General features: G+C 40.4%; 2 protein-coding genes, 1 non-coding gene and 1 pseudogene across 4 annotated transcripts; 3 read left to right on the top strand and 1 right to left on the bottom strand.

The window, feature by feature from the left end:
- Positions 1-44069: 44069 nt before the first annotated feature.
- GTF3C6 (general transcription factor IIIC subunit 6) lies at positions 44070-58605 on the top strand. Its single transcript, XM_002690113.7, has 6 exons — positions 44070-44208; positions 44553-44633; positions 48204-48267; positions 48361-48405; positions 49944-50057; positions 53980-58605. The coding sequence occupies exons 1-6, from the start codon at positions 44083-44085 to the stop codon at positions 54279-54281; spliced, it is 732 nt and encodes a 243-aa protein (XP_002690159.1). The 5' UTR covers positions 44070-44082; the 3' UTR covers positions 54282-58605.
- A 1198-nt stretch (positions 58606-59803) lies between these two features.
- Positions 59804-98608, top strand: RPF2 (ribosome production factor 2 homolog). Of its 2 annotated transcripts, NM_001046083.2 has the most exon segments (10): positions 59804-59919; positions 63142-63274; positions 64409-64446; positions 67500-67539; positions 73936-74017; positions 74604-74680; positions 78360-78459; positions 89182-89284; positions 95270-95414; positions 96172-96356. In NM_001046083.2, coding segments are annotated over 10 exon segments (921 nt in total). In that variant the 5' UTR covers positions 59804-59896; the 3' UTR covers positions 96352-96356.
- LOC512978 (heterogeneous nuclear ribonucleoprotein A1-like) lies at positions 79181-80869 on the bottom strand (annotated as a pseudogene).
- A 4657-nt stretch (positions 98609-103265) lies between the features above and the next one.
- Positions 103266-103372, top strand: LOC112448182 (U6 spliceosomal RNA). Its single transcript, XR_003036570.1, has one exon. It is a non-coding gene; the product is annotated as a U6 spliceosomal RNA (small nuclear RNA).
- The last annotated feature ends 21351 nt before the right edge of the window (positions 103373-124723 follow it).

Below are 124723 nucleotides of genomic sequence, written 5' to 3'. Positions count from 1 at the left end.
CTTATTGCCGAGTAGTATTCCACTGTATGAATGTACTACAATTTGTTTAGCTATTCTGTTAAATGAACATTTTGTTGGTTCTCCATTGTGAGAAAATATTAATAAAGCTGCTATGAACATTTCCTCATACAAGCATTGTGGCTTCTGAGTGTGTAGTAGTATCTTGTGTTAATCTACATTTCTCTAATGAGTATGCGCTCTCATGTGTTCAGTTAGCCATTACTGTATTCTTAGAATGAAAGTTTTGTATATTTAAAAATTGGCTCTTTTCATTAATGAGATATGGAACTATATATTTTGGATACAGTTTTTTGGTGTATTTTGTAAATATTTTCTCCTAGTCTGTCTTCATTTTTCTAATAGTGTCTGGAGTAGTTCTTTTTAAAGTCCTGATGGGCACTATGATGGATTAGGATTGAGTTGAATCCATCTGTCATCTTTTTCTCAGCAATGTTGGGTATAATGTTTTATGTGATTTTGATTGTCATAACTTTAAGATTTTTTGGTAAAAATCTATCAATGGAATTGGTTTTTTTTCCAATTGATAACTCACAGATAACAATTAAAATTTTTTTCTCTTGTATCATGAGAACTTGCTAATAAATAAGCTCACTTAAAATTATTTTTTATTGAAGGATAATTGCTTTACAGAATTTTGCTGTTTTCTGTCAAACCTCAACATGAATCAGCCATAGGTATACATATATCCCCTCCCTTTTGAAGCTTCCTCCCATTTCCCTCCCCATTCCACCCCTCTAGGTGGATACAGAGCCCCTGTTTGAGTTTCCTGAGCCATACAGCAAATTCCTGTTGGCTATCTATTTTACATATGGTAATGTAAGTTTCCATGTTACTCTTCCCATACATCTCACCCTCTCCTCCCCTCTCCCCATGTCCATAAGTCTGTTCTCTGTGTTGCTTACTGGTTTGAAAAATTATTTTCTTACCTGTTTACCTGTTAGGACCTCTAATATATGTTGAGTATAAATGGTAAGAGCAGCTTGTGACTATTTTAAGGTTGGGAAGACACCTAGGGAGTGAAATTCAAGGAGTACGGTCAGATCAGGGTGGTGTAAGTGGGCATCTGGGAGTAAGTGCATCCTTGCATTTTGCTCCCTAGGGGTTTTCCTCGCCTCAGCCTTTGCGTGTGCATGCTAAGTTGCTCAGTTGTGTCCACCTCTTTGTGACCCCATGGATTGCAGCCCACCAGCCTCCTCTGCCATGGGATTCTCCAGGCAAGAATACTGGAGTGGGTTGCCAAGCCCTTTTCCAGGGGATCTTCCCAACCCAGGAATCGAACTCACATCTCTTACGTCTCCTGCATTGGTAGATGGGTTTTGTACTATTAAGGCTTGTGCATCCCAATTTTAAGAAGAGTAGTCCATCAAGAATGCTGTTTGTTTTATGTAGGTGCCTAGATGGATACCTTTTATATATAATACTTCTGTTTATACTTTGTTTTTCTCACGAATGGGTATTGTATTTTGGCAGACACCCCTCCCCAACGTTTTGCATCCACTGAAATGACCATGTGGTTTGTCTCCTTTATTCTGTTAACATACTATTCCTGTCCTTGGGGAGGATTTAGTTAATGGAACCTTATGACAAAAACAGGTTCCCAAAAACTGTCAAAGTATCTTGCCCAAGGTTCCACAAGCAGAAATGGTGAGTCCAGATTCAAAACTCTGGCTCATTTTCTTAACCACTAAGCAATCTCTCAGCTAAACCTTTTCCAAATAAGTCTCCCTTTGAATACCTACTCAAAACTTGGGGATTCAGTTATTTCACCTCCTTTATTTACAAAAACAATTAGTTTCAGCACAGGGAATTAATAGGTACAAACTATTAGGTGTAAAATAAGCTATAAGGATATATTGTACAGAGAATATAGCCAGTATTTTATAACCATAATGGAGTATAACCTTTAAAAATTGTGAATCACTACATTGTACACCTATAATTACATAATATTGTACGTTAACTATACTAATAAAGATTTTGTTCCAGAAAAAAGTAGTAAGGGAGGTTGAAGTGAACTCTGGGAGTTAGCTGCCTTCATTAACCCTGTGATGTCCTTCACCCTGGTGCTCCACACATGCGCATGGGCTCTCCTACTCATTTCCCCCAAATTAGCCCTCATTATTTGACAGGGATTAAAAGCATGGAAAATAAGGAGAAATAGGAACCTAATGCAGCCATGAAATTAAAAGACGCTTGCTCCTTGGAAGAAAAGCTATGACCAAACTAGACAGCATATTAAAAAGCAGAGACGTTACTTTGCCAACAAAGGTCCATCTAGTCAAAGCTATGGTTTTTCCAGCAGTCATCTATGGATGTGAGAGTTGGGCTATAAACAACGCTGAGCGCCGAAGAATTGATGTTTATGAAGTGGAGTGTTGGAGAAGACTCTTGAGAGTCCCTTGGGCTGCAAGGATATCCAACCAATCAATCCTAAAGGAAATCGGTCCTGAGTATTCATTGGAAGGACTTATGCTGAAGCTGAAACTCCAATACTTTGGCCACCTGATTGGAAGAACTGACTCATTTGAAAAGACCCTGATGCTGGGAAAGATTGAAGGCGGGAGGAGAAGGGGACGACAGAGGGATGAGATGTTGGAAGGCATCACCGACTCAATGGACGTGAGTTTGAGCAAGCTCTGGGAGATGGTGAAAGACAGAGAAGCCTGGTGCTGCAGTCCATGGGGTTGCAAAGAGTCGGACACAACTGAGCGACTGAACATAAATGCTGGTGAAGTTTTTATGGAAAAAGACCAATTCAATGATGGTAGCCTGGAAAATAGTTCTTGGGGAGGATAATCTGGCAGTGCATTTTTGAAGAAAATTCGTAGATAGCCATATACAAAGTCATTTGTAGAAACAACCTAGATGTCAAAAATTAGGGTCCTGGTTAATCTGCTCATACTGTCAATGCAATTACATTAAAATTCTAAAGGAAATGTGTTCATTATACTAACTAGGTAAAACTGCATGAATGTTTAGTCAGCTACAAATCCTGGATATGAGTTAAGATTCATCAGCAGATGAGTGGATAAGAAAGCTGTGGTACATATACACAATGGAGTATTACTCAGCCATTAAAAAGAATACATTTGAATCAGTTCTAATGAGGTGGATGAAACTGGAGCCTATTATACAGAGTGAAGTAAGCCAGAAGGAAAAACATAAATACAGTATACTAACGCATATATATGGAATTTAGAAAGATGGTAACAATAACCCAGTGTACGAGACAGCAAAAGAGACACTGATGTATAGAACAGTCTTATGGACTCTGTGGGAGAGGGAGAGGGTGGGAAGATTTGGGAGAATGGCATTGAAACATGTAAAATATCATGTAAGAAACGAGTTGCCAGTCCAGGTTCGATGCATGATACTGGATGCTTGGGGCTAGTGCACTGGGACGACCCAGAGGGATGGTATGGGGAGGGAGGAGGGTTCAGGATGGGGAACACATGTATACCTGTGGCGGATTCATTTTGGTATTTGGCAAAACTAATACAATTATGTAAAGTTTAAAAATAGAAAAAAAAAGATTCAGTACACAGTGCTAGATGATGAGTATATAAAAATAAGGAAGACATAATCAGGCTTCCCAGGTGGCACTAGTGGTAAAGAACCCATCTGCCAATGCAGGTAGACTGAAGAGATGAGGGTTTGATCCCTGGTGGGGAAGATCCCCTGGAGGAAGGACAGCAACCCACTCCTGTTCTTGCCTGGAGAATCCTATGGACAAAGGAGCCTGGCAGTCTTCAGTCTATAGGGTCGCACAGAGTCAGACACGACTGAAGCAACTTAGCAGGCACACACACAAGACATAATTGCTCACCCTCCTGGGATCTCATTCTAGTAGAGGAAGTAGACATATAAATAATGATCTGAGAGTGACATGTGCTGCAAAAGCCTCTTACCTGGGGGTGGAGGACGGGTAGGAAAGATTCAATGAAAGAGGTTATCTTTGAGCTAATAGCTGTGCTATGCTAAGTCACTTCAATCGTGTCCTACTCTGCGACCCCATAGACGGTAGCCCACCAGGCTCCCCTGTCCCTGGGATTCTCCAGGCAGGAACACGAGTGGGTTGCCATTTCCTTCTCCAATGCATGAAAGTGAAAAGTGAAAGTGAAGTCGCTCAGTCATGTCCAACTCTTAGCGACCCCATGGACTGCAGCCTACCAGGCTCCTCGGTCCATGGGGTTTTCCAGGATATACTAAATAACAAAAGAAAGTGAAGAGGAACTAAAAAGCCTCTTGATGAAAGTGAAAGTGGAGAGTGAAAGAGTTGGCTTAAAGCTCAACATTCAGAAAAGGAAAATCATGGCATCCGGTCCCATCACTTCATGGGAAATAGATGGGGAAACAGTGGCAGACTTTTTTTTTCTGGGCTCCAAAATCAATGCAGATGGTAACTGCAGCCATGAAATTAAAAGACGCTTACTCCCGGGAAGGAAAGTTATAACCAACCTAGATAGCATATTGAAAAGCAGAGACATTACTTTGCCAACAAAGGTTCGTCTAGTCAAGGCTATGGTTTTTCCTGTGGTCATGTATGGATGTGAGAGTTGGACTGTGAAGAAGGCTGAGCGCCGAAGAATTGATGCTTTTGAACTGTGGTGTTGGAGAAGACTCTTGAGAGTCCCTTGGACTGCAAGGAGATCAGCCCTGGGATTTCTTTGGAAGGAATGATGCTGAAGCTGAAACTCCAGTACTTTGGCCACTTCATGCAAAGAGTTGACTCATTGGATAAGAGTCTGATGCTGGGAGGGATTGGGGGCAGGAGGAGAAGGGGACGACAGAGGATGAGATGGCTGGATGGCATCACTGACTCAATGGACGTGAGTCTGAGTGAACACTGGGAGTTGGTGATGGACAGGGAGGCCTGGTGTGCTGCGATTCATGGGGTCGCAAAGAGTCGGACACGACTGAGTAACTGAACTGAAGCAGATCTTTTTTCAAACAGATCAAGGTGAATTGCTTGCTCCAGAAATAGTAAGAATCTCCATTTAGGTGAAGGACTGCATAGGGAAAGAAGTGGGGAAAATGATTAAGATGCTGGAAAGATTGCCAGTGGATACTTTGGTGCTAAATTTGGATTTCATTTCCCCCTTAGCTCCCCCCTCCACCAAGTGCTAGCTACTGGCAGATCATAGCTGACTCCAGAAATTGTTCTCAGCTAAAGATTTCTGTATAATGAGGGAAATTCCTGTATAATTTCCTGAAGAAACTTGACTAGGGAACAAAAAAGAAACCTGGAGGGAGTTTCAAAACGGACTGCAGAAATCCAATTTGGCTGGGGGTAAAGACTGGATGTCAAGAGATGGGTTAGACTCCTGTAAGAGGAAAGGTAAGAAATGTTACAACCAATGCAGTAAAATTACTAAAACCGAAAATATATAAACATGAGGCTAAAGAGGTAAAAAGAAGGCAATCTAGTCTTCTGGCTTGCTTCTGCTGACAACTCGGGAGATGGAGGAGGACTGGGGTAGGAGATAACAGGGTTGCTTTTGGATATGTTGAATTTAATTGAGCCAAGAGGTAGATAAAAGAACCCAAATTTGCTATGCTGGGACTGTGAGATTACAGGCACTTTCATAAAGAATAACCTTTTATGCAAACTTGTTCAATGTATTCACTTCTAATTTGAAAGAATTGCTTAACACAGTAGAACAAACCTGTGAGCCTGTAAGAGACTGGTTAAATGATCATTCATTGAGAGACTTCCCTAGTGGTCCAGTGGTTAAGAATCCACCTGCCAATGCAGGGAACACGGGTTCGATCCTTGGTCTGGGAAGATCCCACGTGCCATGGGGCAAGTAAGCCCGTGTGACACAACTACTAAAGCCTGTCACCTACAGCTAGGGAGTAGCCCCCAGCTGCTGCAGCTGGAGAAGGCCTGCACACGGCAATAAAGACCCAGCACAACACAATGATAATAAATAAAAATTTTAAAAATAATCGTACATTGAAATATGTTGACGCTGTCAAAACCCATAGGTCTCTATTGGTATGATAAGACTTTTGTAACATGTTAAGCTAGTAAAGTGATGCTTAAAATTCTCCAAGCCAGGCTTCAGCAATACATGAACCATGAACTTCCAGATGTTCAAGCTGGTTTTAGAAAAGGCAGAGGAACCAGAGATCAAATTGCCAACATCCGCTGGATCATGGAAAAAGCAAGAGAGTTCCAGAAAAACATCTATTTCTGCTTTATTTACTATGCCAAAGACTTTGACTGTGGATCACAACAAACTGGAAAATTCTGACAGAGATGGGAATACCAGACCACCTGACCTGCCTCTTGAGAAATCTGTATGCAGGTCAAGAAGCAACTGGACATGGAATAACAGACTGGTTCCAAATAGGAAAAGGAGTATGTCAAGGCTGTATATTGTCACCCTGCTTATTTAACTTATATGCAGAGTACATCATGAGAAACACTGGGCTGGATGAAGCACAAGCTGGAATCAAGATTGCCGGGAGAAATATCAAAAACCTCAGATATGCAGATGACACCACCTTTATGGCAGAAAGTGAAGAAGAACTAAAGAGCCTCTTGACGAAAGTGAAAAAGGAGAGTAAAAAAGTTGGCTTAAAACTCAACATTCAGAAAACTAAGATTATGGCATCCAGTCCCATCACTTCATGGCAAATAGATGGGGAAACAGTGGCTGACTTTATTTTGGGGGGCTCCAAGGCTCCAAAATCACTCTAGATGGTGATTGCAGCCATGAAATTAAAAGAAGCTTACTCCTTGTAAGGAAAGTTATGACCAACCTGGACAGCATATTCAAAAGCAGAGACATTACTTTGTCAACAAAGGTCCATCTAGTCAAGGCTATGGTTTTCCAGTGGTCATGTATGGATGTGAGATTTGGACTGTGAAGAAAGCTGAGCACCAAAGAATTGATGCTTTTGAACTGTGGTGTTGGAGAAGACTCTTGAGAGTCCCTTGGACTGCAAGGAGATCCAACCAGTCCATTCTAAAGGAGATCAGCCCTGGGTGTTCTTTGGAAGGAATGATACTTTTGGAAGGAATGAAACTCCAGTACTTTGGCCACCTCATGTGAAGAGTTGACTCATTGGAAAAGACTCTGATGCTGGGAGGGATTGGGGGCAGGAGGAGAAGGGGATGACAGAGGATGAGATGGCTGGATGGCATCACCAACTCGATGGACGTGAGTTTGAGTGAACTCTGGGAGTTAGTGATGGACAGGGAGGCCTGGCATGCTGCGGTTCATGGGGTCGCAAAGACCGACTGAACTGAACTGAACTGAAGTGAGAAAAGCAAGTTATAAAACTAGAGTACATACAGTATCTACTAGAAAAGTCCGTGCTGTTGCTCACTGCTTCCCTGGAGCCACCTATCATAGTTTATAGCACAGGACAGCGGTGTGAAGTTAGAAGATTGCTGCCTTTGGGCAGATACAGGCCTGTGGAGACACGCTGGCTGAGCCTACTACATTTCAGACCAGATGCAGAAATAGAATGGAGGCCAAGTTTCCAATAAGACCAGGCAGGTTCAGAGGCCAGTGGAATTCACACATTCAAAGAGACAAGGCTGGACTAATGTGGGAACCACCACATCTTTTTCTGTTGGTATCTGGGCTAAAGGGTCATCTAGAATAGTGTTTGTTAAATTTTTGAAGGACAGTTTTTATTTCCAATCTGTTATGGATGGATGGCTGTTTAAACTGCTGTAAGTCAATTACTATGAAAATGAATTTTTAAAAAGATACAGCTTGATTCAAAAAAATTAATTCAGCTGACAAATATTATATAAAAACTCTTACAACGCTGCCCTCAGTTTCTGTCCTTATCTGGTTGCAAAGCAGTAACAGTTCGGAACTGATATGAGTCAGCAGACACTTTGTAGGGCTGATAGCGCTCTGTACTTTTTTTTTTTTTGGCTATGCTGGGTTTTCACTGCAGTGTGTGGGCTTCTCATTGCAGTGGCTTCTCTTGTTGCGGAGCACAGGCTCTAAAGTATGCAAGCTTCAGTAGCTGCCACGTATGGGCTCAGCAGTTACAGTTCCTGGGCTCTAGAGCACCAGCTTAATAGCTGTTCTGCAGCACGTGGCATCTTCCTGGACCAGAGATCGAACCCGTGTCTTCTGCATTGGCAAGCAGATTCTTTGCCACTGAGCCACCAGGGAAGCCTCTCTATGTACTTTAGAACATAGAAGCTGGGGGTCAAGGGAGGTGAGACGCAACATGAGGATCATTTCCCTTTGTGGAAGTCATGCCACTCTGATAAAGAAAACAGGGATCCAAATGCATTTTAGGCAGATGCTACCCTGCAACACAGCTCACTTGTTCATGAGGTTGTTCTTTCAAAGAACATTCGAGTGCTATTACCACCTGTCCTGAGGAGATGAACTCTAATGCTAAGGCAGAATAATTCGCAGTAACTTTTTGAATATTTTATTTATTAGGCATTTATAAAACATTAATATATATATAAATGGGTATAACAACACTCACTTCCTAGAACAAAAAGCTCTTAACGGCTGAAAAGTAGATCATCCCATTTTAAATAATTATCGTTGTAGAACCTAATTAAAGTGGTTGCTTCACAATGTAACCTCTCTTGCACCTGAAAATAATGACCAATAAGTCACTAATCTAGTAGCTAACTGTTCCATGTTCTGGAAGGAAATTTGATCAGATTCTTTCTTATTAAATCATCAGGTCTTAACATTGGGGATTCGCCTTTTAAAAACACTACATTGTCACTCAGTGACACTGTATTTGTGACGCACTGCTTCTGGTCATAGGACAAAACGCTATCAAGTGTCAGAGTAGATAAAAGGAAACCTCCTTCATCTGTGTCCAAAAAAATGAGACAGTGGGACTGAAGACCTTCTTTTAAGTGTGTGAATTATCTTAATGGTATTTCTAAAATATCTTTAGCTATGTGGTATAGCCTGAAGTTTCCACTATGTTTTGTCTGCCTCAAAACATCTCCCCTTTTGGCTGCCTTGGAACCGTCATCCAGCAGTTGTCACTATTAGTATCTAACTCTTAAGTCAGTATTTTCACTTAGGCTCCCAGTGAAATCAATCCACAAACATTTACTGAACAGAAGCGTAAGACATAGTAAGAGGGAATGAAAAAAATATAAAGCCCTCTGCTCAAAATCTTCCAGTAGTTCCCCATTTCACTCAGTTTGACTCCCTCATCTCTAATCTCATCTACTTTCCCCTTGCACACTCCGCTCCACTCCACTCCTGGCTCCCTGTTGCTCCAAGAACACACCAGGCATGATTCTGTCTCAGGACCTATGCACTGTGCCCTAGAATGCTCTTCCTTTAGTAACCTACATAGCTCACTCTCTTACCACCCAAAGTCAATAAGACCTACTGTGCACATCCTATTTGAAAATTGCAAACAGACCCCAAAGCAATCCTAATATCACTTAGTCTTTATAGTTTTTTTTCCATTAGATGCTAAGTAATTTATCATGTTATTATTTATTGTCCAGCTGCTCCTACTAGGATGTGAACTTTGAGGGCAAAGATTTTTTATCTGTTTTGTTACTTCTCACGTGTGGAGGCCACCTTCCAAGATGGCCCTCAGTTATATTCTCACATTGACAGGGGCTGGTTTTAAGCAGCAAATATGACATTGCAAAAATTAGAGAGTATCACTTCCAAAGGAAGATCATAAAAAGCATCTTGGAAATAAACTCTCTAGACTCAGTCAAGCTTTAGATGACTGCAGTCCTGGTCAACAACATCTTTTCTGCAACATCATGACTCCCTGACCCAGAAGAAATTAAGCTGCTCCCAGATTTTGGACTTACAAAAGTTGTTTTAAGCTTCTAAATTTTGGGCTATTTAACAGAGTAACAGCTAATGTACCAAGTACCTAGAACTATATATGTGGCACATAGTAAGCATTTAATAAATATTAGAGGAGGGAAGCAACAAAACTGCCAGGCATAATCCAACTTTCATCAATAATAGCTAGGATTATTGTCACTTAGCAGAAAGTGACATAGGCTTTGAGACAAGCAGATATGCAGTATGTAAATTTTAAGAAGAGAATCTGAGTTTGAGATGGGGCATGAAGTACCATTTGGTGAGAGGAATGTTATTCTTCCCCCAAATTCCCGCCCGTCTTTTATTGCCAATCATGTCTTACACCTAAGAGTTCATTCATTTTGAGCATTAATAAAATTAATTTTAAAAGTTAATTAAAGTTAATTAATAAAGTCAGAGTCACCATCTCTGCCACTTTGCCTGTGTAAATTATAAATAAAATATGGTGAGACTTCCTTGGTGGTCCAGTTGCTAAGACTCTGTGCTCCCAATGCTGGGGCCCCAGGTTTGATCCCTGTCAGAGAACTAGATCCCACATGCCACAACTGAGACCAGCCAATAAAATAAATAAATATTTTTTTAAAATAAATAAAGTATGGTATTATAAGCACATAACATTATTTCTTAAGAAGTTAGAGATAAATGTATGCTTCTAGCCAAGATAGAATCTAGTAGCTAAGTGTTTCATGCCCTGGAAGGAAATTTGATCAGATTGTTTCTTATTAAATTATCAGGTCTTAACACTGTGGATTCTCCTTTTAAAAACACTACAAGGGGTCTAATTGCTTCTAAGTAACTGCATCTCAGAACAAAACTCAAAAAATGCTGTCATCCAGTACAACATTACCAGGCATGCAAAGAAGAAGGAAAGTACAACCGTGCTGAGGAGAAAAATCTATCAAAATGAACCCAGAAGTAATTCACATGATGGAATTTTGAAGACATAGCAATAGAAACTATCCAAAATGAAACACAACCAAAAAAGACTAGGAAAAAAGAGATAGCCTCAGTGATCCACAGGACAACTTTCAAGAGGTCAAATGTACATGTATTTGGAGTTCCTGAAGGGCAAAGATATTTGAAGGGAGATGGGCTGTAACTAAAATCTCATAGTTCCAAGAATTTTAATAATCCCAAACACAGGAAACATGAAGAAACAACAAATTGCATAGAATCTGATTTTTAGAAAAGGAACTTAAAAACAGCCAAGGGGAGAAAAAAGAGAGACATGGCCTACAGAGGAACAAAGATAAAGATAGGAGCAGATATGTTGTCAGTGCAAGCTGGAAGATGGTGGAGCAACGTTTCCGAAAGATTGAAAGGAAAAATTCTAAACTGAAAATACTCCACACAGAGAAAATATCTTTCAAAAACCAAATAAAATAAAGACTTTTTCCAGACATACAGCATTATTAATCATTAGGAAAATGCAAACTAAAAATCACAATGAGTTATCAGTTGCTGCTGTGGTTCAGTTGGTAAGTCGTGTCTGACTCTTTGCAACACCATGGACTGCAGCATGCCCGGCTCCCCTGTCCTTCACTATCTCTCAGAGTTTGCTCAAACTCATGTCCACTGAGTTGGTGATGCTGTCAGTACACACCCATAAGAATGGCCTCAATTTAAAAGGCTAAAATTCACCCCAACATCCATAAACTGAAGAGTGGGTTTGTAGTATAACCATACCATGGAATAAACAGGAATGAAGTATAGACACATGCTGCAAAATGGATGTACCTTGAAAACACTATAATATGTGTAAGATGCCCATCACAAAAGTCCACATATTGTACGATTCCATATGTAAAATGTCCAGAATAGGCAAATCCACAGAGACAGAAAGTAGATTACCTGTTGCATAGGACTGGTGTAGAGGGTTGGGGAGAGTATTCATTGGAAGGACTGATGCTGAAGCTGAAACTCCAATACTTTGGTCACCTGACACGAAGAACTGACTCATTTGAAAAAACCCTGATGCTGGGAAAGATTGAAGGCGGGAGGAGAGGGGATGACAGAGGATGAGATGGTTGGATGGCATCAGTGACTCAATGGACATGAGTTTGAGTAAACTCCAGAGGTTGGTGATGGACAGGGAGGCCTAGCATGCTGCAGTCCAAGGGGTCACAAAGAGTCAGACACGACTGAGCGACTGAACTGAACTGAAGGAGTGACCTCATTGTGATACAGAGGTTTCTTTTGGGGGTGATGAAAATGTTCTAAAATTGACTATGTTGTTAGATGCACATCTCTGTAAATACACTAAAGACAATGTAATTGTATACTTTAAATAAATGAGTGAATTATATGGTATGTAAATTAGTATCTCCAAACTGATTTTTATAAAAGGCTGGAGTGTTGGAAAGAATGTGTAGCCACTAGAACTCCCATACATTGCTAGTGGATACAACTACTTTGGAAAAGTTTGTCAGTTACTTAAAAAGTTGAGAATATATCGACCATATGAATCAGCCATTCCATTCTTACATATTTACACAAGAGAAGTGAAAGGATATGTTCATACAAAGACTTGTACATGAATGTTTATAGTAGCTTTATTCATAATAGTCAAAATTTGGAAACAACCCAAACGTCCAGCAATAGGTAAATGAACAAATTCAAAAAATGGAATACTACTCAGCAATGAAAAAAACCAAGATAAAGATAAAGTTGGTTAGGTTATAGGAAGGCAAAATGAGAACCTTGTAATGATGAAACCACTCTGTATTTTAAGGTGGGTGGTGGCTACATGAACCCACTTGTGATAAAACTGTATAGAACTGGGGGGATTGGAGTGTGGGATTAACATATACACACTACTACATATAAAATAGATAATCAGCAGGGACAAACTGTATAACACAGGGACTCTACTCAGTATTCTGTAATAACCTATAAGGGAAAATAATTTGAAAAAAAGAATGTACATATGTATAACTAAATCACTTTGCTGTGCATCTGAAACTAACACAACATTGTGAATTCTCCAGGCAAGAATACTGGAGTGGGTAGCCATTCCTTTCTCTATAGGAGATTCCCAACCCCGGGATCGAACCCAGATCTCCTGCATTGCAGGCGGATTCTTTACTGTCTGAGCCACCAGAGAAGCCCAAGAATACTAGAGTGGGTAGCCTATCCCTTCTCCAGGGGATCTTCCAGGAATTGAACTGGGGTCTCCTGCATTGCAGGTGGATTCTTTACCACCTACTGAACAACTAGGGAAGCCCAATCTAATCATGACTTCACCAAATTAGGCCATCCTACTTCTGTGAAAGACAAAAGGGTTTCATGATCCAAACTGTTTGGGACTGAGTAGATCAATCCAGATTTAAAGCCTAGTCCTGTCATGTCAGGGTTAGTTCTACAAGAAAGCACAAACCCCCTGAAGCCTATGGGTGGAGGCTAGCCACCAGTTGAACCTGTTTCAACAGTGTGTTTGTTGTATCAAGTGAAACTGCCACAGGCGTTTTTTTAAAACTTATCAAGAGAATTTTGATAGCTGAGAAGTTTTTTGCACATTAGCCAAAGGCCCAAATATTTCAGTTCCCTTATTTTCACAAATGCCAATGTTTTTGCTGGTTCACCTGCACCCAATGTGCACACACACACTTTTTCTTTGAATGCTAAGTTTGGTAAAGTTACAACTTGGAGAAAGCACAATAGTATAGAAAACATGTTTAAAATTTGTGTGACCTTTGTGTATAAAACCTCTCTTCCTAGGTTTCTGCTTACCATTTTTTAAAACTCAATTTTTAAACTAATACTTGTATATGCATAATATATTCAATATCTGAATCATAAAAATGCAAATGATACCAAAGTGTAGAGTGAAAAGCCACCCTAACTACTGTTCCCCACCTGCCCAATTCCCCTCCCCAGGAGCATCCAGTTTAGCTAGTTCTTCCTATGAAATGCCAGAAAGTATATGCACACACGGGCAAATACACAAACACAGACACACACATACACATATATGTCTTATTCCAGTTTTTAAAAAATAATCACAACTTTTGAGTCAGTAACACGTGATGTGTTGTAAAAATCCAGTAAGTATAACACTGGTGTCTCTTCTACTCAGGCCCCTGCATCCATTTTGTTCCTCTCCTGAAAACCAGTGTCATCAGTTCATTGTGATCCTTCTAGTCTATACATATATAGCTGTTTTATATATATATTATTTACTAATAACACAGTCTTGCTTCATAAATGCAGGGACTTCAAGTATTTGAGTCATTCTTCCCGCGCCAGCATGTAACAGTTTCTGGCACATAGTAAGTGCTCAAGAAATACTTTTGGATTGAAATCATACAGATAGACAACAAACATCTTTACCATCCTAATAGCTCTCTTCTGCATATTCAAGTATATCTACCAAGTCTGACTGGATCTCTCTTTTAAAAAAATTTTTAACTTTATTTTTTTGGTCACACCACACAACATATGGATTCTTAGTTTCCTAACCAGGGATGGAACCCACATACCTTACATTGGAAGTGCTGAGTCTTAACCACTAGATCGGCAGGAAAGTTTCCCTGATTGATTCTCCAATGGGAATTTTTCTCAGTTTCATCCCTTTCTCACTTTTTCTGTGATCATAGCCCATGCTCAGTCTAGTCACTATATGCCTCGGACCATTACAACCTCCTTAGGAGTCTCCAACTCTCTGTCAAGTATGTAAAGAGCTCTATGGAAAGAGAGGCCACATCACATAGTGGATGGCAACACCACTTTTACAGTTAGACAGCCCAAGTTCATATTCTAAATCTGCTACTCAGAAGCACTTTCACAGATCTTTGCCTCAGTTTCCTTGTCTGTACAATAGAAATGTCAGTGTCTCCTTCATAGGGATGCTGTAAGATAAAATGGGCAAGTATATAAAGTGCTTACACATATGCATCTGGCATATAAGCGTTCAATAAATGTTAGCTATTATTATAACACAATTCACCTTCCTCAAGAACTTCTTTGAATACATCATAAATCTGCAAATCATAGACACATAGACATCATAAATCATAGGCACTGTCCACTATTTACACTGAGCCTCCGCCCCTTTTCAGTTGACCTCTTCTCTTGCTACCAGTCTTTTAACCTGCTTTGGAGTGGGAAAGCCACTCCAGTGACCTGGTCAGCTAAATAGACTACACAGACGTCATCCCACTTACCCGAAAGCCTCACATAGCACCATCCCTCATTCCTGGGACCTGTTCTCATGTCGCCTTTTCTTCCTTCCTTCCTTCCGTCCTCCCTTCCTGCCTCCCTCCCTTCCTTCCTCTGCCTTCTTTCTGCCTCTCTCCTTCCATCAGACCTTCTTCTTATTTTGGCTGCGTTGGGTCATCGTTGTGGTGCACAGGCTCTCTAGATGTGGCATGGGGGCTTAGTTGCCCAGCAATATATGGGATCTTAGTTCCCTGACCAGGTATCAAACTTGCGTCCCCCACATTGGGAGGTGGATTCAGGGAAGTCCCCATCAGGCCTTCTTTGACTACTTTTGGCTCTGAGTATAAAGATACAATTGTTCATACATGATGCATTATATTTGCATTTATATATTATACATTCTTACATATTTTCAACTGTGTGTATCCAGAGCACCCTATTAGATAATAACAACCTGCAGTATCTATAATGTCTATTCTTTTGTTACCCTTTGTACAGTATGTTCAAAATTAACTCATGGAAATATATTTTGACTTTCATTTTTTTTCAAACATTTGATCTTCCTTCAAATCCCTTGGCTTCCAGAAAAACTAAGACAATAAGATCTAGAGGAGGCTACTGTTGGGTGCAAGCTGAGCCAGGCTGCAGAGGTCTGGAAAGAAGGCCTGTATGGAGCAACACAGAAGCAAAGTTTTCACTCTCAAAGCACTGGCCTCCTAGAAAACATGTAAGTGAAGTATTTGGAGTTTGCTATAAGACACTGATCTGAACCCTTAAGAGTAAACTACTTATTATTGATCATTATGTTCACCAAGATCATCATCAAATGTTTATTTAGTATCTACTGTGAAGGCACCAAGCTTATAGGATACAAGGAAACACTGAACTCTTGTTCCCTGTGATAAACTCAAAATTTAATGTGATAGAGACCTAATATGTTTGGCCACCTGAGAGGGACAAAAAAATAAAGCTCACATGCAACTTACGAAGCCCATGTGCCTAAAGCCTGTGCTGTGCAACAAGAGAAGCCAGCGCAATGAGAAACCCGTGCACCACAGCGAAGAGTAGTTCCCACTCGCCGCAACTAGACAAAGCCTGTGAACAGCAATGAAGGCCCAGCATAGACAAAGATAAATAAAATTCTATATATATAAAAGAAGCCATTGTCAAAGGCTGTAACAACCAGTTAGTGCTTCATGGAGAAAGCTGAACCTGATCTGACTCCGAAGAAAGGGTCACATGTTTCATGAACACAAGAAAAAGCAAACATTTTAGGTGGTAGATACCATATGAATATTCTTTAATGTGAACTGTCATTTAAGAGTTCAGTTTCATTATTATTCCCTAGACAAAGAGATCATTCCAATGGCATTTACTGAGTAGCTACTATCTGCAAAGCACTGGGCAAGGTAGAATGGGATACAGACTTGCATGGGCTGTGGCCCCTGCCCTGCGAGAGGTTACAGTATAATGGATGGCACCAACACAGAAACGCTGGACAAACAGCTTGCAGAACAGAGGAAGCTCAGAAGGCTGGAACTCCACACTGAAGCAAAAAGCTCCCAACTGCCACATTGCTGGACAGTCCATTTCCAGAACATAGTAAACCCCTGTAAGGGCAAACTCTCGCAGAAATGCTCTATTGTGGCTGACAGCAGGTGAGTCACAGTGTCTGGTACAGAGCTTTAGGAGCCCACGCATTTGCATCACTGAATGGTGACACTATGTATTTTTCTATCTCACCATTATTTTCATAGGAACTGATTTTTGTCCATTCCTTGTCTCAGTCAAGAGGCCTTTCTATTGCTGAAAAAGCATTAAGCAAGCTGTGTGGAAAGGATCTTAGTATTATCTGATGCATTTTTCTCATTTTATAAATAAGACAGCTGATGTCTGCTACAGAACTTACTTAAAAGTCATGGCTTTTCCTTTCATTCATTTCTTTAATGATAATGGCACTTATAGTTAAGTGTTGTTATAATTTGCCATTTTTAGACATTTCTTAAACTCTCTGTCTCATGACTAACCCAGGATGTGACACTGGTGACAGAAAGTTAGACTAATATAATTAAGTGCTCTGGGAAGTTTTGGTTGCCCATCCCCATATCCCCATTAGTGGTGTGCCATTTTTTTCACTGACAGTTAAAAAAGAACTTTTGTTACTTCTCCAAAGTAACACAATAGTAATACATAAGAAATTTAAAATTATTTTTTATTAGTACATATTTTTCCAAACTTCAACTTTAAACAACACCCCCAAAATAAAAAAGAGTGGAGATATACATGTATATGTATAACGGATTCACTTTGCTGTACACAGGAATCTAACACAACTTTGCAAATCGACTATACTCCAATAAAAATTTTTTTAATAAATAAATGAATTTGGTCATATACTTTTGAATAGAAATATATGTGTTCATATATATATATTAATTTTCTGCAGTGTGTACTGTTTTTTGCTTGACACCGAAGGACACAGTAATAAGTAACACATAGTCCTCTACTATCCAATTGCTTATCAGATACTGGGCAATGTTTCATGGAACACAAGTTCATGAGAGATAAATAGATGCTGTTAACTTTAAGAATGTGAGTAAAATATTATCTGAAGTTACCAGAGGTTTATGAAAAGCCCTCAGTGATGCCCATTTGTGTTCTCAACCTACTAGACTTCCATACAGAAAACTATGCAATGAATCGTGAGAGAAGTTCTGTGAGGCTGAAGCAAGCACCTCTCTCCTTAAAATAAAATTAAAACCTCTCCCTGAAAAAAAGCAGGTGTTTGAATTAATACCTGAGAAAATAAATATAAACTAAAAAACAAAACATGGGAGCATCCAGTCTAGATGATACTTAGTAGTGTTCATTGCTTACAGTCAACATGTCATTTTAAACAAAGAATGAGGCAAAATAAAATAAGAGGAAGATCCCAATGACAACTACTTAGTCATGTTCTTTTTTTAAAACACTGGAAAATTTTTGTTTAATGTTGGAAGCTCTTATCCTTAACTAGTTGCTATCCTGTATCATTCAAAGTATGAAAAGAAACATTATCTTTGTAGAAAAATCACAGCCTCATAAGTCACAGTGCAGACTAATCAAATTGCATCAACTTTTAAACTTATTTCCACATTCATGAATATGTTAAAGAGTATCACATAGCAAAGGAGCTTGATAAATATTCACTGACACTACATTTCTACAAAAGGCAGTAAGTTTACCTGGGATTTTTCTTTTTTAGTAATAGTCTTTGGACTATCAACACAATAAAAATAAAGTACATTTTACTTGTGTTTGTATTATATTTTTCTTCAGTTCAGTCGCTCAGTCGTGTCCGACTCTTTGCGACCCATGAATCGCAGCACACCAGGCCTCCCTGTCCATCACCAGCTCCCGGAGTTCACCCAGACTCGCGCCCATCGAGTCAGTAATGCCATCCAGCCATCTCATCCTCTGTCATCCCCTTCTCCTCCTGCCCCCAATCCCTCCCAGCATCAGAGTCTTTTCCAATGAGTCAACTCTTCACATGAGGTGGCCAAAGTACTGGAGTTTCAGCTTCAGCATCATTCCTTCCAAAGAACACCCAGGACTGATCTCCTTCAGAATGGACTGGTTGGATCTCCTTGCAGTCCAGGGACTCTCAAGAGTCTTCTCCAACACCACAGTTCAAAAGCATCAATTCTTCGGCGCTCAGCCTTCTTCACAGTCCACCTCTCACATCCATACATGACCACAGGAAAAACCATAGCCTTGACTAGATGAACCTTTGTTGGCAAAGTAATGTCTCTGCTTTTGAATGTGCTCTCTAGGTTGGTCATAACTTTCCTTCCAAGGAGTAAGCGTCTTTTAATTTCATTGCTGCAGTCACCATCTGCAGATATTTTGGAGCCCAGAAAAATAAAGTCTGACACTGTTTCCACTGTTTCCCCATCTATTTCCCATGAAGTGATGGGACCGGATGCCATGATCTTTGTTTTCTGAATGTTGAGCTTTAAGCCAACTTTTTCACTCTCCACCTTCACTTTCATCAAGAGGCTTTTTAGTTCCTCTTCACTTTCTGCCATAAGGGTGGTGTCATCTGCATAGCTGAGGTTATTGATATTTCTCCCGGAAATCTTGATTCCAGCTTGTGTTTCTTCCAGTCCAGCTTTTCTCATGATGTACTCTACATAGAAGTTAAATAAGCAGGGTGACAATATACAGCCTTGATGTACTCCTTTTCCTATTTGGAACCAGTCTGTTGTTCCATGTCCAGTTCTAACTGTTGCTTCCTGACCTGCATACAGATTTCTCAAGAGGCAGGTCAGGTGGTCTGGTATTCCCATCTCTTTCAGAATTTTCCACAGTTTATTGTGATCCACACAGTCAAAGGCTTTGGCATAGTCAATAAAACAGAAATAGATGTTTTTCTGGAAACATCTCTTGCTTTTTCCATGATCCAGCGGATGTTGGCAATTTGATCTCTGGTTCCTCTGCCTTTTCTAAAACCAGCTTGAACATCAGGAAGTTCACGGTTCACATATTGCTGGAGCCTGGCTTGGAGAATTTTGAGCATTACTTTACTAGCGTGTGAGATGAGTGCAATCGTGTGGTAGTTTGAGCATTCTTTTGCATTGTCTTTCTTTGGGATTGGAATGAAAATGGACCTTTTTCAGTCCTGTGGCCACTGCTGAGTTTTCCAAATTTGCTGGCATATTGAGTGCAGCACTTTCACAGCATCATCTTTCAGGATTTGAAAGAGCTCAACTGGAATGCCATCACCTCCACTAGTTTTGTTCGTAGTGATGCTTTCTAAGGCCCACTTGACTTCACATTCCAGGATGTCTGGCTCTAGGTCAGTGATCACACCATCGTGATTATCTGGGTCGTGAAGATCTTTTTTGTACAGTTCTTCTGTGTATTCTTGCCATCTCTTCTTAACATCTTCTGCTTCTGTTAGGTCCATACCATTTCTGTCCTTTATCGAGCCCATCTTTGCATGAAATGTTCCCTTGGTATCTCTAATTTTCTTGAAGAGATCTCTAGTCTTTCCCATTCTGTTGTTTTCTTCTATTTCTTTGCATTGATCGCTGAGGAAGGCTTTCTTATCTCTTCTTGCTATTCTTTGGAACTCTGCATTCAGATGCTTATATCTTTCCTTTGCTTTTTGCTTCTCTTCTTTTCACAGCTATTTGTAAGGCCTCCCCAATTGTTAGGGTGTTACAGATGCTTTCATCTGTTATAACAGTTTGGCTTGTATCAGAACGTACCATACCTTATCAAACCTCACACTCTACTTTTTCACCCACTAACGTTTTTGTTCCAACCAAGCCAAACTGTTGAAACTCTATATCCTGCTTTATTTTTTTCGCTGTTTGCCACTGGGTCTTTGCTTATGTCATTTGTTCTGGTAGGCTAACCTTTGCTCCTTAGTCTCTGCCTATTATTTCTCTTACTCCAGGAAATTTGTCCTGACTAGCCTACTCTATATTCATGCATTCAACTCACATTTACTGAACATTTAATATGTACGAGGCCCTCCTTCCACTTTTCTTATCAATTTCTCTATGCAGCTCTTAAGTTAACTAAACAAAAAGGACATTAACCTGAGGTGCTTCTAATTCTGTGGCAGCCTAAGTAAACAATCAGAGATCTAAGCCTGGTGCCGTGCCTCAAGGTTATGAAATTGAAACCTAAGGACAACCAATCACAAACGACCAGCAAGGCTTTAAGCTATAGCCAGCCAGTGAATGCCGTCCTTTGCTCCGTCTTCTGTGGAGAGAGCACTCCTGACCAATTCCAGTTTAGCACTGCCTAATTGGAATCGATTTTTCAAATAAACTCTTAACATTTTTAATATGCCTCACTCTATCTTTTAAGACAATTTAAAATCCTATTGCTCACATCTGCTTTGTATTTGTTAGTTCATGTATGTGTGTGTGTGTGTTTTCTCAACTTGATTTTAAGTGCCTTGAGTTAATTTTTTGACTTCTTTGCACAGTGTTGTGGCATTAAGGTTGTTGAATGGATGGATGGATGGATGAATTAAATAATGTGAAAACTTGTTGAATTCAGAGGAATTTGAAGGAAACAACTAGAATTTAAAAGTCTTAACTAGATAAAAGTCATTCTAAACGCAAACAGCTTTGAGGGTTATGTTGTAGGTGATTCGACCGAGTGACCTGTCTTTATACTGGGACTCCTCCACAAACATATGCAGTACTCCATAAACATTTTTAACTGAAATCAGTCAGTTCTGACCCTTACTCATTCACTGTTGACTATTTCTTCTCTAAGGAAGTGACTTGACTCGGTGACTGACACATGTTCTGTTCAGAAAATATTTCTGTATTATTAAAAGGAATTAATATGCGTTGCGTTTAGTGTTTGCTCATATAAGGGTACAAGTTCTTTCATTGCAGGGACCCAGTATTTGAAGTAATTTCACACATACATAGAGTTTATAATTAATACAATTCTAATTTTATAGTGGATACTTAATACTTGTTTCTGGAGTGGATGAATACATCGCCAACAAAAAAAAAAAAAAAGTTTTATCCTTTGAAAAAAAGAGTCTTCTTTTCCTAAGTCTGTGTTTCTCAATATGATACTGGACCACCTATTTTAGAATAACTTGAGATTCTTGTTAAAACCAGAAATTCTTGTGATTTCCCTGGTATTCCAGTGGCTAAGACTCTGTACTCCCAATGCATGGGGCCCGTGTTTGATCCCTGATCAGGGACCTAGATCCCGCCTGCTGCAAAGAAGATCAAAGATCCCAGTGCAGCCAAATAAATAAATAAATGAATAACTTTAAAAGTAGAAATTCTTCAGCCACAGACCTAACAGAATCTTGTAGGGGTGAGGTTGGGTGGGTAGATGGAACAACCAGAAATACACACTTTGAACAGGTGCCTCACATAATTCTGATGCTCCCATAAGTCTGAGCACCATTGCCCTAAGTATTGGGGTGGCCAAAAAGTTCGTTTGGATTTTTCTGTTAAGATGTTACTGAAAAACCTAAATAAACTTTATGGTCAACCCAATAAAAGGTAGACCCATGAAGACCCATGAAGGTACCTGCTCAGTAGTCAAGAGCATAAACCTTGACGCCAGATTGCCTGAGCTTATCACTAAATGTATGTTCTATGCATACTATTTAACCTCCCCGTATCTCAGTTTCCTCATCTACAAAATGGGAAGAACGGTATAATTATTGCTGAAAGTTATCGTGAGGGTTAAATGAGTCAATATAGGTAAGGTGCTTGGAACAGAGCCTGGCTGTATAAACACTGTTTATCACTTTCCAACAAAGTGGTACATTTCTGTATATAGCTTGTCTTATTGTAAGAAGACCTTACCGTCAGAGTCTGTCCTTTCTATCCCCTCTCCTTTTCTGTTTCCGAGAAGTAGACACTTCAGGCTAGGGGATATTGCCTTGTGCTATGCTGTGCTTAGTTGCTCAGTCATGTCTGACTCTTTGTGACCCCAAGGACTGTAGCCTGCCAGCCTCCTCTGTCCATGGGGATTCTTCAGGCAAGAAAACTTGAGTGGGTTGCCATGGCCCTCCTCCAGGGGATCTTCCCAATTCAGGGATCGAACCCAGGTCTCCCGCACTGCAGGCAGATTCTTTACCCTCTGAGCCACCAGGGATGTTCAAGAATACTGGAGTGGGTAGCCTATCCCTTCTCCAGAGGGTCTTCTCGACCCAGGAATCAAACCAGGGTCTCCTGCACTTCAGGCGGATTCTTTACCAGCTGAGCTAGCAGGGAAGCCTGGATATCACCTTGTTGCAGGGCAGACTTGCACAAAGAAAGCTTAGATCTTTTACCACATGCTGCTGAGCCAGAGATCAGTATTTAGTCTTTTGTACAGCTTACCTATAATTAAAATCAAATAAAAAGGGCAGAGATTCAAATGACTCTAACATGTTTTCTCACCAGAAAATGTTTGGGTAGCTGCAAAGGTTAACAAAACAGCCTATTGTAGCCACAGTCCTACAGCCAAGTCATCTCCTATCCCAAGTCTCCGTGGAGAGCACCGTAATGGTGGGGTCTCTTCTGCCTTCCTATACTTGTCTCAAAGACATTTATTTGCCAGTCTCTGGTGGGTGGGAAAGCATTCCCAAGACCAAACCAGAGTTTATAACTCTCGCTCAGAGAGTAAGATGAGCTTTGGCAACTGATCCCTTGAGGATGAGTCCTTGACAGTAGGTGTGCCTGGGAAGTTTAGGACGGTTTTTCAACAATGGGCTTTTTGTTAGCCTGTGACTCCAGACTGGATATGATTAATGAACTCTTTTATTTATTTAATTTTTAATTTTTGGCTGCAAGGCACGTGGGAGTCTCGTTCCCCCAGCCAGGGATGGAACCCACATACCCTGCACTGGAATTGCAGAATCCCAACCTCTGTACTGCCAGGGAAATCCCTGGACTCAAAATTTTCTTCTATCACGTGACTTCTAGAAAGTTACTTACAATTTCTATTTCCCTAATTTGTAAACAGGAACTTAGAATGTTAATGCTTAGAAGAAACATCTAAGAATTGAATACAACTCATTAAATTTTTATAGAGAGGCTAACTCCACAGAGGTCAAGGGACTTACTTAAGCATATAAGTGATTGGGTCAGGAATAAACGTGAAGTTTAGTTAATTTTGCTCTTAAGAAAGGGATAAAATTGAGGAAATAATGAAATTTTTGCTTGAAGTCCAAACATTTTAATGTATTGATATTTTACCTTTTTGATGTTATTTCTGACAATCTAGCTCATGAATAAAAGATTATTTTCTAGTATCTCATCTAATGAGACTATAATAGAAGCTTTGCTGTTAAACATAATATATAGAATTTTATGGTTTCTTTGAATATATGTTTTTATCAATAATTTGGGATCATAATTTAATTGGGGTTTTTTTTGGAGTATTTTTTTCCTTTTAATTTGTTTATTTATTTTGGGCTACACTGGGTCTTTGTCGTTGTACTTGAGCTTTCTCTAATTGTGGAGAGCAGGGGTTACTCTTTGTTGCAGTGAAGAGTCTTCTCTTTGCAGAGGCTTCTCTTGTGGAACATGGCTCTAGGGCATGCGGGCTTCAGTAACTGTGGCACAAGGGCTCAGTAGTTGTGGCTCATGGGTTCTAGAGTACAGGCTCAGTAGTTGTGGCACACGGGCTTAGTTGCCCTGCAACATGTGGCATCTTCCAGGACAAGGGATTGAATCAGTGTCCCCTGCTTTGCAAGGTGGATTCAACCACTGCACCACCAGGGAAGCACTTAACTGATGATTTAATGAATCAATTCTTTTAGAAAATTATTTCATTACAGTGTGTGATTATATCTCAATTAAAAATTATTCTAAATTTCCATCACTCATCAAAAGTATATTTCACTTCCATGAACTTCAATTATACTTTTAAATATAATTTCAGATATGTAGAAAAGTTGCAAGAAAAGTTGCAGGAATCATATGAAGAATCTCCAGGATAGTCTTCACTATAAAATATTGCATATATATGGTATATTTCTTTATTTCTATTTATATATACACTTTTTTTTCCTAAGACATTTGAGAGTGAGTTGCAGGCATGATGCCCTTCTAACCTTAATTCTTAACTGGAAATAGTGTACCGCACCCAGCAACTCTAGAGTAATCCAGTATCGGTCTTTTCAGCAACACCCACTCAGGCAGATAATAATCATTGTTGATAGCATCATTTTCAAATTGTAGCATCTTCTGACTTGAACAATGGTAGATAAAAATCTAGCAATAAGAATAATTAATATAGCTTTTTCCCTCAACAGATATTTACTAAAGAGTATGTTGGTGCCCTAATGAGTGAAAGAATAAAACGTGTCTATATTTTGCTCATTTGAAAATTGCTGAGCTCAACTAAGATTTCTCTTCCTCCTTCTCCATTTCCCCCTAACACAGTGAAGCATTTTCTTTCAGAGTGAGAAGAGAATTGAAAATAAAATTGCATTTGCTTATGGATGAAGGAGAATCAAAGGATCAAATCAGACATCTAAAAAGACTAATTCTGAACTCTCTAAGGATGTAGTTTTGCTTTCTGCAGTTTGATTATTGTGTCAGCTGTTTCTTTTTTGCTGAAGTTGGAGTGAAATTGCAGAGTGTCAAAGAGATCTTTAAGAAGTTTCTCTTTCTTGCTTCTATTTCACTGCCTTCCCACTTATGTAAACTACAGTGGATGCTTGCAGTACTTAAGGAAAACCCTTTCCCTTGTCACCTTGAAGGGCTCATTCAGCCCAGATCTCCAGTTGAATACTGATTGCCTTGGCATCAATAGCAACAGAATTTGTGAGATCCTATAAGGATATAGTGGACCTTAGGTTAAAACAACCACAGGAGCTCTGAGTGGCCAAAGAGGACAGAGGGTCAGCAATAATATATGGCATTTATTTAAGCATTTAAATTTCCAGTGTTGCCTTTTCCAAACAAAGCACCTTTTGGTAGAAAATTAGTCATCATGACTATATAGTTCAGTATACATAATCAGAGAGCAAAGTGGCCTGTTGTAAGCCCAACTCATCCCTATAAAAAGAGGGTTTTGTAGTAACAAATTGTTGGCAACAATTAGACCCTTATTCCTGGTTTTAAGCAAAACCTTTAGACATAATTGTTTCTTATGTTTAAGAGGACAAATTGTGAAATGTGTCTAAACCTTAATTATAACCTTATCCTTCGCTGTTCCCTGATGTGAAACTGGCCTCTTACCAGATGAATAGAACATGATCTGCTGTTTTAGTAGCATCAGATATAGTGAGGGTACTACCATCTTTTCAGTGCCAATGTGTCTTTGTTTAATAAAGGTCTGAAGAAAAATGGAGAAGCTCTATACAGTCAGCAAAAACAAGTCGAGGAGCTGACTGTGGCTCAATCATGAACTCCTTATTGCCAAATTCAGACTGAAATTGAAGAAAGTAGGGAAAACCACTAGACCATTCAGGTATGACCTAAATCAAATCCCTTATGATTATTCAGTGGAAGTGAGAAATAGATTTAAGGGCCTAGATCTGATAGATAGAGTGCCTGATGAACTATGGAATGAAGTTTGTGACATTGTACAGGAGACAGGGATCAAGACCATCCCCATGGAAAAGAAATGCAAAAAAGCAAAATGGCTGCCTGGGGAGGGCTTACAAATAGCTGTGAAAAGAAGAGAAACGAAAAGCAAAGGAGAAAAGGAAAGATATAAACATCTGAATGCAGAGTTCCAAAGAATAGCAAGAAGAGATAAGAAAGCCTTCCTCAGCGATCAATGCAAAGAAATAGAAGAAAACAACAGAATGGGAAAGACTAGAGATATCTTCAAGAAAATTAGAGATACCAAGGGAACATTTCATGCAAAGATGGGCTCGATAAAGGACAGAAATGGTATGGACCTAACACAAGCAGAGGATATTAAGAAGAGATGGCAAGAATACACAGAAGAACTGTACAAAAAAGATCTTCAGAACCCAGATAATCACGATGGTGTGATCACTGACCTAGAGCCAGACATCCTGGAATGTGAAGTCAAGTGGGCCTTAGAAAGCATCACTACGAACAAAGCTAGTGGAGGTGATGGCATTCCAGTTGAGCTCTTTCAAATCCTGAAAGATGATGCTGTGAAAGTGCTGCACTCAATATGCCAGCAAATTTGGAAAACTCAGCAGTGGCCACAGGACTGGAAAAGGTCCATTTTCATTCCAATCCCAAAGAAAGGCAATGCAAAAGAATGCTCAAACTACCACACGATTGCACTCATCTCACACGCTAGTAAAGTAATGCTCAAAATTCTCCAAGCCAGGCTCCAGCAATATGTGAACCGTGAACTTCCTGATGTTCAAGCTGGTTTTAGAAAAGGCAGAGGAACCAGAGATCAAATTGCCAACATCCGCTGGATCATGGAAAAAGCAAGAGATGTTTCCAGAAAAACATCTATTTCTGTTTTATTGACTATGCCAAAGCCTTTGACTGTGTGGATCACAATAAACTGTGGAAAATTCTGAAAGAGATGGGAATACCAGACCACCTGACCTGCCTCTTGAGAAATCTGTATGCAGGTCAGGAAGCAACAGTTAGAACTGGACATGGAACAACAGACTGGTTCCAAATAGGAAAAGGAGTACATCAAGGCTGTATATTGTCACCCTGCTTATTTAACTTCTATGTAGAGTACATCATGAGAAAAGCTGGACTGGAAGAAATGCAAGCTGGAATCAAGATTGCCGGGAGAAATATCAATAACCTCAGCTATGCAGATGACACCACCCTTATGGCAGAAAGTGAAGAGGAACTAAAAAGCCTCTTGATGAAAGTGAAGGTGGAGAGTGAAAAAGTTGGCTTAAAGCTCAACATTCAGAAAACGAAGATCATGGCATCCGGTCCCAATCACTTCATGGCAAATAGATGGGGAAACAGTGGAAACAGTGTCAGATTTTGTTTTGGGGGCTCTAAAATCACTGCAGATGGTGACTGCAGCCATGAAATTAAAAGATGCTTACTCCTTGGAAGGAAAGTTATGACCAACCTAGAGAGCACATTCAAAAGCAGAGACATTACTTTGCCAACAAAGGTTCGTCTAGTCAAAGCTATGGTTTTTCCTGTGGTCATGTATGGATGTGAGAGTTGGACTGTGAAGAAGGCTGAGCGCCGAAGAATTGATGCTTTTGAACTGTGGTGTTGGAGAAGACTCTTGAGAGTCCCTTGGACTTCAAGGAGATCCAACCAGTCCATTCTGAAGGAGATCAGCCCTGGGATTTCTTTGGAAGGAATGCTGCTAAAGCTGAAACTCCAGTACTTTGGCCACCTCATGTGAAGAGTTGACTCATTGGAAAAGACTCTGATGCTGGGAGGGATTGGGGGCAGGAGGAGAAGGGGATGACAGAGGATGAGATGGCTGGATGGCATTACTGACTCGATGGGCACGAGTCTGGGTGAACTCCGGGAGTTGGTGATGGACAGGGAGGCCTGGTATGCTACAATTCATGGGTCGCAAAGAGTCGGACACGACTGAGCGACTGAACTGAACTGAACAATTTTGTTCTTAGCACTTTGACTTCCTTTTTGAAATATATTGATAATAAAATGCTAATTCTGTAAGACCAAGCTCTTTAAATAAGTAATATTCTGTAAATAGACTAAATGCCATCAAGATGGTAAAGAAAAATATAAATGGTCTAGGCAATGTCATGGATGGAGAAAATTTAGAGATTGTCTCTTCTAATTCAACCTATCTTTTACAATCTGAGGGGGCAAGGATCCAGGCAAATTAGGGTCCTGAGGTATTGACAGTGCCAGTTTGGCTGCTGCCCTATTTACCAACAGTTGATAGAACCTTTAACGTTTAGAACTCTATTTGAATTTCATTACTCTTATTATTTGAAGATCAATATGGAAAATGTGAAGCACATAAACAATTAGAAACAGAAAAGATAAATACATCGTAATGAATGTGGGAAATTTAGATCTGGATTAAGTAGCTGAGGGAAATGAGGAGAGATCAAGAGATATTCCTACTAAAGGTACTAAAAGTAATAGCATTTTTTCCTGAGTGACTGCCTGAATAAAGATGCCAATAAGAGAAGTAAAAACAAACAAACCAAAAATTGCAAATATGACCCTGAGCATCAGACTTGATGGTTAAGTTGGGAAGTGCTTCAGGTGGAAAGGGGAGAGCATTAAAATAGATTTCATAAAAAAAAAATTAGTTCTTTATTTAAAAAAATAATTATTTACTTGGCTGTGCTGGGTCTTAATTTTAGCATTCGAACTCTTAGCTGTGGCATGTGGGATCTAGTTCCCTGACCAGGGGTCAAACCTGGGCCCTCTGCACTGGGAGCATGAAGTCTTAGCCACTGAACCATCAGGAAGTCCCCCAAATTAGTTCTTTAAAAAGCAATTCTTCGCAAAACGAAAAAGTTCTGGGAGTTCCCTGGTGGTCCAGTGGTTAGGATTTGGTACTTTCACTGCTGTGGTCCGGGTTCGATCTGTAGTCAGGGAACTAAGATCCCACAAGCCACGTAGCAAGTCCAAAAATAAAAGAATTAAAAAATAAGGAAAGAAAAAGTTCTAGAGATTGGTTGCACAACAGTGTGAATATACTTAACCACTGGACATATGCATAACAATAGTTAAGCATATAGAAAGAAAAGAAAATAAATGCATAAGTTTTATTAATGGAACTATTTCTATTAAACTTATTCTCCATCTGTTTTGGAGCTGCATCAGCTTTTTGTGTTTTAGGAGCACAGACTCACTCAGGAAATCTCAAGTAATGGGAAGCCCATCTATTTTAAGGATGCACATGACAATAAAAAGAGATAAGAATATCATGGGTACCTAAGAATAGCATTATGATTGGGCTTCAATTGGGAACTGAAATGAACATGAAACTGGACAAATTCCATGCGTGCCTAGAGACTGGGTTAACTTGTCACTCTTGGCTGCAGCAGGAATGCAGTATTCCCCAACCAGAGGGTGTCACCATTCCTCTGTCTCGATGACTACCAGCCTACCACCTCATTTAGCTAGTTATAGCTCTGCTTACTCATAATTCCAGCTTACTCATAGTCTCTAAGACCAACTTTCAGCTTCTCTCCCACAACCAACAGACTGATCCTCTCTGTAGACCCCATTTCAAATTCTTAAAAGGAAGAAAACTCTGACCTAGCTCAATTTTTACCATAAGTATGCATCAGAATCACCTGGAGAGGGTGTTAAACTACTAATTGTCGGGCTTCATTCCCAAGCCTTTCTGATTTAGTAGTCTAGGGTACGTCTGAGAATTTGCATTTGAATCCGGAGTAAAGCTCACCACATGGGTCTGGGGACTACATTTAAGAACCATTGGTCTGGTTAGTCACGCTTTTATCTGTCTGGACAGAGCAAAATGGGGCTATACCTCATGTTGTAAATACCATACTTCTGAACTGACTCTCTGGCTCATAATTGGAGAGTTTTTTTAAAACTTCCTTCTCTTAACGGCCTCTTCATTTCCACAGGGCTGGAAAAGGTCAGTTTTCATTCCAATCCCAAAAAAGGGCAATGCCAAAGAATGTTCAAACTACCATACAATTACACTCATTTCACATGCTACCAAGTCCATGCTCAAAATCCTTCAAGTTAGGCTTCAGCAGTGCATGAACTGAGAAATTTCAGATGAATAAGCTGGATTTAGAAAAGGCAGAGGAGCCAGAGATCAAATTGCCAACATCTGTTGGATCATAGAGAAAGCAAGGGAATTCCAGAAAAACATCCACTTCTGCTTCATTGACTACACTAAAGCCTTTGACTGTGTGGATCACAACAAACTGTGGAAAATTTTTAGAGAGACAGGAATACCAGACCACTTTACCTGTCTCCTGAGAAACCTGTAAGCAGGTCAGGAAGCAACAGTTAGAACCAGACATGGAACAACAGACTGGTTCAAAATTAGGAAAGGAGTATGATAAGGCTATATATTGTCACCCTGCTTATTTCACTTCTATGCAGAGTACCTTATGCGAAATGCCAGGCTGCAGGGAGTGCTGCAGTCCATGGGTTCGAAAAGAGACACGACTTAGCGACTGAATAAAAGGATCAGATTTTAGGAAAAAGCTTCAACTTCCTTTTTTTTTTATAAAGATGACTAGAATTTAATTCTTAAACCTTTTCAAGTTCCATGACCACAATTCAACTACTGACCACTAGCTCCACCTAACTGTACTCTAAGAAAGTTAAACTTGGTATCCAAAGCCAATCTCAACATTTATCTCCTCATACAAGTTCCTCCTTAGGTTTTTCTTCTTTTAAAAACAAAACAAAATAAACAGGTAAAATACACACATTCCCATTTTACCAGTCATCCAGGCTCTTAATCATAGTAGTTTCAATTTTTCTATCTGCTCCCGTTCTTTCTCTTCCCCTCACCCTGCATGCATGTGCACAAGTTGCTTCATTCATGTCCGACTCTTTGGGACCCTATGGGCTGTAACCTGCCAGGTTCCTCTCTCCATGGGATTCTCCAGGCAAGAATACTGGATTAGGTTTCCATACCCACCCAGGAATCGAACCCATGTCTTCTGCAGCTACTGCATTGCAGGCAGATTCTTTACCACTGAGCCATCAGGGAAGCCCACCCCTCACCCTACTCTATCTAATTAGAAACCAAGTTCTACAGATTCTACCACATATCACAGTTCAGTTGCTCAGTCGTGTCCAACTCGTTGTGACCCCATGGACTGCAGCACGCCAGGCTTCCCTGTCCATCACCAACTCCCAGAGCTTACGAAAACTCATGTCCATCAAGTCCGTGATGCCACATATCATAGGCTTTGCTGAAATCTGACACTTCTCCCACTACGAATGTCATCATGATGGTCTAAGCCATCAACCACTTCTGATCTACACCAGTATTTCTCAAATGTTTCTACAAAATACCTCTAACAGCAAAAAAATATATAAGTGGTGGGGAGGAGGGTACCTTTAGGGAACGTAACTCTTAGCAGCTTTTAAATCTTTCTCTACCCACTTTGGAGAAATTTATTGGTAGACTCCTATTATTTTGGTTTGTTTTAAAACTTTTGGCTGCAATTCATAGCATGTGGAACCCTAGTTCTCCAACCAGGGATCAAACCCATGCCTCCTGCATTGGAAGGTGGAGTCTTAACCACTGGACTTCCACGGAAGTACCCTGTTATCTTGAAAAAATTAGGCAGATTTTGCAAAATCCATCTATTTTTGCTTTAACATTATAGGAAGCTTCTAGTTAGTTGCCAGTGAGCCATATTGATGCCTTGAGTACATTCTCTACATTTAATGGGGACTTTATATAGGGTACCTGTTTCCTGGTTTGAAAAGAATCCCTATGGACCCCACCTAGTCTCTCTGGCCTCTGTCTGTCCACGGGCATGCACCATTTTACTTCATCACTGCCTAAAACGCATTCCAATAGCTTCTAGTAGTGCCATATGGCTACCAAATTAAGTATATATGGCTTTTTTGATTCAAAACCCTCCAAAAATGATCATTCCAATCTTATTTCTGATACTAAGTTACTTTTTTTTGCAAGCTGAAATGCTTTGATTACTATGTTCTCAATATTTAACTGAATCTGGTTACTGGGAAGTCGCTTACTTTCCAGTCATCTAGCTAGCACTGCTGCTGTTGTTGCTAAGTCGCTTCAGTTGAGTCCGACTCTGCGCGACCCCAAAGACGGCAGCCCACCAGGCTCCTCCATCCATGGGATTCTCCAGGCAAGAACACTGGAGTGGGTTGCCATTTCCTTCTCCAATGCATGAAAGTGAAAAGTGAAAGTGAAGTCGCTCAGTCATGTCTGACTCTTCTCGACCCCATGGACTGCAGCCTACCAGGCTCCTCCACCCATGGGATTTTCCAGGCAACAGTACTGGAGTGGGTTGCCATTGCCTTCTCCGCTAGCTAGCACAGTAGTTCTCAAAATGTGTTCACTAGACCAACAGTATCAGTATCACCTGGGAACTTGCTAGAAATGCATATTTTATGTCCTGTGTTATTTCTCAGACCTGCTGAACCAAAAACTCTGGCTGAGCAATTTGTACCCTAACAAGTCCTCTGCTGTGATTCTGATGCAGCTGAAGTTTGAGGGGCACTGGTCTAGGGTTTAGTTTTTTAATTTAAGACAGAGTAAGACGATGTCCTTGGTGGCCCAATGGATAAGAATCTGCCTGCCAATGCAGGGAACACTAGTTCGATCCCTGGTCCAGGAAGATTCCACATGCTGCTGAGCAACTAAACCTGTGCACCACAGCTACTGAGCCTGTGTCCTAGAGCCTGTGAGGCTCAGCTACTGTGCCTGCATGCTGCAACCACTGAGGCCTATGTGCCTAGAGTTTGTGTTCCGCAACAAGAGAAGCCATCACAATGAGAAGCCCATGCACCTCAACTAGAGAGCCCTTGCACAGCAATGAAGCCTCAGTGCAACCAAAAATAAATACATTGACTTATTAATTTAAAAATTCTTTCAAATATCTTTTTAAAAAAGAGTAAGAGATGCATTTTAAAGAAGGAATCTAATGGAATGTAAACTATTATTTAAGTAAAATGTTCATTTTTAAGACAAAATGTTACTACTCACTAAAGACTTTCACTAGAATTCTGCTGCTGCTGCTGCTAAGTCACTTCAGTCGTGTCTGACTCTGTGCGACCCCATAGATGGCAGCCCACTAGGCTCCTCTGTCCCTGGGATTCTCCAGGCAAGAATATGGAGTGGTTTGCCATTTCCTTCTCCAATGCATGCGAGTGAAACGTGAAAGTGAAGTCGCTCAGTCGTGCCTGACTCTTAGCAACCCCATGGACTGCAGCCTACCAGGCTCCTCCATCCATGGGATTTTCCAGGCAAGAGTACTGGAGTGGGGTGCCATTGCCTTCTCCGAGAATTCTGCTACTAAATATAATTTTCATACAAGCTCTTAATTTAGAAAATGTGTTCTAAGGGAAGAAGAGCAGAGTAACAATTTTTAGTTCATTTGTCTCCTCCTAGTGGCAGGCTCCTGGAGAAGGCAATGGCAACCCACTCCAGAACTGTTGCCTGGAAAATCCCATGGGCGGAGGAGCCTGGGGTCGCTAAGAGTCAGACATGACTGAGTGACTTCACTTTCACTTTTCACTGTCATGCATTGGAGAAGGAAATGGCAACCCACTCCAGTATTCCTGCCTGGAGAATCCCAGGGATGGTGGAGCCTGGTGGGCTGCCGTCTATGGGGTAACACAGAGTCAGACACTTAGCAGCAGCAGTGGCAGGCTTTTAAATACTGACCATGATACCTCATCTATGTTTCTCAGAAATTATATTTGTAAACTTTTTTCGTAAGGTTCCTCTTACTAACTACAATTAAAGTCAACTGATCCTGGGGACTCCTCTGGGTGTCCAGTGATTAAGAGTATGCCTTGCAATGCAGGGGACGCAGGTTTGATCCGTGTTAAGGAAACTACGATCCCACGCGCTATGGAGCAACTAAGCCTGCACACCGCAACTGGAGTCCATGCATGATACATACACATTTTTTAAAGATCAATTTGCCCTCCTCCCAAATTACATAGCTTTTTCTCTATTAGCTCCAACTGTAGTTATAGAAAACCATGTAATTTGTCTCTTCTGTGGCTCTTTTTAATATAACTTGTAAATCTTCCCTCATTTTGTTATCCGTAACTGCTTAGCAGCAGAACTTCATTTCTTAGAACACTTTGAGCTTTCTTCCTTTATAGAACGTCAACAACATCCAGGTGTTTACCTTTATTTCTCTCACTACCTCGCACTTTCTGGAGATGCCCCAGAAACCACACGACCTCCAGGGTACTGGGATTGCCACAGCCGCCAAATCCTTATTCAATGAGCACTTTGAGCCCCCAAGCTCCTAGGCTATATTAACTTAGGGTGTGAACAGACTCCTTTGACTCTTAAAATCAACAAGACAAGGTTTGACTTCTTCCAAAAGGTTTTATTAATATGGCAGGATAACTTATGGAGATCCTAGTACACTGCATTTTTCCACCTGGTCCCTTCCAAGCGGCAGCCGGGCCATTTGTATTCCTTTGTCTTGGATGTCTAAAGGAAAGAAAGCTGAAGCTAGTTGAAGACTGAGGCTTTTCCCATCTATTGTTAGAGTCTGAGCTCACTGAAGAAATTATGCTAGATGTCTGAGAGGAAAAAGGGAAGAGATGCCTTTATTTTAAACTGGAGGAAATAAATGGAGATTTCTTTAAGCTGGGAAGGAGTGTGAACTGGAGGGTCCTCATTCCCTTAGCAGCACCCTGGAGAGGTGCTAAGGCCAATGGGTTGCTTAGAAAGGCTAAACCACTAAGCATCCAAATCACAGCAGCAGTGCGCTCTGTGGAAACAGAGTCCCTGCATTTTAAGGATCTGTGAGGTTGCAACTTCGGGTAGCTCAGAGTAACCAATGTGGGCTGAAGGCTGGGGCAATCTCTTCAAATACTATGTATGATCTAGGAATGAGAGGGAAGGGGGTGTAAAAGGGAAGAAACTGATGGAGATTAAGATTTCCTGCCATCCTGTTGTGACAGGGGTTTAGTTAAGTTCAATTTGATTTAAAGAAAATAAAGAAACATCTTTTGTTTGGTTTTTTAAATATATCCAAGTTTGCAACTGAAACTCACGTACTAGGAAATATTCAATATAAGAAAGAACAAAGCAGAAAGAGCTGGCGAACACAGTAAAGGGCAAGCTCACAGAACAAGGGCCGCTGATGGCACTCAAACCTTGCTGAACAGATGCCAGGGCACGATTAGGTGTGACGCCCTGAGCTCTTTGTCCCCCTTTTCAACTCTGTAAGGTTTGATACTCCATGTCATTCCTCCACCCCAGCTGTCCTGAGTCAAGGGCTGACATTTCTACCAGGTCTGTTACGCTTCCCAGTTTCTCAGAAAAGATAACAGACTACAGAGGACTGAGTTAGACAAGTAAAGTTTCCTGATTTTCTAACACTCAGCTTCCTAATGTATAACATGGACGTTACACTGCTGAGGGCTGATATTTAGCTTGTGTGCACTGGTAAACCATGTATATGTGTGTATTCAGTCGTGTTCAACCCCGTGGACTGTAGCCCACCAGGCTCCTCTGTCCATGGGATTTTATACTAGAGTATAAAAGTATATAGGCAAGAATACTAGAGTAGGTTGCCATTTCCTTCTCCAGGAGATCTTCCCGACCCAGGGATGGAACCCACATCTCCTGCATTGCAGGTGCATTCTTTTACTGCTGAGCCATTGGGGAGTGAGTGAGTGAAAGTTGCTCAGTCGTGTCCGCCTCTTTGCAACCCCATGGACTGTATAGATCATGGAATTTTCTAGGCCAGAATACTGGAGCAGGTAGCCTTTCCCTTCTCCAGGGAATCTTCCCAACCCAGGGATTGAACCCAGGTCTCCTGCATTGCAGGCGGATTCTTTACCAGCTGAGCCACAAGGGAAGCTGCTGGTAAACCATATCCAACGTTAAATTATTGAAACTCTTCCATATTAGTCAGTAAAAAGCAATTACCACAAGCAATTTTTGCTTCCCTGTTCAGTTTTAAACTAGTGCTTCTATTATTGTTGTCTTAAAAAAAAAACCAGCTTTATTAAAATATAATTCACATACCATAAAGTTTGTTCATTTGTATACAATTCAGTGGTGTTTAGTACACGCAGCAACACGCAACAATCGCCACTGATTCCTGAACATTTTCATCATCCCCAAAAGAAGGCATTTCCAATTCCTCTTCCCCTCAGGCCCTGGCAACCACTGATCTATTTCCTCTATCTATAGGTTTGCCAATACTGGACATCTCATATAAATGGAATCATCCAATATGTGGCCTTCTGGATTCTTAGAGTACTTTTCAAGTTTATCCATGTTGTAGCACGTATCTGTACTTCATTTTTATTGCTAAATAAGATTACATTCTATACATGTAACATGTATTGTTTATTAATTCTATTTTCTGGTGTTGTTCAGTTGCTGTCTTGTCCGATTCTTTGTGACCCCATGGACTGCAGCAAGCCAGGCTTCCCTGTCCTTCACGATCTCCCTGAGTTTGCTCAGATTAATGTTCACTGAGTTGGTGAAGCTATCTAACCATCTCATCCTCTGCAGCTCTCTTCTCTTTTTGCCTATTTTTAAGCAAAGGTAATTTAGTTTCTTAAAGTTGGCACCTGGGTCTTATGATCTCTTTGGACTGAGAGGAGGTGTTAAGAATGGACTCTAGTTGCAAGTCACGGAAATTCCAGTCACCAAAAGGCTTCTTTCAAAGCTGACACTGATGGGTTATTCTGCTTAATAAGGTTTTTTTCTGTCTGAGAGCTGTTTCAATCTTTAAGCTAATTTTCAAAGCTTTAGGCAATGGAGACAATACTAAAAGGTCTTGTTTCCTCCCAAGGGAATGGTTTTTTCATCTATGTGCTATGTTATAATATTAAAATTTATAAATTTTTGTATACAGATGTGTTTTTGAAAATACATAGAGTATTTCTGAAAGGATACATAAGAAACTGGTAAAAAATTAAAAAAAAGCAACAACAACAACAAAAAACCCCAGCTACCTATGGAAAGGTGATCCCTTCATGGATCACAGCCTCGTCATGGCGAAGGGGCTTGTATAACTCAGTGAAGCTATGAGCCATGCTGTGCAGGGCAGCCCACCCAAGACAGACAGGTTGTAATGGAGAGTTCTGACAAAACGTGGTCCACTGGAGGTATATTCTTGCCATGAGAACCCCAGGGACAGAATGAAAAGACAAAATATGAGACCAGATGATGAGCCCCCAGGTCAAAAGGCGTCCAATAAGGTACTGGGGAAGAGCAGAGGGCAATTACTAATAGCTCCAAAAAGAAAAAGCAGCTGGGCCAAAGCGGAAACAATGCTCAGTTGTGGATGTGTCTGGTGGTAAAAGTCTGATGCTGTAGAGAACAATATTGTATAGGAACCTGGAACGTTAGGTCCATGAATCAAAGTAAATTAGACGTGGTCAAGAAGGAGATGGCAAGAGTGAATGTTTTAGGAATCAGTGAACAAAAACATATGGGAATGGGTGAATTTAATTCAGATGACCCTTATATCTACTACTGTGGACAAGAATCCCTTAGAAGAAATGGAGTAGCCCTCGTAGTCAACAAAAGATTTCAAAATGCAGTAAGTACAAGGGTGCAGCTTCAAAAATGACAGAATGATTTTGGTTTGTTTCCAAGGCAACCATTCAACATCACAGTAATCCAAGTCTATGCCCCAACCAGTAATGCCAAAGAAACTGAAGTTCAACAGTTCTATGAAGACCTACAACACCTTCTAGAACTAACACCAAAAAATATGTCCTTTTCCTCATAGGGGACTGCAGTGCAAAAGTAGTAAGTCAAGAGATACCTGGAGTAACAGGTAAGTTTGGACTTGGAGTACAAAATGAAAGTTTTGTCAAGAGAAATACTAGTCAGAGCAAACATCCTATTCCAACAACCTAAGAGACACTCTGTACACGGACATCACCAGATGGTCCATACCGAAATCAGATTTATTATATTCTTTGCCACCGAAGATGGAGAAGCTCTATACAGTCAGTAAAAACAAGACCTGGAGCTGACTGTAGCTCAGATCATCAGCTCCTTATCACAAAATTCAGGCTCTAATTGAAGAAAGTAGGGAAAACCACTAGGCCATTCAGGTATGACCTAAATCAAATCCTTTATGATTATAATGTGGAGGTGATAAATAGATTCAAGGGATTAGATCTGGTAGACAGAGCACCTGAAGAACTATGAATGGGGGTTCATAACATTGTACAGGAGGCAGTAACCAAAACCAGCCCAAAGAAAAAGAAATGCAAGAAGGCAAAGTGGTTGTCTGAAGAGGCTTTACAAATAGCTGAGAACAGAAGAGAAGTGAAAGGCAAGGGAGAAAGGGAAAGATCTAACCATCTGAATGCAGAGTTCCAGAGAATAGCAAGCAGAAATAAGAAAGCCTTCTTACATGAACAATGCAAAGAAATTGAGGAAAACAATAGAATAGGAAAGACTAGAAATCTCTTCAAGAAAATTGGAGATATCAAGGGACTATTTCTTGAAAAGATGGGCACAATAAAGGACAGAGATAGTAAGGACCTAACAGAAGCAGAGATTAAGAGGTGGCAAGAATATACAGAAGCCAGAAGAAATATACAAAAAGTTTTAATGACCTGGATAACCATGATGGTGTGGTCACTCACATAGAGTCAGACATCCTGGAGTGTGAAATCAAGTGGGCCTTAGGAAGCATTATTACAAACAAAGCTAGTGGAGGTGATGGAATTCCAGTTGAGCTGTTTAAAATCCTGAAAGATGATGCTGTTAAAGTGCTGCACTCAATGTGTCAGCAAATTTGGAAAACTCAGCAGTGGCCATAGGACTAGAAAATGTTAGTTTTCACTTCAATCCCAAAGAAGGGCAATGCCAAAGAATGTTCAACCTGCCATACAATTGCCCTCATTTCACATGCTAGCAAGGTTTTGCTCACAATCCTTCAAGCTAGGCTTTAGCACTACATGAATCAAGAACTTTCAGATGTACAACTTGGGTTTAGAAAAGGCAGAGGAACCAGAGATCAAATTGCCAACATCTGTGGATCACAGAGAAAGCAAGGGAATTCCAAAAAAATTCAACTTTTGCTTCATTGACTACCTGAAAGCCTTTGACTGTGTGGATCACAAAAACTGTGGACAATTCTTAAAGAAATGGGAATACCAGACCACTTTTTCTGTCTCCTGAGAAACTTTCATGAAGGTCAAGAAGCAACAGTTAGAACCAGACATGGAAATACTGATTGGTTCAAAATTGGGAAAGGAGTATGACAAGGTTGTATATTGTCACCCTGCGTATTTAACTTATGTACAGAGTATATCATGTAAAATGTCAGGCTGAATGAATCACAAGCTGGAATCAAGATTGCCGGGAGAAATATCAGCAACCTCAGATATGCAGATAATACCACTCTTGTGGCAGAAACTGAAGAGTAACTAAAGAGCCTCTTGATGAGAGTGAAAGAGGAGAGTGAAAAAGCTAGCATAAACTCAAGATTAAAAAACTAAGATGAAGACTACCCTGGTGTTCCAGTGCATAAAACTCTGAGCTCCCAGTGCAGGGGGCCTGGGTATGATCCCTGATCAGGGAACTAAATCCCACATGCCACAACTAAGAGTCTGCATGCTTCTTGGAAGAAAAGCTATGACAAACCTAGACAGCATATTAAAAAGCAGAGATGTTACTTTGCCGACAAAGGTCTGTATAGCCAAAGCTAAGGCTTTTCTGGTAGGTATGTATGGATGTGAGAGTTGAGCCATAAAGAAAGCTGAGCACCAAAGAATTGATGTTTTTGAACTGTGGTGTTAGAAAGAACTCTTGAGAAAATCACTTGGACTGCAAGGAGATCAAAGCAATCAATCCTAAAAGAAATCAACCCTGAGCGTTCATTGAAAGGACTGAGGCTAAAGCTGAAGCTCCACTACTTTGGCCATCTGATGGGAAGACCTGACTCATTTGAAAAGACCCTGATGCTGGAAAAGATTGAAGGCAGGAGGAGAAGGGGACAACAGAGGAGGAGATGGTTGGATAGCATCACTGACTCAATGAACATGAGTTTGAGCAAGCTCCCAGAGTTGGTGATGGACAGGGAAGCCTGGCGTGCTGCAGTCCATGGGGTTGCAAAGAGTCAGACACGAGTGAGTGACTGAACTGAACTGAATGCCGCAAGTAAATATCTGGCATGCTACAATGAAGACCAAAGATCCCCCGCATGTAGCAACTAAGACATAGCCCAGCCTAAATAAATAAATATTAAAAAAACAAAAAGCCAAGATCATGGCATCTAGTCCCATCACTTCATGGCAAATAGAAAGGGAAAAAGTGGAAACAGTGATGTATTTTCTTTTCTTGGGCTCCAAAATCACTGCAGACAGTGACTACAGCCATGAAAATAAAAGACTCATACTCCTTGAAAGGGAAGCTATCACAAATCTAGCCAGCGTATTCAAAAGCAGACATATCATTTTGCCAATAAAGGTCCACAGTCAAACCTAAGGTTTTTCAATAGTCACGTACAGGTGTGTGAGTTGTACCATAAAAAAGGCTGAGCGCCAAAAAATTGATGCTTTTGAACTGTGGTTCTGGAGAAGACTTGAGAATCCCTTGGACTGCAAGAAGATCAAATCAGCCAGTCCTAAAGGAAAAGTGAAATTAACTCAGTTGTTTCTGATTCTTTGGGACCCCATGGACTGTAGCCCACCCGGCTCCTCTGACCATGGAATTCTCCAGGCAAGAATACTGGAGTGAGTAGCCCTTCTCTTGTCCAGCGGGTCTTCCTGAATGTGAGTCTCCTGCATTGGAGGTGAATTCTTTATCATTTGAGCCAACAGGGAGCCCTCCTAAAGGAAATCAACCGTGAATATTCATTGGAAGGACTGATGTTGAAGTTGAAGCTCCAATACTTTGGCCACCTGATGCGAAAAGCCGATTCCTTGTAAAAGACCTTGATGCTGGGAAAGATTGAGGGCAGGAGAAGAGGGCGACAGAGGATGAAATAGTTGGATGGCATCAACAACTCAACAGACATGAATTTCAGCAAACTCTGGGAGATAGGGAAGGACAGGGAAGCATGGCGTGCTGCAGTCCATGGGGTCACAAAGAGTCAGACATGACTGATCAACAGTAATGGAAAGGGGAGCTGGCAGACAGGGATGGAAGGCTTCCTTCTCTGTCTGTATCATTTCATAAACCATTCAAATAAATAAACTTAACAATTATGTCTTAAATAGTAAACAGTAATAACCTTGACTAGAAGTATGAGCCTTATTTATTTGAAAGGGACATCCTGAGGCATTACAGTGACTTCATAAAATGTATTTTCGACCCTCAGACTTTCACTTCTGCTGCTCCCTCAGCTTGGATTGTTCTCCTTTTTATTCTCCCCGAACCCCAATAATATCTGACAATTTAATTTCTCAACTTATAGAACACTGTTTGAGACACAATCTAATCTTCAAACAAAAAATATACAGTAAGGATGAATAATTTTATCTTCATTTAATAAATAAGAACACAGGGGATGAGAAAGCACAGCAGCTTGTGCCAGATCACAATTACTATATTTCAGATCTAGAACTTCTAAGTTCTATAACTTCTAAAAAGTCCAGTACTTCTCCCACTTTTTTAAAGCTATGAAATCCATTCATTTAATGAAGGAATGTGTAAAAATGCACAAAACTGTTTACTAAAGTGTTGTGCAATATCAATAAATACCATCACATAGATCTATATTTACCGTGGAAAACATCCATGATACTAAATATAGTGAGAAAAGCAAGTTTGAAACAGATGTATAGTTTGAACACATTTTTGTAATAAAAATTGTGTTTGTGTATGTAGAAAGAAGCTGGAAAGCTAAACTGTGTAGGAAGATGTTTTTGTTTTTCATTTTCTTCAGCCACACAGCATGGCCTGTGGGATCATATTTCCCCCATCAACGCCACCGCAGACAAAGCATAGTCCTAACCACTGGACCACTAGAAAATTCCCCAAAAATGTTTTTTTAAAGTTATAATACTCTAAATTTGTAAATATTATTACTATGACTAGACTAAATGCATATTAAGTGCTTAATATGTGCCAGACAATGGCCTAAATCTGTTTTACATGGATTATCTCTTTTAATCCTCACAAAAACCAACTTGCCTAAAGCCTTGCAGTTAATAATGCAGCAAAATTAGACAAGTATCAGACCCTAACTCTCATGCTCTATGGAGGTAGATCATCCTGTCTCTCTACAACCATCATTTATTTTATAATCAGAGAAACCCGTGAAGTTAGTTTTAGAAAAATCCTGTTCGAAACTTCACTTTACTTAGTCTCTACTAATTACTACTACTAAGTCGCTTCAGTCCTGTCCGACTCTGTGCGACCCCATAGACGGCAGCCCACCAGGCTCCCCCATCCCTGGGATTCTCCAGGCAAGAATACTGGAGTGGGTTGCCATTTCCTTCTCCAATGCATGAAAGTGAAAAGTGGAAGTGAAGTCGCTCAATTGTGTCCGACTCTTAGCGACCCCATGGACTGCAGCTCACCAGGCTCCTCCGCCCATGGGATTTTCCAGGCAAGAGTACTGGAGTGGGGTACCATTGGCTTCTCAGTTACTTAGTCTTTCAGTTCAGTTCAGTCTCTCAGTCGTGTCGGACTCTTTGCGACCCCATGAAGCGCAGCACACCAGGCCTCCCTGTCCATCACCAACTCCCGGAGTTCACTCAGACTCACGTCCATTGAGTCAGTGATGCCATCCAGCCATCTCATCTTCTGTCATCCCCTTCTCCTCCTGCCCCCAATCCCTCCCAGCATCAGAGTCTTTTCCAATGAGTCACCTCTTCACATGAGGTGGCCAAAGTACTGGAGTTTCAGCTTCAGCATCATTCCTTCCAAAGAAATCCCAGGGCTGATCTCCTTCAGAATAGACTGGTTGGATCTCCTTGCAGTCCAAGAGACTCTCAAGAGTCTTCTCCAACACCACAGTTCAAAAGCATCAATTCTTCGGCGCTCCACTACTGGAAAAACCATAGCCTTGACTAGACGGACCTTTGTTGGCAAAGTAATGTCTCTGCTTTTGAATATGCTCTCTAGGTTGGTCATAACTTTCCTTCCAAGGAGTAAGCGTCTTTTAATTTCATGGCTGCAGTCACCATCTGCAGTGATTTTGGAGCCCAGAAAAATAAAGTCTGACACTGTTTTCACTGTTTCCCCATCTATTTCCCATGAAGTGATGGGACCAGATGCCATGATCTTCGTTTTCTGAATGTTGAGCTTTAAGTCAACTTTTTCACTCTCCTCTTTGACTTTCATCAAGAGGCTTTTGAGTTCCTCTTCACTTTCTGCCATAAGGGTGGTGTCATCTGCATAGCTGAGGTTATAGTACTCCCCAATGTCTGTCTCTTACAGCGCTTAGGGCAATCAGATCTCCATCTGCCATTCCTACATCTTTTTTTTTTTTTTTTGCGTGCTAAGTCGCTTCAATCGTGTCCCTCTCTATGGGACCCTATGGACTGCAGCCGCCAGGCTCCTCAGTCCACGAATGGGTTGCCATGCCCGCCTCCAACCCAGGGATCGACCGCCCGTCTCCTGCATTGGCAGGCGGGATCTTTACCACTAGCGCCACCTGCGCAGCCTGCAGCTTTTGCAGGGTCCTGAAACCCAAGCTCACTTCCTAGCGCAGTGAAGTGTGCCCTAAGCTTGGCTCGGGGAGAACTTGAATTGAGGATGAGTGTTTACACAACATTAAGAATTTCTTTCAAAGCAATGTAGGATGGGGATACTCTAGGCCTCTCCATTTCCCTTGCGCACGGTGGCCTCTTTGCCTGCACCTTCTTGATCTCCTCTGCCTCGCTCGCCAGTGGGCTCGTCCCACCAGCGACGGGACTCCGAGGGTTCCCTAGGTCGCCGAAGCTGCCCGACCGAAGCCAGGGTCCTGGCTCCAGCTCTCGGAGAGGAACAAGGAGCTCCACGTGGGCCCGGGAGCCGCCATCTCGCGTGCTGGCAGGAGCGGCGGGCCGCAGCCGGAGCCGCTGCGGGGCGGGAGCTGCTGCCCTTACTCAAGATGGCGGCCCCGGCGGGCGGGGCCCACGGTTCGCTGGCGGCGCAGAGGAGCGGCGGCATGGCGGCAGCTGCCAAGGAGCCGAGTTGGGTGGACTGGGACGAAGAGGAGGAGGAGGAGGAGGAAACAGTGAGTGCCACGGCAGAAGCCCGCGCGGTGGTGGCGGGGGTGGAAGTGGCTGTGTGCGGGGCAGGGAGTCGGCGCGCGGCCTCGAGGCGCCTGGCGGGATTGTGCCCCTGAGCGCGCGGGGCGGCAGGCAGCTGCCCATAGCCTTACGGGCCACACGGAAGTTCTAGGTGGAAGGAGGGAGGTTACCTTCGTTAACGGAGCGCGCTTCCTCTCCTTGAAAGCAGGACCTAGTTTTCACAAAAGTGGAGTCGTTTCACTGCGGGTGTGTGTTTGGCTTTTCTCCTTAGCCTGCCTCTTCCTGCACTCTCACAGGCTAACGCGTTAACCCTTCTTTCTTCCACCAGGAGCAGCTGGTTATGGTGGAATTATCAGGAATTCTTGATTCAGACTTGCTCTCAAAATGTGAAAATAAATGCAAGATTTTGGTGAGTCTTGTAGAATTGGTGGGTTGTTGTAGGTTTTCTTAAATCTAAAACAAGAATGAATGGTGACATACCCATCCCCTTTAGTTCAGTTAAGTCGCTCAGTCGTGTTTTTTGCGACCCCATGGACTGCAGCACGCCAGGCTTCCCTGTCCATCGCCAGCTCCCAAAGCTTACTCAAACTCATGTCCATTGCGGTGATGCCATCCAACCATCTCATCCTCTGTCGTCCCTTTCTCCGCCTGCCTTCAGTCTTTCCCAGCATCAGGGTCTTTTCAAATGAGTCAGTTCTTCGCATCAGGTGGCCCAAGTATTGGAGTTTCAGCTTCAGCATCAGTCTTTCCAATGAATATTCAGGACTGAGTTCCTTTAGGATGGACTGGTTGGATCTTCTTGCTGTCTGAGGGACTCTCCAGAGTCTTCTCCAACACCACAGTTCAAAAGCATCCCCTTAAAATAGATTAATTCCAGGTGTACGAAGTAGTGAACTGTTGGAGACAGTCACAGTACAGGGAGCTATGGGAGCAGCCAGGAGAAAACTAATCCCCAACTTCTACAGCATTGTCGACTAAAAAAAGATGCACAGCTTGAGAGTTAAGTTTTATTTGGGGCAAACTGAGAACTGCAGCCAGGGAGGCAGCACCTCTGATAGTTCTGAGAGACTGCTCCAAAGAGACAGTGGGAAAGGGTCCATATATAAGATTTTGGTGAAGGGGGAGTTCAGTACCATTAAGCACTCATATTACAAAAGGTTTTCTACTAGTCACAAGGATTTGATGTCCCCATGAAGGGATTTAGTGCTTTTCTAGGTATGAGGAGATGCAAGGGTTAAGATCATAAAATCAGTTCCTGAAAAGATCTATCTAAAGATCTGTCCCCCCAGATTCCCTGGAGCACACAGTGGCTCACTCCACCCTGAACTCTCAGGGGGTGCTGAAGGCCAGCAGCTGCAGCAGCACAGGGTTCCGTCTCCACAGGGGCAGGTGGCAGATGCCCTTGTTGTTCAGTCATTGGCAGTGCTCTTGGCAAGTGCCAGTTTGTAGTTGACAGCATCAACAACTATGCCTGATGTCTGCGTGTGTGGCTGGAGAGAGTAAAGATTGGGGCGGGGGGTGCATTTTGAAATAGAAGATTAAATTTTGAAAAAAAAAATACACTGTTTTTGGACCTCCCTGGTTAAGAATCTGCCTTGCGATGCAGGGGTCAGGGGTACAATTCTTGGTGAGGGGAACTAAGATCCCACATGCCCTGGGGCAGCTAAGTCTCAGTGCCACGACCACTGAAGCCCACAGGACACAATTAAAGAGCCTCTGGGCTGCAACTACTGTGCCCACTCCAGGCAGGTGGGATCTTCGTTTCCAGACCAGGGATCTAACCTGTGCCCCCTGCAGTGAGTTTTAACCACTGGACCACCAGGGAAATCCTTCTTTTCTTTTTTAAATTGAGAAATAATTGACATATAATATTATACTAGATTTCCCTGGTGGCTCAGTAGTGAAGAATCCACCTGCCAATGTAGGAGACCAGAGTTTGATCCTTGATCCAGGAAGATCCCACATGCCCCAGAGCAACTAAGCCCCCCTCGCCACAACTACTGAGCCCAGTGCTTAGAGCCCTCCAGCCACAGCTCCTGAAGCCCGAGTGCCATAGAGCCCATGCTGTGCAACAAGAGAAGCCACTGCAGTGAGAGGCCGGAGCACTGTGATTAGAGAGTAGCCCCAGCTCACTGCAATAGAGAAAAGCCCACACAGCATCAAAGACCCAGCACAGCCAAACGTAAATAATTATGTTTTTATAATAATAATTTTTATAAAAAATATTTTTTATAAAACTGACCTGGAAAAGGTCAGCTTTCATTCCAATCCCAAAGAAATACAGTGCCAAAGAATGTGCAAATTACCACACAGTTTTACTCATTTCATATGCTAGCAAAGTAATGCTCAAAATCCTTCAAGCTAGGCTTCAACAGTATGTGAACCGCAAACTTCCAGATGTACAAGCTAGATTTAGAAAAGGAAGAGGAACCAAAGATCAAATTGCCAACATCCGTTGGATCATAGGAAAAGCGAGAGAATTCCAGAAAAGCATCTACTTCTGCTTCATTGACTATGCTAAAGCCTTTGATTGTGTGGATCACAACAAGCTATGGAAAATTCTTCAAGAGATGGGAATACCAGACCACCTTACCTGCGTCCTTAGAAACCTGTATGCAGGTCAAGAAGCAACAGTTTGCAACCAAATTGGGAAAGGAGTACGTCAAGGTTGTATATTGTCACCCTGCTTATTTAACTTATATGCAAAGTATATCATGTGAAATGCTGGGCTGGATAGAGCAGAAGCTGGAATCAAGATTGCTGGGAGAAATATCAATACCCTCAGATACACAGATGACACCACCCTTATGGCAGAAAGCGAAGAAGAACTAAAAAGCTTCTTGATGAAAGTAAAAGAGGAGAGTGAAAAGGCAGGCTTAAAACTCAACATTCAAAAAACTAAGATCATGGCATCTGGTCCCATCACTTCATGGCAAATAGATGGGAAAACAGTGAAAACAGTGACAGACTTTATTTCCTTGGGCTCCAAAATCACTGCAGCTGGTGACTGCAGCTGCAAAATTAAAAGATGCTTGCTCCTTGGAAGAAAAGCTATGACCAACCTAGACAGCATATTAAAAAGCAGAGACATTACTTTGCCTTCCAAGGTCCATCTAGTCAAAGCTACGGTTTTTCCAGTAGTCATGTACAGATGTGAGAGATGGACAGTAAAAAAGGCTGAGTGCTGAAGAATTGAGCCTTCAAACTGTGGTGCTGGAGAAGACTCTTCAAAGTCTCTTGGACAGCAATGAGATCAAACCAGTTGATCCTAAAGGAAATCAACCCTGAATATTCACTGGAAGGACTGATGCTGAAGCTCCAATACTTTGTCCACTTGATGTGAAGAGCTGACTTTTTCTGATGCTGGAAAAGATTGAAGGCAGGAGGAGAAGGAGATTACAGAGGACGAGATAGTTGGATGGCATCACCGACTCAATGGACATGAGTTTGAATAAACTCAGGGAGATGCTGAAAGACAGGGAAGCCTGGTGTGCTGCACTCCATGGGGTCGCAAAGAGTCAGACATGACTGAAGGATTGAACAACAACAATTTTTTTAAAAAATTATATTAGTTTTAGCTGTACAACATTTTCAGTATTTGTCTGTATTGTGAATTAATCACCGCAATGTCTGATTAACCCCCATCACTACACATATAATTACAAATTTTTTTTTCTTCTGGCAATGACTTTGAAGATTTACTGTCTTAGCAACTTTCAGATATAAAGTACAGTATTATCTGTAGTCACCGTGATGTTCTTAAACATCCCAGGACTTATTTATGACTGGAAGTTGGTATCATTTGAGCCCCTCTTCACCCATTTCCCCCACTCCCAAGGCTGTTTTTACTAATGGTTTTTTTAGTAGTCCTATTCTGGGAGTTGGTGATGGACAGGGAGGCCTGGCGTGCTGCGATTCATGGGGTCGTAAAGAGTCGGACACGACTGAGCGACTGATCTGATCTGATATTCTGTTGTAGGGAATTGATACTGAAAGACCCATTCTGCAGGTGGACAGCTATGTCTTTGCTGGAGAGTATGAAGGTAGGAGGATGTCAGAGAGATGAAATTCCCTTTTTTATATGCCTTTTGGAGAAAGTAGCTATTTCAACAAGTTGCCTTAATATTTTTCTGCAGACACTGTTGGGACCTGTGTTATATTTGAAGAAAATGTTGAATATGGTAAGTGATTGCTATGCTGACTCAACTCTTTTTGTTATGAAATATTTCAAACATACTTGTATATGATGGATATTAAAGTTAAACATCTCATGTACCCACTGTCTACCTGTGTCAAATTCTCCCTTTTGCTAGGTAGGTAAAAAACATTCCAGATGCATTTGAAGCCCCTTGTGTATCCCTCTCCAAAATTACTCCCTTCTGTCTTCAGAGGTAATCACTTGTCTTCAGAGGTGATCACTCTCTTGAATTTGGTGTTTCTTTCTTACACTTGATTTTATATTACATATGTATGTATCAGCAGACAATAAATAGCACTTTCTGGATACTTTCACACTTAATATATAAATTGTAGCATATGATAAATGTATCATTCTATATCTTTTTTCAATTAGAGATATGTTTTGAAGTTTTTTACATGCTTATATATATATAAATGTTTTCCCTGTTGCTATTTGTGACTGTACCGCAGTTTTTTCTCCAATTAATGGACATGTTGGTTGCTTCCATTTTTATTAATAACTACTAAAATTTATTGAGTGCTTTCTGTATGTCAGGCACTGTTCTAAGTGTTCCATGTATAAATGTACTGAATCCTCACCACAAGTCTATGAGGTAGAGGGCATTGTTATCTTCATTTTATATTTGAAGAAACTGAAGCACAGAGAGAGAAAGACATTCTCAAGGTCATAGACCTAGAAGCAGAGCCAGGATAGAAGCAGAACCAGTATTGGAACTAAGATGGTCTGCTCCAGAGCCTGTTTTCTTAATTATGCTTATTTACTCACCACAAAAATGTCTTGTGCATATATGTAAAAATGTCTCTTGGGTATACACTTGGAAATGGAACTGTTAGATTGATGAGTGTGTGTACTAGATTCAACCATATGAAATTAACATTTGGGCTGAATAGCGCCAGTTTCACATGGGTCAACTTAATAGATACCACTGTGTTGCTCTCTGAAGTGTAGTATCAGTCAGTCACACAGTGGCAGGCTCTGCAGGATTTCAGTGTGCTTCACATCCTTAGCATAGAGTCTCATCCATCATTCCCACCTACACCCACAGTTTTTATAAAGCTGTGACCCCAAGCAGCAGGTGGACAGTAATTTTTTTTCTCAGCTTTCTCTCCTGATTGGGTATGTTCTCACTCCAGTCTGGCTTCAAGTAGTGTCTGACTTTGGTGCTTCATTTTGAGCGACAGAATTTTAGATCTCATTACCCAATGAACCCAAATTCCCGGCCCCGCTTTCCCACTTCAGGGCTGGCACCTAATAGACCTGTAGCGTTACTCTAACTTTGGGACAGAAACCCAAAGACAAATTAGTGTTGTCTTTGAGTTCACTTGTATCTTCAGTTCTTACGTGTTTAATCTGTTACTTCTCTGTGGCTGGAGCAGGAGGAATGAGTTAAATCTTGAACTGAACTGCATTATCTTGATAGGAAGTAGTTTAGCTCTCTAAACTGGAACCATCGAGGCTTACTTAACATGATTATTTGAAGGCATCAAGCAGTATAATAGTGTTCATTTTGTATTTTAGTGGATGCAGAAGGCAGTAATAAAACTGTGCTAAAATATAAATGCCACACAATGAAGAAGCTCAGCATGACAAGGACTCTTCTGACAGAAAAAAAGGAAGGAGAAGAAAACATAGGTTAGTTCACTTATTTCTCTGAAAATAGATGATTCAGTATTGGCTTTATGACACATTGTTGCCAGGATGTTCTTTGTACTTCAGAATAATGACTATGTGTCATAGGTTAAGTATGTGAAAATTGAGAGCGCTCCATAAAAAGTACCAAAGATAGATTTTAAAATTTAGTTGAATTCTCATATAGCTGGGGGCACTGGAGACATATGACAAATTTTTATCTGGTTTGCATTGGAAATGATTGTGAGGAGTTTGTCAAGCAATGTGACATGATTTCAACCCCAAGGAATTCAGCAGCCACTCCTCTCCCCACCATTAAAACTTCTTTGTAAGTGCAGAAGATATGATGGTAGCAGTTCTTGACCCCCACAGAATCTCCTGAGCTTTGGGGAGATGCAGTAACCTTCCCCAAGATGCTCACGCCTGGAAGAAGCTGGCTTTGTATGTGAGGGAGGGACTCTAAGACCACAGTTGTTAATCTGAAGTCTAGTTCTTAATAAACACCCAGTTAGCCTTCTCCAGTTGCTAGTCATCCAACACTAGAGACTTTATGGCTGTTTCTTGCACCTGTAGTGGGCACATGTTTGTGGAGATGGACAGATAACCACTTGATGGCTTAAAAGCCCATTACTCACCACACCAACCTCTTTCTGTTGCCCTAGGGAATGTGGGACACGGTCAAAATAAATGTGTTTGTCCACCAAAAACAAGGCTTATTGCTCAAAGACATATTTGAAACACTAGTAAATAAGACACTAATGATGAATATTCATGGCTTGATTTATTTTATTTTAAAGAATAAATATTTGAAGGTACATTCATCATCTAGAAATTTATACCAGCTACACGTAACTATATAACAAATCTTTGTTCTTACATATTCCACAACTATCCTTTCTTTTAGACACTTTGAAAATAATAGGAAGGAGGCACTTGAAGTTCTAGAATGAACTTGAAAGGCAGATACATATCAAATTGCTTAACTATCATTTAAATATTCTTCTTAAAGGAAGTTACAGAATTTGCTCTAGTCTTAATAATCTAATAGATCTTTGGGAGAATCTGGATGCATCTTTTTATTTATTCATTAGCTTTGTATGGGTTTTCTGTAGTTGCAGCAAGCAGGGCTACTCTTTTTTGCAATACACAGGCTTTTCATCACTGTGGCTTCTCTTGTGTAGCACAGGCTCTAGGCACATGGGCTTTAGGAGTTGCAGCAGACTCAGTAGTTGTGGCTTATGGGCTTAGTTGCTCCCACAGCATATAGAATCTTCCCAAACCAGGGATAGAACCTGTGTCCCCTGCATTGGCAGGCAGATTCTTATCCACTGTGCCACCAGGGAAGTGCAAAATTTGGGTGTATTTTAATCAAATAAATTAGCAACCAACTATTCAAGGCTGTACTGGTTATCTATTGCTGCATAAAAAGTGGCCCCTAAACTTAATGGCTTAAAACAACGGCAACAGAAGCACTGTCTCCCATGGTTTCTATGAATCAGGAATTGGGAAACAGCTTATTAGCTTGGTAGTCTGGCTTGGGTCTCTCATGAGGTTGCAGTCATTTTGTTGACTGGGCTATAGTCATCTGGAGACTTGAGTAGGGCTGGAAAAATCTAACTGTAGGATGGCTCACTCACATGGCTGGTGCGTTTGTGCTGGAGGCGTCACTGCCTTGCCCTCCTCACACTACTATTTTGAGTGCCCTTTTGACACAGCAGCTGGCTTTCCCAGACCAAGTGATTTTTAAGAACAAAGTAGAAGCCACAATGTCTTTTATGAACTAGCCTTAGAAGTCACATTCTGTCATTTCTTTTATATCCTATTCTGTGTGGGAGGGGACGACACAGGGGCATGCGTGTCAGGTAGGTGAGGATCATTGGGGACCATCTTGGATGTCAGCAGAACACGGTGTGGTCCTTATTTTCTAGGAGCTTGTATTCTAAAGTAAATCTCATTTAGACAGACATGGATGTCTACGATTCGACACCCATTTCACTCAACTTATTTTAAGTATCTGTTATGTGCCAAGTATTATGCTAAATAACAGAGTAGGCTTTAGGGTGGCTTTAAGGTTTTGAACTTGGTGACTAAAAAAATTTTTTTTTTAAGAATAATGTTATTCTTTTTTTTTTTATTTTTAAACTTTACATAAATGTATTAGTTTTGCCAAATATCAAAATGAATCCATCACAGGTATACATGTGCTCCCCATCCTGAACCCTCCTCCCTCCTCCCTCCCCATACCATCCCTCTGGGTCGTCCCAGTGCACTAGCCCCAAGCATCCAGTATTGTGCATTGAACCTGGACTGGCATCTCGTTTCATACATGATATTTTACATGTTTCAATGCCATTCTCCCAAATCTTCCCACCCTAGAATAATGTTATTCTATATGTTTAGAATAATGTTATTGCAAGCAAAAAATACAGGTTTTTTTAAAAATAGAAGTCAATAGTTGAAGCTGAGCTGGAGGGAAAGGACTAATCGAGTTTTGAAAGAGGGAGACTTTATAGAGAAAAAATAGGGATCAACAGTAAGGATGTTTCAGCAAACACCTGCAGAAGAGTTAGTTTATGGTGGGGTATAGGACAGATGGATGCTCAAACAGGGTGACAAGATAGGTTGGGATATCTTCAGTTCCGTTCAGTTCAGTCGCTCAGTCATGTCCAACTCTTTTCGACCCCATGAATCGCAGTATGCCAGGCCTCCCTGTCCATCACCAACTCCCAGAGTTCACTGAGACTCACGTCCATCGAGTCAGTGATGCCATCCAGCCATCTCATCCTCTGTCGTCCCCTTCTCCTCCTGCCCCCAATCCCTCCCAGCATCAGAGTCTTTTCCAATGAGTCATCTCTTCACATGAGGTGGCCAAAGTCCTGGAGTTTCAGCTTTAGCATCATTCCTTCCAATGGAATCCCAGGGCTGATCTCCTTCAGAATGGACTGGTTGGATCTCCTTGAAGTCCAAGGGACTCTCAAGAGTCTTCTCCAACACCACAGTTCAAAAGTATCAGTTCTTCAGCACTCAGCTTTCTTCACAGTCCAACTCTCACCTCCATACATGACCACTGGAAAAACCATAGCCTTGACTAGATGGACCTTTGTTGGCAAAGTAATGTCTCTGCTTTTTAATATGCTACCTAGGTTGGTCATAACTTTCCTTCCAAGGAGTAAGCATCTTACAGATACCTAATGGAACTTTGACAATGACAGTAAACACCTTGGGGTTATAGGAATTAAATATCTATGAAAATACTTGGCTTTCTGAAAGGGTCAAAAGGATAAGAGAAAAAAATGGCTAGCATTATTGAAGCAATTCTTGATTATGGGCGTTCATTGAGGGATTGGTGATGGACAGGGAGGCCTGGAGTGCTGCGATTCATGGGGTCGCAAAGAGTCGGACATGACTGAGCGACTGATCTGATCTGATCTGATGAAAAGGAACAAAAATTTTTTTCAAGGATTTTTTTTGGAGAGGTGTCTTATTTCACAGTTGGATTCTTCAATTTAAAATGACACATAAATGTTGACTTGGAAGATGATAGAGTGGTATCATCCACCGTATTTGAAAGCTGACTGAATAAGAAGAAAATTGTAGGGAAGTGACAATTTTCTTCTAGACAAGAGATGGCAGTGGAAGATCAGTTATCTCTCAGAATGAGCTGGGAACTGGACTCTGGAGAAAGGGCTTAGAATAGTAGTGATTTTGATAATGCATACCTTACAGGCTTTCCAAGGTCTTCATGTAAGATGAAAATTATACATTTGTTATCAGTTGGTTCAGGCACCATGTTCCTTTCTTTAAGTTGGAGTTTTATTTTGACAAATATTCATAAGAACATTTAAATTAAAAATATTTGTAAGTAACTAAAATTCCTTTTTCATATTTCTTGGTTTCTCACCCCACACACACCCTCCCCTATTAGGTGGTGTGGAATGGCTGCAAATTAAGGAGAATGATTTCTCCTATAGACCCAACATGATTTGTAATTTTCTGCATCAACATGAAGAGGATGAAGCTGTAGCTCCAGACCCAGATAAATCTTTGGAGTTGGAAGAGCATGAGACTCAAATGAAAGACAATTCAAACCTGAGTTTTGAACAGGAGAAACCACCGAACTTGGAAATAGAGGATTCTGGTCCTCTTATTGATATCCCTTCTTTTGAGACAGAAGGGTCTGTTTTTATGGATACTCAAGAAACTGCCATAGAAATCACTCCTAGATGAAATGTTTCTCATAATAACTAGTCATGAACTTTTTATAGAATTTTTATATAAAATAATTGACTTTGTAGTTCACAGTTTTTACTTTTGTTAGCTATATATGCATTTCCAGTTATAATGTAGTTTAATATACTAGAATCATTAAGGACTGAATATGAGTTTTAAAAAATATGGTTTCAAGGACTATAGGGACCATTCTGTGATGAGTCCTTTAAAATGGAGGTTTTACTAAGGTAAGTTAAGTTTCTGTTGCAGCCATTGCAAATTACCACATTTAATGGCTTATGTGTATTAAGCTACAGAAGTGTATTGTCTTTCACAGTTTTGTAGGTCAGCTGTTTGAGATGGGTCTCACCTGGGCTAAAATCAAGGTATTTGTAGAACTTCTCTTCTGGAGGTGGGATGGGGGACTCCATTTCATTGCTCATTCAGTTGTTTACAGAATTCAGTTCTTTGCAATTGAAGGATCATGGTCCCATTCATTTCCTTGCTGTTGGCCAAGAGCCATTCCCATATTCCAGAGGCTGCCTGCATTCCTTGACTCATAGCTCCTTCTCTTCAAAGCCAACCATGGTCAAGTTCCTCTCAGTCCTTGACTCTCTCCTGCTACTTCTGTCATCCTATGGATGTTAGACCCTTCTGTCTTTATTTGATTACATTGGGCACATCTGGCTGACTTCCCTATTTTAAGGTCTGTAACTTTAATTCCATCTGCAAAGTCCATTTTGCCATGTAATTTAAACAGGCATAACTGAAAATTATGGCATGAAAATACTTGGGGGGGGGGACATCTTCCAGTCTACCAACATTGATATTACAATTCTGAGAACAGAAGAATTCAGAAGTGCTTAAGGGCGAAGGTACAATTCCTGATATTCCAGCTGTAATTTCACTCCTTTCACTGAAGAAAGATGATTGGAATTCAGCTGTAACAGTCATTTTACTACAGTGATACAACATTGTAAAGCCATTATCCTCCAATTAAAAATTAAGTATTATGGTGATAAGCTACATCTGCTTTAACTAGTATTTTTTAAAGTAAGTTATTCCCAAACTTTGATACAGGTTGATCTATATGAAATTGCCAATATTTGTTTCTGACTATAAAACCCAGCCATTTTATATGGTTTATGCTGGTATAAACACACCTCACATTAATTATATCTCATAGTGCTCTGTGATGCCCTAGAGATGTGGGATGGGTGAGTGGGAGGGAGGCTCAAGATGGAGGGGATCATGTATGCCAATGGCTGGTTCACATTGTGTGGCAGAAACCAGCACACTGTTGTAAAGCAAGTATCCTCCAATTAAAAATTTTAAAAAATTACACCTCTCAACTGTTGGAGGTATAACTTTGTTTTGACAGATTAGAAAATTAATGTTCTAGGATGAGAAAATTTTTCCTTCCATAAGTTTTGTAACTTTTTCCTATTTAATTGGAAAACAACACACCCCGATTAAAAGCATTTCCAAACCATAAGCATGTATATCCTCCCAATTTTTATATGACTTTAGTCTCAGCTTTCCTTTAATCAGAAACATTTTTTTCTACCATATGTATGTGGAGAGACGGCTAATTACTTGACCCAATATCTGGTCTTCCTTTTTCTCTTTGTAACAGAATCCCAGAATTTATTCAGGCAGGAGAAGGCAATGGCAACCCACTCCAGTACTCTTGCCTGGAAAATCCCATGGGAGGAGCTTCGTAGGCTGCAGTCCATGGGGTCGCTAAGAGTCGGACATGACTGAGTGGCTTCACTTTCACTTTCATGCATTGGAGAAGGAAACGGCAACCCACTCCAGTGTTCCTGCCTGGAGAATCCCAGAGATGGCGGAGCCTGGTGGGCTGCTGTCTCTGGGGTTGCACAGAGTTGGACACAACTGAAGTGACTTAGCAGCAGCAGCAGCAACAGTGTGCACAGCTTTCCTTGTGTGTATAAAAGTGGCCCTATTTTCTAGATACTAGTTCTTCCAAGCTTGATCTATAGATTCAATGCAGTCCCGACAAAACTACAGCAAGTTTTCTATGGATATTGTCAAACTGACTCTAAAGTTTATATGGAGAGGCCAACCCTCAGAATAGCCAATACGATGTTAAAGAATATACTTACTGTAGAAACTAGTAATAGAGACAGTGGGAATTGCTGAAAGAATAGACAGATAGGTCAATGGAACAGAATAGAGAGGCCAGAAGTAGACATAGTCAACTGATCTTAGATCAAGGAACAAAGGCAATACAATGAAGCAAAGAGAATCTTTTCAATAAACGGTGCTGGGACAACTGGATATCCACATGCAAAAGAATGAAGTGGGGCCCCTCCCCAGTCTCATATTATATACAAAGACTTACTCAAAATGGACCAACAGGGACTTCCCTAGTCATCCAGTTGTTGAGACTCCCTGCTCCCAATGCAGGGGGCCCAGGTTTGATCCCAGATCAGGGGACTAGATCCCACATGCCATGGATCCCACATGCTGCAACTAAAGATCCCAAGTGCGTCAGCTAAGACCTGGTGCAGCCAAATATATAAAAATAAATTTTTTAATATATAATTGTTTTTTAAAAATGGATTAATGGCTTAAATGTAAGGGCTAAAGTTATAAAACTCTTTGGAGAAAATATAGGTATAAATCTTTTATTATGTTGGATTAGGAAATGGCCTTTTAGATAAAACATGAAAAGTAGAAGCAACAAAAGAAAAAGATGACACATTGGACTTCATCAAAATTGAACTTTTTCGATTCAAATGACACTAGAAAAAAAGACCTATATTCAATTGGAGAAAATATTTGCAAATTATCCATCAGATAAGGGACTTGTATTAGAATATATGAGAAACTACTGCAACTCAATAAAAAGACAAAGGATCTGAGCATTATTCTGGAAGAAGATATGGTTAATCAACCTATGAAAAGATAATCAAAATCACTTGTCATCAGGGTAATACAAATGAAAACCACAATGAGCTACCACTTTATACCCACTAGGTAGGATGGCTTGATGAAAAAAGATGAACAATAGCAAATTTTGGACATAAGTGGAGAAGTTGGAACCTGTGGTTAATAGAATAATGCTCTCCTCAAAACATGTCCACACTCTACACACAGGGATCTGTGAATATGTTACTGTACTTGGCCAAAGGGAATTTGCTATATGATTAGGTTAAGGATTTTGAGATGGGGGATATAATTGTGGATTATCCAATTGGGTCACATGTAATTGCAAGAGTTTTATAAGAGGGAGTCAAACAAGTAACAGAGAAAAATAAGTTATGCCAGTAGAAACAGAAGTTCAGGTAATGCCTTTTTAAGATACAGGAATACCAAGAAATGCAACAGCTTATATAACCTGAAGACGTAAAGATTCTCCCTCCAGTTTTTAGGGGAAATGGAGCCCCACTGACAATTTTAGACCTGTAAAATTAGGCTTCTGGTTTCCAGAGGTCTCAGTTCAGTCACTCAGCAGTGTCTGACTCTTTGCCACCCCATGGACTGCAGCATGCCAGGCTTCCCTGTCCATCACCATTCCCGGAACTTGCTCAAACTCAAAGTGCATCAAGTTGGTGATGCCATCCAACCACCCCATCTTCTGTTGTCCCCTTCTCTTCCCACCTTCAATCTTTCCCAGCATCAGGGTCTTTTCCAGTGATTCAGTTCTTTGCATCAGGTGGCCAAAGCACTGAGTGCATCAGCTTCAGCATCAGTCCTTCCAATGAATATTCAGGACTGATGTCCTTTAGGATTGACTGGTTTGATCTTGCTGTTCAAGGGACTCTCAAGAGTCTTCTCCAACACCACAGTTCAAAAGCATCATTTTTGGGTGCTCAGCTTTCTTTATAGTCCACTTCTCACATTCATACATGACTACTGGAAAAACCATAGCTTTTGACTAGATGGACCTTTGTTGGCAAAGTAATTTCTCTGCTTTTTAATATGCTGTCTAGGTTTGTCACAGTTTTTCTTCCAAGGAGCAACCATCTCTAGAAGTCTAACATAATACATTTGTGTTATGATAGTAAATTTGTGGTAATTTGTTACAGCAGCAATAGAAAAACCAATTCCAGGCCCTCTTACATGGTTAATAGAAATGTAAAACGGTGCAGGCAGAAAAGTTTAACAGTTCCTCCAAACGTCAAACAGGGTGGTCATGTGCAATTCTACTTCTAGAGAATTAAAAACAAAAGTCTACACAATAACTTGAACATGGTATAATCTTTATAAAAGTGGAAACAAATGTACATAAATTTTTGAGTGGATAAGCAAACATGGTATATCCACAGAATGGACCATTACTCAGTTCTAAATAAAGAAATTAATGTACGGAGAATGAAGTACTGATACATGTTACAACACATGTGAACCATAAACATGAGCACATGGGAACACAGTAAGTGAAATAAGCCAGACAAAAAAGGCCACATATTGTATGAATCCATTTATGTGGTGTTTTCTCCATAGGCAGATCTATGGAGACATAGATTAGAGGTTACCAGGCATTGGCAAGAGTGAAAAGTGGGGAGTGCTACTGGGTTATGAGAAGGGTGATAAAAATGTTTTGGAATTAGTGGTGGTGGATGTACATCTTTGCAGATACACTAAAAACCACAGAAATTGTACACTTTACAGGACTAACATGGTACCTGAAATATACAATTGAAACACTGGGGGAAAGTAAGGATCTTAGTGTTATTTCCTCCTCACGTTTTATGTGCCGGGCACCATGGCAGTTATAAACTCTACCTCACTGATCTCACTGTTTTGTCAAGGGTGCATATTGCACATTGATCATTTTAGTGACTATGTGAGTACCTACCATTCCATCAACCTTTCTAGCATCCTGGGGGATTCCCAGATGAATAACACCTGTTCCTTGGATATCTGGTTCCAGATACACACATGAAACAGGCTCAGGCCTGGGACCTTTTCCTGCAGTGCTGCAATGCTTGCACCTGGACAAAAGTCTCTTCTCCTCCAGTAATAAAATACAAAGAAACCATAAGAGACTAAAAAAACTATGTGCATGGGCAGTTGGAGCAACTTATGGACAAGATTAAACACACACACACACACCCAACCCAACTGCCACTTATCTTAGCGCTGGAAGCAAAACTATGCTAGTGCACTCAACACCACCTAAGAGGTGAGCCACCCCTTCAGACCACCCCTGTACACACCGTGTCCTCACGCCATATACGGAACCAGCTCACCTGCCCCGCCCCCTTCTCAGCAAGCAAGGGAACCTGTCACTTGGTTTTAGTCGCTCCTGCAGGCGCAGTAGCCCCCCAAAAACTTTGCTTTAATTTCTTCGCTGGCCTCTCCAATTTCTATTGATTGAGGGAAGGCCAAGAACCCTGACCAGTATCATACATAGGTGTGTACATCAAGCTCCTAGAAGCGACCGTTAACTTTCTGAAAAGAACCCAGGCAAAAACCTGTAACCAAGGGAACATAGCCCCTCCTCCACAGCCGATAGCATCTCCAGGAGTCCACTTCGGCCCCAGGAAGTGGCGTCACGCGCAACTTCCGTTTCCGGAAGCTCGGTTCGGCTTCCGCCAACACAAAGCCCTATCGCGTAAGCGGGCGGTACACGTGCGTTCACCGGGTCCCCTGAGGTAGAAATGGACGCTTTGGATAGAGTTGTGTAAGTGCGCTGGGTTCTTTCCCCGGGTAACGTTGGCGCAAAAGGGCTCCTGTAGCGGGACGGAGTGTCAGCGCTTCTGCCGCCCATGCTCCTTTCTCACACCCGTTGCCAGTCCGGGTGGATGGAGCAGCTGGTTTGGGTCTCTGTTCGTGCCGCCTGAGGAGAGACGGAGAGCGGGGAAGTCCGCGTGTGGGAGCCCCGAGGTGGAGGTGGCACCAAGGCTTTGGCAGCTTTTATCCTAGACAATTGGGAATGTCTTCGTTTCCGCAAATGTGTGAGAAAGGTATTAGTGAGGCGCTCTGAGCACAGCCCTCGAATCTGACAGATTTAGGTGACAGACCACTTAGAGCTTTGTGGTTGGGTCATTTAGCCTCCCTGAATTTCAGTTTGCTGTGTGAAGTAGCGTTTATAATAGTTATTCTTCATTGAACTGTGAGGATTATTTGCGAGAATGTAGGTAAAGGCTTTGTTGCAGCGCAGAGAGATGCTCTTTTCCTCTTTTTCCCCAACTTGTACATGTTTCTTGAGTTATCCTTGGGTAATCGCTGCTTTAAATTCGTCCAGAAAGTGTTTCTCGACTTCGTAAATAGTTATGTGATTTGCTGTGCGTTTTTTTTTTTTTTGTTTTTGTTTTTTTTTTTTTTTTTGCGGTTTACCTGGGTTAACGTATAATCAAAAGGACAAATTATTCGCTTGGTCATTAATTCAGGGGTGTTTGCACATTTGGTATACACTCTGCAGGTCTGCGGAGAAGGCAATGGCACCCCACTCCAGTACTCTTGCCTGGAAAATCCCATGGATGGAGGAGCCTGGTGGGCTGCAGTCCATGGGGTCGCTAAGAGTCGGACACGACTGAGCGACTTCACTTTCACTTTTCACTCTCATGCATTGGAGAAGGAAATGGCAACCCACTCCAGTGTTCTTGCCTGGAGAATCCCAGGGACGGGGGAGCCTTAGTGGGCTGCCGTCTCTGGGGTCGCACAGAGTCGGACACGACTGAATCGACTTAGCAGCAGCAGCAGCAGCTGCAGGTCTGGGGGCTGCGAAGGTGAGTAAGACTAGTTTATTGTCTCATTGGGGGACAAACAGCTAATAAAACGTACAAGGTGTTTGCATTAGTTGCTGGTTCATACAGTGCAGTCGCTCAGTCGTGTCCTACTCTTTGCTGCTGCTGCTAAGTCGTGTCTGACTCTTCGCGTCCGACTCTTTACGACCCCCTTTACGAACCACAGCACGCCAGGCCTCCCTGTCTATCACCAATTCCCGGAGTTTACCCAAACTCATGTCCATTGAGTCGGTGGTCCCATCCAACCATCTCATCCTCTGTCATCCCTTTATCCTCCTGCCTTCAATCTTTCCCAACATCGGGGTCTTTTCAAATGAGTCAGTTCTTCCCATCAAGTGGCCAAAGTATTGGAGTTTCAGCTTCAACATCAGTCCTTCCAGTGAACACTAAGGACTGATCTCCTTTAGGATGGACTGGTTGGATCTCCTTGCAGTCCAAGGGACTCTCAAGAGTCTTCTCCAACACCACAGTTCAAAAACATCAGTTCTTTGGTGCTCAGCTTTTTTTATGGTCCAACTCTCACATCCATACATGACTACTGGAAAAACCATAGCCTTGACTAGATGGACCTTTGTTGGCAAAGTAATGTCTCTGCTTTTTAATATGCTGTCTAGGTTGGTCATAACTTTCCTTCCAGGGAGTAAGCGCCGTTTAATTTCATGGCTGCAATCACCATCTGCAGTGATTTTGGAGCCCCCAAAAATAAAGTCAGCCACTGTTTCCACTATTTCCCCATCTATTTTCCATGAAGTTGCTAGTTAATCAGAAGTAATAAACCACATGGAGTATGCAACATACAGCACTTAATTGGGTTATGGACGCACTGACTCTCTCTTGGTTTGACTTAAAAAATAATGTGTATCTTTATCAACCAGTAAATGGTTAGAAGCTTTATATGTGCTTGATATTTTATCTAGAGGAGAGTTTTTAAAAGTCTGTATGGTAAAGTATGTGTGTGTGTATTCCGTTTTTCTTTTCCTTCCCAAAGTGTACATGGAACCGGAAGGGAGGATCATAGTTATTTAAGAGAAGAGAAATTATTTCTGTAGGTGGCAAATGGAAAATCAAGATTCTCACTGTAGTGTAAGTGGAGGTGAACAACGTATTGTATAAAAGCCTTCTACTCGATGTGACAGAATACAATCAGAATAATGAATTTGTTTCCCATATATAGTATAAATGTGTGTGTGCGCGTGTATATTTGGCTGTGCCAGGTCTTTGTTGCTGCGAGGGCTGCTCTCTAGTTGTGGTGCTCCGGTATCGGTTTCTCTTGCTGCGGAGTCCAGGCTCTAGGGCACACGAACTTCAGTAGTTGCAGTTCCTGGGCTCAACAGTTGTGGTGCCAAGGCTTAGTGTCTCTGCAGGATGTGGGATCTGCCTGGATCAGGGATCGAACCTGGGTCTCCTGCATTGCAGGCAGATTCTTTACCTCTGAGCCACCAGGGAAACCCCTGTTTTCCTTTCATATTTTGCAGGATGATTGGTCTAGGTGAGTTTTTAAATGTAGCTCATTTTGAAGATTGGCCTACATGCCAAGCTGTGTGGCTTTGGACAGATTACATCAGCTGACTCATCTGTAAAAGATTAGGCCTTAATAGACTAACTATAATGAAGTGTCAGTTGTTATTATTCTCAGTTGGTGGCAATAGTATTTGACTTTATCAGCAATGATATTGGAGTGGGACATTGGATACTTCGTGGCAGGCATTGTGGTCTTATACCTGGAGGAAAGATAAGCAGTAATTAGCCTCCCTGTGCCCACAAGTTGCCTGGCATTTGGTGTGCTGTTCATTATGTTAGGGTGCAGAGTACTGGTTTGATTGCTTTAAGATTAAAGAAAAAATAATTGGGTAAAAATAGCAACAGTATTCACTTGAGTCCTTGTTTTTTTTTAATAAAAGATTTAGAAAACAGTAATAGAATGCTGGGAATATAAAAATGGAAGTCTTTTTAAAGACCAAATGTAATTAATGTATTTAATAGTAATAACTGAATATATTTTATTAATATTTCCCCAAAAATGAGATTTTGTGGAACCCTAACTAATAAATGTTATGTAATATCTTTTTGATATTTAAGAATTTGCATTTAAGTCTTGGTTTTGTAATATGAGGAAAATGTCTTAAGTTGTTACACATTGTGATTTTTCGCAACAGAAAACCCAAAACAAAAAGAGCCAAGAGATTCCTTGAGAAGAGAGAACCGAAACTCAGTGAAAATATTAAAAATGCTATGTTGATTAAAGGGGGAAATGCAAATTCAACAGTAACACAAGTGCTTAGAGATGTGGTACGTATATTTATGTATATACACACTTTTTAAATGGCGTTGAAATCATTTTAGAAAGTTTTTAGCATACTAATTGGGCTGCTGAGAAATATATAGAGAACTTTGCCTTGCCTTAAGAAATGCTAACCTTAGAAAAAAGCTAAAGTTGGAGGTTGTTTGCCTTGCCAAGGTACTGATTACTGGTTTTCCTTACAGCTCCCTTAGTAAATTTCACCTGATTTCAATGACTGGAATTTGATTTCCTCACATTTCAAGAACATATCTAATTTGTAAAATGAGCTAACTGCATATTATATCCATTTATTTTTTCCAACAATACCAACTACTGTGCTGGATATTGGGGTTAATATTTATATAAGACACAATCTCTCCCTTCAGTGAGCTTAGTGAGAGAGACAGACAAGTAAAAGTTACAGCATTGTGAATGCTGTGCTGTGCTGGAGGTATGCACGGAGTAGGATGGGAGTCAGTCAGATAGTCAGTTCAGTCGCTCAGTCGTGTCAGACTCTTTGCAATCCCATGGACTGCAGCACACCAGGCTTCCTTGTCCATCACCAACTCCTGGAGCTTACTCAAACTCATGTCCATCGAGTCAGTGACGCCATCCAACCCTCTCATCCTCTGTCATGGAGTAGGATGGGAGGCTGAGTTAAAATTCCATGAAGGCTGCCACACAGGGTGGGCTTCCTAGAGATGATGGTTAAGCTTCATTTTGAAGGAGTTGAAATGAGAAGAGGAAAAGGAAGAGGAAGGGAAGGGCTTCCAAGGCTGAGGCAAAAGCTCATGCACAAAGGGAGTGTGAAGGAGCATGATACATCTGGGGAATTGCAAATAATCGGGGGTGGTTAAAGGAGAGCAGGCTAAATGAAGCTAGAATTTAAGGAAGTGAAGGGAATCATTTAAATTGGATGGAATATTGAAAAGGCATAGACATTTTTAATTAGGAAAGTCCTGTCTAAGAATATTAAGCTTGTGTTGCAAGTTATATGTGATCAAAGGGGAGCCATGCAGAAGATATCAGAATAGGATTCAGGAGCTAGGATAACCTTGCATAATGACTGTTACAGTGCTTCACTTTTATCTCCGCTTTTCACAATATGTTTTGTTTTGAAAGCTATAAATTATGTTTTACAGTATGCACTGAAGAAACCTTATGGCATTCTGTATAAAAAGTAAGTGTGATTTCTTTTACTTATTTAATTATATTGTTTCATTATGAAAGTAACAACCAATCACTTTATGGGAGACTTAGAAAAATATTTTATTTAAAAAATATTACATTTCCTTATATACATAGCTATGAGTATTTCAAAACTTGTTTCTTTCCCATCTGTGTATTCATTTGTACTGAACATTCTTACAGAGTTGTAATCATAGCATGTATGTATTACTTTGAAATAGTAATAGACTTACAGAAAAGTTGCAAAAATAGTACAGTTCCCTTATCCTTCTCCCACATCTCTTAATGTTATAACTTCTGTAACCATAGCACAGTTATCACAAGTAAGAAATGAACATGGGGACAGTAATTTATACACACTTACCTTTTAATCACAGGCTTGATTTGGTTCATGCCAGTTTTTTCATTGATATCATTTTCCTCTTCTAGGATCCCACATTGTGTTTAGTTGTCATGTCTTCTTAGTCTCCTCCAATTTATGACAATTCCTCAACCTTTCCTCATCTTTGATGACCTTGACACTTTTGATGAGCACTTGTCAGTTATTTTGTAAAATATCCTTCAGTTTGGATTTGTCTTATATTATGAGTAGATTGAGATTGTGCATTTTTGGCAGTAATATCACAAAAGTGATGTGCCTTTTCAGTATATCTTACCAAGGAATACTTGATATCTTCTTACTGCTGGTGTTAAATTTGATTAAAGTGGTGTCTGCTAGATTTCCCCACTATAAAGTTTCTATTGATATTTTCCCCTTTGTAATTAACAGACGTTTAGAGGAGATACTTGCAAGTTTTCAAGTAATCCTAGTTCTCCTCAAACTTTTGCTTATTCATTTTAGCATCCATCAGTGAATCCTGTCTACAATAGTGATTACTGTGGTGGTATAGTGGTTTTCGGAGAAGGCAATGGCACCCCACTCCAGTACTCTTACCTGGAAAATCCCATGGATGGAGGAGCCTGGTAGGCTGCAGTCCATGGGGTCGCTAAGGGTCGGACACGACTGAGCGACTTCACTTTCACTTTTCACTTTCATGCATTGGAGAAGGAAATGGCAACCCACTCCAGTGTTCTTGCCTGGAGGATCCCAGGGACGGCAGAGGCTGGTGGGCTGCCGTCTATGGGGTCGCACAGAGTCGGACACGACTGAAGTGACTTAGCAGTAGCATAGTGGTTTTCTATTTCCCTTCATTCCCTCTACATTATTAATTGAGATTCTGTAAGGAAAATCAGTCCCTTCTTCTTCATTTGTTTAAATTACTTATTTATGTCGGTGTGGACTATGTATTTATTATGTTCTTTGGGGTTCAGTGCTGTCATGATTTATTTTGTTGATAAATTGTTCTCCCTTTGGCCATTGGAATCTCTCTCAGGTTGGCCTGTGTGCCCTTTGAAAGTGCCCCTGTGTTTGAGCACTTCCTTTTTGGCATCACAAGATGCTCTAGGCTCATCTTGCAGTTTTCATTGCCAGAGCCGTGGAATCAGTCCTGGTTCCATATATTAGAGAAAGATAACTAAGAAACAGAGATATGGGCATTAAGTATGCTCAGTTGCTACTGGAGTGTCATCAGTCCTTTAGCAGACAAGAGCTTGTACATAGGTACATTAACCTATGCATGTATGCACGTCTGTATTTGTTTATATTTTATATTTATTTATATATTTAAAAAGCCCTGAGTTGATACTGATATGTCCTAAAAATTCATGAGTTCGTACTACTAATTTCAATTCCACTCCAATACCAGAGACTTCATTTGAGCCTTTCTCCTTTTCTTCTTTGTAATTTCTGTCTTCTATTTACTTGTGAATTGCTTTTAGCTATTAATCATAAATGCTGCAGTAATTTTTCCTGATTTATTTGGCATCATTTTTCTAAATACTTTTTTTATTGATTATAAAAGTAATATATATTTATCTTAAATAATTGGGATAAGAGTAAATAATCACTCATAGATAAACACTGTGTATATTTTCTCCTCATGTAGTTTTGTGTCTATACATCTGTTTTTTCCTTTAAACAAAATTGAGATCATGTTGTATATATGATTTTATTTCTCTTTAAATTGGTAAAAATTATGAACTGTATTATATTTACGTGACTAAAAATTCAAAAATATACAGTGAAAATATAAATATACACACACTCGCCTTCGAACAACCAGCACCATTAGATTTTTGTGTACCTTAGCAGCATTTCTTCATGCATGTTTGAACAAACCTTTTGCATGGGAAGGTAGCTCTACACTTCTCTGTCCACTCTTGGTCCGTCTCCACTGCTGCCACCGCTGGTCCAGCCCACCGTTTTCCTTCTCTCCCGGATTACTTGATAGCTGCTTACTGACCTCTTCACCCTTGCTGTGCTACATTCCATCCTCACATAGTAGACAGAGCAGCCCTTTAAAAAGAACATTTGAATCCAGTCATATCACTCTCTTGTCTAAAATCCCCCTTTGCTTCCTGTTACTCTTTTAATAACTTACATTCCTTACCTGAACCAGCAAGGCCCTACATTTTCTGGACCATGTCTTCATCTTTGACCTCATATCCCACCATTAACTCTTTGTTCATTAAGCTCCAGGGATGTTTGTTGCTTTCTCTTTCTTGAATAGTCTAAACTTGTTTCCATCTCAGAAGCTTTTCTTTCTTGGTTCCCTCTTCCTAGAGTACTCTTAACCTCAAAACTCTTCCATGGCTAGCTCCTTATTTATTAGGTCTCAGCTCAAATAATCGTTTTCCATTCTTCATACTAACATGGTGCCCTGTTTTACTTTTGTCACAACAGTTAGAACTTTTTGAAATTGTTTACTTTTCCTCTAGAATGTACCATGAAAGCAGGGATCTTATTTGACATGGTATTATGGTATCCCTAGCTCCTAGAACAGTGCCTGGCACTAAATAAATATTTGAATGAATACATATCTTCCAGCTTCTTTTTTTGATCATTTGAATATATAATTATCTTTATTTAATATTATTACCTTATTATTACCTTATTTTATGGGTGAATTGCTTATTAAAATTACAGTCACTTTTTTTTAACATTAGGAAAAATATTACAAGGCCATTTGAGGATCAGACATCATTGGTAAGTATAAGAATCTCTGATTTAAGAGGGCATACAAGTGATTATTCAGCCTAATTCATTTAATTTAATAGTAGTCCTAACTTATGACTTTGAATTAGAAATCATCCTGCGTTACAAAATTTTGATGCAGTGTACAGGGGGAATAAGACTTTCATTTCCAAAAATATTACTATAGATCTTATGCTTCACTATGGATAGTACGTGTTCATTGCCTGCATGTATATTGATAGAATTTTAAAGAGTTAATTATACTTTAAGTGTATAATTAATGGATTGTCCAAAGGAAGTTTGTTATGGATGTTTTTATAATGCAAATTCGATTAAAAAAAATTTTACTTTTCTTTTTTCAAATATTTTTAAAACGGGGAACACTACCTGATTTATTGCTAAACATGAGAACATGATTATGTTCTCTTGACAGGAATACTATCGCTTGTCTTATTTGTTTGTTTGCTGCATGGCTTGTGGAATCTTAGTTTCCCTGACCAGGGGCTGAACCCACTGTGCCCTCTCTGGTTTGGAAGTTCAGAGTCTTAACCCCTGAACTGCCAAGGAAGTCCCATCATTTGTTCTTTTAGTTAGTGAATTTAATAGGAAAAGTTTTTGAATAGAATCTCAGTGATTACTTAAAAAACTGAAATTGAGCATCTTATCCTAACGTGGCATCTAACTGCAGTGAAAATTATAATATATTAAGAAAAATATTGCCAAAATAAATGTTTTTTAATTAAGTTTCTTTTATCACAGTCTTGAATTTTTCACAGTCATTTGTTGAAGAGATCGTGAAAGTAATATAGAGTCTAGCCCAGAATCCTATCTCTTCCATACATGACTTATCCAGGGCTGGTTTTATTTTGTAATACCATGGTGCTTTTAGTTGAGTGACCACTGTGTAGAAATATTATGTTGTAGAATCTGTAGCATTTTGTATTTTTTTTTCAATCTAATGTTGATAAGACATTTTTTCTTACACTTGAAATTATGGCTTTTACCCTCTTTGATCGTCTGCTTCCAGAAACAGGAGATATTTCATTGGCTGTAATAAATATCATACTGCTAGAGCTCCAAATGGTTGTGGAAACAGTGGTCATGTTAGAAATTTGGTTGATTTCCTCCTGACTGCACATCCCCCAGTAGCACACTTCTTATACTGCAGTCTTGGAAGTGTGCCCAGGTGCTGGGGAATATACTTCCTGTGGGCTGAATCCCTGTTTCTGTGAGGCTCACGAGCTAAGATGGTTTTTACATTTTTAAAGCTTTTTTTTTTAAAGTATATAAAAAGCCTAAAACATTGGGGTACACGTGTTTCTTTCAATTCTGGTATACCCCAGTATTCATCGCAGCACTGTTTATAATAGCCAGGACACAGAAGCAACCTAGATGTCCATCAGCCAGTGAATGGATAAGAAAGCTGTGGTACATATACACAATGGAGTATTACTCAGCCATTAAAAAGAATACATTTGAATCAGTTCTAATGAGGTGGGTGAAACTGGAGCCTATTATACAGAGTGAAGTAAGCCAGAAAGAAAAACACCAATACAGTATACTAATGCATATATATGGAATTTAGGAAGATGATAATGATAACCCTATATGAGAGACAGCAAAAGAGACACAGATGTATAGAACAGTCTTTCGGACTCTGTGGGAGAGGGAGAGGGTGGGATGATTTGGAAGAATGGCATTGAAACATGTATAATATCATTTAAAAAAAAAGTCTAAAACATTTATTATCTGGCCTTTTGGAGATAATTTGACTTCTCTTGCTCTAGAATTTTAATAAAAAGTTGAGTTTATGGAGAAGATGACAGATAAGTACTATATATAGGCTTCCCTGGTAGCTCAGACAGTAAAGAATCTGCCTGCAATGTGGGAGACCTGGAGGAGGGCACGGCAACCTGGAGAATCCCAATGAACAGAGGAGCCTGAGGGGCTACAGTCCATGGGATCTCAAAGAATCGGACACAACTGACTGACTTAGCACACACACCACATATATACATATATGTGAAAGATAGTCTATGGAAACCTTTGGGATGTTAACATGAGAATGTAAAAACAAAAATCTTTTTTTTTTTGAACAAGCGTATTTTGAACACCTGTTTGGTGCCAGACCCAGTGTAAATTGCTTTCACATATAACATCGCATGTGGTTCTTGCAGATTTTTGCAGGAGGTGTTACTGCCTTTGATTTACATGATAAAACTGATTCTCAGAAAGGTTGACCAATCCCGTAGTAAATGGCAAAGCCAGAATTCTTAGACTTTCTGACTCTGTCCTCTACACAGGGAGTAGAAAGACAAGTAGGTAGTTGTTTTTCCCATTTACTTCTTTCAACCCTGGAATGAATGATAACCAAACTAGGGGCCCATACCTCAGGTCTTGGACTCAATAAAGAAGTTGAGGATTATTGTTGGTTCACATGTTCTTTAATTATTTGCCATTAATTTAGGAAGCTTGGACTTCCGTGATGATCTGGTGGCTAAGAATCTACCTTCAGATGCAGGGGATGTGGGTTCCATTCCTGGTCAGAGAACTAAGGTCCCATGTGCTGTGGGGCAACTAAGTCCAAGTGCCGCAACAAGGACCTGATGAAGCCAAAAATAAATGAATAAATAAATTTAGGAAATGTTTCCAACTGTGCTGGAACTAAACTGGAACACATTCAATCTAATTTTTGCGCTGAGATTGGGAATCTCTGTAAACTGAATCAAAGTATCAATATGTGGGATGTAAAGTATAGGTAATAATGTAGAAGAAACTGTCTAGGATACCCCATAACTATATTTCCACCTCTCTCGAATCTGTAATGGAAGTCAATACTTTTGAGAGCCAAATGGCAGAAAATCTCTCACTGGTAGGAACATCACAGATCTGTCAGTTAGTCCTTGCTTGGTACACAAAGTGGAACTAGTCACAGCTGGGATGGTGTGGAGAAACTAGGGCAAGATTCCTGCATGGATGAAGTTTGCAGTGAAAAGTAGTTAAATGTCTTGTAAACACATGAGTACATTCATAAATATCCAAAAACACCATATTGATTAATTCACATAAGTCTGTAGTATATTCATGTGTGTCCTGTAATGGAATACTTCATGTGCTATTCCAAAATAACCACATAACTGAAAATAAATGGCCTTTTAAAATTTATTAACCTAGTAGTTTTCATTTCGGAGAAGGCAGTGGCACCCCACTCCAGTACTCTTGCCTGGAAAATCCCATGGATGGAGGAGCCTGGTTGGCTGCAGTCCATGGGGTCGCTAAGAGTCGGACATGACTTCACTTTCACTTTTCACTTTCATGCACTGGAGAAGGAAAAGGCAACCCACTCCAGTACTCTTGCCTGGAAAACACCATGGATGGAGGAGACTGGTAGACTGCAGTCCATGGGGTCACGAAGAGTCAGACACGACTGAAGCGACTCAGCAGCAGCAGCAGTTTTCATTTTGGTCTTAAACTTAACATCTTTTCCCTAAGTACCTCAAATAAAAAAAAAAAATTAAGTAAAAAGCTGCAAATAAAGACCTTTTCTTTTGTTTATTCCTATCTAGTTTATTATGTCTTCTTTAATTTCCACTGAAAAGACTCACGGACATTTTGTTTTTAGTTTAGAGGTACAATTCTTTTTTTCTTTTTAATTGAAGTATAGTTGATTTACAATGTTGAGTTAATTTCTGGTATACCTCAAAGTGATTCACTTATACATATATATGTTCTTCATATTCTTTTCCATTATGGTTTGTTACAGGATATCAAATATAGTTCCCTGTGCCATATAGTAGGACTTTGTTGTTTATGTATGGTAGTTTGAATCTGCTAATCCAAACTCCTAAATTATCCTTTCCCCACCCTCTTTCCCATTTGGTTAATGGTAAGTTTGTTTTCTGTGTGTGTGAGTCTGTTTTGTAAATAAGTTCATTTGTGTCATATTTTAGGCTATACATACAAGTTATATGCTGTTGTCTCTGTCTTCAGTTATTATGATCACCTCTAGGTTAATCAGTATTGCTGCAAATGACATTTCATTCTTTATTGCTGAGTAGTATTGCACTGTGTGTGTGTGTGTGTGTGTGTGTGTGTGTGTGTGTGTGTGCACGCCACATCTTTATCCATTCATCTGTCAATGGACATTTAGGTTGCTCCCATGTCTTGGTTGTTGTAAATAGTGCTGCTATGAATTTTGGGGTGCATGTATCTTTTCATATTAGAGTTTTCTCCAGATATGTGCCCAGCAGTGGGATTGCTGGATTATATGGTAGCTCAGTTTTTAGTTATTGCTGGTGGTTTTCTTTAAATTAATTGATTGTTGACTGTGCTAGGTCTTTGTTGCTGCGCAAGCTTTTCTCTAATTGTGGTGAGCAGGGGCTACTCTGGTTGCAGTGCTTGGGCTTCTGTTTGCAGTGGCTTCTCTTGTGGAGCACAGACTTCAGGCATGTGGGCTCAGTAGTTGCAGTTCCCAGGCTCTAGAGCACAGGCTCAATAGTTGTGGTATACGGGCTTAGTTGCTCCGTGGTATGTGGGATCTTCCTAGACCAGGGATTGAACTCTGTCTCCTACATTGGCAGGTGGATTCCTTACCACTGAGCCACCACCAAGGAAGCCTTTGGTTTTAGTTTTTGAAGGAGTCTTCATGCTATTTTGCATAGTAGCTGCACCCAACTTACATTCCTAATGGTGTACACTCTCTCCAGCATTTGTTACTCATAGACTTTTTATTTTTGCAGGTCACATCATGTGCCATGTGGAATCTTAGTGCCCCAGCCAGGGATGGAACCCATGCCTGGAACCCATGCAATGGAACCCATTGCAGTGGAGGCACAGTCTAAACCACCAGACTACCAGGCAGGTCCCCTGGACTTTTTTATAAAAGTCGTTTTGCCCGGTGGCTCAGTTGGTAAAGAATCCGCCTATAATGCAGGAGACTAAAGTTCAATCCCTGGGTTGGGAAGATCCCCTGGAGAAGGAAATGGCAACCCACTCCAGGATTCATGCCTGGAGAATTCCATGGATAGAGGAGCCTGGTGGGCTACAGTCCATGGGGTTGCAAGAGTCTGACATGACTTGCGACTAAACCACCACCAACACCGCCACCATTCTGACTTACGTGAGGTGGTACCTTACTGTAGTTTTGATTTGCATTTCTTTAATAATTAGCTGTGTTGAGCATCTTTTCATGTGCTTATTGGCCATCTGTATGTCTTCTTTGGAGAAATGAATATTGAGGTCTTCTGTCCATTGTTTGGGTTTTTTGTTGTTGTTGTTATTGAGTAGTATGAACTGTTTGTATATTTTGGAAATTAAGCCCTTATTGGCCTCATTGTTTGCAGATATTTTCTCCCATTCTATAGGTTGTCTTTTTTCATTTTGTTTATGGTTTCCTTTGTTGTGCAGAAGCTTGTAAGTTTGATTAGGTCTTATTTATTTTTGCTTTTATTTGAGTCTTTAAGCCATTTTGAGTTTATTTTTATGTTTGATGTGAGGTGTGTTCTAACTTCATTGATTTACATCAGCTGTCTGGCTTTCCCAGCACCACTTGCTAAAGAGACTGTCTTGTCTCCCTTGTATATTTTTGCCTCCTTTGTTGAAGATTATTGACTGTGGGTGTGTGGCTTTATTTCTGGGCTCTGTCTTCTGTTCCATTGATGCATAGTCTGCTTTTGTGCCAATACCATGCTGTTTTGATTACTGTAGCTTTGTAGTATTGTCTGGAATGTGGGAGGGTTATGCCTCCTGCTTTATTTATTCTTTTTCTTCAGGATTGCTTTGGCAGTTTTAGATCTTTAGTTCCATGCAGGGACCTAAATTTTATAAATAGGTCCCATATAAATTTTAGGATTATTTGTTTTGGTTCTGTGAAAAATATCGTGGATAATTTGATAGGGATCACATTAAATCTGTAGATTGCTTTGGATAGTATGGCCATTTTAACAATATTAATTCCTCAATCCAGAGTGTGGGATATCTTTTCATTTCTTTAAATCGTCTTCAGTTTCCCTTGTCACTGTCTTAATGGTTTTCAGCATTTAAGTCTTTCACTTGCTTGGGCAGGTTTGTTCCTAAGTTGGTTTTTTTTTTTTTTGGATGCGATAAAAAAGGGATTATTTTTTTTTTTCTTTTACTTTCCCTTTCTGGTATTTCCTTGTTAGTAAAAAGAAATGCAGCATGTTTCTGTATGTTAATCTTGTATCCTGCTACTTTGCTGAATTCATCGATCAATTCTAATAGTTTTTATGTGGACTCTAGGATTCTCTGTATTTAGTATCATGTCTTCTGCATATAATGACAGTTTTACCCCTTCCCTTCCAGTTTGAGTACCTTTTATTTCAGAGAAGTGCAATTCTTAAAGTTCTTATATTTATGCATTGATTTAATGGAATTTCTTTGGTTTTACAGGAATTTTTTTCAAAGAAGTCAGATTGTTCTTTATTCATGTTTGGCTCCCATAATAAGAAGCGGCCAAATAATCTAGTAATAGGTAAATGTCATTTACTTTTTAAAACTTCTATAGAGTCAGTTCTGTGGCTCAGATTGATGGTATTCAGGAGTAACCAGTAAACACTAAGCTAGTTTTTTATTTATCTACCAGTCTGCAGGTAAAGGATGGGCATGTTAATATCACATTCAATCAAGTTGTAGAGGTTTTTTGCTATAAAACATATATCCTAAAATCAATATTAGAGTTAGAAAAAAAAAGTATCATACTTATTCACATAAAGTGACCCTTTCCTAATAAATACCTGTGTAATAAACATATTTGAAAATAAACCCTTGCTCTGCATTGAGACTTGGATTGGCACAGTCAGTGACTCAATGGCAAGCTCATTACCCTCCATGGACTTTTATTTGCTCTTCTGTAAAATAAGGAAGTTTGGCTAAGTGATCTTTTAAGATCCTTTACAGGACCAAGGTTGTAACAGTTCATTCTAGGTGGAGTTGAAAATTTAAGAAAGAAGGAACATGTCTGGGAGATTAAAGGACAAAAAAAAGAGGCAGATAAGTAGGTGAATATAAGGCAGCTCTTTTGGAAAAATAAATTAAAAGAGAATGTGTTTTTTTCCTAGGTCGTATGTATGACTACCATGTGCTGGATATGATTGAATTAGGTATTGAGAAATTTGTCTCCCTTAAAGATATTAAGGTAAGATAATTTTTTTTTTTTAAATAAGCATTTTATGTTGCTCTTGGGAAATAGTGACATCTTGTGGTGAAGAGTAAGAATACAGTTTTGTAGCTTAAATGAGAAAGAACTTGGTTTTTATGCTGCTGCTGCTGCTAAGTCGCTTCAGTCGTGTCCGACTCTGTGCGGCCCCATAGCTGGCAGCCCACCAGGCTCCCCCATCCCTGGGATCCTCCAGGCAAGAACACTGGAGTGGGTTGCCATTTCTTTCTCCAATGCATGAAAGTGAAAAGGGAAAGGGAAGTCGCTCAGTGGTGTCAGACTCTTCTCGACCCCATGGACTGCAGCCTACCAGGCTCCTCCGCCCATGGGGTTTTCCAGGCGAGAGTACTGGAGTGGGGTGCCATCCAGTGTGCTCTAAAAACTAAAAAGCACAATTTCATTTTATCTTTAAAAATAGGAAGATATTTACAGTGTATAACACATATGTAGGCAGTTAGAATTCAGAGTTGTTACTAACTCTCTTTTAGGCCCATAGTAGAAGTGCTGTCCTCTTCCTCTGAATTATCATAGTACCTATTTTGTGGAACCTCAGAAATTTCACAATTTTCAAAGTGAACCCTGTTCTAAACCTGGGAAGCTCTGGGTGATCCTGGAGTATTTTGGCTGCTAGCTCACTTCTCTCCTTGAGGACTGGCACCTTTTTGTCTCCTTTGTTTGGGATTATGAAATAGAAAGTAGTAAATAGTTTTAGAAAGGCAAAAAAACTGTCCTAATGCAGCTCCTGGATCCAAATTGGGCTTCTGCTCCCTCTGACCTCTGCTCCTGGCTTGATCTTGTCCAGCAAACACAACATTTCACTATGACCTCTTAGCTGCCCTCTAAGGCCAAAATTATTTTCACTGTTGTATAGATTTGGTGACAGAGGCCCAAAGGAATTCCGTTGATGACCTAGAGTCATACATATAGTAAATGGTACAACTAAGATTAGGACTCAAGGACTTTGGTACTATACTTGATCTTAGCCAAAAGGCTGGGGAGCATTAGGACTCAAGAATTTTGAAAGAAAGGATATTGAAGTCTTTAATGGAAGGTTATGTAATTGTTCTCAGTTTATGGATCTTTGAGGATCTTGGTATAGTTTAAAGAATTATAGCAAATACATAATCACTCCTTTTCCCAGCCTCCCCTAAGAAGAGGACATGCCTTCTAGATTTCCTGTAGATTTAAAGAAGAGCTTTTATCAGATCCCCACTTAATCAGCTACATGAGCCTCCTCAGGTACAGGGTAGAACAGTGAGATTGGATTTAGAGACAGAACACTTGGGTTTGAGGCCTTTGCTGGTCATTTAGGTGACATCTGTGACCTGACAAATCAGTTATTTCCCTGACCCACAATTGGCAGTCAAGTGTTAAATAGATGTAACGATGTCAGATGAGATAATATATGTGAAAATGTTTATCAGAGAAAATAATATGTTGAAAAGTATTTTGAAAAATATGTAAACTGTGATGCTTTATTGTGGATGCCATCATTTTATTACAGTGTATTACAGGTTCTCTTTGGGGCTGTGTATGAATTTCTGGAGATGAGCAGTGCCGCTGCTGCTATTATGGTCACCTGTTAGTGGATGTGAGCACTGGCTGATGCCTACATGCCAACCCCTCTGGTCTTTATACTTCCCTTCCAGAGCAAAGAAATACCCTGTCACTGTGTAGCTTCTAAACTGGACCACAAAATCATTACTGTTTGGCAGGCTTGTTCTTAACAAGAACCGTTTAAATTGAGTACTAAATTTTCACTCATGGAACATATCCATAACTATAAAATTCATTAACTGATGAGAATGTGCTTACATTGGCAATCCCTAGATAGGCCATTAACCAGTCCCCTTCACTATGACCTGTTATTTGGTTATTATACAAGCTTATATTTCTAGTTTGTTTTGAAGTTGCATGGCTTGTTGCACTTTCTCTCCAGATTTATTTCCTCTTCATTTCTACCTCCTCATTTTAAAGACATCTTTACCTGGCATTTTTTTTCTGACTCGCCCACTTTTACTGCCAAGCTTCATCCTTTTGTTAACACTTAAGCAACAAGTGATTAGACACTACCAGGAAATAGAGTGATTATTCTAGAAACTTGTTTTCTAAGATGATCAAAATTGTAGGGATGGTTATTCTGCATAGAATAAGTCTAAGGAATGAGATGATTTAAAATTTAAGGTTAGTTAGGGCTTCCCCGGTGGCTCAGAAGTTAAAGCGTCTGCCTGCAATGCGGGAGACCTGGGTTCGATCCCTGGGTTGGGAAGATCCCTTGGAGAAGGAAATGGCAACCCACTCCAGTATTCTTGCCTGGAGAATCCCATGGACGGAGAAACCTGGTGGGCTACAGTCCACAGGGTTGCAAAGAGTCAGACATGACAGAGCGACTTAACTTTGACTAACTTTTCAGACACAGATGAACATGGAATAGTCAGTGGGCCTGGAAGGTCTATTCAGGCCCTCAATCAGACTTAGCCCATCTCCTAAGTAGACAGTTCAGGTTCAGGTTGAAAGCAGAGAATGTCAACAAGAGTGGCCATAGTGAACTGGGAAGCAACAAATGACCTCTGGTCCAATGGCAGAGGACATTTGTTTGTTTGTTTGTTGTCTTATCACCTCCTCATCCCCCAATTTGGAAAATCCTTGATTAGTGTCAGAGTAGAGATATTAGGATCAATGGAAAGCTCAGACCAACAATCATTTTTCTTCCCTAAATTAATCCTTTAGTTAAAGAATTTTTTCTCTTTGGTTTTTGTTTTTTTTTCACTTTGGTAAAATAAAAATTCACAATTCCTTTTGGTATTGAAAATCTCGAATTAGAGAGATCCCTGGAGGTCCAGTTAGGACTCTGAGCTTTCACTGCCAAGGGCCCCGGGTTCAATCCCAGGTTTAGGAACTAAGGTCCCACAAACCATGCAGTGCAACCAAAAAAAAAAAAAGAAAAGAAAAAGAAAAGCCAGAACTAGACAAAACACTTTATAGTAAGAGCTTTGATTCTGTTGAGTGAGGACTGCCCATATTTTCTGTAGCTTGTATAACATATTGCTTCCCATGTGAATGTTTACCTGGTAGTTTATTTAGTTTTCATTTTAAAATACAACAAATGACATTTTAAAATACTACAAATGACACAGTAGGAAAAGCATATTGTTACAAATAATTCAAAGAAATTAAATTTATTTCAGCTCTGAAATGTTGGCTGTTAGAGGGATGTGTTTGTTTTCCAGCTTAGCTTTTTATTTTATTCTTTGCATAGAAAGTAGCTTACCTCATTCTTTAATCACTTATTAATTTGATACTAAGAAAGTAGAATGAAAAAAATATTTTTTAGTATTAAAAAAATGTGTAAATGAAAAAATCCCCACTCTAGTTTTAAGTCTAAAATCAGTATTCATAGGGACTTCCTGGCATTCTGGTAGTTAAGACCGTGCTTCCAGTGCAGGGGTCACAGGTTCAATTCTTGGTTGGGGAACTAAGATCCCATATGCCTTGCAGTGGGGCCAAGAACAGTAAGTAAAATCAGTATTCATAGATACAGTTTTAGGACAGTTAAGAAAATATGAAAATGGGTTGCTATCAATATTGACTACTTGAAAATCAGCATATAAACAGTTTAGACTTGATAATTATATAATTACATTTTTTTATTTCCTAGAATAGTAAATGTCCTGAGGGAACAAAACCCATGTTAATATTTGCAGGTGATGATTTTGATGTAACAGAAGACTACAGAAGACTAAAAAGTCTTCTTATTGGTAAGTATTTTAATTCTTACTTGCAGGTTAGCTCAAGTAGGCATTCTAAGACTTTTCATTGGTGGTGGCAGTTTGCAGCTTCACTCTGGATAAACAGCTTTTTTCTTTTGATCTCTCTTTTTCCTTTTCATTATTTTGTTTATTCCCCACTAGACAGAGAGAGTTAAAGGGATATTATACTCTATAGATCATTATTTCTTTCTGATAGTGTGGTAACTTTGGTACCAACCTATTTATATGGCATTTTGCACTTTACTACATTCTTGCACCCATCTCCTATCATTATTGGCATTATTAAATTTACAGAATTGAAAAGTTCTATTTTAAAGATTATTATACATTATCTACTCCCAATTCAAAAACCTCTGTTAGTTTCTCTTAGTCTGATACACAAGGCGTTTCACACTTATAACCCTATATAATTTGCTTTCTTGACCTCCACCAATTTCCTTCCTCCCTTTTCCATTTAAAAACAAAAACAAAAAACCTCCTCAGGTTGTTTTATAGGTGACTGATTCTTGGTGAACAATACTCATTCCTAATGTTTTATCTAATGACAACATCCCTTTCTATGTGTTCACAGGTCACTTTCTTAAATTCCAGTATACAGTGTAGTTATTGCCTGAGATTGCTGTTAGATTTACCAATTTTAAACCACTTTTTCTCTTCTTTGTTGAAAAGCTAGCATTATTGTTCTCTATGATTTCTTTTTTTTTTTTCAAGAAGGTATTAAATATTTTATAGATTACACATGATAATGGATAATACACAAGCTTCATTCCCATCTATAACTTTATCTGGTACCATAATTCAATTTAGATATATTGCATAGGATGTGCCAACAATGATTAATAACCAAAAAAATAAAACAAACTCCATGACTTTGCATGGATGACCCTTTTAATGGTGAACTCCAGGTCACAACACAGTAACTGTCAGTTCAACTACACCAAGGTTCTGAAGACAACAGCTTCTCCACCAAGCAGGTTGTAAATAAATTTCAAATGGAACCTGGCATCACCCTGAAGGAACTTCACACTGTTGGGGTACTTTACCAAAATGGCTTCAGAGTAGACTAACTTTACACAGCACATTAAAAAAAAAAAAAAGACATTTATTCAGCATCATGATCAGACTGTTACATTTAGCAATCAACAGCACGGGTACAAAAAAGAAAAATCTACATTAAAACCCTTTGTTGGAATGCTTTACACTTTCCAAAGAACAGAAACTAAAATAACCTGTTATACAATTAGTCACAAGTACAGTCCTTGAGTTTTTTGCCCATACACATGAGTATTGTCTAAAACATGTCTTCTTTGTAGCAGCTAGGCCCTGCCACCACTGTGCTTGGCTGAGTTCACGAATCTGTTGTAACCTGTAGCTTCCCTGTCACTTTTCTGGCTCTCCTCTCCTGCTAAGCTTTGTTTCCTGGCAGTAATTAAAACCTTCCGCCACTGCCATAGCTACTGCTGCTGCTGGAGCCACCATAGCCACCTTGGTTTCGTGGTTTGGCAAAGTATTGGCCTCCACCACCATAGGTGGAGAGAGCTTCTGTCTCCAAAGTTTCCTCCTTTCATGGGTCCAAAATTTGAAGATTGATTGTTGTAATTGCCAAAATCATTGTAGCTTCTGCTACCTCCAAAATTACTTCCATCATTACCAGATCCATTATATCCATCCCCTCTGCCACCATATCCGCCACCACCACGGCTGCCACCAAGGCCACCTCGACCACTGAAGTTTCCTCCATGAACAAAGTTGTCATTCCCACCAAAACCACCTCCACGACCGCCACCAAAGTTTCCAGAACCACTTCGACCTCTCTGGCTGAATGAAGCACTAGCCATCTCTTGGTTAGACAGTGCTTTTCTCACTTCACAGTTGTGGCCATTCACAGTGTGGTATTTCTGAATGACAATCTTGTCTGCAGAGTCAATGTCATCAAAGAGTACGAAAGCAAAGCCTCTCTTTTTGCCACTGCCTTGGTCAGTCATGATTTCAATCACTTCAATTTTCCCATACTGTTCAAAATAATCTCTCAGGTGATGTTCTTCAGTGTCTTCTTTAATGCCACCAACAAAAATCTTTTTCACAGTTAAGTGGGCACCAGGTCTGTGAGAATCTTCTCTTGAGACGGCCCTCTTTGGTTCCGCAACTCTTCGTCCACCTTGTGTGGCCTTGCATTCATGGCCGCATCCACCTCCTCCACTGTGGTGTATGTGTCAAACCCGAAGCCTCTGGAGCGCTCGGTGTTTGGATCCCTCATTACCACACAGTCTGTGAGCGTTCCCCATTGCTCAAAATGGCTCCTCAGACTCTCGGTTGTTTCAAAGCTCAATCCTCTGATGAAGAGCTTCCGCAGCTGTTCAGGTTCTTTGGGAGACTCTGATTTAGACATGATGGCAGTGAAGGTGGGGAAGACTTCAACGAAAGCTCTCTATGATTTCTTAAAGGTTACTAATACTTAATACTCTGTGATCACATCTCCATAGCTGTATTCTAACTCTGAAAAGTAATTTAGTTTATTCCTAGAGATACTCTTTTGATACTCATTGGAATTTTCTTAAGTTTAAATAATGTGTTCAATTTGAGCTTTTCTTATATCATTCTTACAAGCTATGCCTTAACTTTTTTGGTTGCCCTTCTTTTGGGTTTTTACATTAATTTGCCCTAGATCACTTTGAAAAGTTGCTTGGATATATTTTATAAATAAATTAAATATATGCTCTTTACAAGTCTGAGCCAACTGAAGAAGGTTTGTGGGCGGACACATTGCTTTCATGTTACTTTATTGGAATTACTTATGGTCCTGTCGGGAATACAATTTTCAGGACTTCTCATTTCTCTTATTAATAATGGCTATTTTTGAAAAACTAAGTATTTCTATTACCTCCTTAATCCTTACTAAAGCTCTTGAGTTTGGTAATATTTCAATATACAGGTGGGAAAATGGAGGCTCAGAGAGGTTAAGTGTTATTAAGTAGGTGAGACAGAATCAAAACCCAAAGCTTGTGCTTTCTGCTTCTGCTCTTCATACTGCCCATGGTAAATAATTCCTTTGCAGAGTCTTTACTTTAGGTTCTTACCTCTGTTTTCCATGGATTTAAAAAAAAACCATACATGGAAGACAAGGACCAATATTTCTTTGAATATTACATATTTGGGAACATCAGGGGACTTTTTTTTTTAGCCAAGATTTCTAGTACTTGTATTGCATTCACCCAGATTTCCAGCTTTTCTCTCCTTGTTCTTACGTTTAATTACTATTAATGAGGGAAGTACTTATAATTTGTTAGAAACAGAGGTTTGTTGCTTTTGTTTAAATGGTTATCTTCTTATTTTGTGCTTCCACTAGATGGCAGGAATAACCAAATAATGCAGTGATGAGCAGTAGGGAGTAAAAACCACAAAGGCATAGGGAAAGAAGAAATACAGGTAGAGGGATAGTAAGATTGTCCGGCACTTAGAGTTGAGTTTTTAATATAAATAAGAAATAAGAAAGTTGCAGATTTGCAACCTGGTTAGTGTTGTGTGTTCAAATGTAGAGCAGTAAGTAAAGAGAATTTATCAGGGGCTTTTCTCCTGTTAGGAAGTTGTGTTTTTGTTTGTAATTGGCCAGAAAGAAAAGTTAACTTCAGTATTTTCATGCCAGGTATCTATTTTGCTCATTCTGAATTTTGCTTCTCTTCTGCTTCCTTAAATATTTTATAAGTGTGAGTGAGTGAAAGTTGCTCAGTCGTGTTCGACTCTTTGTGACCCCATGGACTATCCAGTCCATGGAATTCTCCAGGCCAGAATATTGAAGTGGGGAGCCTTTCCCTTCTCCAGGGGACCTTCCCAACCCAGGGATCAAACCCAGGTCTCCCACATTGTAGGCGGATTCTTTACCAGCTGAGCCACAAGGGAAGCCCTAAATATTATATAGATTTGTAGTTAATCTTAGTGGGTCCTGCTTTTCTATTCAGTCCATCCTGTTTTTTTTTTTTTTTTTAATTTTGGTTACACTGTGTGGCCTGTGGGATCTTAGTTTCCCAACCAGAATGAGGGATTGAACCCAGGCCACGGCAGTTAAAGTGCCTAATCCTAACCACTAGACTATCAGGGAACTCCCAGTCCATCCTTATTTTTATGGTTACTTTTAAGTGTGACTACTCCTTATGGGGCTTCCCAGGTGGCTCAATGGTAAAGAATCCACCTGCCAAGCAGGAGATGTGGGTTCCATTCCTGGGTGCAGAGATCCCTTGGAGAAGGGAATGGCAACCCACTCCAATATTCTTGCCTGGGAAATCCCATGGACAGAGGAGCCTGGTGGGCTATAGTCCCTGGAGTCGCGAAAGAGTCAGATATGACTTAGTGACTAAAACAACAAAGTAAACAACTTCTTGTATATAAAGATGATAATGAATCAAGTAATAGGTTAGTTTTAATTAGTGTTCCTTTAAAGTCTATCGTAAATCCAATTACCTCAGTTACTTTTTTTCTTCTTTGCCTTTGTCTGTGTTAGTGGCCATATCTACATCTATGGTCGTTGTTTATTTATTTTAACCTTTCTCATTTCCTAATTCTTATTCTACTTTAATGTATATATCAGATCAGATCAGATCAGTCGCTCAGTCGTGTCCGACTCTTTGCGACCCCATGAATCGCAGCACGCCAGACCTCCCTGTCCATCACCAACTCCCGGAGTTCACTGAGACTCACGTCCATCGAGTCAGTGATGCCATCCAGCCATCTCATCCTCTGTCGGCCCCTTCTCCTCTTGCCCCCAATCCCTCCCAGCATCAGAGTCTTTTCCAATGAGTTAACTCTTCGCATGAGGTGGCCAAAGTACTGGAGTTTCAGCTTTAGCATCATTCCTTCCAAAGAAATCCCAGGGCTGATCTCCTTCAGAATGGACTGGTTGGATCTCCTTGAAGTCCAAGGGACTCTCAAGAGTCTTCTCCAACACCACAGTTCAAAAGCATCAATTCTTCGGCGCTCAGCCTTCTTCACAGTCCAACTCTCACATCCATACATGACCACAGGAAAAACCATAGCCTTGACTAGACGAACCTTTGTTGGCAAAGTAATGTCTCTGCTTTTGAATATGCTCTCTAGGTTGATCATAACTTTCCTTCCAAGGAGTAAGCATCTTTTAATTTCATGGCTGCAGTCACCATCTGCAGTGATTTTGGAGCACAGAAAAATAAAGTCTGACACTGTTTCCACTGTTTCCCCATCTATTTCCCATGAAGTGATGGGACCGGATGCCATGATCTTCGTTTTCTGAATGTTGAGCTTTAAGCCAACTTTTTCACTCTCCACTTTCACTTTCATCAAGAGGCTTTTTAGTTCCTCTTCACTTTCTGCCATAAGGGTGGTGTCATCTGCATAGCTGAGGATATTGATATTTCTCCCGGCAATCTTGATTCCAGCTTGTGTTTCTTCCAGTCCAGCGTTTCTCATGATGTACTCTGCATAGAAGTTAAATAAGCAGGGTGACAATATACAGCCTTGACGAACTCCTTTTCCTATTTGGAACCAGTCTGTTGTTCCATGTCCAGTTCTAACTGTTGCTTCCTGACCTGCATACAAATTTCTCAAGAGGCAGATCAGGTGGTCTGGTATTCCCATCTCGTTCAGAATTTTCCACAGTTTATTGTGATCCATACAGTCAAAGGCTTTGGCATAGTCAGTAAAGCAGAAATAGATGTTTTTTCTGGAACTCTCTTGCTTTTTCTATGATCCAGCAGATGTTGGCAATTTGATCTCTGGTTCCTCTGCCTTTTCTAAAACCAGCTTGAACATCAGGAAGTTCACGGTTCACGTATTGCTGAAGCCTGGCTTGGAGAATTTTGAGCATTACTTTACTAGCTTGTGAGATGAGTGCAATTGTGCGGTAGTTTGAGCATATAATAATGAAAATAACTACCATAGATTAGGTCAGATACTTTATTAAATGTAATCCTTTCTACACCTTTTACAAAGGTAATTCTATGAGTCTGCTCAGGCTGCCATAACAAAATACCATAGACTGACTGGGTAGCTTATAAACAATAGAAATTTATTTTCTCACAGTTCTAAGAGTCCAGGTTTCTGCTGAGGACTCTCTTGCTGGCTTTTTGCTATGTGCTCACAAGGCTTTTCCTTGGGGAGGAAGGGAAGGAGGGAGAAGAGGAAAGAAAGGTTGAAGTTTTCTAGTGTCTCCTCTTCAAAACACTAACCCTATGGGATCAGACCCATCCTTATGACATATCTCATTTCACCTGAATTGTTTCCATAGAGGCCTCATTTCCAAATGTAACCACACTAGAAATTAAGCAAATACTTGATTCATAATGGTAATATTATTCCCATGTTGTGGATGAAGAAATTGAGACCAGTTTACTTTTGTGCAGAGTGAAGAGGTAATAAGTGGCAGAATCAGGATCTGATCTGATCTCTGACTGCAAATCTCCTGGTATTTCTCATCAACACTGTGGTCAACCTACTGTGCCCTTTTCCAGTGTTTTTACTCATGGACACAGTCACACTTAAGGTGTTACTTTTGCTTAGAATTGATCCATTGAAAAAATTTTCAAACTGGGGCTTTCCTTCTGACTCTTAACTGATTTGTCTCCAACCCCCTTACTTCTGTTTAAGCAAGTTTTTATCCTGGTTAAACAGAACTAAGGTGTTAGAAGACAAATTGGTGGCTCGGACGGTAAAGAATTTGCCTGCAATGCAGGAGACCTAGGTTTGATCCCTGGAGAAGGAAGTGACAACCCATTCCAGTATTCTTTACTGGGGGATTCCATGGACAAAGGAGCCTGGTGGGCTACTGTGCGTGTGGTCACAAAGAGTCGGACACGACTGAGTAAGTAACACCTTCTTTCACTTTAGGAAACTCAGCAGGGGCCACGGGACTGGAAAAGGTCAGCTTTCATTCCACTCTCAGATTTTTCAAACTACTGTACAGTTGGCTCATTTCACATCCTAGCAAGGTTATGCTCAAAATCCTTCAAGCTAGGTAGGCTTCAGCAGTCCATAAACTGAGAACTTCCAGATGTACATGCTGGGTTTAGAAAAGGCAAAGATCAAATTGCCAACATTTGTTGGACCATAGAGAAAGCAAGGGAATTCCAGAAAAACATCTACTTCTGCTTCGTTGACTATGGTGAAAGCCTTTGTGTGGATCACAACACACTGTGGAAATTCTTAAAAGAAATGGGACTACCAAACTACCTTATTGGTCTGAGAAACCTGTATGCATGTCAAGAAGCAACAGTTAGAACCGGACATGAAACAACTGTTTGACTATTTGGGTCTTTTGCGTTTCCATACACATTTAAAAATTGTTTGTTTTAGTTCTCTGCCATTGGTAATTTGATAGGAATCCAATTGCATTGGAATCTATAGGGCATTATGGTCGTCTTAACGTGATTCTTCCAGCTCGTGAACACAGTGTGTCTGTCCATGTGTTTGTGTCATCTTCAGTTTCTTTCATCCGTTGTCTTACAGTTTTCCAAGTATAGGTCTTTTACCTTCCTAAGTAGGTTTTTTCCTAGGTATTTTATTCTTTTTGACATGATTGTTAATGGGGTTGTTTCCTTAATTTCTCTGCTAGTGTGCTGTTAAGTGTATAGAAATGCAACAGATTTCTGTGTATATTCATTGATAAGATCTAGTAGATATTTGGTGGCATCTTTATGATTTTCTTTGTATAGTATCCTGTCATCTGCAAACAGTGATTTCTTTTAAAGAGCAGAAGTTTTAAATTTTTGTAATATCTACTTTATCCATTTTTTCCTTTAATGGTATGTTTATGCAGTGTTTTGTTTAAGAAACCTTTGCTTATCTCAAGGTTGCAAAGACTTTTTTCATATATATATGCATATATATAATTTGTTATAATTTATATTATATATATTATTGAAGTCATATCTTACATTTAGAGTTATGATCCATTTTGAGTTAATTTTTGTGTATGATGTGAGCTAAGGGTAATGTTCTTAAAACTTGCTACCTCATTTCATTTTTTATTTCTTTCTTAAAATCTTATGGATGAACACATGCCTGTATGGTTTGCATTGCAAAAGCTGTTTCAGGGGAGACTGGAATTTACATATGTTGTTCTCCAGAATGACTCTGACTTCAGTAATGCTGCCACAACAGTGAGTGGGGCTTTATTAACTTGGCCACTGAAAGAGTCAGGGTTTGGTAAAATTATGAGAAAGTTTGTCATTATTCTGATCAAATTTTAGATCAGAATTTAAAAAGTATATTTGGTTTATAAAAGTATCCCTGAGGAATATTTGTTTGGGGTAGTAAGGAAAGGTGTTATGTACATGTGTTGGCATGCTTATGTCTGTTTTATATACATTAGCAATGTGATTTTCTCTTAGTTATCCATAAGAAGGAAAAGGCAAACTACAAAAGATATGTATGTCCATGCACATGGAGATTATTCCCATCTTATGAGCTAATGGGAAGATGGAAGAAAAGTGCTGGGTAGCTCCAATTGGGACAGAATATGAGATATTTCCTGTTCATGACATCATCTGTCTTGTGGCAGCTCTTCCTAAGTAATTAAGTTGGATGACTTTTTATGCATAACCTTGCCTCAGCTGAATGTTATTCGTATATTTCCATTTAGCTTCCTTCAGGTTCGGTCTTCTTATGTGTAGAATGAGGTGACCAAACTTCACTAATGTATTTTCCAAACTTTTTTCATTCATGTGTCATCTTTATAACTTTAGTCATGTCCATGTAGTATCCATAGTGTTGTTCACTGGAGATTTTTCTTTATATTGATTTCTCTTTTTAAAAAGAAATTGTATGTTCCTACTCTATATGTTAAATGGTATATAATAACATAAATAATGCATTATAGATTATATCTGCCTGTATATCATTTAAAATTGTCTCATGTGCCACTTGAGTGTTACTACCACTCTGAGAAAACAACCTACTCTCTTATCTTGGTGGTTCTTTTCTGTCTTGAACACTTTAGGTTGCTTTTCTTTGCTCATATAGTTGAGATTCTTTGTTGACGTTTTCTTGGTGGCCTCCACCATATAAAAAACACTAGTTCAATTTAATAGTCAAAGTTTGAACAGCCATATTTATAGACCTTTGCTATATTAACCCATCTATCTTAGTAGATTAAAATTTTATATCTTGTTTTACATTTTCTAAAAAATTAATAATCATAGTAAACATGATATACTCTTGTGCTGAGCATTGGTTTAGAAGAACTTCAAAACTGAAAAATTATTAGGTTGGTACAAAATTGTGGTTTCAGACTGTGAATTTTAAATCATTATAAGTAGCTCAAATACATCTGTGTTAATCAAAATAAGAACCATTAAAATCAATACATTTTTGCTATCAAAAATAAAGTTTGTTTATTTTTGTAGCATAAAAATCTGTGCTTCAGGAGTCAACTTCTTGGAAAGCATTTTTTGCATTGTTCTGCTGGTTGTGGAAGCATTTTCCCTGCAAAAAGTTGTCAAGATGCTTGAAGAAGTAGTATTCGGTTGGTGAGAGGTCATGAATATGCTGGATGAGGCAGAACTTTGTAGTGCAGTGTGTGCAACTTTTGAAACATTGATTGGCGACGTGTAGTTAGGTGTTGTCTGCAGAAGAATTGGGCCCTTTCTGTTGACCCATGCCAGCTGCAGGCATTGCAGTTTTCAGTGTACCTCATTGATTTGCTGACATACTTCTCAGATGTAATGGTTTCACCAGAACTCAGAAAAGCTGTAGTGGAGCAGACAGGCAGCACCAAACAGTGACCATGACCTTTTTTGGTGCCAGTTTGGCTTTGGGAAGTGCTTTAGAGTTTCTTGTCCAACCGTTGAGCTGGTTGTCACCAATTGTCATGTAAAATCCACTTTTTTTGCAGGTCACAATCTGATTGAGAAATGTTTCAGTTGTTGCATAGAGTAAGAGAAAATGACACTTCAAAATGACAATTTTTTTGATTTCCGGTCAGTTCACAAGGCACACACCTACAGAGCTTTTTCACCTTTCCAATTTGCTCCAAATGCTGAATGACCATAGAATGGTTGATGTTGAGCTTTTTGGCAACTTCTCGTATAGTTGTAAGAGGATCAGCTTCGATGATGCTCTCAACTGGTCATTGTCAACTTCCAATGGCCAACCACTATGCTCCTCACCTTCAAGGTTATTGTCTCCTTTGCAAAACTTCTTGAACCACCACTGCACTGTACGTTGGTTAGCAGTTCCTGGGCCAAATACATTGTTGATGTTGTGAGCTGTCTCCGCTGCTTTATGACCCCTTTTGAACTCGGATAAGAAAGTCCCTCAAATTTGCTTTTTGTCTAACATCATCTCCATAGTCTAGGATAAATATAAAATAAACAGCAATAGTAAATCATAAGCAGAAAACCATAAAGCAGGAAATTCACATTAAAATTATATATAGTATAACCACATTTATTTAGAATGTATTCCAATATCAAACATCAAGTTTCAACAATGCAAAAACTGCGGTTATTTTGGCACCAACCTAATGCATGGCTCAGTGAACTAAACACAGAAATATAGTCATGAGATTAAATGATAGAAGGATGGGACCATCACATTTTTCAGGGATCAGTTTTGTGCTACTTACCTTTTTTAGATAAGACATTAAAGAGTTCCATTTATTTAGAATGCAGCTAATTTGTAACTGAATTTTAAAGGTATGTTGGTCTTTAAAAAAATTTTTTTTAACGACCTAATGTGTGCTTTTAGATTTCTTCAGAGGCCCCACGGTATCAAATATCCGCCTGGCTGGTTTAGAGTATGTTCTACACTTCACTGCACTGAATGGGAAGATTTACTTTCGAAGCTATAAGTAAGTGCATTTACATGTTGTTATTAATCATCAAGGTTAGCATTTTAGTGTGACTATTTAATAGAGCTCAAACTGAGAATTGGTGTCTGACCAGAAGTTTGGAGAGTTTGCAAATTTGGAGAGTTTGCAAAATAGCAGTGACAAATTCTGTGCTGGTCCTCAGGTCTGTCACTCCCCTGCTAACTTCTGCCTCTCGGAAACCCTGCTTTTCCAGGACTCTGGAGCCTCGGACACTTTGTCTGAGCTCAAAACATGTATTCAGTCTTGACTTGCCCTACTTTTGTGCAGTATTTCCTTATTTTTCTTGACTGGACTTAGAGCACCAAGCTACAGGTCTTAAGCCGGCTAAAGCAAATCTCAAAACCCTGAGTCTAAAAAATGGAGTCTGATGGGAATAAGAACATTTAATGACTAGATTCATTTTACCTTCATTCTCCAGCCCAGGCCTTCTACCTTACCCCCAACACAATATAAATATAAATCTGAACAAGCTGATTTAGTTTTCATTAAAAATCTAATGACATATTACAACTGAGTCTTTTGAGATAAGCATGACTTTTTCCCCCCCGTATTTAAAATAAAGTTCTAGTGCTGATGATGGAGCCCACACTTTCCTAAAGAATACATTGACTCCCACAGACTGCCTGTACACTGACATCAGAGTGTTGTCTGTTTTACACTGTGCCGTGGCAGTGCAGCCTGAGTGCTAACAGCCCAGGGTTGGCAGTGTCTTCTGTGCAAATGTGCTATTTGTGCAACTATCTGTGGACTTCAGCATTTCATCCATGGTTTTAATTTTGTTTTTGTCATAATGGAATACCTGATTGACCAGCTTGTGTCCAATGAACATCTAAATGAACTAAATGTTCACCTGGTTTTGTTTTTGGTCAGTAATTTCCGTCTTTTTTTCAAGTGTGTATGGAGTCAGAGATATTCAGTTCTTTTCACCCCATGAATGGTACCCCTATTTCTGGTTTTCTTTTTTTTTTTTTCTTATAATTAGTTGAGATTGAAAACCCTTTTAGTCTGTTGTTTGAACTTCCAAACTTGCTTTTGGGACTTTTAAGAACTAAAAGCCTAACTAAACTATTTATGATATTTTGACTCCACTTATTCTAGTGTAAATAGAATGCTAGATTTTAAGTAAAAAGAATAGATATGCAACAAGCAATGAAGGTTTACTGTATAGCACAGAAAACTATAGTCAATATCTTGTGATAACCTATAATAGAAAATAATTTCAAAGATAATATATGTGTGTATGTATAACTGAATCACCTTGCTGTGTACCTGAAACATTGTAAGTCAACTGTACTTCAATAAAATCTATATATATATATTTCCCTGGTGGCTCAGATGGTAAAACGTCTGCCTACAATGTGGGAGACCCGGGTTCAATCCCTGGGTCGGGAAGATCTCCTGGAGAAGGAAATGGCAACCCACTCAAGTATTCTTGCCTGGAAAATCCCATGGACAGAGGAGCCTGTAGGCTACAGTCCATGGGGTCGCAAAGAGCTGGACACGACTGAGCAACTTCACTTTCATATATTAAGAAAAAAATGTATATAAAATAGGTGACTCCTATTTATAGAGCAAGAAATAAAAGATGAAAAATCACTAACATAAAATCTTTTTGAAAACTTATGTTAAACAAGGAGACCCTGGGAATACAGTGGAACTAAAATGTAAAGATAAAAATCTTTGAGAAAGAGAAATGGATAGTAACAATAATCTAAAACTCTTTCATGGTGAACAGTTTCAAAGAAAGTATTCTCTTATGTCAGAACTTACATTTAGTGAGATTTTCCTGGTGGTTCAGTGGTTAAGACTCTGGGGTATGTAGGTTCAAGCCCTGGTTGGGGAAATAAGATCTCACACGCTGCATGGCACAACCAAAAGTCTTTGGTTTTTTATTTTAAATTGTGTTTAGTGAAAGGAAAGATTAATTTGTTAAAAAAAAAAGAAAGAAATATAAAGAAAACAAAGCAAAATGGACAGAAAATTAGCAAATCAGACTTAAGAACAAGAATAAATTGACAGTGTAACTATAAATAACCATCCATCCACTTACTTTAAGAAGTATTTTATTATTGTTGAAATCACTGTTAGTATGACATCTCCCATTAAAATAAAAAAAAAATTTGAATTTTAAAAATTAGAAACCCTGCTGTAAAATTTTAATCCCAGGTTTTCATATCTATATCCCCTAATACCTATTAGCTATTGACTTGAAATAGAAAATGGACAGTGTGATTGAGAGCAAGCTGCTAGTGGGAGAATCCCTCTATGTGGATTAGCTTAGCTTCCTAGGGCTGTGCTCTGCTTAGGAGAGGAAGAGGTGGTCCCTGGAATGAGCATCAACTCTGAGCCTAGTGACCTAGCTCTGTGCCAGCCTTCACCACAGAACATGGTCAGGTCACCTCTCAGGGCTTCTGTTTTTTCTTTGCAAAGTGTAGTGATACCATTTAGGTAATTCTGAGGTACCTCTGGGATGGATAATTCTTTTTTCAGAAAGAGAGAGGTGCAGACAGAGGTAGGAATGTGCCAGAAAAGAGTTTCTATCCTCGTGTGACTTCTCAGGATTCTCACAGGCTGCTCTTGGGTGTCCTGCCCTCTTCCAGCCAGCCCTTAGGCAGAGTTAAGGTGATAGTTAATGTGTGTATGCAGTCACTCGGTCGTATCCCACTCTGCGACCCCATTGACTGTAGCTCACCAGGCTCCTCTGCCCATGGAATTTTCCAGATAGGAATACTTCAGTGGGTTGCCATTTCCTACCCCAGGGGACTTCCTGACCCTGGGATCAAACCTGAGTCTCCTGTGTTAGCAGGCGGATTTTTTACCACTGCACCATGGGGGGAGCCCCAATAGTTAATATTGACACTTATTAATTTGTGAAGATGAGTAAGGATTATAAAATGGTTTTGTGCTTTTTGGATGAAAAGAACTGTGAGTATGAAATTACATTAATAGACATTTTGACCTGACCTTTTGGGGAAATAAATCATAGTGTTACTGGCATCTTCCTGTATATCCTATAATAATTAATTCCTTGGAGAATTTTGTTCACTGTAGGGCCAGAACTGTTAGTATGAAACAGAAGATCTTTAATAACTGCCATGTATGCCTTTGCCATGGCATCGGGTAGGTTTTATGGGGAGAAATATGCAGAACAGGAAGTATTAGCATACCTTAAAAAGCAAACAACATTCTGGGCAGGGAGTTTAAGTACTGAAAACAGAATGTCAACAGAAGAGAGGGATGTGAAAGGGAGGAAAATAAGGAAATTACAATTTAAACAAGAGGGTAATGCCAGTCTTTCTCAAGAAATAGGCACATCATGCATAAATATATATAGAAATTACCGATTCACATGTCTAATAGCCTAAACCCATCCGAGAGGGAAGGAACTGGGTTCTGTTTGTCTTTGTGTCCCTGCTTCGTGTACCATGTAGTCTCCCAGAACTGAATGTCACGTTTGATTTAGAGCTTATAGGGAAACAAAAAGCAGAGCTTGAGGTTAGGATCTGAGATGGAGATTTACATGGGGTGTAAATATTCTGGGCAGTAGTAGGTATTTGACTGGAGATACAAAAGCCTGGAATCAGAATGTCTGCTTTAAAAACAAGTGTATTGTTTATGATGGCATTGAGGGTAAAGGAAATGGTTTTAATTTTATTTTTTAAGAGTTGATATTTAATAGAGTCTTCATGTATTTTCTTTAGTATGATCACAAAAATCCTTTATAAATCTCTTAATATATTTCCTCTGAGAAAGTGTAAATAGATGGTTGTTTGTTTTTTTTTAAAGATTAACATTTAATGATTTTAGATTCTAGATTTCATGATTAAATTCTGTTCATAAAAAGAAAAGATGATAGCTCTATCACGAGAAACCATATGCAGAGAACTGAAAGCTGGAGTAAGTTTCCTTCTATTTCTATCAAGTAGAAATAGAATAATAAGCATACTCAATGAAGTGATTAAGATCATCCACACATACTGTCTAGTATGGCACTATAATTAATTCATCAGTAAGTAGCAACATATATAGTTATATGTAGTTACATGGAAACAATCTTATTAACTTTCTATACTGCTCAAAAGATTACTCTGTTGGGAGGACACTTGCATAAATAAAAAGGTCCTTGGGTAATCTGACTCCATCAGGCATGCCATGCACTGTTCTGGATTGACAGGTTTTCCATTTACCTGAAATTAGCATTTTAAATGGAGAAGGAAATGGCAACCCACTCCAGTATTCTTGCCTGGAAAATCCCGTGGACAGAAGAGCCTAGTGGGCTGCTGTCCATAGGGTCGCACAGAGTCAGACACGACTGAAGCGACTTAGCATGCATGCATGCACTGGAGAAAGAAATGGCAATCCACTTCAGTATTCTTGCCTGGAGAATCCCAGGGACAGAGGAGCCTGGTGGGCTGCCGTCTATGGGGTCGCACAGAATCGGACACTACTGAAGCGACTTAGCAGCAGCAGCAGCGTTTTAAGTGGCAGAAATTCTTTTCATTTAAATTTTATGTATGTGACTTCCTTGATTTCTTAGGTTAATCTACTGAACACAAAATATTAATCAAGATTTAGTCTTTTTTTTTTTTTTTTTCATGTCTTTTGTTGTTGGCTGCTCTGCTTGGCGTGCAGGGATCTTAGTTCCCCATCCAGAGGAGTGCTAACCACTGGTCCACCAGGGAATTCCCAAGATTTAGTCTTGATATGAGTTCAGCCTGATAAATACAGTTTATTTGAGGTATGAAAGATGTAGAGGCGATTGCAGAATAAAAGATCAAAACCTGTGATATAAAAGAATCACATGGTCACTGCCCCTGTATGCTTTGAGTGAAATATTAAGGACAATGGCATGATGTCAGCCATCTTCAGCTCCTAAAAATGTTTTCCCCTACGCAGGCCAGAGACAGGCCTTCTCTCAGGTCTCTTCTCCCAGAGCCCCCGTGAGGAGAGTGGCTTAAGGGCCCTTGTTTAAGCTCTTTTTTCCCCTGTGCTTGCTCCCTTCAAACCCCATACTAACATTTCTTTTATCTTTTAATGTTTGTATGTTTTTGTTTGTTTAACATTTCTGCTCTTTACATATCCTAGGCTCTGGGGTTTTTTGTTTCGTTTTTCCTTTTTGCCGTGTTTAATTGAGTGTGAACTGCCGTGTCTGATATAGCGTACCTATCACTGTGACTCTTCCAGAAGCCAGTAAAAGCACTTCCTGTAAGTGGACTGTATTGGTTGGTTGTTTTCATGTGACGCAGGACTTTTAATAAGGTTTTACCCATTTCACTCCTGCTTCCTGATATTTGCTTGTTCCTGGGTATTACTTACTCTGCTTTCCTCTTCTGTCCTTTCTTTTCTCTGTGTCACTTGTTACTTCTTTCTCATTCTGGCTTTTATGTGAAAAGGCTCACCTTTTCTGAACATTATTATTTAGTCCTTTTCTGTGTGGAGATCTGGTCACCGTAACGAATTTGAGTCTTTCAGCACAAATAACCTTCAAGTCTTTGAGCAGTTCTTACAATGTCACTCCCCAAAAAAAGGATTAAATGAATCTTCCTTCTTCCCCCCACTGTATTCCTCTTATGCTTTCGGATCCAAGGTTATTTATACATGTGGTATCCAGAAAGTCATGGTTTTGTTACGTTCATCCCAACCTATAGAGATCAGTGTCTGTGCTTTGGAGAAAAGTTGATTCTGAATGGGTCTTAGAGAAATAAGAATTTGTTAATTATGTAAATATAATGTCTTAAAGATCCACTTAAAATTTTTTATATAATTATATAAACCTTAAATAAAGAAATCAAATAAAAGATTCCACTTCTTAGGAGGACTATCTGTATATAAAGTATTAAAATTAGACTTTCCAAACATTTTGTTATTTTATGGAACCATAATTCTCTAGAACAAAAATATTTGGAGGAGTGGGACTTTGATTATCAAAGTCAAAGCAACATTTCTTTTTGCTATTTCATAAAGGTTGCTGTTAAAGAAATCTGGCTGTAGAACACCACGGATTGAATTGGAAGAGATGGGACCCTCGTTGGATTTGGTTCTGAGGCGGACACACCTGGCATCAGATGACCTTTATAAATTATCTATGAAAATGCCCAAAGCCCTGAAGGTACATGACTTGCAGATTGGTGCCATGTTTAATTGTATATTCCTCTCTTCTTTCCAAAAAGGGTTTGTAGCATATTATATTAAAGGACGTATATAAACAGATCAATATAATAGATAAAATTAGACTTTCAGAGCCAAAGAAAAGAAGGAAGAAGCAAATAAGCCAATCATAAAGGATAATAAAATTGTAGAAACCAAGCATCAAGTGTTGCCAAGCGCTTCCTGGTAGCCAAGACTGCCAGTTTTCAGCAAAAATAGGTCTCATTTTGGGCATTGTGAAAATGTAATTTCAAGCATAGATGTATAACCCATACTTACATAAAATGTGTTTTGACTTTTGAATGGTTTTAAAAAGCAAGTAGAAATGGCATCTCTGGAATTCCAGTAAAGATTTGAAATGATAGTCACAATCCTTAAGCTAAACGAAACAACTTCTCTCTGTGCATGACAATGATTATTAGAATAGTCTCTTAGGTTGCTTCTCAGTGTGACCTGATAATTTACGGGGGAATTGTAGAAATGCAGAATCTCAGATTCTACCCTAGTCCTACTGAATTATAATTTGCATTTTTAACAAGATCTCCAAGTGATCTGCATATACCTAAGTTTGAGAAGAAAGGACCTATAGGACTATAGATTCCATATCATTGAAAGGTGCTCACTAATGGAAGTTGTTAAATGATAGTTGTTATACACTAGATTTTTATCAGTTCATAATAGTAGACTCAATTGTTTTTTCATATATTACTGTTTCTTAGCCAAAGAAGAAGAAAAATATCTCTCATGATACTTTTGGTACAACTTATGGAAGAATTCATATGCAAAAGCAAGACCTAAGCAAACTGCAAACCAGGAAAATGAAGGGGCTGAAGAAGCGACCTGCAGAAAGGAAAGCAGAAGATGAGGAGAACAAATCAAAGAGAATTAAAAAGAATTGATGGAATTTAGCCAATAACTGCATTTTTATTGTAGTCTTAAGAGAATTATGAAGCATCCATTGTTTCAGAGTTTCTTATAAGATTTTATTGTATATTTTTATAACTTGATAATTTACCTAAACTATATATATTATATACATTATGAACAGTAACATACTAGTATTAGGTTGAAAGTTACAATCTTACTGTAGATATTATACCCAGGTATGCCTTTTTCTTTCTATGATGTGACATTACCCTCTGCCCACCCCCTACAATGTCCCATGTCTCATTGGGTAGATAAGTGAGGAAGGATCTCTAGAACAACCAGTGGTATTTTAGAGAATTTTGAGTTAAGCCCTAGATAAAGGGAGGAAGTCATGGAAAGTATAAATGTTCCAAAGTAACTGTATACATGCTCAGTGTGAGCTGCCTGGAAACTTTGACCCCATCTCCCAGCATATACCTACAACCTGACTTTCCTGTTCTGCCTCAAATTCTACCAGAGATTCATTTTGAGATTTTAAGTTTTATGTCTTAGAACATAAATCTCTGAGATGTCCACTACCTGACATATTACCTTATTTTGATTAATTTCAAGAGATTCTGCTACTAAATGGAGCCTTATCCATCTTCTCAGAGAGAAAAGAAGTTTTGCTAAGGGTAGAAGTGAGAAAAGAGGGAATGGTAAGTTAAGGCACAGGACATTTGAGGGTACCAGGTAGCCCTAGGTAAAGGGCACACGGAGGCCCTGGGTGTTTACATACTGAGTAGGAATAAGTCAAAGCCAAACAGCTTGTTTTGAAATTTTCTTGAAGACTGGCCCTGTGCCTAGAAAAATGGCAAAAGGCTTTCTACTTCCTATTCTTAGTATTGCAAACTTGTTTTCCCTAAATGTAAATTTTAGTTTCCTTGATTGAGTCCCTGGCAAAGAGGCTCCTTTACACAACCCAATTATGCTGTACAAGAAGAAACGTACATAAACCATGGTGTGTTATATGAAGTGGAAATGCTTTTGTTTTCAATTCCATGTCAAGGAGCTCCTCCATGTCTTTATGTGTGCATGCATTTATGTGAGTTTGCTGACACTAAGCAAAAGCTGGAATCTCAATTTTACTTTCTTTATCCTTTCTCTTTTGTAAACCCATTCCTTAGCCTTCTCTCTCCCCATCGCTTTCCAGATGGCTGATACTCTCCTCTTAAAAAGGAGGGCGTTAGTATCACTTAGGTGCACTTGTTGCTTGATTATACATTGTTTTTCTTTTTTTTTGGCTTCTCGTTGCAGAACACAGGTTCTAGGCACACAGGCTTCAGTAGTTGCAGCACTCAGGCTTAATAGTTGTGGCACATGAGCTTGGTTGCTCCAAAGCACGTGGAATCTTCCCAGACCAGGGATCAAACCTGTGTCCCCTACATTGGCAGGTGGATTCTTAGCCACTGCGCCATCAGGGAAGTCCTTGATTATAAATTTAACCAAGACTACATAATTTTAGACCTGAAAAAAGAAAAGTGAAAGTGAAAGTCACTCAGTTGTGTCCGACTTTGCGACCCCATGGACTGTACAGTCCATGGAATTCTCCAGGTCAGAATACTGGAGTGAGTAGCCTTTCCCTTCTCCAGGAGATCTAGACCTGAGGTAGGCAGATTATGTCTAAATGGAGAGAGAGGGTTAAATTAAAACGATTCATGTCCTGCCATCTGCAGGTAGATGGACAATAGTTGGGGAGAAAGGGAGTCATGAAAGGAGCATCAGTAATGATAGGCATATAGTCCTTGCCCAGCGCTTGACCCTGCCTGACAGGTCCAACTAACACTGATGAAGATAGTGATTCAGGAGGCAAAGCAATGGGCCCTTTACACCTGTCACTTACAAGAAGGACCCTCTGCCATATTGAATGGCTGTTAGTATAACTGATGCCATCAGCGCCTCCTGTCCTTCAACTGACCCTACCTAGGGCTGTACTGTGTAGTAAATCTCTGTTGTCAAGGGCTTTGTAGTGAATAGATACTGTTTAGTGATCATTAGGTCCAGGTGGCCTCTGCACTCTTTATTATTGTTAGGCTCCAAACAATAATGAAGACCTTGGCTGACGTATTCCCAGTACCCAAGAGACTAGTTACCCGTTCATAAATCTTGACTTTGGAACGCACTTCCTGTTTTCCAAGCACATACCCTCGTACCCTAGGTTAACTATAAAAATCTCCAGTGGCAGCTGCAAATGTTTCCGGATGTCATCCATCCCATCCTACCCTCTAAGTAAACTACCCTATAATCTGATCGCTTGGTTGTATGAAGTGTCCTGCCTCATTTTTTGGTCTCAAGATATTTTCTCAGTTTGGTGGGCATGTTTTGTTCCTTCTGTCCAATAACACCTTGACCCCTCTCCATCAGGAAGACCTACCTCAGCATTTCAACCAATCAGTGTAAAGATCACCACATTTTCTGCAGATGTGACGTCTTTAAGTGTTTTGTTGTTTTAATCAGTAACCTTCAGAGGTAGTGAAGGACAGGGAAGCCTGTCATGCTGCAGTCCATGGGGTTGTAAAGAGTTGGATACAATTTAGCTACTGAACAGCAACAAACTACAAGCTTTTGTTTCCTGTGCAGTTTTTTAGTCTTTGAATCTTCTTCATAAGAGAATATTACGTAGTATTACTGAAATCTAACTCAAAGACTTTTTGTTGTAGTTGTCAACTATCTGAAACTCTTGATTCACCATTTATATGGTTTTTGTGGGAAGTGCATTTTAATTTCCATTTGTCCTTGAACTTTAGAACACAATATACACTAATTGGAGAAAATGTATCCATTTCAGTAAAGGTGGTAAGTTGCCTGTCCTAAGTTTTACTTAAATTTGGTTTTTGATAGATGAGGAAAGCAGAATATTATTATTTTTTTAATACAAAACTTGTATATTTTCTAGGATATTAATACCAAGGTATATACAATTTCATGAAGTTTGATTCCTTTTTATAACTTAAATGCTATTTATTTTCTTGGTATTGAACATGATCCAAAGTAGAGGTGTTATTACCCAAATCAATAAAGGAAGCAGGTGGAGGCTAACTTAGCCCAAGTCAGTTTTCAGTTATCTAGCTTCTTCTGATCTCTTCTTCCTTTCATTTATATTTTTACCCATTTCTCCTCTCCCCCACCCAAAGGTGAGGCCAGGAAAGGATTCACAAAAGTTTTAAAACGGAAGAAGTTAAAATCACAAACCACTGCTAAATTTGACCAAGAAGAGAAGGTTTGTTTTTTAATGAAATTTCAATATCAGTACTTTGTCCATTATGAAATTAAGAGCCTACAAAAATACACAATATTTATTATTATCCTAATGAACTTTTAATGGATCATAGAAATCATCAAAACATCTCATAACTGCATGAAAGGCAGATATATTCTAGTGTATATATATATATATATATTCTAGTGTGTGTGTGTGTATATATATATATATATATATACTAGAAATTATGAAATTGTATAGAATACACAATTTCATTATGAAATTACACATTACATTCATTACACATTATGAAATTGTGTAGAATATTATTCACATCCATTTAAATATGCTTCTGTTGGGTCTTCCTTGGTAATCCAGAGGCTGAGACTCTGCGTTCCCAGTGCAGGGGACCTGTCTTTGATCCCTGGTTGGGGAACTGGTTCCCACATGCTGCAACAAAGATCTGGCACAGCCAAATTTTACAAAAATACATAACCTACTAAAAAAAAAGAAGCTTTGAACAAAAAGTTAAATTGGATTTGTTGGCTCAAGGTTTATGCCAGCTGTGAGAAGAAAGTCAACTTGCTTTTATATGTATATTGTTTTCCTCTCATACCAACAACTTGAATGGTTCAAGTTTAATAACAGCAAAGATAACACTTTTTTCTATACCACCCAGAGTGGACCATATTATGCCATGTTTGAAAATTTTGACTACCTTTCTTGAAGTCATTTTGCATCTTTTCCAGTTCAAAATTCTTAGGGAAAAAGTTTTAGAATAAGGCATAAACATAAGGTAAGCCTTTCAGCATATTTAATTTTCTTGATTTGGTGCTTCCTTGAAACAACTTCTGTTCCTCCCCCAATCCATTCTCACCTCCCAACCTGACTTGTCACACTCTGAGCACCAGAAAGTAGGTTCTAAACACAGGAAGAAAGGTCTGAGACCACAGGCCCCTGCTGGTTAGTGGGGCTGGAGTCTGTATTAAAGAAGATTAAAACAAAAAAGGGGTGGTGGTGATGGGAAAGCTTCTAGAACTCAACAGTTAAGGCTTTTGCCAAGCAAGGAGCAAGGCCCCTGAGCTTTAAGTCTTTTACTGGATTGGAATTGATTCCTCAAGCTCAGACAGGCTCACAGAAGCAGAGTGGCAAGTGTTGGCTCTATGAGGCATGCCTTCCCATTAAGCTGGAACCCAGGGCTGCAGAGGCCCTGTCTCTGGATGCCAGATCAGGGGAAAGGACCTGCAACCAGAGCCAGAGTTGAGCTTAAGCAGAGGCTATGTTCAGGGATCCCCTCTGTCCCTCTGAAACACTGCAGGCAAGCTCAGAAAGAGGTTTCTGGAGGGCAAAGCACTACCTGTTTAGTGTTAGCAGGTGCATTTAAAATGGACTTGGAAGATTCACATACATCAACTTGAGAAATTTATTTTCCCAACCCCTTAGCTAGAAGCTAGTTCCTCAGAGTCAGCTGACAAAGCAGGTGGCAAAGAGACCTGAATTGAGACATCACTTTAGAAAACAATCTGATTGACTCTGGCTCGGAGCTAAGAGGCAATCCTAGGGTTTATGGCACTGGAGAAAAGAGCATGAGAATCCATTGCTGTCCTCTTAGGCCTCTTTCCATCCATTTGACTCATAGTCTAGTCACAAGTTTGAGTTTTATGCCCAGCACCTTCCTCTGCATGGGGAGACCTTGGGGAAAGATTAAGCTGAATTTTGAAAAATCAGTCATGGACTTCCCTGGTGGTACAGGGGGTAAGAACTGCCTGCTAAGGTGGGGGACCTGAATCCAATCGCTGGTCCGGGAAGATCCCACATACTGCAGAGCAATTAAGCCCATGCACCACGGCTTCTGAGCCTGCTTTCTAGAGCCTACAAGCCACAACTACTGAATCCACGTGCCTAGAGCCCCTGCTCCGCAACAGAGAAGCCAACGAAATGAGAAGCCTGAGCACCCTGACGAAGAGTAGCTGCTACTCTGCAACTAGAGAAAGCGTGTGTGCACCAGTGAAGACCCAATGCAACCAAAAATTAAATAAGTAAAAGATGAAAAAATCAATAAAAAGAATGCTAACATGGCAAGGAGCTCCTCAAGAGTGGAATATGTGGGAGGCAGTGCCTAACACTGCAGGCAGAGCAGTGTTAGGGACAAGAGTTGTGACCTTAAAAGAAAGTGACATCATCTCCTGATGCTCTCTGAGCCCTCAGCTAAGATTTAAAAAGACAAGGACCCAATTAAAGACAGTCAAAACCGTTGGCAATACCAATTATTGGTATGGTTCCCTAAGTAATGTTAGAAGTGTTAGTTTTTCAAGAAATGCAAATAAAATAAATGAGGCTTTGTTTTGTGCTCATAGCAGTAGAAAGACAAGTAATATTTTTAAAGAAGCCCCCATAAGGCAAGTGGTACAGTACTAGCTGGCAGAATTCTTAAGTGATTTCCATGCTTAGGAAGTGAGAGGAACAGAGCCATCATGGTTGCAAAGTGGGGTTCCATAGTCCTCACCTCAAGGTAGATGAGATGTAATATGGAAAGCACCAGGCTGATCGAAAGAACCTGGAGTCTTGATCCCAGAAAAGGACCATTAGCTAATGTTGAAGGAATTATGAGGAAGCAGAGTGAGGCAGATTTGGTCCTGGCAACATTTTGGGAAGAATTATTACACAGGTGGCTTGTGAGCTCTTACTCAGACAAGAAGGTAGTCATTGCTAGAAGCCAGCATGAATTCCCTGGGAGCTGAGAGTGTTAACTGATCACATTGCTTTTTTGAAAAGAGTCCTTGCCTGGTAGATAGAGAAGTGGTCATTCACTCATTTATCAAGCATTATTATGTTGCAGGGGCTTCTCTGGTGGCTCAGTGGTAAAGAACTCGCCTGCCAATACAGGAGACAAGGGGTTGATCCCTGGGTCCAAAAGATTCCCTGGAGAAGGAAATGGCAGCCCATTCTAGTATTCTTGTCTGGGAAATGCCATGGACAGAGGAACCTGGCAGGCTGCAGTCCGTGGGGTAGCAAAAGAGTTGAACATACTAAACAGCAACTTTATGTTTCAGGCATCATGCTAGAACAATACCTTACACTGTATATGTTTTCAATTTAGAAAGCTTTTTCTTTAAAATACAATTTTGGGAATTCCCTGGTGGTCCAGTGGTTAGGATTCTAAGTTTCCACTGCGGGGGTCTGGGTTTGATCCTTGGTTGAAGAACTAGGCTCCCACAAGCCCAGAAATCAATCAATAATAATAAAATAAAACTTTTTTTTCTTGATTATAAGAAACATCATTTTTCTGATTATTGAAGAGAAACTTGCAGAGAAGAAAAGAAAAGTCATGTAATCTCACCACCCAGAATACTATTAACATTTTGCTGCATCTTATCACTTTTAAAATGTAGATTCTTAAAATAAGAACATGATCTTCTATATTATTTGGAGTTCTGCTTTTAAAAAAAAACAAACTTTTTAAAGTTAAAAATTTTAAATTAATACCACATTAATTTCCCATTGATACCACAAATGGAAATGGGGCATTATTCAGATAAGTAAATGCAATGAATTTTTACAAAATGAATGTACTGTTATAACCATTATCCAGATCAAGAAATAGAAATATTGTCAAGCCCTTTAGAAGCCCTTTATAGCCACTTCAGTCATGAGCCAGTAGTAGTAAGGTTAACTACTGGTACCTTGCTCTTAAAATCAGTATCAGTGCTCGCTTCGGCAGCACATATACTAAAATTGGAACGATACAGAGAAGATTAGCATGGCCCCTGCACAAGAATGACACGCAAATTCGTGAAGCGTTCCATATTTTTAAAAAGAAAAATCAGTATCAAATTGTGTTTTCCTGTCATTAATTTTTTTTGAAATGTGATATAACTGAAAAAGCATTTAGGCTGATTCAAAGCAATTTGAAGGACTAGTACCCAAAGACTATTGATGAATGATGAATAATCTGTGATATCTACAAAGGAAATCTTTGTCGGCAAGTCTCGGGGCTCTGTTGTTGACTTTTGCTCCTTAAACAAGTTTATCTTCCACTTGAATGAAGATAGGGCACATTTGTGGATGACAAAGCAGTGAGACTATTAGAAGACATAAATGTAAAATATCTTGGCAGGCTTGGAATATGGCCTGAAGCCAAAAAGACAAATTTAGTTTGATAAATGAAAAGTTCAGTACCCAGAGGGGAAATATATATGAACATTTTTAGGATAAGAGAGATGTGGTTCGACAGTTGGGAAATGACCCAGGGGACAAATCCTATGTCAGTCATCAGTGTGAGCAGACTTCCAGAAAGATCCACAGAAATTTAAGCTGCACTGACAGAAGTACAACATTCAGGTTGACTGAAATAGAATACCTGAAATAGACAAGAAAGTCTGAAAACAGCAAAGCCTGATATGAGTATACAGTAATAAAAAGTGGAAGAACAGAGACCCATTGTACTCTAATCTGCTCAAACACATTTGCAGCATTGGTTCCAATTCTGGGCACACCCTTGGAGGAACTTGAGCTACCTGGACTGTGTTCAGAAGATGGTGACAAGAGCAATGAAAAATCTCCAAACCTTGCCAGATCAGGTGGAGATTTGCCAGGGAGAAAAAAAGGTAGTCACTAAACAAATTTTTTCTTATCAACTTAATTGGAATATAATTTTTGTACAATAAAGTATATCCCTTTAAAGTGTATGATTTGGTGAGTTTTGGTATTTGTATAAACCCATGAAAACACTAGCACAATAAAGATGGGAACATTTTCATTACTCCAAAAAATTCCTTATGCTTCTCTGCAGTCCATTCTCCTTCTACCTTAAGCCCAGGCAACCATTGATCTGCTTTCTGTCAGTCCACTTCAGTCGCTCAGTTGTGTCCTACTCTGCGACCCCAGAGACTGCAGTACACCAGGCTTCCTTGTCCATCCCCAGCTCCTGAAGCTTGCTTGAACTCATGTCCATCGATGTCCAACTCAGTGATGCCATCCAACCATTTCATCGTCTGTCATCCCTTTCTCCTGCCTTCAATCTTTCCAAGTATCAGGGTCTTTTCAAATTAGTCAGTTCTTCACTTCGGGTTTCCCTGGTGGCTCAGACGGTAAAGTGTCTGTCTGCAATGCAGGAGACCGGGTTCGATCCCTGGGTTGGGAAAATCCACTGGAGAAGGAAATGGCAGCCCACTGTAGTATTCTTGCCTGGAAAATCCCACGGATGTAGGAGCCTGGTAGGCTGCAGTCCATGGGGTCACTAAGAGTCGGATACGACTGAGCAACTTCACTTTCACTTTCATGCATTGGAGAAGGAAATGGCAACCCACTCCAGTGTTCTTGCCTGGAGAATCCCAGGGACGGGGGAGCCTGGTGAGCTGCCGTCTGTGGGGTCGCACAGAGTCAGACATGACTGAAGTGACTTAGCAGTAGCAGCAGCAGTGCTAACTTAAGAACAATAAAGGAACAGGAAAAACGAGGAGAAAGAAGGGAAAGAAAGAAGAGGAAGACAGGGAGGAAGAGAAAACCATCTCACCATAAGAAACTTGCTGCTTCCGTCCTTCCACCACATCCTGAGTCCTTGTCTAGATGTTTCTATAATAATCAGGTAAGAGTGAGGCACGTTTTTAGTGCTATATGGCTTTGTGTCATATTAATTCAATAAAGCATACCATCAATTATCAATTCCTTATTGAATGAGCAGTATATTTAGGGTCATCAGCAGAATTCCTTGGCAGTTTCTTTGCTGTGGGAAGAGTGCATAAAGAATAGAAGTAAGATAAAATTCTCCAAGCAGGCTCCTCAAGCTGTGGTCCTATCACTTTTAGGGAATGTGGTATAGCCTACTTTTCCAACCCTGGTCATCCTCAGGGTCCTCAATTTGTGCAAGAAGGCAACTCATTTACCAGTAGCAGAGGACAGTTGTTCTCCAAGAACTTGCCAGAGAGTATAATCTTTTGGGGGATATATTCATGTATTGAATGGAGAAAGAAATGGCCACGCACTCCAGTACTCTAGCCTGGAAAATCTCATGGACAGAGGAGCCTGGTAGGCTACAGCCCATGGGGTTGTGAAGAGTCAGACACAACTGAGTGACTTCACTTTCGTTTTTCACTCTCATGCGTTGGAGAAGGAAATGGTAACCTACTCCAGGATTCTTGCCTGGAGAATCCCAGGGACAGAGGATCCTGATGGACTGCTGTCTATGGGGTCGCACAGGGTCGAACACGACTGAAGCGACTTAGCAGCAGCAGCAGCATGTATTATAAGATTAGCCCTTTTAAAATGTACACATCAGTAGTTTTAGGATATTCACAGAGTTGTACAACAATCACTACTACCTTCAGAACATTTTTATCACCTCAAGAAGTCCCGTATCCATTAGCAGTCACTCTTCATTCTTCCCTCCTCTGAGTAATCCACTTTCTATCTCCACGGATTTGCCTATTCTGGACATTTCATGTAAATGGAATGGTACAATATGTGTTTTTTTGTGATTAACTTTCACTTAGCATAATGTTTTCAAAGTTCACCCGTGTTGTAGCATGTATAAATACTCCAGTCCATTTGTGACTGAATAGGGTTCCACTGCATGATATACTAGCTTGAACTCACTGTCACTCAGTATTCAACAGTTAGGCTGTTGGAAAAATGAGTAAAGTCCTCAAATATATATATGAACAGCAATGCTCTGTATGGAATTGTGCTGTAAATGTCAAATGATGAAATGAAGATTGTCTAATCAAGTTACTAAACAAATATGTTCATAAAATTACACATCTCCAAAATGGAAATTTGATTCACTCATACTTGCAGAAGCAATATAAATTGCATAAATCTTTATCAGCTTTTGGGTTTTTTTTTAAGATAATATTCTTATCAGACCTTTTCTTCCCCATCCCACACACAATTTACTGTGAAATGTCTCTTGTTTTAAATGAATTTCTTTTAAACAACTATTTTCCAATATCGGTTATCTCCAACTTCAAAAGCTAACAGTGATCATTTCTAGGTGGTAAACTTATGGGTGATTTTTATTTTCTCTTTTCACTTGTCTCTAGTTTTCTCAGTGAGCATCATTATATTTGTAAATATTGATAATATGGGAAAGAAGGGGGAAAAAAGGCTGAAAAAAATAGTTATAGAAGTTCTCCTGAAAGATGCACAGGCTGTTTGTTTTTCCAGAGTATATCATTGGATTATTAAGCCCGAGAGCACTGAATTGCATTTTCTTTAGTGCCCTATCCTGTATTAAAGAGGATTCTAAGAACATCCTTATGTTGTTGCATTGAAAGATATCGCTGGGACTGTCATTTACCACATCTTGTAGGACATTCTCTGAACACCTGTCTTAGTCTCTTCAGTCTTAGTACTAGAAATAGTAATGCTTCTTCCAAGGAAGTAGTTTGCTTTTTCAAAAAAGTTCTTAGTGTTAATTTTTCAAATAGATACATGGAGATACAACTCATAGGCTGTACAATTCATCCATTTAAAATGTATGATTCAAATGTATGATTCAGTCATAAAATGTATGATTCAATGGCTTTTAAACTATTTGGAGAGTGGCATAACTATCATTACAGTTAATTTTATAACATTTTCATTATCCCAAAAGAAACCTTCTACTCCTTAGCCTACATTTCCTCTCTTCTTCCCCAGGCCAAGATAACTACTAATCTATTTGCTCTATGGATTTACCTAATTTGGACATTTCATTTAATTGGAACCATATGAAATGGGATCCTTTGTGACTGCCTTTTTCCCTGAGCATGATGTTTTCAAGGCTCGTCCATTTTGTACATTGTATCAGTACTTCATCGATTTTTTATTGTCAAGTAGTATTTCACTGTATGGATGTGCCCCTTTCTATTTATTCATTCTTCTGTTGATGGCCATTTGGATCATTTTCACCATTTAGCTATTGTAAACAATGCTGCTGTGAATGTTTGTGTACATGTATTTGCATGAATACCTGTTTTTAATTCTCTTAGATATATTACTAGGGATGATATAAGTGAATTATGTGTTAATCCTATGTTCTAATTTCTCCACATTCTTACCAAAACTTGTAGTTTTTGTTTTTCTAATGGACACTAAATGTTGTCTCATTTAGTCTTTTGCATTTCTGATTTTTCCGTGCTATTTAATTTATTTAATTTGTCCACAAAAGGAGATACTTCTTTGCCAGTAAATAACAGGTTACCATAAGCTGTTTTCAGACAGTTACTTTGCATTGTGGTTTTGATTTGCATTACCCTGATGACCAGTGATGTTAAATATCTTTTTATGTACTTATTGGCTGTTGGTAAATCTTCCTTGGAGAAATGTCTGTTAGATCCTTTCCTCATATAACAATAGGGTTATTTGTCTTTGGGGGCTTCCCTGGTGGCTCAGATGGTAAGGAATCTGCTTGTAATGTGGGAGATCTGGGTTGGATCCCTGGGTCGGGAAGATCCCCTGGAGAAGGGACTGGCTACCCACTCCAGTATTCTTGCCTGGAGAACTCCATGAACAGAGGGGCCTGGCAGGCTACAGTCCATGGGGTCACACAGAGTCAGATGCAACTAAGAGCGACTAACGCTTCCGCTTTCTGTTTGTCTTTTAATTACTAAGTTGTATGGGCTCTTTGTCATCGTTTTCCTGCCAAGAAGCAATCCTCATTTGATTTCATGGCTGCAGTCACTGTCCACAGTGATTCCGGAGCCTAAGAAAAGGAAATCTGTCCTTACTTCCACCTTTTCTCCTTCTATTTGCCCTGCAGTAATGGGGCCAGATGCCATGATCTTAGTTGTTTTTTTCAATATTTAGTCTTAAGCCGGCTCTTTCACTCTCCTCCTTCACCCCATCAAGAGGCTCTTTAGTTCCTCTTCGCTTTCTGCCATTAGAGTGGCATCATCCAGGTATCTGAGGTTGTTGATGTTTCTCCCGTGTATCTTGATTCCAGCTTGTAACTCATCCAGCTCAGCATTTCTCATGAGGTGCTCAGAATATAGTTTAAACAGCAGGGTGACAGCAGACAGCCCTGTCCTACTCCTTTCTTCATCTTGAACCAGTCAGTTATTCCATACAGGGTTCTAACTGTTGCTTCTTAGCCCACAGACATTAAAATGATGACAAAACCGGACAGTGTGTTGAAAGCAGAGATATGAACTCTGCCGACAAAGGTCTGTATAATCAAGGCTATAGTCTTCTCAGTGGTTACTTACGGTTGTGAGAGCTGGACCATAAAGAAAGCAGAATGCCAAAGAATTGATGCCTTCGAACTGTGGTGCTAGAGAAGACTCCTGAAAGTCCCTTGGACTGCAAGATCAAACCAGTCAATCTTAAGGGAGATGAACCCTGAATATTCACTGGGAAGACTGATACTGAAGCTGAAGTTTCAGTATTTTGGTCATCTGATGTGAGCAGACAACTCATTGGAAAAGTCTGCTGCTGGGAAAGATTGAGGGCAGAAGGAGAAGTGGGCGTCAGAGGATGAGATGGCTGGACAGCATCACCGATGCAATGAGCATGAACTTGGGTAAACTCCAGGAGATGGTGAGGGACAAGGAGGTCTTGTGTGTTGCAGTTTGTGGGGCTGCAAAGAGTGGGACATGACTGGGTGACTGAACAACAACAGCAGTGAGCTCTTTATGGGCTTCCCCAGTGGCTCAGCAGTAAAGAATCTGCCTGCAATGCAGGAGCTGCAGGGGCTGTGGGTTTAATCACTGGGTCGGGAAGATCCCCTGGAGGAGGGCATGGCAACCCACTCCAATATTCTTTCCTGGAGAATTGCATGGACAGAGGAGCCTGGCAGGCTACAGTCCATAGGGTCACAAAGAGAGATGACTGAAGCAACTTAGCATGCATACATGCATGGGCTCTTCATACATTCTAGAATCAAGTCCCCTGTTAGATACATGACTTATAAATATTTTCTCCTATCTTGTGAGTTTTCTTTTTGTTTTCTTGATGATGTCCTTTGAAGCATGAAAATTTTGAATTTTGATTAAGTCCCATTTATTAATTTTTTCTTTTGTTGATTGTGTTTTGGTGTCATATCTGAGAAACCATTGCCTATTCCAATGTCACAAAGATTCCTATGTTTTCTCTGAAGGGTTTTAGAGTTTTGGCTCTTACATTTAGGTCTTTGATTTTGAGTTAATTTTTGTATTGTGTGAGATGGGGAACTCAAATTCATTCTTTGACATATGGATATCCGGCGGCCTTGCACCATTTGTTGAAAAGACTGTTCTTTCCCAACTGAATAGTTCTGCATCCTAGTCAAAGATCAGTTTGCAGTAAATATAAGAGTTTATTTCTGGACTCTCAGTTTTATTCTGTTGACCCATATGCTTGTCATAATGCCAGTCCATGCTGTCTTGAACACTGTTGCCTTGTAGTGAGTTTTGAAATGGAGAAATGTGTCTTCAAACTTTGTTCTTTTTCAAGATTGTTTTGGCTTTTCTGGTCTCTTAAATTTTCACATGAATTTTAGAATCAGTTGTTAATTTCTGCAAAGAAGTCAGCTGTGATTTTGACAGGGATTTTTGCAAACCATGAACATGAGATATCTTTCCATTTATGTAGGTCTTTAATTTCTTTCAATGCTGCTTTGTAGTTTCTTTATTTCTTTCTTTCTTTTTTAGTGTAAAAGCCTTTTACTTTTTTTATTAAAATTAGTACCAAGTATTTATTCTTTCTGACACTATTATAAATGGAATTCTTTTCTTTATTTCATTTTCTGTGTTCCAATCTGAATGCCTTCTATTTCTTATTGTTGTCTAATTGCCTGGCTAGAATGTCCTGCTCAATGTTAAATAGAAATGAGGACACCAGACATCTTCGTCCTGCTTCTCATCTTAGGGGGAAATAGCCAGTCTTTCACCACTGATTTGATGTTAACTGTGGGTTTTGTTTTGTTTTTTAATAAATGTTTTATATCAGGTTGTAGACATTTCCTTCTATTCCTAGTTTGTTGAGTGTTTTTATCAAGTGGTCTTGAATTTTGTTAAATGCTTTTTCTGCATCTGTTATGATGATCTTGTAGGGTTTGGCCTTTATTCTATTAATGTGACATATTACATTAATTGACTTTTGAAGGTTAAGCCAATCTTGCATTCCTAGGATAAATCCTATTTGATCATAGTATATAATCCTATTTTTACTCTACAAGACATACCAATGTGAGCCTCTAAAATCTGCTTTTACAAAGATGGAAGAATTAGAAAGTGAGTATTTTCATTACAAACACATTTACTAATTTTTTTTAAAAATTCAGAATAAGGAGCCCTAAAAATAATTGGAATCTTTAGATATTATATGGTTCTAGTTCCAAAAATATTGTTTGCATACATTCTTCCAGGAGCACCATGTATTTTAAAATAAGGTTCACCTGTGTTTATATAATGAGAAAAGGGGAAAGCTAATGTTGGATTTCTTTTAAAGGTAAAATGTTAGTTGCTCAGTCATGTCTGACTCTCTGTGATCACATGGACTATAACCTGCCAGGCTCCTCTGTCCATGGAATTCTCCAGACAGGAATACTGGAGTGAGTTTCCATTCTTTTTGACCAGCAGGTCATCCTGACCCAGGAATCAAACCCAAGTCTCCTGCATTGCAGTCAGATTCTTTACTATCTGTGCCACCAGGGAAGTCCTTTAGAGGTAAAGTCCTGATCTAATTATTGAGAGGATTAGCCAACTCTAATGTGGATTAGTCCACATTTTATTCATTTAGCAAAAACATGCAAGCATAATATTTTTGCTCCTTTTCAGCATGTTCAGAGGCCCAGAAACCTTTGGTACAGAATACCTTTTGAGGTAAATTTTATTAATGGAACTCCAGGAACTCTTATTATATCTTTGTTTTTGATTAGCTAGTCTCACTGCTTTTGCATAACCTTGGATGTTTTGAAATAATATTGCATTGTTCCAACAATCTTTTAGGTATGAATTTTTCAGACAAGGAGATTTATGTCCAGGTGTGTCAAGGTAATTGCTGCTCTGCATCTTAAGATTTCACCTTAGATGCAGAGACTGTAACAGACTCTTTTTACTTCTGGCCCAGTTTTAGAGACTTGGAGTAGGTTCCAATTTCCATTTGACAGTCCTTTGTGATGTTCAGCCTTTGTGATATGGGATGATTGGAATAACCTTCCCTTCTACAAAGCTTTTAAAATAGCTTGGGTTTTGTTTTTTGTTGCCTAATTGTTTGAAAGGGAACACGCTTGTATGTCTTCATTTAATGAACTAGATTGAGTTTGACACAGAGTTGAAAGAGGATGCACTGCTGTTGATGAGATTCTTACCAATTTAGGCCATGGAATTACCTCTAACTTCCTTTACCAAGCTGTTACTAGAACCACTAACAAACAACCTGCTTGGAAGATCATCTTCATTCCATGCCAGCAAGGTCAGTGAAAGGTGTTAAATGACTTAAAGGAAGCAAGAGAATGCCACTCCCTTCAAAACCCCAAGAGCATATTTGTGGGTGGTGATTGTATACAACTGCTACCCATCCTCCATCCAGGAAGGCCAGGCTTGCTCTTCCTCCTGTCATTCCACACATGGTTAAAAATAAATTTAACCAACCGGATAATTCCAGATAACTTACATCCTATTCACTCTTTCAGAAATTATTTATGGAAGATATAGGATGTACTAGGCCACAGGGACACAAGTAGGAACTAGACATCTTCCCACCCTGATGGAGCTTGAGATCCTCTACTTAAAGAACATGCAAAACTAAACCAAAAAAATTATTATAAATCGTAATAATACTTTTCATAAGATTTACGAAACACATCATGGCCTGGGATGGAGAACATCAGGAAGCCACCTCTGTCACCCGGGCTGTTCAGGGAAGTGAAATGTTAGCAGAGACCTGTGGGACAAGAGGTTGGTCATGTAAAAAGCAGGGGAACAGAGGTCTAGGGAGAAGGAACAGTGCGTGCAAAGGTCCAGAGCCTGGAGCAGGGCTCACCTGTTCTAGTAACTACAGAAAGCCAGCTCGCCTGGAAGGTAGACAGTAAGGGAGCCCAAGGTTAGTGGGGATCCAGATCATGCTCAGCCTTTTAAGCAACTATATTAGTTTGTTAAGGCCTAGGATTTGTGAGTTTTGCTTTGTTTTTTTCTGCTGTTGTCGTTTAGTCGCTAACTCATGTCCGACTCAGCCTGACAGGCTCCTCTGTCTGTGGGATTTCCCAGGCAGGAATACTGGAGTGGGTTGCCATTCCATTCTCTAAAGATTTGTGGGTTTTGTTTTGTTTTGTTTTCTGTACCGTGAAACAATTAGCTCAATGCTGACACCATCTGCCTGGAGATAGGCTCAGATCCCACAGGTTAAGAGCTTAGTCCTACAAGGTGCAACCCCCCATACACACCACTCTTGGGTTTGATTAATTTGCTAGAATCAATCACAAAACACTGAGAAATATTTTACTTACTGGATTACTGGCTTACTATGAAAGGATGTGGAGAAGGCAATGGCAACCCATTCCAGTACTCTTGCCTGGAAAATCCCATGGATGGAGGAGCCTGGAAGGCTGCAGTCCATGGGGTCGCTGAGGGTCGGACACAACTGAGCGATTTCACTTTCACTTTTCACTTTCACGCATTGAAGAAGGAAATGGCAACCCACTCCAGTGTTCTTGCCTGGAGAATCCCAGGGACGGGGGAGCCTGGTGGGCTGCCGTCTATGGGGTCGCACAGAGTCGGACACGACTGAAGCGACTTAGCAGCAGCAGCAGCATGAAAGGATATAACTCAAGAACACTCAGATGGAAGAGATGCTTAGATCAAGGTGTGTGGGAAGGGGTGAGGAGCTTCCAAGCTCTGTGAGAGAAACAGTCACTGCATCTCCACATGTTGACCAATTTCGAAGCTCTCTGGACTCGGTTCTTTTGGGTTTTAATGGAGGCTTCATTACAAAGGCAAGATTGATTAAATCATCGGCCTTTGGTGATGGAGCTCAATCTCCAACCCCTCTCTCCTCTTTAGAGGGCTCAAGTTTCCGATCCTCTAATCCCTTGATTGGTTCCCCTGGCAACTAGCCCAGATCCTTAGGTTACCTAGGAGCCTTCCCCAAATCACCTAATTAACGTAACAAAAGACACCTTTATTGCACTCATCACTTTGAAAATTCCAAGGGTTTTAGGAGCTCTGTGCCATTAAGGGGAGGAAAACCAAATATATATTTCTTATTATAAATCACAACATCACAGGCTACCATAACAAAATAGCACAAACTAGGTGGCTTAAACAGCAGGAATTTATTTTGTCACAGTGGAGAAATGGAAGCTGGAACACCTCCAAGATCGAGTTGTTGGCAGTTTGGTTTCTCCTGCAGCCTCTCTCCTTGGTTTGCAGGTGGCTGCCTTCTCACTGTGTCCTCACGTGGCTTTTCCTCTGTGTCCATGCATCCCTGGTGTCTCTGTATGTATTAATCTCTTCTACTAAGGACACTGTTGTTGTTCAATCACTAAGTTGTGTCCAACTCTTTGAAACCCTATGGACTGTAACCCACCAGGCTCCTCTGTCCATGGGAGTTTCCAGACGAGAATACTGGAGTGAGTTGCCATCCCTTCTCCAGGGGATCTTCCCGACCCAGGGATTGAACCCAAGTCTCCTTTGTCTCCTGCATTGGCAGGTGGATTTTTTGCCACTGAGCCACCTGGGAAGCCCCTGTCTACTGGGATATTAAAAAATAACAGGCCCCAAGTGGAGTTGCTTGTACTAAACCCCATGTCGTCAAACTGAGACTTAATTACAGTTTCATCTCTCCTAGAAATGGAATCTTAAACCAGTCAGAAATTGCCCGATCAGCACTAGTTAGATAGTCTACATGAGAGACCCCTGTCATCCCCTAAAGTAAAGTAACCTTAAATAACCAACACACTTTTTTGCCTAGTATAATTTCCTTGGTCCTACTCCCTTCGGGCTATAAAAGTCTCTCATTTTGTACAGCTTCTTAGAGCTCCTTTCGGTCTGCTAGATTGGCTGCTGCCCAATTCGAACTGAGTTTTACTCAAATAAACGCTTAAAATTTTTAATATGCCTTAGTTTATCTTTTAGTCATATGAGCACATGAATTTGGGGGCTTGGTGGGACATGATCAGTCCATAACAGCAATATTAAGGCTTTCAGATTTGCTCTTTAGAGCAGTGGAAAACCATTGAAAGATTAGAAGCAAGGATTATGTTAAAAAGGATGTAGCTGATGATTTTAGACGTCATTTTTATTTTTTTACTAACAAAACCCTGTATTTTCTTTGAAGGCTTCAATGTATTCAGTCAAAAACACAAACTCACTGGTTCCCTTGGCACAGGGAAGCCCATGGGAGGATATGTTACAGTATAAGTGGTTATAATGAGATGTAATTTGGAAGTCTACTGAGTGGACATCAGTAGTCTCAGGGAAGGCTGTTGTTTTACTGATGAAAAGGTATGTTTCTTTATTCTACATTTTTTTTTTCTATCTGGGAAAAGGATATAATGCCAGGAGGTACAGCAGACATCTTGCAACCATGAGGATGAAGGTTTCACGCTAAAGATATATAGAGCAGGCGGATAGAAGGAGCTTGGTTTTCAGATCACACCCTTGAGCTACTATTTATATAAGCTCTAGTTAGTCTATATCCAGACTTTTTGTTACATGTGAATAATAAATCCCTACTTGTTTAAACCACTGAGGTAGGGATTCCTGTTAGAGCTGAATACACTACTGTCTGGCACAGAGGGCTGGGGGAGAAGGAGCACCAGTTTAGAGCCTTTGCCAGAGTCTAGCCCAGAGATGATGAGGACTTGCATTAGAATGGCAGCAATGGTCTTGGAACAAATTGGAAGGATCCCAGATGTAAGAAATAAGAAATATTGCCTGAGTAGCCCCTACATTCGGAGAAGGCAATGGCATCCCACTCCAGTACTCTTGCCTAGAAAATCCCATGGATGGAGGAGCCTGGTTGGCTGCAGTCCATGGGGTCGCTAGAGTTGGACACGACTGAGCCACTTCACTTTCACTTTTCGCTTTCATGCATTGGAGAAGGAAATGGCAACCCACTCCAGTGTTCTTGCCTGGAGAATCCCAGGGGCGGGGAAGCCTGGGGGGCTGCCGTCTATGGGGTCGCACAGAGTTGGACACGACTGACGTGACTTAGCAGCAGCAGCAGCAGCAGCCCCTACATTTGATCCCAAGGATTAGGGTCATTGAGCCCACTCTGCTTTATTTGGCCTTCCCTTAAAGTCCTGTAGCATGCACAGCTTCAATAAACATTTTTGAGCACATACTCAGTGCTGGGTCCTGTACTTTTGAGGTATTTTCCCCTCGCTACTCACAAGTACATAAATCATTCTTTCCTGTGAAGTTAGTTGTTTTCAACTTTATGCCCATAATCCACAGTAATAAATACGTTTTTAAGGATGACTGAAACACGTGTAACTTGATATGCATCTGGAAAAGAAAAGTTTCACAAAGTGGAGTTCAAAATATGTACCTCAAGCTTTAGGATTTTTCATTCTATTCTACTATTTTTTAAAAAAGATCCTGGGGGACTTACCTGGTGGTTCAGGTAGCTGAGACTCCATGCTCCCAATGCAGGAGGCCTAGGTTCAATCCCTTATCAGACAACTAGATCCCACATTCGGCAACTAAAAATCCTGCATGTCTCAACAAAGACATGCTCAGCCAAAAAAAAAAAAAAAAAAGATACCGATCACATCCATCGTTTGCTAAGTTTGCTTTCATGATCCACCAATGAGTCAAGGACCACAGTTTGAAAACTCAAACTCTATCATTCTTTGGGCCTCCACTCTTTACTCACTAGTGATATCTGTTGGACTGATATCTGTCTTACCATCTGGACCATGAACCCCTCCTCACCTCACTGTATCTATTCATAGTGCTGGCACTGTGCCTGGCACACAGTGGATTATAGGTTCCTTGAGATCAAGAGCTGCACAGTGTGACCCTTTGGGTCCCCTCGGCACTATGAACATGAGAAATCCACCCTTCCTGTTTATCTGGGGCTGAGTAGGGGGAGGTCTTAGAAGTTCAGGAAAACAGGAAAATCTTGTTTCCAACAAATACTTTAGCTCACTGTCCATATTTCTCTTCAATAATCTCCCTCTTTTTTAGGACCTTTAACATTATTATTTTATCAAACCTCTCAGATTTTTGGTTATCTTTCTGAATATTAAATGCATGAACTAATTGAGTTAGTAAAGTAAGACTCCTTAAAATACTAGCAGGATAGATCTAGTGCTGAAGGCTGGCCCTCTAACTGGGAATTTCAAGAAAACTATGAGAAAAGAGCCGTGGCCAGGAGATGGAGGGATGTCTGTGGCAAGGTTGTCACGCCATCCCTGGAGATCTACTGGAGAGATCTGCCTTTGATCTACTGGAGAGACTGATGGCTAGAGAGGCCCGGGGAGGTTTCCTGGAGCATGTGGGCTTTCACAAGCCAATGAACATGAAATAGAAAACAGCCTCATTTCTGGAGCAAGGTTCAGTCTTCCAGTCAGCCTCCATTCATTAACGAGAAACATTCCTGCCTCCTGGCTTCTGGGTCACCCTATCCTGTGGATTGGAGATGGAAATATCAGACTTGACATTCCTGGCTCGTAGGAGCAGACCTGGCTGACAGGCACCTTGGCCCAAGGGAGGGTCCCGCTGCTCCTAGGAGAGCCACCCTTTGTTGCCTACTAAGAAATTGCTTTTCTAATAAAAAGAACAAGGCAGCTTTAATTTGGCAATTTGGAACAGACTCCAAGATACACTGATAAGTGAAAAAAGCAAATTGCAGACATTGTATATAATATGCTGCCATTAGGGAGAGAAGAAAGAAGAATATTATTTACATTTATTTATAAATGCATATTTGGATATATGTAGAATATCCCTGGAAGAACACACAACAGAGTGGAACTAGTTTTATGTTTAAGGAGAACTGAAGGGCTGGGAGATAGGGATGGGAGAGACTTATTTTTCATGTATACCTTTACTGCATTTTGAATTTTTACTATGTATATAAGACTCAAATAGATTATTGTTTCAATCAAAGGAATTTATGCAATCATTAAAAGTGGTATTTATGAAATATGTGCAAAACATAGCTTATACTATTTTAAATGAACTATTATATATGTATGCTAACACTAAATTAAATCTAACAACCTTATTATCTGCTGCTGCTGCTGCTGCTGCTAAGTCGCTTCAGTCGTGTCCGACTCTGTGTGACCCCATAGACGGCAGTCCACCAGACTCCCCCGTCCCTGGGATTCTCCAAGCAAGAACACTGGAGTGGGTTGCCATTTCCTTCTCCAATGCATGAAAGTGAAAAGTGAAAGTGAAGTCATTCAGTCATGTCCGACTCTTAGCGACCCATGGACTGCAGCCTTCCAGGCTCCTCCATCCATGGGATTTTCCAGGCAAGAGTAGATATGCTGGCAATAACCAAAAAATAAGCAAAACTCTTCAGTTCAGTTCAGTTACTCAGTCGTGTCCAACTCTTTGCGACCCCATGGACTGCAGCACGCCAGGCCTCCCCGTCCATCACCAACCCCCAGAGTTTACCCAAACTCATGTCCATTGAGTTGGTGATGCCATCCAACCATTTCATCCTCTGTCGTCCCCTTCTCCTCCTGCCTTCAATCTTTCCCAGCATCAGGGTCTTTTCAAATGAGTCCCATTTTCTCTTCCCATCAGGTGGCCAAAGTATTGGAATTTTAGCTTCAACATCTGTCCTTCCAATGAACACTCAGGACTGATCTCCTTTAGGATGGACTGGTTGGATCTCCTTGCAGTCCAAGGGACTCTCAAGAGTCTTCTCCAACACCACAGTTCAAAAGCATCAATTCTTCGGCACTCAGCTTTCTTCAGTCCAACTCTCACATCCACATGCTACTGGAAAAACCATAGCCTTGACTGGATGGACCTTTGTTGGCAAAGTAATGTCTCTGCTTTTTAATATGCTATCTAGGTTGGTCATAACTTTTCTTCCAAGGAGTAAGAGTCTTTTAATTTCATGGCTGCAATCACCATCTGCAGTGATTTTGGAGCCCCCCCAAATTAAGTCTGACACTGTTTCCACTGTTTCCCTGTCTATTTGCCATGAAGTGATGGGACCAGATGCCATGATCTTAGTTTTCTGAATGTTGAGCTTTAAGCCAACTTTTTCACTCTCCTCTTTAACTTTCATCAAGAGGCTCTTTAGTTCTTCTTCACTTTATGTATATAGAAAAAGATTGGAAGGAAACGTTCCACAAGGGTAATGGTGATTTCTGAAACTAAGTATTCTCTCCTTTTTCCCCCCATTATTTCCAAATTTTCCTTTATTATATCTTTTATTGCATAATAGTAAAAAAAAAATCTTTTAACAAAGAGAGTAAACTGCTGTCCCTTTCCATGTTGCAACTGAGCTATCCAGGAAAGGACTCACCTGTCCATTCCCCATGACTTGTGGTCTTGATGCCCTTTCTGGCTACAAAGGTAAATTTGAACCAGAGATGAGCCCCGAGGGGCACTGGGCACAGTCAGAAAGAAAGACAAAGGAAGGATGTCAGGTGCCTTCTACCTGGTGGATTTTCTTCACTTCATCACAGACTTGAGTGGGCGTGTGGGAGTCAGGTGTTCCTGGCTGGATATCGCTGCTCCCTAAAGCGGTTTCCATCTACTGTGCTCCAGCCTCCTGGATCACCAACTGTTCTAGGTTCTTTCTAGTTTGTAGCTCAGGATGTCATACTTAATTCCTATACTGTGCCCATGTTTGTTGGTTTGATTGCTTTTTTCCTCACTGTGTGGCATGCAGGGATCTCAGTTCCCTGACCAGGGATTGAACCGATGCCTCCTGCACTGCAAGGGCAGAATCCTTACCACCGGACCACCCCGGAAGTCCCCAGTAGTGCCTGTCTTGATTCTCAACTTGCGGGTGGACCTCCTCTTTGTAGGTGTATCCTTGCCTGCACTGCAAGTCCCAACCTCCCACTCTGTAGTCTTGTACTGTCCACTCCCTCTGAGTTTTTGCAGAATGCTCCAAGGTGCATTAAACAGGTTTGGAGTGAACGTGATGATTCCCTGCCAAACCTGCTGGCTGTCTTGTACTCCCCGGCTCTGTTAATATCATTACCACCCACCCAGCTGCCCAGCCAGGAATCTTGGCAGTTTGACTTGACTCTTTTCTTTCCCTTTGTTTTGCCAGTTCTTCTTTTCCCTCCATACCCTCACCCGTCACCCTTCATCTTTAGCCTTCCAGTGTTTAGTCCAATCTATCACCAAGCAGCTCTCCGACTTAAAAGACTCCCAGCAGAGCTCCCTTCATAGGATAAAATCCAAATTTCTTGTTTGGTAGAAGGCCTGCCCGTCTCTGGCCACATCCCCTATCACTACCTAAATTATTACAGCTTTCAACTTAATGTTCCGTGAACAACAGATGTTCTTTACAGCTCTGTACTTTAGTGCATGCTATTTCTAATACTTAGCAGTCTCCTATTCATCTTGCAGAATTACCTGAATTATCACCTCCTCCCCGAAGCCTTCCCAACTTCCCCAGACAGTAACTGTAGCTCCCTCCTATGTGCTTTGTATAGACGCTAATCCCTACCACAAGACAGAGATTGTGTTCTTTTTTATATTCCCAACGTTCTCCTTGCTCAATGCCCAGTGCACAATAGATGCTCAAAATATTGAATGAATTAATAAAAAGTTTGCACTTCTTCAGTATTCCTCCTGTATTATGTTGTTGCTGTTGTTTAATTGCCGAGTTATGTTGGAGTCCTTGTGACCCCATTGACTGTAGCCCTCCAGGCTTCTCTGTCCATGGGATTTCCCAGGCAAGAATACTGGAGTGAGTTGACATTTCATTCTCCAGGGGATTTTCCCAACCTGGAGATCAAACCCGCATCTCCTGCATTGCAGACGGGTTCTTTACTGCTGAACCACCAGGGAATCCCTCCTGTGTTATACTGGCCTTCAAATGTTGTGAAATTTACTAGGCAACACAGAGCTGTTGACAACAGGAGCAAAGGAAACTTCCCTTTCATTGGTTTACCTGGTTCTTCCCTCCAGCCTTTTCTGCTTTATCTCTTGATCAGCAGACCTGGGCTCTGTGGGTGGCGGTATGCATAATAAAACACCTAAGCTTTGATTTGCTTCTGTGCTTAATTTTCATCCTACTTAACTATTCTTTGTGAAGGTTTGATAAATAAGCATAAATCCTTTCTTGGCATCAGGCTGCAAGTGGAGTAAGAGGATTCTATTACATCTAAGAACCGTCTAAGCAAACAGAGGCAAGGAGAGCATCAAGATTGTGCTGGAAGGAAAATGGCTTTCAGGCTCTTGGAAGAGTTGCCTACACTGATCCTCTGAGTTTGCTCTCCAGGTTCCATTAGAACAAGGTATTAGCTTTAACCAGTTCTTTGTTTCTATGCCAGGAATGTAGACCAAGGGGTAGTACTTAGAAATAATGAAGATGAACAACAAATTGCTGCTAGAGTAAGACAAAACACAACATTAGGGATGAGTCCTTATCCAGCAGAGACAAGAAGCGGGCGCAGCCTTGGCCATGATCTACAACACAGAGGAGGAGGTGATCCCCTCCAAGGGAACTTGAGCCCCTGCTAAGAGGAGACCCAGACCCAGGACTTCCTGGGTGCTATGGCCACTCCTCCAGAGAGAGAGGTCATCATGTGGGCAGAGTCGGGGCAGATAGAGGTGGGAGCCACCCTCCCAGAAATCAGCCACACCGGTGTACCAAAAGACATTGTTGGGATGAGACACTCAGTTTCTAAGTACTTCCTGTCTCCTCACCACACACCACATGCATACATGCGTGTGCACGCACACACATGGGCACAGCCATGTGCTCTTTCCTTTGAGCTTTCTTCCAATTCTGTTTCACTGTGACCAACTCAGGTAGGAGGTTAGAATAGCCAGGATTATGATGCAGAGACGTGGTTCAATTTAATATTTATGTAATATACATATATGGGGTGGGAGAGAAAAAAATGACAGTGATACTGTCATTTTTCTTGAGTCCAAGGTAACCCTTTAGTAGACAAACCACACTGATGTCCAAAGAGCACAGCTTTTCTGCCTGACCTTCCTCTCGTTCATTCCTCAGCTGTGGATGACGTCCTCTCTTCTGATTATCTCCACTTCCTCGCCACAAACTCACTCGTCACCTGGCAGCACGGCCCCTTCTCCACTTCTTTCCTAAGCCTCCACCCAGCCTCCTGAATCTTCTCAGATCACATGCTCTCCTTCCAGGGGAGAAGGGCTGTTCCAGTCACAGGACACGGAGGTCAGTGGTCACTCATTTACTGGCTGTGACACCTTCAAGTCCTCTTTGCCCCTTTTGTCCATGTCTCCTTCCCCTCCCCAGCCATCACCTAATGAGTTCCCAGGTCCCACCGAGTCCACCTCACTGGCTCTCTCTAATGTCTGCCAACCCTTTTTCTCCTCACTGTCATGGCAAAGCACAGAAGTGGGAGAGGGGATGTCGCCACCGTGAACCCCAACTCTATAGCCATGACCTTCTTCCTCTTTGTAGTCTTTTCCTAGGGCTACCGTGACAAATATCACAACAAAAATTTTTATTCTCTCATAGTTCTGGAGAATAAGTAAGTCCAAAATCAAGGTGTGGCAGATGGGTTCCTTCCAGAGGCCCTGAAGGAGAATTTGTTTCATGTCTCTCCTCGATTCTGGTAGTTGCTGACGATCCTTGCCATTCCTTGAGTCCTAGACCCACGTCACTTCAGCCTCTGCCTCTGTCTTTATAAGACTTTCTCCTCTCTCTGTGTGTATTACCGTGACTCTGTTTTCTTATGAAGACACCAGTCGTTGAATTTAGGATCCATCCTAATGCATTACGACTTGATCTTGACTAATTATGTCTGCAAAGACCCTCATGTCCAAGTTAGGTGACATTCTGAAGTTCTGGGTGGGCATGGACTTTTGGAGGACACTATTCAAACCAGCATAGAGTTCCTCCGACTCCTGTTTTCAGCACAGTCCTTCCCCTCCCATTATTTCTTCTTTCCCCTCAGGGGGCCCTCCAGTCGCACTGGCTCCTGGCTTTGTCTGAGTGTGCCAGTCTTCGGATGTCCTCCAACTTTCCCGTCCAGCCTTGACACACAGTGGATGGCCTGAAACTTACCACCCCTTACCATCTTACTGTATGGTCTGCCTCTCTCTATGGGATGCACAGACTGTCATTTGCTAGAAGAAACTTCACACCCCTGAGGTCTAGGACCCTAACAAAACCTCTGCTTCCAACGCAGCAGCTGGGTCCTCCATCCCAGGCAACAGTCTTCAGGGATTCTTGCATAGCTTCACCTCTCTCTCCAGGCCCCAGCCAACGGACTCTCCTTCATTCAGTCTCAGGAGTTGACTCCCTGCTTCACTGAGAAAATTAAGCCAAGAACCTTCAAAAGTATGAAAAACCTGCTCCCCCTCCATTTTAGCTACATTTACAGCTGACCTCACCTCCTCTCCCCATCTCGGGCGCACTGCTCCTCTGCTGAGTCCCACCCAGCTCCCCCACAGTGCCCAGGAGAACTTACTAGTTCAGCCACTTTTGCTCTGTCTCTTAGTCCATACCCATGCCCAAGTCACTCTGGTGTTAAAACACATCTATCTCTGACCCTGTTTTCTTCTGGCTAATTCTCAGTCTCTCTCAGTAAGAGCTGCTTGACAAAACAGACCCTGTGGTAAACACATCTTCCCTTTCCATTGACTCAGAAGTCACTTGCTCCACGCAGCCTACCCATGGGATGTGGTCACGTCTCTCCGCCGCCCCTTTCTCTAATCACCAATGCTCCTTCTTACATGTCCTGTTAAGTGTCGTTGTATCTTCCAAATGTTCACTTGCAGACATTTGATAACTGTGGTGCACGTAAAGACTGCAAAGTCAGCAGGTTCTGGGCCATACTGTTCCTCTGGCCCACTTAAGGTGTCTGTTTTCCTCGGTGCGACTGGTTGAATGAAGTGGGCCACAACTGCTGAAGGAGACAAGAGAGCAACTTAACAGGACAAGTGAACAGATCCGTCTCCCAGGCTCTCCTCCCTGTGGAAGCTGTGCCGCCACCGCCTTCAGTGAGCAGCAGCTAGTGGCAGTGTGGGCAGGAAGAGGTGGGACGGGACAGGAAGGGTGGCTTCTCCCTGGTGCCAATGCCCTGCTTACCTCCCTTCTGACCTGAGGCTTTACATGTGCACAGGATGGCAGAGGAAGCCTGAATTTTCAGTTCATGCACACCGTGGCTGGCCCACTCTTTGCCAGCCCACTCCCTTTCCCACACCTCCAGGGTAACCACCTCTTCGTGCCTCCACATCCAGGTCTCCTCTCTTATTCTCTGGGGTGAGAAAAGCCACCAATTATTAAACATTGTAGTCAGGCTTCGAGACAGATGCTTTACATACCACTGCTTTACAGCAGTCCAGTAAGGAAGGTACTATTTTCCCCCATTTTAAGATGAGACATTAAGACTTAAAAGAGGGTGAGTCCTTTGCCCGGAGTCACACTGTGGGCCAGTGGAGACCCTGGCCGGGGTGATGCCAGAGCCCACGCTTGTAGCCACTGTCCCGGCCTGCCGTCTCATCTCCATAGGTCAACCTGGATGTCAATTTGCACCTGATTTCATGCACAATGGTGCTGGGGTGTGTTTACGAGGCGTGAGCAGTTCTCCCCCTTCCCTGTGTCCCAGCTCTCTCTTCCATTCTCTATCATAGAAATGCATAAAGGTTGTGGATGGAGATGAGGGATTAAATAGGGGGCAGCAGATATGAACTGGAATCTGATATATTAGATCCCCTCCCGTGTGACTAAGCACAAGGACTGGGACTGCATTCTACTAGTTTTCACATCTCTAATGCCCGTAAATACATGCTGAGAGAAGGAATACGTGGTTCCTCCTGACCGAAATCTACAGGCACATTTGTTTGCCTCGTGGTGGAATCTGTTGTGGAAGACCCTCAACTTGACCCTCTTCCTGACCCATTATGGGAGTGTCAGCTCAACAAGACACAATCCTGTAGATGAGCTGAGGGAGGCAGGCCTTTGAAGTCTTGCAGATGGTTCAGTTTTCACCATGATTTAATGTGGTAATTTAGGGAAAACCTGGCACAATCTTTACCAACAGGAAAGTGGCTGCTGCTGCTGCTGCTGCTAAGTTGCTTCAGTCGTGTCCGACTCTGTGCGACCCCATAGACAGCAGT

Source organism: Bos taurus, chromosome 9, assembly GCF_002263795.3.
Source record: "Bos taurus isolate L1 Dominette 01449 registration number 42190680 breed Hereford chromosome 9, ARS-UCD2.0, whole genome shotgun sequence".
Classification (NCBI taxonomy): domain Eukaryota; kingdom Metazoa; phylum Chordata; class Mammalia; order Artiodactyla; family Bovidae; genus Bos; species Bos taurus.
Note: the sequence above shows the minus strand (reverse complement) of the source record. Positions and strands in the feature narration are given on the sequence as shown.

Coding starts and splice junctions, on each gene's coding strand:
- GTF3C6 (XM_002690113.7), top strand. CDS start 44,083: ATGGCGGCCCCGGCGGGCGGGGCCCACGGTTCGCTGGCGGCGCAGAGG. Junction 48,268..48,360: donor CTTTGCTGGAGAGTATGAAG/GTAGGAGGATGT, acceptor ATTTTTCTGCAG/ACACTGTTGGGACCTGTGTT. Junction 50,058..53,979: donor GGAAGGAGAAGAAAACATAG/GTTAGTTCACTT, acceptor CTCCCCTATTAG/GTGGTGTGGAATGGCTGCAA.
- RPF2 (XM_010808429.4), top strand. Junction 74,018..74,603: donor GCCAAATAATCTAGTAATAG/GTAAATGTCATT, acceptor TTTTTTTCCTAG/GTCGTATGTATGACTACCAT. Junction 95,415..96,171: donor AAATGCCCAAAGCCCTGAAG/GTACATGACTTG, acceptor ACTGTTTCTTAG/CCAAAGAAGAAGAAAAATAT.